A 144,179-nucleotide genomic window follows, 5' to 3' on the forward strand; every position below is an offset into this window, starting at 1 on the left:
GTTATTCTGATTGCCTGATTGGAATCGGGAAGGAATTTTTCCCCCCTTAGGCCCCATGCACACAGCCGTGTTTCACAGCCGTGTGCGGGCCGTGGAACCGCGGCCTGGATCCCTCCTGAGAGCAGGAGCGCACGGCGTCACTGGTTGCTATGACGCCGTGCGCTCCATGCTGCCGCCGCAATACAGTAGTACACTGGTATGATCTATACCAGTGTATTACTGTACTGTGCCGGCAGCAGGGAGCGCACGGCGTCATAGCAACCAGTGACGCCGTGCGCTCCTGCTCTCAGGAGGGATCCAGGCCGCGGTTCCACGGCCCGCACACGGCTGTGAAACACGGCCGTGTGCATGGGGCCTTAAGTGGGGAAAATTGGCTTCTACCTCACAGTTGTTTTTTTTTTGCCTTCCTCTGGATCAACTTGCAGGATAACAGGCCGAACTGGATGGACAAATGTCTTTTTTCAGCCTTATATACTATGTTAGGTTGATGGAAAAACCCTCATTAAAATTCTGAATATAAAGACAACTATACAAAGGGCCGAAGTGGGGTTCTTCAATTTGCAATGTACTTACATCACACTCCTCGTATAGCGGAGGGGACTAGAATCATGCGGTTGGAAAAAGTAAGTATCAGATACTTCAGAGAACTAGCAGGGGTAAGAGAGGGCAAGGAGGACCTATTTCACTGCCACTTTCATGAGGAGCATCTATGGTGGGTGCAGTATATCAGGGGAGTCTGTGGCCGGCTGGCAACTTTTCCTATAGTGTACAAGCACGGGCATTGCTGCTGGATTGCAGGGTGGTCGTAACCATGGATACAAGCTTTGCATAATATGATGGAAATATGAATCAAGCCAGCAAAGGAGGCAATATGGACAATCACAATCCATTAGTAAGTGCCTTGTATTAACTTTCTCTACATGATAAATGCCATTTGCTGAAGTGAGACACCCCCTTCTGTGGCTGCTGCAGGTGGAGGGGGTTTACAAAGTAACTTTACATGCTGAAATCATGGACACACGGTACAGAGGTGTGGAGCAAAGTCAAAATGGGGCACACTCCTGCTAGACGGCTTTGAATGGCAACACCCTTTCCAACTGCGAGACCAGCGAGAACTTGCATTTCTGCTGATGTGCACTGCTTCTAGCACTCCTAGAGATTTGCAATGACAAATCCAGCTACACAGAAGTAATCCTCTAGGAAGCTTTACATTTTCACCATCTGCACTATAAATATTTGCAGGAAATTATCTAATCATTCACATTATAAAAACGTGTAAAAAGGCTACTTTCACATCTGCGTTTTTGCTGGATCCGTCATGGGTTCAGCAAAAAGGCATCTGTTATATAATAGAACCGTCTGCATCCGTTCAGAGCAGATCCGGGTGTATTATATCCCAAATGAACAAGACGGGTCAGTCACTAAATCCATTGAAAGTCATTGGGTGCCGGATCCGGTTTTTTTTGTGGCCGAAAAAATTGATCAGTCACCATTGACTTGCATTGTGTTTCATGACGGATCCGTCTTGATCAGTATCCCATGACGCAATCAAAGATGCTGCTTGCAGAATGCATTCTGGTGCACTCCACTCTCTTCAGTTTTGTCCCCATTGACAATGAATGGGGGCAAAACGGAAGCGTTTTCCTCCACTTTTGATCGGATTTCAGTAGCGGAAAGGAAAACGCTGCTGTGAAAGTAGCCTAACATATACATTTGGTAGGTTAGTAACAAGTAGGGGTAAACAGGCAGGAAGATGACTGCAGGATCAGACTACACAGCTTGTTTGTTGTCTGTTACCGTGGAGACCCATATCTTTACATACAAGCTGCAGACACAAAAAGAAAGGAAATTTGTAGTTAGCAGAATTTTCAGACGTGCTCCCTTTTATATGCATCAATACTTGGTTGTGAAAGTGGAGCTTTCCTTTACCCTGGGTTCACACCTGAGCGTTCTGAAAGGAGCGCTCTGTATGCGCGATTGTACCGGCGTTTACAATCGCGCATACAGAGACAAGCGAACGCCCATTGTCGCGGGTTCCCGAAAGTCTATGTACGGGAACACGCGACAAAACGCCCCAAAGAAGCTCAAGAACTTTTTTGAGCGTAGGGCGTCTTTCAGCGCGTTCAACGCGCTGTAAAACGCTCAAGTGTGAACCAGGGTCATAGGGAAGCATTGGTTTTCATGTGTTGAGCGTTTTACAGCGCGTTTGAACGCGCTGTAAAACGCTCAGGTGTAAACCCAGTGTTAAAGGGGTTGTCTCACTTCAGTAAGTAGAGGAAGTTAATACAAGCCACTTATGCTTGTTTCACACTAGCGGCAAGGAACTCCGGCAGGTGAACAGCCTGTCGGATCCGTGATGCCGCTAGTACATGCTCCGGCCCCACTGACTATAATGGGGGTGGGCCACAGTTCCGGCGGCAGCGCGGCAAACATGCCGAGAGGCGGTAGGAATAAAACTACGACATGTTGTAGTTTCTACCGGCCACCTCTCGGAATGTTTGCCGCGCTGCCGCCGGAACTCTGGCCCGCTCCCATTGACTGTAATGGCGGTAGTCCACGGATCCGACAGGCTGTTCAACCGCCGGAACAGCTTCCCGGAGTTCCTTGCCGCTAGTGTGAAAGTACCCTTACTAATGTATTGTTATTTGCTTCCTTCGCTGGCTGGATTCATTTTTCCATCACATTATACACTGCTCGTTTCCATAGTTACAGACCACCCTGCAATCCATCAGAGGTGGTCGTGCTTGCACCATGGGTGCACACATAGGATGGTGCTTTTTCCTATATTGTGCAAGCACAACCACCACTGCTGGATTGCAGGGTGGTCTGTAACTATGGAAACGAGCAGTGTATAATGTGATGGAAAAATGAATCCAACCAGCAAAGGAAGCAATATGGATAATAACAATACATTAGTAAATGCCTTGTATTAACTTTCTCTACATGATAAATGCCGCTTAGGGGACTTTCACACTTGGGCGCTGTCATCTGGAAAAACGGATCCAGTGTTTATTTTATTTTTTGCAATTTTAAAGGTCTGCGCATGCGCAGACTGGAACACCGGATCCGTTTTGCCGGAACACTTAATGCCAGATTCGGCACTAATACATTTCAATGGAAATGAAAGCCGTATCCGGCATGTGTTCAGGATTTTTGGCCGGAGAGAAAACTGCTGCAGTATTTTCTCCGGCCAAAAAACGTAAGAGGGACTGAACTGATGCATCCTGAAAGGAATGCTCTCCATTCAGAATGTATTAGTATAAAACTTTTTCCGGTATTGAGCTTTTTCCGGTATTGAGCTCCTATGACGGAACTCAACACTGGAAAAGAAAAACACTGGTGTGAAAGTACCCTTAATGAAGTGAGACAACCCCTTTAAGTTTACTTTCACACTAGCGTTATTCTTTTCCGGTGTTGAGTTCAGTCACTGGGGCTCAATACTGGGAAAAAACATATCAGTTTTATCCTAATGCATTCTGAATGGAGAGCAATCCGCTCAGGATGCATCAGTTCAGTCCCTCTTACGTTTTTGGGCCGGAGAAAATACTGCAGCATGCATCCTGAACACTTGCCGGAATGCCGGATTTCCATTGAAATGCATTAATGCCGGATCCGGCCCCAAGTGTTCTGGCAAAACGGATCTGTTCTTCCCGTCCGCGCATGCGCAGACCATTACATTTGTGAAAAAGCCGGAATTAGACTTACCGGTAATTCAGTTTCCACGAGATCACCACGACGGCTACAAGGAGATTGACCCCTGACCTCTGTAGGGGCAGGAACAGAGAGAGGGTTTAAATCCCCCCCTCCCACCACCAGCACCAGTGTGTCCAAAATTACAGAGACAGAAATAAGTGGTGAGAACAGAAAATTAATGAACCGAGAGGGTATTACTTCATAACCTCCCAGGTAAGACTAAGGAAGGGTAGGGAATATATGTGCCGTCGTGGTGATCTCGTGGAAACTGAATTACCGGTAAGTCTAATTCCGGCTTTCCACCTCATCACCACGACGGCTACAAGGAGATATAAAAAATTATAGCTTAGGGGGGGACGACCGCCTGAAGGACCTTACGTCCAAAAGACAAGTCTGAAGTAGATAGGTCTAACCTATAGTGTTTAGTAAAGGTGTGGATGTTAGACCAAGTAGCAGCTTTACAGATCTCCTCAAGAGAAGCTCCGGCCCGCTCGGCCTGGGAGGAGGACATAGCCCGGGTAGAGTGAGCTCTCAAATTTGGGGGGCACGACAGACCTTGGGACTCATAGGAGATGGAAATAGAGTCCTTTATCCACCGTGCTAAGGAGGACCTGGAGGCTTTTTGACCCTTATTCTTACCTGAGAATAAGACAAACAGGTTGCTGGATTTGCGGAAACCTTTTGATACCTCGAGATACCGTAAGACCGAACGTCTTACATCTAGAGAGTGGAAGCTAGATTCCTTAGTATTAGAGGGATTACTGCAAAAGGAGGGTAAGACTATCTCCTGGTTACGGTGGAAATCTGATACCACTTTTGGCAAAAAACCCGGATCTAACTTAAGAATGATTCTGTCATCGGTGATACGGAGATAGGGTTCCTGTATCGATAGTGCTTGGATCTCGCCTAGCCTTCTTGCGGACGTGATGGCCACCAAGAATGCAGTCTTAAGCGATAGATGTTTGGTGGAACAACTAGATAGGGGCTCAAACGGAGCAAGAGTCAAGCCAGTGAGTACCGTATTGAGGTCCCAGTTGGGGATCCTAGATTTTAGAGAGGGACGTAGTCGGGAGGCAGCTCTCATGAATCTTTTAATCCAGCGATGACTGGCTAGGTCTTGATCAAAGAAGCAGGCAAGTGCCGAGACCTGTACCCTCAGGGTAGAGGGTCTAAGACCTAATTCAAGCCCCTGCTGGAGGAAGTCCAAGATTTTCAAAAAATTTGGCGGCTCTAAATTTGGGGCAGGGTTGCCCATCCAGGTACAGAATCTCTTCCAGATCTTTAAGTAAATTGAGAAGGTAACCTTCTTTCTACTCGCTTTTAGGGTGGCTATCACTCGGTCTGAGAGCCCCTGGGACCTCAACCACTGGACCTCAGGATCCATGCTGATAACCTGAGGAAGCTCGGATCTGGGTGTAGGATTGGCCCCTGGTGAAGCAGGTCCCTCCTGGAGGGAAGAGGCCATGGATCCTCTACTGATAGATTTTTTAAAGAAGAGAACCAGCTCCTTTTCGGCCAATAGGGGGCTATTAGAATTAGTGTCGTATCTTCTAGGTAGAGTTTCTGGATTATCCTGGGAAGTAGAGGCAAAGGTGGGAATGCATAACTGAGATCCCAGTCCCAATGAATCGTCAGCGCATCCAGCGCCCAGGGATTGTCCCGTGGGTTTAGCGAACAGAACGTTGGTACCTTCGCGTTCTTTTTGGAGGCGAACAGATCCACTTGTGGGGTGCCCCATCTTTCTGCCAAAACCTGAAATACTTCTTGATTCAGGGACCACTCGGTATGATCTATTGACTGGCGACTGAGATAGTCTGCTTCTACGTTCAGTATTCCTTTTAGGTGAATTGCGGAGATAGAACTCACATGGGATTCTGCCCAGTTGAAGATCTTTCTTGCAATAGACATCAGTTTCTCCGATCTCGTACCTCCCTGGTGAGAGAGATAAGCCACCGTCGTCGTGTTGTCTGAAAGGATCTTTACGTGCTGACCCACCAGAAGGGTCTCTGCAGCCCTCAGGGCTTTCCAGACTGCTTCCAGCTCTCTGAAATTGGAGGACTGAGAGCGGATTGTTGGACTCCAGGAACCTTGGAACAAATGATCTCCTACTTTCGCTCCCCATCCTTTTCCGCTTGCATCCGTGAGTACTTGAATGTAGGGAATCTTCTCCCAGGCAACTCCTAAGGACAGATTGCTTGTGCTTCTCCACCAATTCAGGGAGGTCTTCACCGCTAGGGGAATCAGAACTTTGTGATCCAAGGAGGACTGTTGTTTGTTCCAAGTTCTGAGAATCCATGCTTGGAGGGATCGGAAGTGGGCCTGACTCCATGAGACGGACATGATACAAGACGAGAGAAGACCCAGGAGGCTCATAGCTTCCCTTATGGGACATGACCTCCTGTTCTGGAAACGTCGAGCCTGTAATTGAAGGTTTTTGACCTTGTCTGGTGGAAGGAAGGTATGCTGGGTTCGGGAATCCAGGATGACGCCCAAGAACTGGATAGTGCTGGAGGGCACCAGGTTCGATTGGTTTGTAGGTCTGTTCTGAGTTTGTTCTCCGAATTCCCAATTAGTAGGAAATCGTCCAGGTACGGTATAATCACCAGACCTTTGTGTCTCAGGGAGGCCACCATCTCGACTACCAGCTTTGTAAACACTCTGGGTGCAGATGATATCCCAAAGGGGAGGGCCGTAAACTGGAAGTGATGAGTTACTCCCTTGAGGTCCTGGATGGCGAACCTCAAGAACCTTTGTGACTCTGGATGAATTGGGACGTGATAGTAGGCGTCCTGAAGGTCTACTGAGCACATCAGGGCGTTCCTCCCTATTAACGGAATCAGGGACTTCAGGGATTCCATCCTGAACTTCTGATAAATGACAAACTTGTTCAGGGCTTTCAAGTTTATAATTGTGCGGAATGAGCCCTCTTTTTTCTCTACCAAAAACAGGTTCGAATAGAACCCTTGCTTTTGCTGTGTTGACGGGACTTGTACTATCACGTTCGTCGCCAGAAGACCTTGGACCCCTTGCAGAATCTTTTTGCGCACTTTGGGGGAACTTGGGTTGGTGACAATAAAGCGGTTTGGGGGAGATGAAGAAAGTTCGATGTGGTACCCGGATTTTATTATGTCCCGAACCCAAGGGTTCCGGGTAATGGACTCCCAAGGAGTCAGAAAATTCTTCAATCTCCCCCCAACTCTGGCGTCACTGCTTGTCCGAGGGCTTATTCTGGGAGGAGGAGGGGTTGCTCCTACCCCTGCCCCCTTTTGGGTAACTCCAGCGTCCTGACTTCCCTTTATCCTTAAAGGGTCTATTCTGGCTGGTGGGGGCCCGAAAAGGATATCTCCTTTTATAGGGTCTCTCCTCTGGGAACCCCTTTTTTTTGTCCGCCGCTTTCTCCAGGATACGGTCTAGGACGGGCCCAAAGACATATTCCCCCGAGAACGGGATGGAGCATAGTTTCATCTTTGATGTGTTGTCGCCTGACCAGCTCTTCATCCACAGGGCCCGGCGGGCCGCATTAGAGAGCCCTGCATCCTTTGCCGCAAATCTGACAGACTCGGCTGAGGTGTCTGCCATAAATGCTGTGGCGGATTTCAATAGGGGGAGGGACCTTAGGATCTCATCCCTGGAAGTATTATCTCTGATGTGAGATTCCAGTTCCTCTAGCCACAGCCTCATGGATCTTGCCACTGAGGTAGCTGCGATGTTTGTTTTTAAAGTGAACATCGCCGCTTCCCACGATTTTTTTAGGGGGATCCATGGGATCGCGCAGCTGAGAAGTGTCTTCGAACGGCAAGGCAGTCTTCTTATTGACCTTTGCGACTTGAATGTCGACCTTTGGTGTTTCACTGAAAATTTTTGCTTCGCTTGAGTCAAACAATAGCCGGTTCTTAAAGGACCTGGACACCCCCAACCTCTTTTCCGGGTTGGACCACTCGTCAAGTACCATATCTCGTATGTTCTCGTTTATTGGGAACACCCGGGTCTTTTTAACCCTGAGTCTCCCAAACATCTCATCCTGGACCGAGTGGGCTCTAGGGGTTTCTTCGACCCCCATAGTGGCCCGGACCGCCTTTAGAAGATCTGGCATCTCATCCAATGAAAAGCAGAATCTTCTATCTGATTCCGAAGTATCAATATCAGAGGAGGCCCCCTCGTCCTCCCAGGCTCTAGATGATGAGGCGTCTTCCTCTATCATCTCCGGGTCTGATAAGGAAGGAGATGGACCCCTACGTCTTTTTGGTGGAGGTGCATCCCTGGGTGAAGGCATCTGGGATAAGGAGGTTCTTACTTCCTCATGGATCATGGACCTTAATTCGTTAAAGAAGGAAGGTTGTTCTTCAGCGATAACGCTAGAGATGCAGTCTTTGCAAAGCTTTTTGCGATAGTCGTCCGGAAGCCGTTTAAGGCAGGACACACACTTTGACTGTTTTCTGATTTTTTTCTGGGCCTCCTTAGCGACCTGGGAAGAATAACCCCCATTAGCCATCTAGGTATGCATGGAACTAACAGACAGAAGCCCCAAGCCAGAGAAGTGGAGGAGGAGGAACAGGCAACCTGGTACAGTGTCTAGGAACAAGTAACAGGGTGGAACAAAGCGCTTCCCCACAGGGGAACTTACTGCAGGCGGCACAGAAGGGTCTCCAGGGGAGCGGGGTTCGGTCGACATGACTGCACGCTGCTCCGATGTACGCCGGTACACTGAGACATTCGGCACCGCTGGCGCCGAAAATTTGAATGTGAGACGCCTCTGAATGACGTCACTTCCCTCGTCCACCGGAAGTGACGTCTGCCGCTTTCCTGAAGCGCTTAGGCGCGCACCCGGCGATAACCAAACAGGCCCGGCGGGAGACGCGACCCGGGAGCAGGCTCACATATCGTAATGGAGCGAGTCCTCCCTCCTTCACCCCTGCCCAGCGTTAGTACGAGGACCGCAGGAGGGCAGGGGGAACACCCGGTAGGTGTCAGGATGTTACATTCTCTTCATCTCCCCGCAGGGAGACTCTCTCTGCCCCTGTCCTCTGTAGGGACAGGAAACACTGGTGCTGGTGGTGGGAGGGGGGGATTTAAACCCTCTCTCTGTTCCTGCCCCTACAGAGGTCAGGGGTCAATCTCCTTGTAGCCGTCGTGGTGATGAGGTGGAAAAATAAATACCGGATCTGTTTTTCCGGTTGATAACCGGACAGATGGATCCGTTATTGCAATACATTTGTGAGACGGATCCGCATCCGTCTCACAAATGCATCCGTTTGCGTCCAGATTGCCGGCCCGGCGACGGAACTGCCTGCCGGAATCCTCTGCCGTAAGTGAGAAAGTCCCCTAAGGGCTCTTTCACACTTGCGTTGTCCGGATCCGGCGTGTACTCCACTTGCCAGGATTACACGCCGGATCCGGAAAAACGCAAGTGTACTGAAAGCATTTAAAGACGGATCCGTCTTCAAAATGCTTTCAGTGTTACTATGGCAGCCAGGACGCTATTAAAGTCCTGGTTGCCATAGTAGGAGCGGTATACTTACAGTCCGTGCGGCTCCCAGGGCGCTCCAGAATGACGTCAGAGCGCCCCATGCGCATGGATGACATGCCATGTGATCATGTCATCTATGCGCGTGGGGCACCCTGACGTCACTCTGGAGCGCCCCGGGAGCCGCACAGACGGTAAGTATGCTGCTCCCCCGCTCCCCACTACACTTTACCATGGCTGCCAGGACTTTAGCATCCCGGTAGCCATGGTAACCATTCAGAAAAAGCTAAACGTCGCATCCGGCAATGCGCCGAAACGACGTTTAGCTTAAGGCCGGATCCGGATCAATGCCTTTCAATGGGCATTAATTCCGGATCCGGCCTTGCAGCAAGTCTTCAGGATTTTTGGCCGGAGCAAAAAGCGCAGCATGCTGCGGTATTTTCTCCGGCCAAAAAACGTTCCGTTCCGGAACCGAAGACATCCTGATGCATCCTGAACGGATTTCTCTCCATTCAGAATGCATTAGGATAAAACTGATCAGGATTCTTCCGGCATAGAGCCCCGACGACGGAACTCTATGCCGGAAGACAAGAACGCAGGTGTAAGGGTACTTTCACACTTGCGTTGCTTGATTCCGGCAGGCAGTTCCGTTGCCTGAACTGACTGCCTGATCAGGCAAATTGTATGCAAACGGAAGTCATTTTTTCTGACTGATCAGGCATTTTTCAGACTGATCAGGATCCTGATCAGTCAGAAAAATGCCTGATCAGTCAGAAAAATGCATTGCAATACCGGATCCGTTTTTCCGGTGTCATCAGGCAAAACGGATCCGTTTTTTTTTTTTTTTTTTCATTTTTAAAGGTCTGCACATGCGCAGACCAGAAGGACGGATCCGGCATTCCGAATGCCGGATCCGGCACTAATACATTCCTATGGAAAAAAATGCCGGATCCGGCATTCAGGCAAGTCTTCAGTTTTTTTCACCGGAGATAAAACCGTAGCATGCTACGGTTTTCTCTTTTGCCTGATTAGTCAAAACGACTGAACTGAAGACATCCTGATGCAAACTGAACGGATTACTCTCCATTCAGAATGCATGGGGATATGCCTGATCAGTTATTTTCCGGTATAGAGCCCCTGTGACGGAACTCTATGCCGGAAAAGAAAAACGCAAGTGTGAAAGTACCCTAAAAGAGCCACTCAATTTACGTCTAGTACCTGGAAACCTAATCTTACTTGGGAGAGTGAGGCACATAAAGTCAGCCCTCAGTACAATGGACATTTACATAGCTGCTCCCTGCGCACTTCCAGCAAACACACTGGAGCCCCAGCTCTGCAGGGAGTAAACGTCACCAACTATGTCAAAATGTACTCACTTCGATCCCTCGTACGTCACGGATAGCCCCGCCCACCCTTGGACGTGATGACGTCTCGAATGAGCAAAAGCGAAAAAAAAAAGTCATCCTTGGCTATAAAGAGCTTGAGCGATGTGCACCGCAAGCCTGAGTGTGGGGCGTGGCTGAAGCGATAAACCAATCAGCGTCGCGGGTTTCGTTTCGTACGCCAGAAAGCAAGTTAGGCTGCGTTATACAAAACCCTCTGCTCGGCTACGAGTCGGAAGGGGAAGAGGGACTGAGTGAGGAAGATGGCGGCTCTTAGTGAGGAGGGGAGCTACGGGCTGTCCTGCGAGAGGGGGTCACAGGACCAGACAACCGTGCTTCACGTTAAACTCACTGAGACCGCCTTCAGAGCCTTGGAGAACTACCAGAACACTAAGGTAAGTGACCGCGAGGGCACCTTAAAAAGTGAGGTGCTGTGTGCACTGACCCCCCTAAAATGCCTGTGCTGTGTGACAAGTTAGTGGGGGCACCTTGCAGTGTTGGGGGGCCCCTCAGGGGTCCTGGGACAGGTGCTGAGCCGACGTGACTCCCTGTTGTGTGAACCAGCTGGTCCCTGGTCTCCCAGGTACACAGGGCAGTGCTTGTAAGGAGCCAGTCACTTTCAGTCTAGCCCCAGCCTTGATAGCAGCCATGTCCCCCACCTGCTTCCCTTCAGGTGTCAGTCCTGTAAAGTCTGGGAAGTTTTACTGCTGTTCCTCAGAGAAGACTCCATATTGTATCTTCCCCCATTGGAGACATGGCCGCACTTTCTAAGTGCCCTGGAACTTCCCATTCCTGTAATTACTCTCTAGTGTGACCGGCCTTCTGGAAACTTTTCAGATCTTCCATTACATTGTAGGAGAGAGCTGCGGTTGATCGATTATAGGACAGAAATCCTCCTGATCAGTGCACTAACTGGAAGTCCCATATTGATCTGGATGACACCCCTCCCCTCCCCCATTGTAGCAAATTATTAATCATGGCTCCTTAGATCTGTTTAATATGCAATGCAAAATATCAGAATTCTATTTATTTCTAATAATATTTATACAGTTTGCTCCACATTTGCGCAGCGACTATTGCGGTAGGTTTTATGGCTGCCTTGACGGTAGATGGGGTTTTGCTGTATCTGCTGCAGGCGCTGTGGTGTAATATCATGGGCGTTCTGCTCCTACCTGTGTAGAGGAGTTGAGTAAGCTTCTATAAAAGCTGCAGGGTGTCTCCGAATGCTGTGTTGTCAGTCCTATTCACACCATCCCCCCTCCCCTAGTCTAGGAAGAGGAGGGGGGGGGGGGCAGCTAGCTATGGTTTTTAATGATCTGCCCACCTCCTATGGCTTCGTTCACTGGCCACAGCAAATCTTCTTTCTTGTCCTCCACTCTTCTAGGACTACTTTTAAAGTGAATGTATCCAGATTAGTAAAAGTGACAAAAATGTCCTTCAGTTCTAACCAATTCAAATACAGGGCAGTGTAATTTACCATCTGTTCTGGTGACGGTTATCTCAGCGCTGGGATTGGGGTGGTTGCTGCCATTAAGTCCTCCGATGTGGCATGGGGGCTGGCTGGACGTGGGCATTTTGGATAATATGACTTTATTTGGAGTTGTGTTCCCAGGGATAGCTTTTACATAGCAGTGCGGCTTCCAGCGCATAGACGGCTCTGCTGTGCGGTGCCAGCTGGTCTCGCGTTCATTCAGTATATGAAGTTCCAGCTGAAAAGGGGGGAGTTCTGCTGAGCTGTCACTTCTCACTTCTCTAGACTGGGCCTGTGAAGCGTTCTTGCGGCTTTATGGAATCTGGACTGATAAGATTGGGCAGTTTTCCTTGACTTTATTCGCCTTTTTAGTATTTTATGATTTTATTGTGGAAGTTCTATGTAGCTGTTGGGGACATGTTCTGTTACCAAATGAATAACTCATATATATATATATATATATATATTTTTTTTTCATTCAGTCTATACCAGTGATGGCAAACTTTTTAGAGACCGAGTGCCCAAAACCAACAAAGCAGTGCCAACATGGCAATTTAACCTGAATACTACAGTCCCCTATAGTATATCTTCCATGTACTTATCATTTATTATAATAGCCTGCCTACATTGTGCGCTTCCTGTGCTGTTCTTAGTACACCATAGACTCTTTCCAGGGTGTGGGTGCCAAAAGAGAGGGCTCTGAGTGCCGCCTCTGGCACCTGTGCCATAGGTTTGCCACCACTGGTCTTTATGATCACCTGCGATGAACTCGGCACATGGGAAATGCTTAAAGGGGTTCTGCATATTATTTTTTATCTTTTTTAAACTGATCTTTCCTCCAGATAAATCAGCATCTGATTGGCGGCGGTCCGACACCCGGTACCCCTGCCGTTCAGCTGTTTGAGAAGGCAGCGGCGCTGGCCTGGGCGGGCCTAAACTCCATTCAAGTGAACAGAGCTTAGCCCTGCCCAGGTCATTGATACTATCATGACATCACTGGGCCTGCGGTAAATGGCAAGAAGACCACGGCGCTACTGCCCAGTGCTGCTGCCTTCTCAAACAGCTGATCGGTGGGGGTCCAGAGGATAGATTATCAGTTTAAAAGAACTGCAGAACCCCTTTAAATAGCGGCTCCTAAATATAGGCGTTTTGGAATAGATGCCGTCACTTGTGGACAGTGTCAACTGACTCCATATTGCTGGCTGCATGTGTCGGGTTACCGGATTACGGGCAGCCATGTGGGGTCTGCTGCTCCCTGTAACACCGGCTGTGTATTTTTGGAACATTACCTTAGCTACAGGTCACCATTTCACGAAGGCCATGTTCACACAGCAAAATATGCAGAAAAAAAAACTGTCAGATCAGTAGCGTAATTAGCTGCTGAAAACAAGCGAAATATATACGCTGCTGACTCCTCAATCTATCTTACCTCTTTCCGATTGACTTAATTGAGAAATACGTCTCAAATGATTAAAACTTTCTGCTTTTTAAGCTTTTTCTTCAAATGGAAGTTTTCTATGTAACTACTTTGGATGTAACATCCGAAGCTCATTTCACTCATCAGTATCAGATGGGCGGAGGTCCGACACCAGTGCTGCCTCCTGCTATTTATCTGCTCGCCGCAGTGGTGAGCGGTGTCATTACAAGTATGGCGTCCTCCTTCACTTCTATGGCACAGCACTGTCTGTTACAGTGAACACTACCGAGCTGTCCCATGGAAGTGGATGAGGACGCCGTACTTGTAACTTGTAATTGCACCGCTCACCACTGCGGCGGGCAGGTCAACAGCAGGAGGCAGCACTCGTATGACTGCTGATCACCGGGGGGGATGCTGGGTGTTGGACCCCAGACATTCTGATATTGATGATCTATCAGTAGTAAAGTGGACAACCCCTTTTTAAAGTTGGTTTCCCAAAAAAAACAGCACTTTTATTGCGGCCTCTTCATACAACTGATGCTTGGGGTGCCGGATGTTGGACCCTTACAGATCAGATATTGATGACCTATCCTGATAGGTCATCAATATATAGGATTCCCAGAACACCCCTTTAATACTGTAGCTTTTGATTCCCAACACATTCTGATGCCTCAGGATTAGTTAAAGGGGTTGGTCCATGAACAGCTGCTGTAGTGTGCATGGGTGACCACTGTTCCATTCCCTTCTACTCCGCCGTACTTGACAGTCCCATGTAAGTGAACGACGCTATGGTCACGTGCAGTCGCTGTGTTCACGTGTGGGGATCAGTGGAAGTCCCAGCAGTTGGACCCTCAGGGATCATACATTTGTCACCTACCCTGTGGCTAAGGTCTCCTATTGATGCTGTGAAAAATACATGGTAGTCTCTAACGCACTTCACAGCAAACCAGTCGGCTCTTCAGTACTGACATAAGTAAACCATCTGGGCCAATGTTAAGGGCCTAAAAATGCTGATTCCCATGTGCGCTTGCTATGGGAGACGCGGACTCCGTGTCGGTCTCATCTCCCGGACATATTTAGCCCCTATTCACTCCCCTTCATTGACCCGTGTAAAAAGCAAATGCCTATGTCACTGATTATCTCTTGCTGGCAGTACACGTCCCTGTGTAAACAGTTGATCTACTGATAAAATGTTAAAGGCCGCAGCCATGAATGACCCGATTTTTCATGGGGATGGTTTATTGGGCAATTGTTCCTTAAACCAGTGGCGTTTGGTGCTAGTTACAAGGCCCAAAAGTACCCTATCCATAATTTCTACAACTTTATGCAGTTGAATGTAAGCGGCCATTTCACTTGAGGCTGACTGTAGTGTACTATGGGAGTCCTGACTGGAAGTCTAGAAAATCCGTCCCCATGATTCATGTATCCTCTATCGCAACCTCACCAGTTCTGAAAGATGTACTTTCCCAAGAGATTCATCGACCTGGAACAATTTCCTTAAAGGGACACCATCATCAGAAAGGGGATAGTTTTATTTTTTTACTCCAATATTTATAGACCACTTTTATTTGACAGCCTATCTCAGGGATCAGCGACCTCCGGCACTCTAGCTTTTCTGAAACTACAACTCCTATGGGAGGTAAAAGGACAGCCAAGTAAGGCCTCTTTCACACGAGAGTTTCCTTCCGGATGCAATGCGTGTTGTGAACGCATAGCATCCATGCTGAATCCTGACCTATTCATTTCAATGCGGCTGTGCACATGAACGTAGTTTTTCACAATCTCTGCCTACAAAAAAAATTTACAGCATGTTCTATATATTTTTTTTTTTTGTCCAGCCCCTTAGAAGTGAATGGGCCTTGTGTGAAAAATGTATTAAAATGGATTTCAACACTGAAGGCAATCGCAGACAAAACTGATTGAACTAGCGTACAAAACCATCAGTTTTTTCCAGAACAGATTCTGACGCAATCTGTATCGCTCGTGTGAAATAGGCCTAAATGTGCATGCTGGGAGTTGTAGTTTCACAGCAGCTGTCGTGCCAGAGACTGCTGATTCCTGTGCTGCTGCGGGCAGCACGGTGGCTCAGTGGTTAGCACTACAGCGCTGGGGTGCTGGGTTTGAATCTGACCAAGGACAATATCTGCATGTAGTTCGTATGTTCTCCCTGTGTTTGCGTGCGTTTCCTCCGATTTCCTCCCACACTCCAAAGACATACTGAGAGGAAACTTAGATTGTGAGCCCCACTGGGGACTGCTTAAGGGTCCGTTCGCACATCTGTAGTTCTGGGTCCGTATCCGTTCTGCAATTTTGCACATCCGTAGTTCCGTTCCATAGCCCCGCAAAAAAGAGAACATGTCCTATTCTTGCCTGCAATCCCAGACAAGAATAGGCATTTCCATCATAGGGCCGGCCATGTGCGCTCCGCAAATTATGGAACATAGGCCGGTATCAATGTTTTGCCGATCACAAAACACTTGGTTGGACGTCTGAATGGGCCCTGATGCTATCTGTAAAGCACAGCAGAACATAGTGCTAAAAAAAGTGCATAAAATAAATAAAATCCCATACCTATCTTCTTTGAATGGAGTCTGAAGCACTGCTTCATTCAAAATGTAGTGTAGTAGCAGTGCAGCTTAGCTCCCATTCATTCGGGGGGGGGGGGAGCAGCCATTGACTGGGACGAGCCTCCATAGCATTGCTATGAAAATATTCCTGCCCCCCCTCCCGACACTGGATGTTTTCATCCACGCACGGGGAAAAGCAGCAGTGCAGGGACCAGGAGCTGCACGGGGAGCTAGGTAAGTATATTCAGGGGGGGGGGGGGGGGGGGGGAAGGGGCTGGGATATTGGGGGGCCTTTTTATACTCTTGGATAACCCCTTTAAAACCTATTTTTTCTCAGCAATGCAGGCACATATCAATATGGGACCAATACGGCAGCTGAAGGCATCTAAGTGCACATGTAACAGGTCAGCCAGTGTCATGGGTACAAATCTGCTGACAGATGGCCTTTAAAGGAAATGTGTCACCAATTTGTCAACATTTTTCTGACTGTTAAAACCAAATAGTGACACTTTATTTTTATTCTGTTTTTTTATTTTCTGATTGTAGATTTCTTTTTTTTTTTTTTTTATCCCATTTCCTGAACATTATGGGGGTGGCCATCTTGTCTGAGCTGTTAACAGCAGTTAGAAAGCATAAGAAAATTGCTTTCCGGCAGCACAATGGTCAGGAGAGGACCTCAGTGACTTCTATGGGAGTTTTCTGGACATGCTCTGTGACTTGTGCAGAGGTAATTGTACAAGGAAAGGATAGCTGAGATCTGACAATCACCTACTGTGAATGGTGGATCCTGTCTTAAGTCATTCTAATCCTGCCTGTAATGACCAAAAAGCGGTCGTATCCCATTATAGTCAATAGGGATCTGGCAGTGCTTGGCAGTATCCCGCTATGCCGGATGCAGTAAACTCTGGTAGTTTCTTCCTGCCGGAATATGTGCCTTAGGCCTCATGCACACAACCATTGTTTATTTCATTCCGTGTCCGTTCCGTTTTTTTCGTGATTTTCTGCGGACCCCATGACTTTCAATGGGTTCGTTGAAAACTCGGCTAATGCACTGTTTGTTGTCCGTGATCCGTGCTTCCAGTCCGTCAAAAAAATATAACCTGTCCTATTTTTTTTCACGGAAAACTGTTTGTGGACCCATTCAAGTCAATAGGTCCGTGAAAAAACCCGGAGGCACACAAGATTGTCGCCCGCGTCTTTTTCGTTTTTTTCCTATGATTTACATGGCAAACCTGTCTTAGATTTTATTTTATTTTTTTACTTTCCTTTGTCTGGTGATCCTCCAAAAATAAAGGAAGACACACGGAAACAAAAACTGATCACGGAACCCCATTTTGCGGAACAGAACACAACGGTCGTGTGCATGAGGCCTTAGGGTGTTTCATTTTTCCAAAGATGTGATTTTCATATGACTTTGCTTACGCCCCGAGTCTCAGTGATGTAAAAGATATATGCCAAATTTCAAGAAGATCTGATAATATATGCACACATTGATCACTTTTATTACTACGCTCACTTCTGTACCTAGGTTGGTCAAAAAACGACTTCAGTTTCAGGATCCCAGGGGCTCTGCATCAAGCAAGGTGGATGGCAAAGGCAATATATGCACTTAAATTCTCCTTCACTAAACAGTTGAATATTTCTCAACGAGAATTGAAAGGAATGAAACGGGTTGCACATTTTGTCAGCCTCATATTTGTTCACTTTTTTGCGTGAGGCAATTGTAAGTCGATGGGCTCCAAAGAATGATTTGGATATGTTACAGCTTCGGAGCACTTACCCAGATGCAGACGTAAAAAAAAAGTGCTCTCATAGTTGCTATGAGACACCTTTTTGGTATCTGTCAGAAACAAACATAGGATTGGCTTTTTTGGACGAACGTATTACTCAGGCTGTTAAGGAAAATAGGACTAAAAATTTAGAAACCAAACCTGCAAAGAAAAAGGAAATAAAGATTAGAGGGTAAAAACCTAGTTTTTGACGGAAAAGACCTGAGCCATTTCGTTACTAATAAAACAAAGATTTTCTTTGATTTTGTTTGGGATCCACGACGTGACAGAATACTGCAGTGATTCTCTAAGAAGCCACATGAACGCTCTTAAGGTGGTCAATGATACCGCAGAAAGAGGCATTGTTCTGATAAAGTTTAACGAATCGGTCAGGGACTAACAATAAAAACAATTCTTGTTGAGGGTAGTAGAGTATCACCGAAAAGTCGTCGCCAAGCTAACAAAAGAAGGGATTGCATTGGTCAAAGTTGATATAACACATGTTACTACCTATTAATCTTGGTGTCTAGTTTTTAATATTTTTAGTTTTTGATTTTGTTTTCCCAATAAAAGTAATTAACATTGAAAAATCTTTATTTTGCCTACTTTTACAAAACCAAAGCGTGCAACCTCTAAATATTATCCATCTTGATATTTGGCATATATATCTTTTAAATCACTGAGACTCGGGGCATAAGCAAAGTCGGCAAAAATTTTGCATTACATTTTTTTTCCATTACAAAATGAAACTCCCTAATGTGCTGCATATGTGAACCTAGCCTTATCTGTGTGATGCTCTAATTCAGTCGCTAGTCACCTTCTTTCTGGTCTGAGTGAATGGTCTAACTGAAAGTTGACAGTTTGGTGTGCTAAAAGCCCAAAGTAAGAGAAAATAAAATGCATGGAGTGACTTCACAAAACATCCACTCAGTTTTTATATATAGAATAGTCCTATGGGAGAGGAAAACATTGATGGAAATATCCCTTTAAAGGGGTTGTCTTTGATGCAGATATTGATCTATCGTTTGGATAGATCATCCATTTCTGATCGGTGTGGTCTGACACGTGGGACCCTACAGAGGAGTCGTTTCAGGCACTGCGCAGCCCAAAACAGCTGATTGGTTGGGGTGCGGGGTGTCTGATACTAGTTACCAAGAGGATAGATTTATTGGATACACAATTCAGAATCTACCATATGTCACCTCTCGATAGTAATGGCATATTGGCTATCAGATGGTATCACTCACTCTGCAAAGTGTGACATGGGCTGTGCTCGCATGAAGTTTTCGTCATCTGTTTAAAGTATACAAAAAAACGTATGTGTGAACGGATGCCTCAGATTGATACCATACAGTGGCATCCGTCACCATAGAGTTCCAGTGAAAAAAAATATATATTTATTTAAATGTATGTTAAACAGATGGCAAAAACTTTGTGGACCTACCCTTAGCCTGTCCATTGAGGTTAGTGCCACGTACCTCTAAATTTTGTGTATTTACTGCTAGGGTTGTTGCGGGTATCGAAATTTCGATACCTAATTGTTACTTTTGTTCCGGTATCAATGCTATACTGGGCTGCGCTGCTGCGCAGTCTAGTATCACAGAACATGAGCGCACTGCTGTAAGCACACATGTTCCCTTAGCAGCACAGGGGAGAAGAAAGCAGTCTCTCCCTCCTCCATGTAACGCACTTCCAATAAAGAGAGGGGCGGAGGAGGAGCAGGCGCACTGCGCCACCAATGATGGGAGGACCTTTTGTGGGTTTGGACTTTAAGTTAGCTGGCTACAGAGAGCTGCAGTCATGGATCTCCCTGCACTTACTATTCCTGGGTGCTGCTCCGTTTGCCCGCTGTGGCCCAGTTACTGTCTCCTGCTCCGTATGCTTATTACTACTATCGGAGCAATGGGGAGGAGACATCAGCTCTATGTAGCCTGCTAACTCAACAAAGTCCAAACCCTTGAAAGGTCGTCTAACTTTTAATATAGGAGGCAGGTGTCGGCAGCAGAATCGCATAGCCGGCACCCTGCCTCTGACAGGGAGCTGCGATCAGCGGAAGTTAACACCTCAGGTGTGACACCTGAGGGGTTAACTGCCGCAGATCTGCTGCCGGCACCTGTCTCCTGTATTAAAGGTTAATTATCATTGGTGGCGCAGTGCGCCTGCCCCCCCAGTATTAAAATCATTGGTGGCAGTGGCCACAGGGTCCCCTCCCCTTCTCATTGGTAGCAGTGGCCACAGGGTCTCCCCTCCCCTTCTCATTGGTGGCAGTGGCAGCTTCTGATCGGAGCCCCATTAGTGTGGGCTCAATTGGTTACCATGGCAGCCAGGACGCTACTGAAGCCCTGGCTGCCATGGTAATCTCCCTGCTGCTGTATGTACTATGCCCAGGGCAGCAGGGAGTGTGTGAAGTCCTATTCACCCTAATAGAGATCTATCAGGGTGATTAGGACAAGGGATGAAAAGATCCCAGGTTCTAGCCCCTAAGGGGGGAAATGGTTCTTAAATAAAAAGTGAAAAAATAAAAATGCAAAGTAAAAAAAAGCCAAAGTATAAATTGCCTCCTCTTACAATTTTACGTGAACTATATAAACAATAAACTATCTCACATCGACACGTCTGAAAAGTCCAAACTTTAATATTGAAATATTAAAAAAATCAATGCGGTAAACGCAGAAACAGAGGGAAAAAAATTATAAACTGCGCAATTCACTATATATTTTTTTAAAATGCGTAATGCACGTGGCTTTTTTGGTCTTATTTTTTTTTTTCATGTGGTATCTAGTATCTCAATACTTTTTTTTTTTATGGTATCTAAATCAAATAAAAAATTTGGTATTGCAACAACTGTACCCACAGCTATAACTGATCACAAAGGGTCCCAGCAGCTGATCCTCTGCTGATCCCCAGCATCCCTTGTTTTTTCTGACCTTTTTCCTGCCAAATTTTACAAAATCGGACCTATGTTCAGATACAGTTGAAATGCACGAGGTGTGTCTTTGTTGATTGCGTACTGCGCCGTCTCTAATTTTGGGCTGACCTATGACGGAACAGTCTGAAAAAAGCCAGAGATGTGATGGACGTGCGTGTAGCCGGTCAGATGTGAAGAGTAGACTAGATGCCTGCTCAGTCTTTGCACATAATACTTTGGTGCATGTATTGTGGGCTGCGGTCAGTTACCTCGCTCTGAACACAATAGTGGGTTTTGTCAGAAAACAGTTGTGTGTTTTGATGAGCTCGTATTGCTCGCAGTCATGTTACTGTTCAGCTTGCTGTGCAGCGCTCGCTCTGTGGTCTGTACAAAGTGCACTTGTTGCAGAGCGTTTGCTGTGCCTTTATTACAGGTTAGTGTGCTGTCACTTGCACAGTTTCTGGTTTCTTTAGGGTACTTTCACAAGTGTTTATTCTTTTCTTGCATTGAGTTCCGTCCTAGGGGCTCAATACTGGAAAAGAACTGATCAGTTTTATCCTAATGCATTCTGAATGGAGAGCATTCTGATCAGGATGTCTTCAGTTCAGTCTTTATGCCTTTTCAGGACTGAGATGATACCGCAGCATGCTGCTGTTTTATCTCAGTCTCAAATTCTGGAACATTGAACATTGAACCCCGTTGAAATGCATTAATGCGGATCCAGCCCCAAGTGTTCCGGCAAAACTGAATCAGCATTGCGGTCTGCGCATGCTCAGACCGCAAAAAATGCTGGATCTGTTTTTCCGGATGACACTGGAGAGAAGGATCCGGCATTTCAATGCACTTGTCATACCGATCAGGATCCTGATTCATCTGACAAATGCCATCAGTTTGCATACGTTTTGATGGATCCGGCAGGCAGTTCTGGCGATGGAACTGCCTACCGGAGTCATCTGCCGCAAGTAGTCCCCTAATTTCCCTTTAAATGTGATCATATGACTGGCCTATGAAAGCAAAGTATGTACTCAGGCTCTCGCTTGCCAGGATTAATCAGTGCTGCCTGCCTTGATTAGGGAGGCTTTAATGAATAGAAAAGCAACCTTAGAGACCTAATGCCCCAAAAATCCCACACAGGAAACTGCTCGCTGTGCAATTCTGGTTTTCTATAAAAGGGATCTACTGTTCCTGCTATGAGGTGTCAGTCTGCACCGCCTGCAGGTTTTTATTCACCGGCTGCTTCAAATTCTCAACTAGAAAGTTCTTGTCCTTAATGTTTTTCGTTGGGATTCTTCCATAATCTGAATGGATAACATTTCCAGAGAATCGGGGCCCGCTATTCTTTAGTATTACATACATTTGTTAGTATATGGCTGTCTGGTAGACCTTTCCCGTCGGAGCTTCGGAAGCGGTGATGTTTAGTTTAGCAGACTGTAAAGGAAGAAGGAAATCTTTGGATGGAAGGCAAGTCATTGTGTACTTAAGACGGTGCCTAGCGTCAGGCCCTGGGGGTGGCCCGGTGACCCCTGGTACTCCTGCTCACTTTTGTTCTTCTTGGCTCTTGTTGACACACAGTCAGCTGGGACCTGAGGATGAATTTGTGAAGAGTGATTCACGTCACATAACCGGCATGAAGTCAAGCAGGCTGTTGTCCAACTCGACCCAGAGAAAAGTTACTTGGCTCCCATTTAATGCATGCAGATCAGATTACTGTGGCCGAACAAACAAATTGTCCCAGACAGATCACTTCACACAGTCTGTCGATCAGTAGAATATCAGCCCCGTGCGCCTTACTGGTTTTCTAATCGACTTTAGCATTTGTGTAACTTAAAACAGATATTCTGAAGCTTCTGGGAAGGCTGGGTACACATGGCGCCACGTACAGAACGTTGTCTTCTTACATCTTGTTCACAGCCATAGTTGTTGTAATGTCCCACGTTAAAGCGGTTGATTTATCTTTGAGTAGTGCCATACCTTGCCTGGCACGTATCTTCAGCCAATGACCAGCAATTATCTGGAAAGTGTTTGTTTAAAGGGGTTGTCCGAGGTGCTGCGGCCTCTTCGCACAGCTGATTGTCCACTGTGTCAGCGATCAGACCCCCACTGATCAGATATTGATGACCTAGCCTGAGGCTAGATCATCAATGTTAAAAATCTTTAAAATTTTCTTATGGGAAAAGTCCCAAGTACTTGGTGCAGTCGCTCATAATATTAAAGGGATAATGCCATGAAAGTGATCAGACATCATATAGTACAGGCCAGTCTCTTGCTAACAAGGCTAGAACCAGCGCTGTGGATCCAGAGATCTCCCCACTCGTTGCTCTGGTTCTGCTAGGTTTGGTTCAGCTTGGTAGCTGAGTTATTGCCCTGTAACAGCATCTAACACAGGGGTGCACAACGTTTCCTGGTTGGGGGCCACATTGCCAGACTGAACCAATGACGAGGGCCGAAATAAAAATTTTAAAGGTGTATTAACAACTGAAATATTGTACTTATGGCACATTGAACACACATTATATACCATTAATGTCTAGTTTCACTTCCAGGACTCCCATCTAATGGGAGAAATACATGAAAAATACATGTGAGCAGCCACAAGACATAGGCATACATGTCTGTTACCAGATGGTTGGGGGCCGCACAGAATGGTATCAAGGGCCGCATGTGGCCCCCGGGCCGCAGGTTGTGCACCCCTGATCTAACAGAAGATATGGCTGGTGCCAGTTGACGATGTAAACTGATTGCATTTGACCACCTCAGTGAGGTGGACGAGGTGTAAGGGAAAGAACGAATGTATAGATCTTTTAATCAATGTAGGAAAAAAGTTCCATGGTGAAAAGTCATTTGGACTGCGTCTGCCGTGTATTGTCAGTGAACAGCTGAAATGTGTGGCTGCTATCCTCCTTGTGGCTTCTTTATGACGTTGCAGACATCCCTAGGCCACGGTTTTCCCCTTCAGTTGCTGCTAGGTCTACTTGGCGGTGCGAGCACTTATTATTTTTTGGGCATGGCACAGGCTGCACTTTCCACTGTCTTTCTGGAACATTTTCTTTGGCACACGCTCCATGGCATGAACTTAATCATGCAGCGGAGCCGGTGATGTGAATGCTCGCATTGTCTGGTGGCTGCTGTACCTGTGGGGGATGTCGTGGTGTCCTTATGCATGTTTGTCATTCAGTTTATGTAATTGCTTATCAAAGCACAGCAGACTTTACCCACCAAGGAAAGGTCAGATTGAACGGTCACCCAAACACTCACCAGCGCACATACTAATTTGCATTGACTCGGGCCAATGAACTCGCCAGCTCCGCGTCTGGCAGCATGACGTCCCAGATGTGCCTTCTGCTCACAAATGTGGAAGGCTTAGCTCAGCCGTCTGACAGTGTGGTTTTACACGTACAAGGGAACATGTCTGTTTTAGATCTAAAATAACAATTCTGGTGCATCTGGTCTTATAACTCTGTGGTTCTGCTGATCCTCTGTTATTCCTCCTGAATATTTCTGAATAAATTGGCAACTAGGACTCGCCATTCCTGTGCATCTGTACAGTCTGATACTGGTAGCACGGAGTGCACTATGTTGGGTATGGGCACGATGGAGATGTGGCTTTGGTGTGCTTTGTACTGCATTGGGCATGCAAGCCGCGATTGTATTTAGTTAACCCATTGCAAACTCTTTTTTTTTTCCTATGGTTTAGTAACCAGGCACCATGAGCAGTGAGAAGACAATAGGGCACGCTTACGAAGGGACGTGTGGTGTGATTAATGAGTATCTTTTATTTTTGTTTTGTTTTTAAAGCGGCTGTGCAACAATACTTAGTCGCACGGCTTGTTTTAACGCAGTCTTTGCCAGACGGCTGGGATGTGGACGTGTAGGCCCTGGCAAATTTACTAAGATTTATGCCTGGTACCGGGTATAAATATTTGAGGGGGGGGGGGAAACATGCCAGACAAGGGTTGGTGTAGTTTTTGCGCAAGGACTGCCACAGTTGCGCCTAATTTATGAGCCAGTCTTAGTAAATGTGCCCCAATCAGTTTGTAATCTGTTTAATACTGCTTGAATTTGCTTGTGGTTCAAGCTGCACGGCTGTGCCATGTGGTTGTACCCTTAGACTGTTGAGGGACACGCTCCCAGCTGGTAACACTCAGTTGTCAGTTCATCAATGTGCAGGAGAAGTAACAGGAACGGCACAACAGAGCCCTTTCATGGGGAATACAAGCATTTACTAAACCCCACGTGCCAGGGAGCGGACACGTCCTCTGTAATGCTCTTCAGGCATTTTCAGTTATATGGGTTTCCATGAAGGCGTGTGCCAAGCAGTGCGTGGTATTGCCCAGCTTTCCTGTAATCCCGAATGGCAAATCCCTCTACGTGTAGAGCATTGTGGTGCTGTATGACCAGGAGGATTACCCATTTAGGAAGGTGGATCTTCTGACCGCTATGTCAGTGGCCACGTAGATTTAAGATGTCTATAGGGAAATGTTAACTTGCATTGGGGGCGATTTGATAGGTACAGAAGTCATTGATGAGCGGTGGAACATTGTTCTGTTCAAAATGTTAGGCCTTGTTCATATGGAAGAACCATTTACGGTGGCTTTCCAGCTGGTCCTTGTGGCTCTATTTTGGCAGGAAAAAGCTTCGCTAGCGTCACCTGCGATGCTAGGGAGATGAAGCGGTGGCCGTGTAGGCATAAGGTGCGACGCAGGGATAAGTACAACCTATGTGAGGGTCCTGGGCATTTTGGGGGCACTATAGAGGTTGGATAACCCTTTAAGCTATGCTCACATGGTGGGCTTTTCTTGCGGGTTGTGGATTCAGCATTGAAATCCACAGGAAAGTTGTGTGGAAATCTTCGCTACCGTTCATACAGTCACAGACTTCAAAATCTTGTCAGGAAATGGCATGTTGCTTTTTTGCGCAGTTTCTGCACGTGTTGTGGGAACAGCTTAGTGAAAGCCAGACCTCCATGCATTTGGGAATCTGTGGCATGGCTTGACCGCTGTGCTTCAACACAACCCGTCTAACGTAAACTGCTCCGAAACCTTCATCTGTACAAATGGGCAACCGCTCCAGCGTAGATGTGCTGAACTAATGGAGACATGCATCTGTAATCGCAGCAAGAGGCGGCTCCGGAAAGTGTACCTGCACATAGAGCCGAGATTTATGCAAAAAAAATACGCATTTAGGCTACATGCACACGAACGTTGTTTGTTTCCGTTCCATTTTTTTTTTTTTTTTTGCAGCTAGGAAGCAGACCCATTCATTTCAATGGGTCTGCAAAAAAAAATATGGACAGCAGTGTGCTTTCAGTATGTCCGTTCCTTAGCCCCGCAAAAAAAATAAAACATGTCCTATTCTCCGTTCACATCAACGTTCAGCCTTTCCGTTCCCCTGCTCCGTTTAGGAACAGGAGAAAGGATGGAGAAGGCACATAACGGAGCTTAAGGATCCCATAGACTAAAATGGGGTCCGTTATCTTTCTGCTCAGATGATTTTGGATCGGAGACAAAAATTGTGCATGCAGGACTTTTGTCTCCGCTTCAAAATCATCTTCTGAGTGGAAGCACAACGGCCCCTATTATAGTCCTCGGGGGTCCTAACGGAGCCCTTATGTGCCTTCTCCGTCCTTTCCGTTCTCCTGCTCCTAAACAGAGCAGGAGAACGGAAAGGCTGAACGGTGATGTGAACGAAGCCTTAGGCATTGTTACAATGGATCCGCAAACAAACTGCATACGGACCGCAAAACGCATACGGTCGTGTGCATGTAGCCTTAGGAGGAGATTTATCAAACTGGTGTAAATTAGAACTGGCTTAATCACCCATAGCAACCAGCTGAATTCCATTATTCATTTTTCACAGATCCTTTGGGAAATGAAAGGTCTGATCCATTTGGTTGCTATGGGCAACTAAGCCAGTTCTACTTTACACCAGTTTGATAAATCCCCCCCTTAATTTGCACCAAAACCACAAAGATATCTGCACTCTTTATCAGTTTTGGTGCTTTTTTTTTTTTTTTTTTTTTTTGTGGATATGAAATTCGCTCCCCTCTAGAGCAGGATCACACAAACCGTTGACGCTACAGATTTTATAATCCACACAACAGGTCTGTTTCTGAACAGAAAGCAAAGTGCAGATGAGATTTGTAAACTTGCATACACTTTGCTGTTTCTCACCAGATTCTGCACATAATCCACCATGTGCATAAGGTTCTATATTGTTTGAGCCACAGTAAAAAAAAAAGCATTTGGCACCTCCAAAGTGTCAGACATGTTGTGCAAATCAAGTGGTACAGCCCCCATTTCAGGTTGTAATGCAGCAAAACAGGAAAAACATCAAGGGGGTGAATACTTTCACAATGCAGTTGTTTGTTCCAAAAAAAATAAAAATAAATGTGTAGCCATGAGGCCTGCGCTGGCCTATAGCCTGTCGGATTGGCTGGTCGCCGCCTTGCGTTATGTCTGAAGCACACAAGCGGTTAATGTGCGGCAGGCTCCCTGTATGCCGAGGGCCGCCTGCTTTCTGCTAATGGCCGGGAATCTCCCTGCAGCCAAGAAGTTGTTCCTTAGTTTTGCATCACAATTCCTATAAAGGGGCAGCTACTTTCTGGTAAGTGATAAACATCGGCTTAAAATCTACACCCAGCATTTATTTATCTCCTTTTCGGGGATCTTGCGTCACTGCCTCTCAGCAATGCCGCTTTTGTTCCTGCCCCCCATCCCCCACCTCGGTGACGGATCTGTGGCAGGAAGTCCAGCTGCTCTTTACTCCAATGCGTCTCGAGAAATATTAAAGCAATGCTAAATGCCAGAAGCGTGATGGATTAACCCCAGCCATCGTGTGCTACTGCTAGCGTCGCCTGCCCATGTATGAGGAGCTCCCTGTGCACGCTTCCATTATAGAAAAGTTTGGGAGCTGTGCCCCACGAAGCATTGCTTCATGTATAATTTGGAGGTCCCCTCCTGCAAGTGCCTCGCTATCTGTATGAGACTATGTGGGGGTCTGCAGAACGGACAGGAAGAGGCAGTGGTCATTTGGATTTTATGTACTTGTTTCCCCATACAGGCGTCTTTTTGCTTGGAATCACCCATCACCGGTATTTTTCTGTTCTTCTGATCTATCCAAAGACTGGGGGGGAAACGGATCCTGTGCATCAGTTCGGCCTCTTGCACACGAACGTGTGCACCCCGTGGCCTTGCTGCAGCCCGCAAATTGCAGGCAGCAATGCACAAACGCCCACCGTGGGGCAGCCGCAGCAGATCGCAGACCCATTCACTTTAATCGGTCTATCCAGCCGTTCCGCAAAAAGAGGACATTTTCTATCTTTTTGCGGAATGGAAGTATGGGATGAAAACCCATGGAAGCACTCCATAGTCGTTCCGTGCTTCTATTTCGCACCATTCTGCATCTCCGGATTTGCTGACCTGCAATATGGCCATGGCGAGCACACTTTCGTGTGTGCAATAAGCCTTAGCCACATTTACCATCCGTTTGAGCAGTTTACGTCTGATATCCGTTCTGGGGGAATAGCGACCTCTTGGCCACAGCAATGATGTGTGCACGAGCAGCAGGTCACTTCAGAGGCTCAGCTGTCATGTGCCAATCGGGGACATGTCACCGCAAAGGGCCGCAATTGATTGCAGCAGTCGCCTGACCCACAGACTGGTCAGCCTGCTGGGGAAGGGAGCCTTGGCACTGGAACCAAGGGACTTTCAAAAGTGTGTTTTTTTTTTATTTTTTTATTTTATATAGTTTCCTGACAGTCGCATATTTTGGAGGTTGGACAACCCCTTTAACAATTAAAACCATGCTGAAACCACGTCAGCAGAGTTTTTGGCCCATGTGAAATCACATAATGTGAACATATTTGTGAAATACTGAATTCTTATCTTGCCTGGCTTTTTTTCTTGCAACCAGTGCCTCCCCCACCCTCTCCAATGTACAGCTGAGACCAATGACTGCATTGTCTGCTTTGTTCCTGGCTTAAGAGCTCAAGCACAGAGCGTGTGTTCCCCGTGCCCTATTGTGGCCTGCAAACAGCACCAGCCGTGTGCGCTCCATATCACTCATGATAAGAGGTAGTCAAACGCACAAGTCTATGTGATCACCAACCGGGGTGCCCACAGTCGAGTAGTATCACCCCACTACTCAGGATAATATTACAACAATCAATAGAAGACTGGGCACACCACAAGATATTAGGCCACAAGATTTAATTAGTTTAAAACAATTCAAAACATCAATTAAAAAAACAGTAATTCTAAAAATATTTAGGACAATAAAACAAGAATGGATAAAAGTAAATATTAGGAACAGGGTCAATCTTTAAAAATACACGTTATACAAATAGATCTCAGTGTGCTGAGGATCCGGAAGAAAAATGGTGATAAAATCGGCTGAGGGTAAGCACGACTTTAAAGGACACTCAGTCACTGGTGGTAAAAAATCTAAAATCCTTAACAGCCGACTAGTAGCGGCACAGTAGTGGGTATCAAGGTAGCTAGATCTCTTTCACCAGGGTAGATGCAAGTCTGTATTGCCAGCTATCGGCCCTTATGCCACCTTGATAGCGTCTGCTGGATTCCCGCAACACCCGACTTACACAGTAGTCAAGGACAATTCAAAGCAGTTAATAGCAATTGCTGTATATGGATAGAATATGCGCAGCAGTCACAGTGATTATCTCATTTTTCAATGTCCTAAAAGGATTTTGGTTTTAGCAACAGTATATCAACCGAAAGGAGATGGATAGAAAATGGCTATGCGTTCCTACCGTAGAGAAAGAGGTAATTATTCGTCCATAATCATAGTAAACGGCTTTGTACCTCCTTTATAGCGCCTGCAGTGAGAATTTGAATCGTAGCTGCTAGCTGACATACGGCGGCGTCCCGCTATATGTATGTCCCAGCAGTATCCAACTGATAGTAGCTGAATGTTATATTCGGTAATACCGACCAGAGGTCGGAACGGTCTTACCCGTTTGGAGTGACCCCAACTGCCGTGTTCAGGTGGAGATTTCCCTTTGCTTCACCAAGGATTCGTTTGCCGTATCGTGGATCGGTGCATGCGAGTCCGCCGGTTTGGCTTCGGACCCGATTCAGTCTAGCTTTCCACGCGGTCTTTCAACGGATATTCGGCAGCGGTCTTCCTCTTTGTGTAGTGCACTACTTTTAAAATGATGGGGGGTCTGACCAGACGCGTTTCGGGGCTAGAGTATCCCCTTCAGAAGGGGATACTCTAGCCCCGAAACGCATCTGGACAGACCCCCCATCATTTTAAAAGTAGTGCACTACACAAAGAGGAAGACCGCTGCCGAATATCCGTTGAAAGACCGCGTGGAAAGCTAGACTGAATCGGGTCCGAAGCCAAACCGGCGGACTCGCATGCACCGATCCACGATACGGCAAACGAATCCTTGGTGAAGCAAAGGGAAATCTCCACCTGAACACGGCAGTTGGGGTCACTCCAAACGGGTAAGACCGTTCCGACCTCTGGTCGGTATTACCGAATATAACATTCAGCTACTATCAGTTGGATACTGCTGGGACATACATATAGCGGGACGCCGCCGTATGTCAGCTAGCAGCTACGATTCAAATTCTCACTGCAGGCGCTATAAAGGAGGTACAAAGCCGTTTACTATGATTATGGACGAATAATTACCTCTTTCTCTACGGTAGGAACGCATAGCCATTTTCTATCCATCTCCTTTCGGTTGATATACTGTTGCTAAAACCAAAATCCTTTTAGGACATTGAAAAATGAGATAATCACTGTGACTGCTGCGCATATTCTATCCATATACAGCAATTGCTATTAACTGCTTTGAATTGTCCTTGACTACTGTGTAAGTCGGGTGTTGCGGGAATCCAGCAGACGCTATCAAGGTGGCATAAGGGCCGATAGCTGGCAATACAGACTTGCATCTACCCTGGTCAAAGAGATCTAGCTACCTTGATACCCACTACTGTGCCGCTACTAGTCGGCTGTTAAGGATTTTAGATTTTTTACCACCAGTGACTGAGTGTCCTTTAAAGTCGTGCTTACCCTCAGCCGATTTTATCACCATTTTTCTTCCGGATCCTCAGCACACTGATAGATCTATTTGTATAACGTGTATTTTTAAAGATTGACCCTGTTCCTAATATTTACTTTTATCCATTCTTGTTTTATTGTCCTAAATATTTTTAGAATTACTGTTTTTTAATTGATGTTTTGAATTGTTTTAAACTAATTAAATCTTGTGGCCTAATATCTTGTGGTGTGCCCAGTCTTCTATTGATTGTTGCCATATCACTCATGTCGACCCGTTGATTTGGATGGCGTACCCATGGATCGGATGCACTACAAAGCGCTCCGATGGGATTTCAGTCCATGCCCCTTCACTGCAAAAAAATAGAACGTTGTGCACTGGGCCAGTATTGAAAAGCCCATGTGAATGCCAGTCGGTTGACTGTTTCCTGCTGTAAAAGTTCCTAATTAGCAGGGTTTGCTGGTAAATCTAAGAGTACTTTCACTCTGGCATTTTGGCTTTCCGTTTGAGATCTGTTCAGGGCTCTCACAAGCGGTCCAAAACGGATCAGTTTTGCCCTAATGCATTTTGAATGGAACAGGATCTGCTCAGAATGCATCAGTTTGCCTTCGTTCCGTCTCCATTCCGCTTTGGAGATGGACACCAAAACACTGTCTGTCTGATGAAACTGAGCCAAACTGATCCGTCCTGTCTCCTAATGTAAGTCAATAGGGATAAATCCGTTTTCTATGACTTTCAATGGTGTTCAAGACGGCTCCGTCTTGGCAATGTTAAAGATAATACAAACTGATCCGTTCTGAATGGATGCATGCGGTTGTATTATCTGAACAGATCGTCCATGAGGGATCTGCACAAAGCACTAGTGTGAAAGTAGCCTTAGGCAAGTCTGCAAAAATGTCAATTGCCAGTATATATGGTCATAACCTGGGACTGATGGCGAGCCACTGGTATAAGTGATTACAAAATACTGGCAGACGCAATGGAGATGCATCAACAAGAGAGCACGGTAAAGTGCCCGCGGTACCCAGATTGCCCCTTTTATTTTCCGAAAGGTCTTTAAGAAATGAGGGAATCTGGTTGCAAAGGGCCACAACTAATAAAATATTTTATGTTTAACAGCTTTATTAGTCCTCATGCACACGCAAATCCATCTTCTATACTGTGGTCCGCTATGGGTCCACACAGTGCTGTAGATGTGTTCCTACAAAATCACGGCCTGCTAAATTGCTGTAACGGCTCGTTCCCATGGTTTTGACCACCCTGCAGCGGTGGCAGTGCTTATACACTGTAGGAAATGGTGCTGGCCAGGACCGTGGGAGCTCACATAGGCCGGCACTTTTTTCTAAAGTGTGCAAGCATGACCACCTTTGCTGCATTACAGGGTGGTTATAACCACGGAAACGAGCAGTGTATAATGTGATGGAAAACTGAATTCCACCAGCAAAGGAGGCAAAATGGAGAATCGCAATTCATTTGTAAATGCCTTGTATTGCCTTTCTCTACATAATAAATGCCATTTGCCGATGTGAGACAAACCCTTTACTGTGTGGGTTTGTAACATGGATGTCCTATTAATGCATTAGGTCTCAGAACTGCTGTTGTCATTACACTGGTCACTGTTCCAGTCTGTACTGGTGCAGTCTTCCCCTGTTCTAAGCATTTCTTGCCTGTAGATTGCCCTGTAGTGGAAAAGGTCAGGCAGGAGGCAGGCTGCCGATCGGGTTACAAGCCGGCAGAGTCACTCTTCCGCAGTCATCCATTACATCCATGAGGATCCTTATGAGCTCTGCCTATACTGTAGCTCACATTTATCTTGCTTTACAGCTTTGCTAATCGGTCATGAGTCTGATGTATTATGTGCAAGATGTGTGTACATCCCCCATATTGGACAGCGGGCACACAGAAGTGTAGCGATGGTCACGTGCCTGTGAGCGCTATATTGTGGCTACCTGCTGAACTTTTACTGATTTTACTAAAGAGATCATGTTTTCTTCTGTTGGAATTTGGGTGGGCACAACGGTACGTCATCTGGATAAATCGGAATGGATGTGGAGCAGGGAGTCCTGAGCTGTTCAGCATATGCCCTAGACCAGTTTCACACACGAGTAATGTGGCTGTTTTTGTTTGTCCCCATCTGCTTTTCACCTGAAATTGCCAAACTGAGAGCTATGATGCTGTTAGTTCAGGTTATTAACCTGCCATAGGCCTAGCACTGGCAACTATACTTGTCTACTCAGGACTGTGGTCATATTGTCCTTGTGAAGAATCTAGAAGGTCCCCGAAGTAGCATTCGTGTCTAGAGAATATGCATGTTAATGAGCTTTTAAAGGGAATCTGTCACCTATTGACCATATAGCAATGTGCAATAAAGTACCTTCATTCCAGCATGTGTCCTTTCTTTTATTCAACTTTTCATTCAGATGAAAACTTTTTTTTTTTTTTTGATATGCAAATGAAGTCTCAAGGTGCCCAGTAATGCCCCTGCAGTGCCCAGCCCGCCTTTCTTCTAAGCCCAGCACGCCTCCTAAGAAATAAATGTACTCCTACATCCTTGCCGAATGGTGCCGCCCCCTCCACTACGTCATTTAATTTATTTACTGCTCCGTCTTTGCTTCCTCTCTTGGCCTCCGAAATCCCGCGCAGCTGCAGTATCGCTGAGTGCCTGCGTATGATACTTCTGCTCCTGAGGGCAACAGCCTCAATAGTGTCACTGGGCATGCGCCGAACCTAGTGATGTAATCGGAGTGCTTTTGTCCTCGGGAGCAGGAGTATCGTACAGGCACTCAGCGATACTGCGCCTGCGCAGGATTTTGGAGGCCAAGAGGAGGAAGCGAGGATGGTGCAGTGAATAAATTAAATGATGTAGTGGTGGGGGAGGCGCCGTTCGGCAAGGATGTGGGAGTACATTTATTTCTTAAGAAGCGTGCTGGGCTTGGAGGAAAGGCGGGCTGGGCACTGGAGCAGAGTAATAACGCCCCTCTCGGCACCTTGAGGATTAATTTGCATATCAGAAAAATCGCTTTTTCATCTGAATGAAAAGTTGAATAAGAGGACACATGCAGGAATGAAGGTACTTTATTGCACATTGCTATATGGTCAAACTAGGTGACAGATTCCCTTTCACAAGCTCTGCCTCTAAGGCCATCGGGTGTAATGCAGCTATCCTAGAAGTCAGTGTTCAACCGATAAGTTGTGGCCATTGCGGTGCAGTGTCTGACACCTCTCAGATGAATAGTAACAGGTATGTTGGGGATGACTTGTTGTAGCTTGAAAGTTTCTGACCAGTGGAACCGGTTTCAATCAGGAAATGATTTTTATTTTTTTAATTACTATAATTGAAATGACTATCGGCATTCGGTATGCTTTAATGTAATGGATCAAATTGGCCAAATGCTGTGTGCATCTGTGACTCCTTCATGAGTGGTATTAATTTTCAGAGTTTTCAGCAAACTTCTGATGTCATAGCGACATCTCAAACGTTTTAATCAGTGGGGTTTGAGTGCTGAGACCCCCATGACAGCTAGAACGGGGTGTGGGGAAGTATTACATAGTGCGCTCCCCTCACTGCGGGGGTGGAGCCCATAGACTTTCCATTCAGTTCATCTCTCTGCCTCTCCTACATCTCTCTTCAGTCTTGTGCTTGGTGGGGGTCTCGGAGCACAGAGCCCACCTAAGGCTACTTTCACACTGGCATTTTGGCTTTCTGTTTGAGATTTGTTCAGGGCTCTCACAAGCGGTCCAAAACAGATCAGTTTTGCCCTAATGCATTCTGAATGGAAAAGGATCCTCTCGGAATGCATCAGTTTGCCTTCGTTCCGTCTCCATTCTGTTCTGGAGGCAGACAGCAAAGCACTGCTTGCAGCGTTTTGGTGTCCGCCGTGTGGTGCGTAGCAAGACAGATCCGTCCTGACACACAATGTAAGTCAATGGGGACGGATCTGTTTTCTCAGACACCATATAAAACAGATCCGTCTCCCATTGACTTTCAATGGAGTTCACGACGGATCCATCTTGGCTATGTTACAGATGATACAAACGGATCCATTCATGATGGATGTATGCGGTTGTATTATTGTAATGGATCCGTTTTTGCGGATGACAGATCCGCCTAAAACGCAAGTGTAAATTGCCAAGTTTGCTTTTAAAAAGCTTCATTGAAACTTTGTCGCTAAGCCCGAACTATAGTATTTGCAGTGATCGGCGTGCTGCGTGAGCTCAAGACAAAGCCTTGTAGATATTTGCACTCTAATGGAGGACTTTCTGCTCCCCCCGGTTGTGCTCGTGTTTGTGAGGGCGCTAGATGATTTGTTAATAAAGCTCTCTGCTGTATAAAGGTCTTTATTTTGGCCGCTTTCTGTATGGGATTACCCCGGCTAAATTAACTCTTTGTTGCGGCCAGGTATTTTCATCGCCTTGCTGAACAGCCTTGTTTTGTTTGGCTGCTGACCTGCTGTTAAGGAGATAATCCTATTTTATCAGAGATCTAGTTTACCCACTGAATCTGCTGATGGGAACAAAACTGCGCCTTCCTGCAAGTTTGCTGGCGAGCGATCTGCCAAGGCTTTGGAGGAGCTGAAATCCGGTCAGAAGTATCAAGGCGTGCATAGATGTAAAGGTTTTGGCAGCGATTGCTGAGTGCATTTGTTCCAGAAAGCAGGAAGACCAAATCCTTGTAATTGTTCAACGATCTGTATTTATGGCCTCAAATAGAAAGTGACAGCTTGCACAAGCTCTCCGAAACATTAGAAGGTTACGAACAGTGCCACCTTTTATATACCTTATTAGCTTCACATATTGAGAATCTAGACGAGACTGCTGGAATTGTGGCTTGGGACACTGGGGAGACTATTTCTCTTCACGTGGACACCTTGATGATCCTGTGCCGTGAAACAGAAGCCTCTGTCTGATTTACTCTCATTGAACAGACATAACATTTTATCTTCATGTCCTTGTCTCTAGTACAGAACATTCCACGGTCCGTCGGGTGCCGTATGTACAGAGGTAGCAATGCTTCTCGGGGGGGGAGAGAGAGAATATCTCTGTATGTGAGATGTGATGCAAAATGCCACAATTTCTTTTGTGCAATCCCTGCAGATTAGTATCCGTATGAAATCGGAGACCTACAGAGGTACGGTAGGGACTTTATTCGTCCCTATGGCAGCACTATTATGGCTCTGTATACAACAGAGCAGTAATATGGCCATGTGCATGACCCCTAAAGCATCATTCACATGAGTGATATTGAATGTGTTGGGGGCATTGAGGAGCTGATGGTTTTGCATGCGAGTTCAGTCTTTTTTAGTTTTTTTTTTTTTTTCCCGTCGGGATTGCATCCATTTTTTGCATCCCTTTTTATTTGCATGCAAAAAAAAAAACTGAACACCCTGCATTTTTTTTTTCTTCTTCACTGACCCATTGACCTTGAATGGGCGTGGAGATAGCAAATGCTGCAATAATGCCAATTGTGGACATTTAACCCCTCAGATGTCGTCCTAAAAAAGGGCATCTGAGTGGGGAAACCCTGCTGCACTCCTGGGGCCTGAATGGCTCCTCTGGAAGGAGATTGAGGGAGTCGTTCTGTTGCTGTGGCAGCCTCTGCCCCACAGAAATATCCCAGGCCTGCCACAGACATAGGAACATGGAAAATATCCCATAGGCTTCACTGTTAAATCGCTGCAGTCTGGAAGAAGCAATCAAATGTTAAAGTCCCTTAAGGGGACTTTAAAAGGTTTTTAATTTTAGAATTTATATATCTATCCCCTTAATGCATGTTAAAAATAAACACAACCCATAATACCATGGCAGAATTGCATTTTTTTTTTTCCCCCAACTCCACCGTATTTAGTTTTTTTTTTTTTTTTCTTTTTTCCCCTTTTCAGCTTCCCACTATGTCATATGCAATATAAAATGGTGCCATTCAAAAGTACAACTTGTCCTGCAAAAAACAAGCCCTCATATGGCTATATAAATGGGGAGGGGGGGGGGGGGGGATTAAAGTTATCGTCACGAAGGGGTTAAAGGGAGTCTCGTGGCCTAGATCTAACATATTAAAGGGGTATTCTCAACACGCCGTTTAATACTTACCTGCTCCCGGCACGCTGTCCACTTCCTGGTTTCGGCAGGGGGCAGGCTCCATCTTGATTGATGTCTTCTCCCGGCCGGGCCGCGCGCTGTACTCATCGTGCATGCAGAGTCTGCGCATGCGCCCTGGTGACTTCTTCCTGGCAAGTATACTATACTGGCCAGGAAGAAATCGCCATAACGCATGCACGGATTCGGCATGCGCGTTCAGTACAGCGCGCGGCCGGCCGGGAGAAGAAAAGAAGTTGTCTGCGCACTCGCGGCCACCGCGATTCCTGAGAAGAGAGGTGGCCGTAACCAGGGGAGACGGAAGACAATAGTCAGGTAAGTATAGGTTTATTTATTTTTTTCTAAGGAGTGGGGATTTGTTAAATATATTTAGAAAAATGATCACTGTTAAATCATTAACAGATTTAACAGTGATCATTAAGATGATAATACCCCTTTAAGATAATGCCTGTATATTGTGGTAAATTTTACCTTTTTGTTCCCTCTTCCATGTTTGCATGCCCCAGGGAAAGTACTTGGACATGTAAATGCAGCGGGTGTTCTCCTGCTCTGAGTGCCCAGCCTTACTGTTCCTGATGGATCGCACATTGCAGATGTCCATGTTTTGCGTATTCGCAAAACACTTACGGACGTGTGAATGGACCCTAAGAGTCTGAACTGAAGACATCCTGAGCGGATTGCTCTCCATTCAGAATGCATGGGGATAAAACTGATCAGTTCTTTTCCGGTATTGAGCCCCTGTGATGGAACTCAATAGCAGAAAAGAATAACGCTAGTGTGAAAGTAAACGTATTACGCATTGTTACAATGGATCCGCAAAAAACAAACTGCTGTAACGCGGAGGTTATCTGTATATTTTGCAGGCTGCACAGTACATACGGTCGGGTGAATGCACCCTAACTTGGAGATCCAGTCTGGTCACAGATGTGCCGCTGTCCTGTTGCATGTGACTTGTGCATTATTAGGGTATCCAGAAAGTATGGAGTATGGCATACTACGTGGAATACAGAATACATTGGTTATGTGGCATGTACATGATATCCATACTCGTCAGTGGGGCGGGTGTTCGTGTTCATTTAAAGCAAACGTGTTCTTGCATGTTCAGAACTTGCGTTCACGACAGAAATGATGTATAGGCTAGAAAATTAGTTTTCCAAGCTTGTATTTGAAGTCTGTGGAGTCTGTTCCTCCAGCAGTTTTGATGAACCTGAGTAGTAAGGCTGTATAATGAGTCCCATGCTGAGGTCATTAGGAGTGGCTGTCCATCAGGAGGTGTGAATGATGTGCTGCTCACCCATTCATTAGACATTCTTCTACTCCCTAATCATCTTGAAGGAGTACTTTCATTTACTTGTGCTGTGACCATTGGGAAGCTTGTGTTCGTCTGGTTAAGCTGCTTATACCTGGCCAAACTTTAAATGGGACAATCTAGTTAATTGGCAGGTTAGATGGTGGTGCTCAATTGGATTTTAAGGTGTTTATAATTCTATATGGATTGACATTGTTAATTGCCTTCCCAGAGCTCATACACATGAACCAGTGGGAGCTGTACCTGTATGAGTTTCCTGTTACTGTACGTGTGCTTTGTCTAAACTAATTTTAAAGTCAATTTCAATGTAATCACAATAAGACTACTTTCACACATGTTTTGTGCGGATCTGTCATGGGCGGATCCGTTCAGATAATGCAACCGTCTGCATCCATTCAGAACGGATCCGTTTGTATTATCTTTAACATGGCCAAGACGGATCTGTCTTGAACACCATTGAAAGTCAATGGAGGACGGATCAGTTTTTTTATTGTGCCAGATAGTGTCGTAGAAAACAGATTTATCCCTATTGACTTACATTATGTGTCAGGGCGGATCATGCCTTTCAATGGGCATTAATTCCGGATCCGGCCTTGCGGCAAGTGTTCAGGATTCTTGGCCGGAGCAAAAAGCGCAGCATGCTGCGGTATTTTCTCTGGCCAAAAAATGTTCCGGTCCGGAACTGAAGACATCTTGATGCATCCTGAATGGATTTCTCTCCATTCAGAATGCATTGGGATAAAACTGATCAGGATTCTTCCGGCATAGAGCCCCGACGACACAACTCTATGCCGGAAGACAATAACGCAAGTGTGAACGAGCCCTAAGAGTGTCTTTTCAACTTTGCATAAATCACTACAAGCACTGTCGGCTCAGAGGGATCTGATTAGATGCTAACCTTTGAAATATGATCTCGCCCCTGTGCTGGATACACAGCTACACTTCTGCATGCTGCTGTTGTGTTTTTAAAACCCGTTTTATTGCACAATTAAAGACAATATAAACAGTTTGTCAGTGTCTCTTCATACATAGCCTGATAAGGGTTGTCTTTTACAACGTGAAATACAGAAACTACATTTTTTTATTATATGTGGGGTACATTCACACAACCATGTGTCTTATGGTCCGCAAATTTCAGATCCACAAAACACTGATACTGGCCATGTGCGTTCTGCATTTTGCGTAACCCATTTGGCCAGTTCTGATAGTAATGTCGCAATTGTGAACAAGAATAAGGACATGCTCTTTTTTTGCAGGGCCCCAGAATGGAAGTACGGATGTGGACAGCACACGGCGTGATCATTTGTGGCCCTATTGAAATGAATGGGACTGCATCCATTCTGTAAAATACAGTTGCATAAATGTACCCTAAGGCCTCATGCACACAAATGTTTGGGTCCACTTCCAAGCCACGTTTTTTACAGCTTGGATACGGACCCCTTCACTTCAATCGGGCTGCAAAAGATGTGGACAGCACTCCATGTGCTGTCTGCGTCCGTACCTCTGTTTGCCGGCCCTGCAAACAAAAACCTTGTCCTATTCTAGTCTGTATCACAGACAAGGATAGGACTGATCTATTGAGGGCCCGACCTTCCTTTCTGCAAAATGCAGAACAGGCAGGACCCGTATCCATGTTTTGCGGATCTGCAATTTGTGGGCTACAAAACACTGTACGGCCTTGTACATGAGGCCTAATGTGAATATCTCACATGAGTGTCACAAAATGCACATAGACTGGGAAGTACATAGGAGTCCATTTGGTGACTGTGCTGGGCTTTCAGTCATAAGTTAGCTTCCAGGGTGGTGTCAGTCAAGTTGGGCTCAACTTGAGGTATGGGGTGAAGGTAGGAGTAAAGGAGTGCAAGGTGAAAATAATGCGAGTGAGGGCTCTCCTCATTTCCCAAAACATATGGCATTTGGATGGGCATCTCCTATGCATAAATTCTATAGATTCAAAAGGTATAATAGTGTTAACTATGGATTTTCACTTTGTAAACGTAGGGTCCATCTACCTCAGTGCGGTGGTCTTCCTGACCATAAACAATTTCTTTATCAGAAAAAGGCCATTTTCACGCGGTCAGGGTTTGGTCAGTATTTTGTAAGCCAAAGCACAGAAGAGATGCAAATATTTCCATTATTTTCTCTTTAGGTTCCACTGCTTGGTTTTGACTTGCAAATACTAATGCAAAATACTGACCGTGTGAAAGTGGCCAAATACGGGTGTGGTGTGACCACTGATAGGATTGGACATGCCAGAATATCAGTGGGTTTTTAGTTCCCTTCTCCCAAAAAGAATGCACATGGACATTGCCAGATCATGTACCAGAAATCTACCGTAACTGCTGCGTGTTAATCGTGCTGCTCCTGAGGGGGTGCGGCGTAGGAGTCAGGATCTCCTTTTGAACGTCTGGATGAGTCACTGTGTAACAAGCCTAGTCACTTGGTACATTATACTTCATCATCATGGATTGTGTAAACCCATTGTTATATACTCTTTTATACAGTCCACGTGGGTCTTTTGGTTCATGTTTTTTTTTTTTTCTCTCCATATTTTTCTTGTTTCCCATTTATAAACTAATTTCACATAAAAATGGCTGCTCATAATGTGGTTAACCATGAGATAGACTGATCACAACAACATATGTACCCTCACTTCATGATCAGTGGGTTGTGACATCTGGACCCTCCCTCCCCCCCCCCCCTCCCCAATATGATCCTGTCGATGTGAGGGCAGCGCCGTTTCGGTGCTACGTCCCTATCTTATTTTTTATTTTTTTTTTCCCTGCATGTGTATGCCAAGGTACCTGGCTATACATGGAACTACAGCTCGGCCTATTCACTTGAATGACTTGTACTGTAGCTCGACTCAAAGCCTGGGTGGCCAGGGAGCTAATATACTGGGGAAAGCTGTTAGAGTCCCTCTGGGTTCAAGGAAAAAAGTTCATTAAATGGGTACATTCAAACCACCATATTTATGGGTCCACATCTGTTCCACAGAATACCGCGTGCTGTCCACACCTTCCGTGGCCCTGCCAAAAGAGCGCATGTCCTATTCTTGTCTGCAAGAAAAGGCATTTCTATAATAGGGCTGGCCATGTGTGTTCCGCACGCAGCCGGTATGCATATTTGCAGATTTCTGCCTTACAAACTGTTACTATATTAGATCCTTCAGTTTCCAGGCCCCTCTTCTGCCTAACAAGATGGCTGCACCTTCTGTTCTTTTGAAAGTCCTGGACACTTCCTGCTGCCCTCGAGTTGGCCAGCAGTGCTCATGTGACTAGTGGTGGGTAATCCAAGAGCAGGGCCGGACGGGTGGGAAGTGTCTAGGGACTCCAGTGCAGTCTGAGGAGCAGTGCACACTTTTTGGATTACAGAAGAGAAGCCTGGAAGTTAGTGGATCTGCAACTAAACAGATAAAAGGGAGGGTCCAGTTAATGTGAATATATTTTTATTTTATTTTTTTCCTTGAACCAGAGGGTTGGGAAGGGTGTAGTACTGCGGGTGCTTTAGTTGTGGGTGGTCCTAGAGGTTGCACCCCCACTATGTCATATTTCAATTGAATAAAATTGGTTGGGTTCTAATTTCTTCTTCTTTTTTTTTTTAGAATTCTATAGCTGTAAGACCATCCATAAAATTTCAGGGACTCCAAGGAGTAAGTATATTTATGGCTTTTTAGTGTTTATTTATCCTTGCTGCTTGTGTGGGTGGAATATTATATGCAGTAGCCTTTGGAGGGAGTTGGGGGAGACTTATGAAGACTGATGCTTTCTGGGATAAATGATACTTTTGCTGTAGCACTCCCCTTCCCGCCCTTGCCACCCCTTCAGAAAAACAGCAAGGGCAGTGTAAAAACGCCACTTGTCTAACACGTTTGCAACTTAACACCACTTTTCAGGTGCAAACTGAATAAGTCTCCCCCTTAGTCTCTTTGCATAAAACGGGCAAGAAAGACCGAAAGTTTTTCTGGATGTTTACCATTTCCTGACTTGTCTTCACTCATGCTCTGTTCTGTCTTTAGCCTTTTCAGATCAAAGCTCCTGTCCACCAGTAATATGCTTTGCATGCATGTTTTATTTGTACCCATGTAAGGATGGGTTCACATCATGTTTTTCCCATCCGTTTAATATATACAAAACATGTACATGTTAAACGGATCCCTTAGACTGGTGCTATAGAGTGGCATCCGTTCACCATAGTTCAATTGTAAAGAAAAAAAGAACTTTTTTTACAGAACTGCAGGATAGAAGAACGTGGTGTGCTGTGTACACTCACTCACTCACACACTCACTATTATTTTTTTTACACATACAAGTCAAATGGAGTCATAAAACATGATGTGAACCCAGCTGAAAGAAAATAAGTTTGTGTGCATGAGGCCTTATAGCCAAAGATGCAGGAGGTTTTGAGGGTTCCCCACCCCTGAAAACTTCAGCAGTAGCTGCCAAGCTTTTTGAAACCAGAAATATTGGATTTGGATATACGGTTATTACTGTAGCTCTAAAGTGTACAATATAGTTGACAGCATAAGACCTAGTATCATAAAAAGCATTTTCTGTACAACCCTGTTAAAGGGGCACGACTATCAAAATCTGTTCTATGTGACTACTAGGGATGTGTGAAGTGCACTTCAGATGCTACATCGAAAGTCACTTTGTTTAAAACTTTGGAATAATACTATACAGAGATCTGTCTCTATATGGTATTATGGACTTCTTTTTATTTATTTATTTTTTTATTTTGCGTGTGATTTAGTTGAATAACATCAGTAGTTGATTTTTAAAGTGGAAAACCAATTAAAACTTGAAGCCGAACTCGGTTTGGTTTTAAACTTTAACGTTATTCGACAAAGTCACAATTTGGCCTCATCGGAGCCCATACATTTTAATACTGTACAGAAACTAATTTCCGTGCAGTATTAATCCGAAGTTTTGAATGAAGCGACTTTGAATGTAGCATTCGAAGCTCTTTTCACACATCACTAGTGACTACTTATGTAATGTTTTTTTTTTTATTAAAAGGATGGTTTTCTGAAATGTATTTATTTTATTTTTTTAAGTGACTGTGTATTCTACTTATCCTGGCTCTTCAACTTCCTCATTAAACAGTGTCTCGCTTAATGTTCTGAGTCAGACCATTATGCTGAGCAGAAAGGCCCTCTGTAATAACTCACCGAATAACACATTACACTAATGCAATGCTCTTCTGTGGTAGTCTTTATCTAGGCCTGTCTAGAGAGTTGTCATACTGTTATACTAATCCTACACCTACTATAATCACAAAGGTTACAGTTCAGATAACCTTCCACCTCACAGCAGTAGTAAACGGCCTATCTGCACTCCTCAAATTTGAAATTGCAACACCAGTAAGGAAATGTTTGTAGAATTATGGAAATCACAGGCTCTATAGACATCTCAATGACCTGCAAATTATAGAAAATGTAAACATTAGGGGAGATATATCAAGACTGGCAGATCCATCCGCAGGTCTTGATCACAGTAGCCTCTTAACAAATCAGGCACATCTCTGCCGTGCGGCAGAAAGTGAAGTCTACACTAGCTACAGGCCTGCGTAGACTTAACTGCTGCCACTTTCTGGCAAAAGTTGTAGTAAAAGTGTTGGCAGCACGAAGCAACGCCCCCTTTAAATAAGCCATACCCCCTTTTTCTCAGCACTTCTGAAAAGTGCAGAGAAGTTCAAAAAGTTGCAAGTTATGGTGCACGCATGCTATGCACCATAATGTGACTAACACCACAGTTGTGGCATAAAAGGCATGATAAATGTCCATGAATATATTCAAAATGTCTCAATTTATTCAGTGTAGAGTATGAGTGCTACGTGCAGAAATGCATGCACTTGCATGCCATGGTAGCACGTTTAGGCCATGCAGGCTGCTCACACGAGCAACAATGTGGCCTTGTGTCTCCGGGGACACTTTAGAGAAACGGCTATACCACTGGTTCCCCGACCTTACATTATATACCCCCTATCCTTACCATAATCCTGGGAGTAGACCCAGTGTGACATACTTATATATTTTTTTTTTATTTTTTTATTTTTTTTTCTCCTCCATGGCATTGCCCACCTGGTCTGCAGATCAATCCACGGCCATCATTGCCTCCATTCCAGCATCTTGCCGACTTACTGTGCATCATAATGGCTTTTGAAAGCGGTGGCATGCCGTCAGTGGACCGCCTTTTGCTAGACGTCTGGCCCATAGCCTTCTGATTTGTGTAGACACTGTTTGGGATGTGACTTCCAATTTCCCTTGCAGTACAGAATGGATCACTACGTGCCATTCTTCTAATCAGATGATCTGTTTGTGAAGATGTTCGCCTCTGTGCACCCCTTGCTGTCATTATAGTTCATCGTTACTCTCCCAACCACCGGGACACACAACGTTGTACAGTGCTGACATCTCGGCCTAGGTGCGCAGCGATCTGCAGGAGTGATAAACCAAGGTCTCAGAGTTCAAGGATTCTGTCCTTCTCAGTTTGTGACAAGTGGTGATAACTGGCATGTCGACAAACAGAAGGCATCACACAATCATCCCAGATGACTTGATCCATTTTTCGAGGTTTCATGCGGCTAAAAACAATTGCTTTTAATGTGGCTTTTATGGCTCTCCCATTCTGAGCAAAAGAGGGCTCCTTCTGGGCATTGTGGATATCATAAACTGCGTCTTTTGCTCTGGAGGATCTGTCCATCACACAGCATCTTGATTTTGAATTGGCTCTGTTGGCCTGTGGTGGAGCTGCAGGAAAACTGGGCACTAACTGCTAGGTATTCCTATTGATTATAGGTGATTCCTAGAAGTCCACAAAATGTCCCCCTGATGGATCCGCTTGTGCTGCCACACAACATATCTGCATGTATGCAGCATTTTCTTCCAAAGAGGGAGAAAAAACGCCAAACTTTAAGTGCTGCAGCTTCTAATTATGGGTCTGTCCTACAGTAAAAAAGTACACTTTTTACTGTATATCCTATGGGTGATAAGTTGATATGGTACAGACACAACATCCAGTATCCCGTAAAAAAGTCAGAGCTGCATCACATTGGCAGCCACAGTACCCCTGACTATGCCAGTCTTGCTGCCTCATCAGTGCCCCCTGACACTGGCTTCTGGTGAATTGGGGCATCTAAAATGTACCATATTGGGCAGTGATGGCGAACCTATGGCACGGGTGCCAGAGGCGGCACTCTGAGCCCTCTCTGTGGGCACCCACACCCTGGAAAGTCTATGGTGTACTAATATGCCTTAGACTTTTCCTGCCATTCAGCAGCGCAGGGCGCACTATGAACGGCACAGGCAGCGCACTGAATGTAGGCAGGATATTGTAAATAAATGATTAAGTACATGGAAGATATACTATATTGGACTGTAGTAAATTGCTGTGTTGGCATTTTGCGATAAATAAGTGGGTTTATGTTGCAGTTTGGGCACTCGGTCTGTAAAAGGTTCGCCATCACTGATCTAGGGTATAGCTATATATAGGGATTATCTGCCGGCTGCTCCAGCGATTGACTGTAATGGAGTCAGGCCTTGTTACAGCATTCAAGCTGGGTTTTGGCCAGACAAAAAAAAGCTTTGGACGATACGCAGCATGTATTCCGGAACATGGCCAGATGGCCTTGGACCACGTTATAGTCAATGAGAGCTTATAGCTGGTTGAATCCGGCTATACCCAATACTGTATTACTCCAGCAGGCTGTTCTGCCAGATTGTGTATCTAAGGTTATGTTGTGAACTGTCAGTCTGTTCCGGTGGAGGAACAGACTGCCGGAGTTCACTGGCTGCATCTGTTATAGCTAGATGCCCATTGACTGTAATGGTGATGCCCTTTACTGCCTCCAATTTGAACACTCACCCACCCAATGTTCCCCCAATGACCATAGCGGAGCACGTCTGCTCCAGTCTGGGCTCAGCAAAGCAGGCGTGATTATGTAATCTCTCCTACCTGTGCTCAACTACCAATGGCAGGGAGCCAACTACTCCCTGCTGCACCACTGTTCCCTGCCCAGCAGCACTGCCACATATCGCAGCCTGCCCCGTTCACTTGAATGGATATGTGCTGCAGTTCCCTGCATGGCGGATGGCTGGAGCCACCACTATGGATTGAAACACTGACAGGTGCAGCATGAATCAGTGTTGCAGCCCCTTCAGCTCCTCTGATCACAAGAAAAGGGGGTTCTATACCCCCAAAATGGATATAGCGCTGGTCAAGCATGCACACTGCAGCTCTATTCATCGTTATGGGACTGTCGGATATAACCAGGTGTGGTGGTCGGCAATCTGACAGTACCATAGAAAATGAATGGTGCAACAGTGTGCATGCTTGACCAGCCCTCCATTCATTCCATGTGGTCAGTGGGGTCCCCAGCACTCAGACCCACTCTGATCTCATAGTAATGCCCTGTGGATAGGGAATAACGTCTTGCCAAAATCCTCTATTAAAGGGGTCCTCTTCTCAGATCAGCCTCTGTCCATAAGACATGGATGTCACAGAGAGGGAGACACCATTAGAGTGTAGAGCTCTGATGCCTATATCAGAGACATGGGTGGGGAATTAGGTCAGACCACCATATGGAGCCCATACAGTAAGTGATAGAGGATGGGAAGGCAGCAGAGGAGGCTGGGACAGAAGTGCATGTGCCTGGCACACGGCTGCCATGCTAAGCGCCGGTCCTGCAGGAAGAAAGTCACTGACCTCTCCACCTGACTCTGGTTCTTGGAGAAATACACTCACCGGTTGCTATAGGAACTGCCAGAAGTGTGTGAGCAAGGCTTGATGGCGACGAGCAAGGCTTGATGGCGACACACAAGGGTCAGGTGACACGCTGGCTCCGCCCATGATTTGCTATTTAGTCAGGTTTGGCAGGATGGCCGTGGCCATTTTGGCTTACCTCAGCGGCCTCTGAAGTAGTTATAGGACCCGCTATTCATTGCGGTGCTGAGGCGGGAGGCCACAGAGTGGTGAGTGAGGGGCTTCTCTTCACTCACGCTCTGTGTTCATGTGATTTAAATTAATCCTCGATGCAGGGAAACTGCATCGAGGTTTTTTGCCTTGATTACATCCATTAAATCGATGAGTTGTTTCAGCCCCCTAAATACATGCATTTTGCAATATCGGGGTGACTAAATATTTAGGCAGTGTTCAGATCTGCGGGGAGGATCTTGAGGGAATCTGTCATTTTCGTAAAAAAAGTGGCTTTGCTGCGTTCCCAGCCAATTCTGGGCATAAAGTGGCTTTTCTTTTTAAAACCTCTTTTGGGGTGCATTCACATGACATTTTTATGGCCATTTTCAGATCCATTGCAGTCTATGGTTCTAGTTGTATACAGTTGAACCAGAAGTTTACATACTCTATAAAGACACATGCACGTTTTTCTTAATATCAGACATGAAATCAGAATAAACCTTTCTAGTTTTTGGTCAATTAGGATTACCATAATTATTTGCCAAATGCCCAAATGAGAGAATGTTTTAAGGCATCTTTTTACTGTCTGCAATGTCAAAAGTTTACATACACTAAGACTACTATGCCTTTAAACAATTCTGGACTGCCCATATGATGTCATGTTTAAAAGCTTCTGTTAGGTTTGTTGATTAGAGACACACCTGTGGATGTATTTAAATGCACACCTCAAACACACTGCTTTCTGTAACATCATGGGAAAGTCTAAAGAAATCAGCCAAGATATCGGGAAGAGAATTGTGGACTTGCACAAGTCTGGTCCAACTTGGGTGCAATTTCAAGATGCCTGAAGGTGCCTCGTTCATCTGTACAAACACTTATATGCAAGTACAAACAAGATGGGAATGTCCAGCCATCATACCGCTCAGGAAGGAGACTGCTTCTGTGTCCCAGAGATGAACATGCTTTGGTCCGACGTGCATATCAACCCAGGAACAAAAGCAAAAGACCTTGTGAAGATGATGGCAGAAGCTGGTAAGATTGTCAATAGCCACAGTGAAACGGGTACTGTATCAACATGGGCTGAAAGGCCTCTCGGCCAGGAAGAAGCCATTACTCCAAAAGAAACCTAAAGCCAGATCAATGTTTGCAAATGCACACAGGAACAAAAACCTACATTTTTGGAGACATGTCCTGTGGTCTGACTAAACTAAAATTGAACTTTTTGGCCATAATGTCCATCGTTCTGTTTGGAGGAAAAAAGAAGCTTGGAAGTCTAAGAACAGCATCTCAACTATGAAACGCAGAGGTGGCAGCATTGTGTTGTGGGGTTGTTTTGCTGCAGGAGGGACTGGTGCACTTCACAAAATGGCATCATGAGGAAAGACGATTATGTGGAAATACTGAAGCAACATCTCAAGACATCAGCCAGGAAGTTAAAGCTTGGGCGGAAATGGGTCTTCTAAATGGACAATGACCCGAAGCATACTTCCAAACTGGTTACAAAGTGGCTTATGGATAACAAAGTGAATATTTTGTAGTGGCCATCACAAAGCACTGATCTCAATCCTATTGAAAATGTATGGGCAAAACTGAAAAGGCAGGTGTGAGTAAGGCGACCAACAAACATGGCTCAATTACACCAGGTTTGTCAGGAGGATTGAGCCCAAATTCTGACCAACTATTGTGAGAAGCTTGTGGAACGTTTGACCCAAGTTATACAGCTTAAGGGCAATGCTACCAAATATTAATGAAAACTAATAAAAATGCCTTAAAACATTCTCTCATTTTGGCATTTGGCAAATATTATGGTAATCCTAATTGACCAAAAACAGGAAAGGTTTATTCTGATTTCATGTCTGACATTGAGAAAATCATGCATATGTGTCTTTCTATATATTGTATGTAAACTTCTGGTTTTAACTGTACCTGTTTGTAATGGATTGTGAATAACAGCTGTCAAATGTTTTTTTTTTTTTTCATGGTACGACAGCTCCCTTGCTATCCAAAAAGGCATATGTTGACAAAGGGGTCAGTTTAGTCTTTTTAATAGCCTTTTTTTTTTTTTCCTCACTGCCTGGATTTAGTGGATTGTAAAGGACCGTGAAGCAGTATACAGAAAATATTTGGCAATAAAGAAAATTTTATAAACTTTTGGATTATATATTTTAAAAAAAACTGCCACTTGCCACCCTGCTGTTCTGTAGCCGCTCGATATATGCGATTTGATTGCAAAAATTTCAACAGTCCCGGTACAAACTAGCAGTTTCCAACAGCGAATCGCTGCTCAAAAAAACTCATGACCGGTGCCCTCCTCAATCTGATCAGTGTGCACGTGCCACCATCTACCAAATAGGAAAAGTAAACCGCACCTCCAGAGAGGAGCTCCATCTCCAGTAAACAATGGGCACTTGTGCCATCAGCGATTTACTAAGAAGACCTTGAGTCGTTTGGATGAAATCCCTCAGTGATGCAGCCGGATGCATTGTGAGAATGAAGTGTCCAGCTTTGACCGTAACTTCAGCCGCCTTACCATGGTGGTCCTTTCTGCTGTTAGAATGGTTAGATCACAATGCATTGGGAAGGTCTAATAAAAATAATTTTTTCCCTCCTCTGACGCCTTCTGTTTCTTGGAAAGGCTCGGTGTGGTTGTCGGACTGATAACGGTTTGTAGTTGCATTAATTTGGAAGGCAGCCACAGCAGATTTTCCGTTTTCAATACTATGAAATGTGGCTTTATGTCATCTAAAATAGGAACCTAATATTCTAGGGGTTTTTTCTTTTGTCTTTCTAGGCAAAGCACCTGTTGTGGGTGGGTGTCTCTTCCTTTCGATTCCAGTCTGCAGAAGAGCTGAGGTTTTTGAGGGTAGAGATTAACCAAATGTTTCTGCAGCCAGATTCTCCCAGCAGGGGGCCAAATCTGTGGCTCTCGTTGAAAAATCTTAAAAGTAATTAGAGCAAATAATTTGAGCTCCACCAATTATTTTCTTAGCCCATTGTTTCCATTTGTGCGGTTCCCCTTAAGAGTAAGATTAGTTGGTGCTTGGTCACACAACCTTTCATTTTGGGTGTATGTTAAGGCAGGGGTCACATTAATACTGGCTGGTATCTCCCCTTGCAGAGACTGCAATTCTGGCATGGTAACGGCATGTAGATGCTGGATATCTTTCAGTGGTATGTCATTCCAAGCTCCTCCAACTTAGACCCATAGTTCAGCCAAGGTCATTGTTTTATTCTGTGCCTGAGAAATCAATTACTACATCCAGTTCCAAGCATTGTCAATGGAGGAGAGCTCTGGTGATTGGCAAGGGGATCAGCTGGATATCCTGTTATGTGGGCAGGTGTTATCTTGATGGGACACAGTCTCCTAACTGATTCCCCCCCCCCCCCCCCCCCCCCAAAAAAAAAACAGAACGGTTCCATGCTGTCCTGGACTGAAGACTGGTCAGTACTCCCTCTATGAATACCAGATAGGACCTGCTATGATGGATAATGGTGCCCCACAGCATGATACCTGGTGTAGGCCCTGTGTTTTTAGTGGGGACCAACTCCATATTACTGCCTATGGATCTAAAATGGGATGACCTAAAACTCCCTGTAGATGTCCAGATAGTGTAGATTTTTTTTTTTTTTTTTTATGTATTCAAAATGTATGTTAAATGGATGCCTCGGACTAATGCCATACAGTGGCATCTGTTTGCCATAGAGTTCCATAGTAAAAAATATATATTTTTAAAAAAAATTGTAATGTATAAGTTAGAGGCATAAAACATGATGTGAACCCAGCCTAAGAATGCAATCTCCTCTAAAATGACCCAGATTCCTCTGTAAATGTCATGTTAGAGTTGCATAAGGTTTTAGTTTGAGAAACATTATAGTAATCCCTATTCTTCCTCAATTTGAAATTGGCTGCGCAGAGTCTTGTTCTGGAGGGACCCTTCAGGATTTGCTGCAGTCTCTCTCTCAGTAAGCACCGTGTAATGCTTTCTTTGCCCTGCAGTGGCGCTGTAGTGGTCCAGCTAGATTCTTCCACAGATTACAGCTCGTCATCTGTGGTCTGATCGGTCACCTCCTGTGATCTGCTTATTATTCAGGGGCCTTTTTAAATAATTGTCCAAATTTAAAGTGGTTATCCAGTTTGGACAATCTGCCACTCTGTTTTACAGTAAGTATTGCACATTCACACTCCTGAAACGGACTGGTGCGGTGCTCAGCCAGCAAGGAACGTAGGGGAAACTTATTTTCAAATTTTTAGATTTTATGGGTGGTAACATTGTGGAAATAAATTACAGATTCATAGACTACACGCTCCACTGGGTAAAAACCACAGATGGCTTATCCGGTATCTCTTATCTACTTCGTGATGTAGAAGTAAATTTTTGCCCTGGTAACATTGACAAATGCTGTGACTTGTGTACGTGCGGCAGCTGATCATTTACATCATTATTGCATCAATCTGCGTCCCAGCACGTGTTTGGTTTTGATATTTGCACGTCCTGACCGGTTTACCCGCTTGTGTATGAGTATTTTCCTCCCAATGTCTTTTGTTAAAAAAAATTAAAAATTTAGAGATCATATTCAGTTTTATGGGAGTCAAATTGATGCCATAGGGAATCTGTCTTAGGCCTCTTTCACACGGCTGTTGTCCCGCCGTGCCCGTGTATTGCGGAACCACAGTATGCGGCCTGCAATGCGATCATGGGAGCACTATGGTCGTGTGAAAGCCTTATATGGAGGTTATTTTGACTGGGCACAGTGCCCTGGGCTCTGTACAACATTGGCCCACTACTTGGTGGGTGCCATACACTGTACCTACAGATGGTACAGAGCTCTGGTTCAGTAGTCTACATAAGTCTTTACACGGTTCCTGGTTGAAAGATGTTGCTTAGTCACATAGCTATGGATGTTGTACAATAAGCAGTTTTCTGTAAGTCTTCATCTGTTAGAAGCTCAGTGTATCTGGAATGCACTAGATCTGCTGAAGAAACCTTAATCAGTTTTAGGGTACATTCACACAGCCATTAAACAGAAACAATCCATTTTCATGGCCATTTTGCATCTGTGTGCATCCATATCCTGGCTGTATGTCAGTTTTTAATGTCTGTTAAAAACAATTTTTTTTTTTTTTTTTTTTTTTTTAACTCCATCCTCTGCAGTGCCCTCAAATACATTCCCTGCTCCTGCCGGTGGTGAGGTAAAACTAGCTCTGCCCTGGAAGCAGCAGGACCTACCACTGATCATGGGACAGGTCCTGCTGCCTCCAGTGTGGAGCAAGTGTTCCCGCTTGTGCCTGTAGTGAGGTAACTTTATTTTTTCCATAGTGTACCACTTTTTAACAGCAATTAGATGTGTGCACGGCTGTTAAACAGTCCCATTGATCTCCATTGTAGTCTGGTTGTCAGGACGCATCCTAATTTTGGCCATTCTATTTTTCACGGCTGCTACACATAGCTGTTCTCGTAACAGTCAGTGAGAATAGCCCCATAGACCGCCCATTTTCCATTGTTTGTGAATGTACTCTGAAATCGGCCATACACTTAAGACTAGGGCTGAAATGACTACTTGATTGAATCGAGTAAGGCTACTTTCACACTAGCGTTCGAGCGGATCCGTTCTGAACGGATCCGCTCATATTCATGCAGACGGTGGCTCCGTTCAGAACGGATCCGTCTGCATTATAACATATAACATCCGTCTGCATTATAACTATAATAAAACAATTTCTAAGTGTGAAAGTAGCCTGAGCGGATCCGTTCAGACTTTACATTGAAAGTCAATGGGGGACGGATCCGCTTGAAGATTGAGCCATATGGTGTCATCTTCAAGCGGATCCATCCCCATTGACTTCCATTATAAGTTGGAACGGATCCGCACGGCTAGGCGGACACACGAACGCTGCTTGCAGCGTTCAGGTGTCCGCTCACGGAGCGGAGGCTGAGCGCTGGCAGGCGGATGCATTCTCAGTGGATCCGCCTCTACTGAGAATGCATTAGGGCCAGACGGCTGCGTTCAGGGCTGCTTGTGAGCCCCTTCAAACAGAGCTCACGAGCGGACACCTGAACGCAGGTGTGATGAAAGTAGCCTAATTCAACACGAAAAAATCTCCTGGTTTCTCTTCAGTCATGTGACCATGGAGCAGGAGTGAAGCACTTGCTATTACTATCCGCTCTGTGGTCACCCTCTGGAACGCTCCACACTGCACTTTCCTCCTGACACATCGTCAGGGCAGTGCGCTGGAGAAGATTGGCGATCTGTGGAGCAGCGCCCCTATAGGAGAGGTAAGTATTTTCTCACGGCTAGATGGGGGCAGCTGGTGGCACTCTTTTAAATTAATTTTTTATTAAGAGTACCGTACTCTATTAATCCCTGGATTAATCAATAGAATACTTAATTACAAAAATGGTTGATAGCTACAGCCCTAATTGAGACAGTGATCAGCCGCAGGATCCGTTGTACGAATGATCCCACCAGCAATATGCCAGAATAAACCAGTTTGTATTTAAGATTCGTTGGCCCTTGAGCAGAAAATTGGTCCTTGAACTGATTTTGGCAGAGCATGGCATAAACATGGAGTTTCATCCAACAATGCCAATTCTGTGATTGGCCATTGTGAACGATTGCTCATGCCAGCTTTTCAAATACCCGTTGGCTGAAATGTGCATAATCGTCCTTTCTGTAGAACTTTTGCCTTGTGTACAGCCAGCTCTAGGTTTTGTGCATACAGTAATATTATGGTGACCTACAACCTGTTTCCTCTTAATTCCACCTGTTTAATTACAGATAACATTATGAAAACTTTTGGTAAATTGGTCATGTATATATCTGTGTAGGGGAAACTTCTTGGCAATGGTTTATGCACAAAACTCTGTGGCATTATTGCTCGATTGCTCATTTTTGGCAATTTAAGTAAACTTTTTTTTTTTTTTTTTTTTTTCTCCTATTTTTAGTGCATCAAGATTCCAAAATCAGACTGCCTCAATGAAATGCACAACTTTAACTTCTATCTATCAAATGTAGGAAAAGATAACCCCCAAGGCAGCTTTGATTGTATCCAGCAAACTGTGTCAAGGTAAGCCAAATAAATGTGCAATATAAACCCAATTACGGGGAGCCGAGCAGGAGTCCACCTCCAGTCAGGACAGTTCGGAAAATCTCCCCTTGCTTTTACTAGAGGCATGAACTTTGTGATCTTACCACTTCGGTTACGGTCACAATTGCGTCTAGATATGTGATGGATCATTGGTGATTTAAATGGCATTGCTCTATAGCAGTGATGGCTAACCTTGGCACTCCAGCTGTGGTAAAACTACAACTCCCAAGATTCCCCCTTGCTTGGTTGCTCTCAGAACTCTATAGAAATGGAGCATGCTGGGAGTCGTAGTTTCACCACAACTGGAGTGCCAAGGTTAGCCATCACTGCTCTATAGTATAGATGTCTGTGAAGGTTCTCATTTATCCAGGTCATGGTATATATCTGTAAAGAATAAATCAAGGCAACTGGACGTACTGTAGATTTCTTGAAAACGTTTCATTTTTCCCCCAGAATTTTTGTACAATCACTCAGAATTGAGAGAGCCCGTTGGAAGAACGAGTGAAACGTTTTCAAGAAATCTACAGTACGTCCAGTTGCCTTGATTTATTCTTTACAGATCTATAGTATAGAGCCTGCCACCCATTAAATGAATCGACAGAATCTTTTTCTTCAGGACCTTCAATTTCAGCCGTTGGATTAATTTGATCCTTTTTATTCTTTTCCATGAAAGCACTGGCGTATCAAAACTGAATTGCCTGGGATTCATACAAGATAAAATAACAGTATGTGCCACTAATGATTCCTACCAGCTTACAAGAGACCGTATGACCCAGGCAGAAGAAGAAACACGAAGCCGTAGTACAAAAGTTATAAAACCCGGTGGCCCGTTCGTAGGTATGCATTGTTTGTAGGTTTTTGGTCTTCCAGCAAAATTTCTACTGGTTGCACAAGAAGTCAAAGTGCAAATTTTAGTGCAAGTTTAGGCAACCCTGTAAGAGGTGATGTGGTGGGGAAGAGAAAGGAGCTACATTTTTTATTTTATTTTTTTATAGGGGGGGGGGGGGGGGAGGGGGAGTTGGCATCTGTTATCCCATTCTAGAGCATGCATTTCTCCCAAGCTGAAATGTTTGCTTGCAAGGGACATTTAAAGGATATCTGTCAGCAGATTTGTACCTGTGAAACTGGCTGATCTGTTACATGTGCACTTTGCAGCTGAAGGCATCTGTGTTGGTCCCATATTCATATAGGGCCGTATTGCCGAGAAGAATGTTTTAATACTGTAATTTTTGGCCTATAAGACGCACCTAGTTTTTAGAGGAGGACTAGAATACATTTTTTCATTAGACCTCAGGTCAGACCAGCAATAAGACCTCAGATCACAGCTCCGATCAGATCCCCAATAAGACCTCAGATCAAACCTCGGCTCACACCCAAAAGTGAATGAGCCCCAATATAAAGAAGGCTCCATTTAGACCTCAGATCAAACCCCCAGTCTCAAATCAGCCCCACTTGCCTCATTTGATCAGCCCAAAGTCTCATATCGGCCCCAATTGCCTCTTAGCCCCATATTGCCTCAGATAAATAAAAAAATCACTTGCCTTTCCTGCTCCTGGACGCAGCTGCTCCTCACTGCCTGCTTTCTGGCTTCCTCCTGCTGTCAGCTGTGCTGTGAACTCGCGCGCATAGCATGAGGTCACAGAGCGCCTTCACAGCTGAGGACCAGGAAGCGGTGAGTACAGAGCCTTCACCGCTTCCTTGTCCTCTGGTGCTAATGAATGCTTCCATAATGGAATTGTTAATTAGTATTCGCCCCATAAGTCGCAAGGGGGGGGATAAAATGCGTCTTATGGTGCGAAAAATACAGTATATGTAAATGAGCCTCTGAAAGCAATGGGGACGTCGCTGTTACACATAGAGGCTTGGCGCTCTACAACTGCCACGCCCTCTGCACTTTGACAGGGCCAGGCAGTTAAAAGTTGATCTTCCCTGGTCCTGTCAGTGTGCAGGGGGCGCAGCAGGGCTGAGCCTCGAAGTTGCGGCAGTGCCCACATTGCTCCTAAAGGCTCCTTTGCATATAATGAAGCTTAATTGTTCTTGGCAATGCAGCCACATATGAACATGGGACCAACACAGATGCATTCGGCTGCAAAGTGCACATATAACAGGTCAGCCAGTGTCATCGGTACAAATCTGCTGATGCCCTTTCACTGTACAGTTGACATTAAAGTGCTTCTCTGGGAATTAAGAAAATAAAATGAATGCCTAAATATTACTTTATTATAAATATATTCCCTAATACCTTTCATTAGGCTACTTTCACACCTGTATTTTTTTGCAGATCCATTTATCTGCAAAAAACGCTTCCATTACAATAATCCAACCAAATGCATCCGTCATAAACGGATCCAGTTGTATTATGTCTACTATAGCCATGACTGATTGGTCTTGAACACCATTGAAAGTCAATGGAGGACAGACCAGTTTTCTATTGTGCCAGATTGTGTCAAACGGATCTGTCCCCATTGACTTGGGTTGTGTCAGGACGGATCCGTTTGGCTCTGCTTTGTCAGGAGAACAGCAAACACTGCAGGCAGCGCTTTGCTGTCTGCCTCCAGAGCGGAATGGTGACTAATCGGAGGCAAACTGATGCATTCTGAGCGGATCCTTTTCCATTCAGAATGCATTAGGACACAATTGATCTGTTTTGGACCGCTTGTGAGAGCCCTGAACGGATCTCAAACAGCCAAAACGCTAGTGTGAAAGTAACCTTAGTTATACAGGCTTGTTTTGTTTGGGGAGCAATCGTAAGGGGAAATAAAATTACCACCGTCCTATTGGTACACACAAAACCTGTCCTAATTACACAGCAGAACAAGTTACTTCACAACATTGAGGTAAATATCTGCCTCATCCTCCTCTCTGCTCTACTTGTCAGGGATTATGATCCTGAATATATGATCATCTGAATCTCTGTAGGAATAGAGTTCATGAGACAGGATCATAATCCCTGACAGTCAGAGCAGAGAGGAGGTTGAGGCAGCTCTTTAGCTCAGTGCTCTGGAATAACTTGTCCTCCTGTGTGATTAGGACAGTTTCTGTGTGTACTAATAGGGCAGCGGTTTTATTTTTCCTAATTGACAAATTGAGCCAATTATAACTAATGAAAGGTATTTTGGAATATTTTATAAAATAGTAATAAAGTATTTTAATTCTTAATTCCCAGGGAACCCCTTTAAGCTCATTAGCTCAAGATTTTTATACATAGAAGCCCTCCTATTTTAGTCACCATTTTGACTGGTTATAAACATTGCCTCTTTGGGTATCTGAAGTGTATTGTCAGGCACCTACTATTGTTTCCCACGTGAACTGTAGAAATAACATTTAGGATCGGAGTGGGAATCTTTCTCTGGAAAGACTCCCATTACACCTAGTAACTTCAAGTTCCCTTCCTCCAGCACAAGTACCAGTTAGAAATGTCAGCATCACAAAGGAACAGCGTAATCGTTTGTGTTGCCAGACCTGAGTGCATGTGAAGAGGCGATATGTGACTGTTTCACACATGTAGACTAACGGGGTTTGGGAGACTCTGGACACTTTGATTTCTTATTTAACTTGTATTTTTCTCTTGTCTTGCAGGGAAGAGGGTCCAGATTCGTAAACCAGCAAATAATCTTTTAGATGCAGCACCAGAAAGGAAAAGGTCCACACCCATTAATCCAGCAAACACCATTCGGAAGACAAATGTCAGCAACAGTATTGCACAGCGGCCATATAGGGAAAGGGTGATTCATCTGCTGGCACTGAAGCCATATAAAAAGCCAGAGATACTTGCTCGTTTACATAAAGATGGTGTTAATCAAAAAGACAAGAACTCTCTCGGTGTTATCCTGCCACAGGTGAGAAGAAAAACGTATTGTCACGTTCTTACACATGCGTGGGTTTGGCTTTGGAAAAAATTGTTTTCCCTTGAACTCTCAGGTTTCCAGGTCCTTGGATGTGCATTGTGTTCAAATCTCTCTACTTTTCATGAATCTACCCCTCTAAAATGGATTCTTATTGTTCTGGCCTAGATGTATACTGCAGATGCATGGCACGAGTTTGTGCTGATGGCAGACTATGTGCAGCAGTATTCTGTACAGTTTTGGGAGCTCGGATAGTCTGATACTTACACCCAGTAAAAATAATTGTTAAAAGGAGGTAGTGACACCCAGCAACCCTGCTGATCAGCAGTTTTCCCTGAGTCAGGCGCCTGCCAATCTGACGTCTGTCCTATCAAAAAGAAAGTTGTGGAAAACCCAATTAGGCTCTGGTCACGTTAGCGCCATGATGATGGTGACAGATCCATTTTCTGAGGTGATGCTGATAGGCCCCTTTGTTGATCTGGGTCTGCTGCTTTTGACGGCAATAATAGCTCTGAAAACTGTGCACTTGCGCTGCAAGGTTATGTGTACAGAGTCTTGTGTGTTAATATATTTTGTCATAGTTTAGGTGTATGCTGTTATGAAAAGGTCTTAAGGGTTGTGAGGTACAGTATGTCTCAAAGTGGTCTTCTGAAGGGTTAAATGTACAACCCCCTTACATAAGAGCAAATGTCAGCAAGCAAGGCTCCTGTACAGTGCTAGCTCATCATGCGCCTCTGGCATACTGCTCTCTATTTATAGCTGCAGAGCGCTGATCATTTCTTACAGAATCCATGCACACCCTTATTGGGCAGTGCTACACCTTGAGTGCTGCATGTTAGGGAATGCCTGGCAAAGACTAGATCACCTCCTCGCTCTGCACTTGATCTGGAGTATTTTTTTAATACAAACTAGCAAATCTTTTGTAAAGAAAAGCTTAAAGGGAGTCCGTCAGCAACTTTTCACTAATAAAAGTACCAGCAATGTACTCCAATACATGTATACATGTTAAAGGTATTCCAAACCTGTGTAATCTGTGAGGTCTCTGGATGTTTAGAAAACTAACTAACTTTTATTCCTATATAAAACTGCTTCCAAGTGCTCCTCCCATGGCTTCAGCCGTCTCCCCTGATGTCTCGGGGATGCTTGTGCCTGCACCCTCTGCTACGCTTCTGGCCACACGCAAGACAGGGAGCTGTTCTGTGCAGGTGCCAGAAGCGCAGCAGAGCCCAGTTTTCCATAGGAATGAGAGTTAATTTTCTGAATGTCCAAATAACTCAGATGACATACAGGCTCCCTTAAAGGGGTTGTCTGGGTTCACAGCTGATTTTCACCCAGGCAGCCTCCCTGATGTTGGCATCGGAGCATCTTGTTCTCCGATGCGCTCCCTTGCCCTGCGCTAGATCGCACAGGGCAAGGGATCTTTTGTTTACAATAACACACTGCCGGGCAGAGGCAGTGTGTTTGGTGACATCACTGCTATTGATGTCACCAGGGCTTCCTGGCAGCCTGAAGGAGAGCCTGATTTGTCACGAACTCCAAAAAATGCCTTTTCCATGTGCGATTTAGCGTGGGGCAAAGGAGAGCATTGGAGCATTAACTGCTCCAATGCTTAAGTCAGGGGGGCTGCCTGGGTAAAAATGGAGGTGTATGTCCAGGTTCAGCCCTGAACCCGGACAACCCCTTTAATGGGGAATGGCCTATTGTTTCAATAAAGCTTTTGTTAACCAAAAAAAATGGTAATTTTTTTAAATATATTTAATTTTCCCCATAGCGTACATAGACACCTTCAGTCAAACATATTTGTATGAGGGAGATGGGAGAGAGCTGTTGGCCGTTCAGCATGCTCAGGCAAAGTTAGCTGTCCCCCATACTCATGTTCAGGAAATAGTCAGAAAATAAGCTAGCAGAAAAAAATGTAGGTGACGCACTCACTTTTAAATAAGAGTTTTTTTGTTAATTGGATTGCAGATATAAACCCTGTAACTTTTCTGCTTCCTTGTAATGTAAATGTAGTCTTCTTAGGGGGTTAAGGGGTTAAATGGCACAGACTGAGTCTTTGTGTGCTGCAACTCCTGGAACAGTGCAACCCTGTACTCTTCCCTGCCAATGACCCAAACACCCTCGGTACTAGGAAAGAGGGCAGTCTTATGTGGTTTTCAGTGCCCATAAGAGCAAACGTCTGTAACCCTATGGTTTCTAAATGCAGGATGAAATCCTGGGATATATTTCAGACGCTTTGTGCGGACTCTACAAGGGACTTCTAATATAAGTTGACTAGAGCAGCTCTTTATTTGGGTTCTGTCTAGCAATAGACCTTTCAAGAGCATTTCTTAACAGGATCCTGTCACTTGTACTATGCTGCCCGTCTCCCTAGTTTGTGGTCTGTCACTTGTGATGCCGAACCCCACAGTGTGCACCAGCACTGGGAGGGAGGTGAGAATGATGCCTGCTGTACCCGCCACCAGACAATGAGTGATGGGTTTTTCTTGTGCTTGGGAAAGAAACCTGCCAATCATTGTCTGCAGTGGAGTGTGGGGGGCAGTGAACCTCATCCGATGCATCTCCCTTCTGTGGGTTTGCCATCACAGAAATGACAGACTGCTGAAATCGGGGAGGCGGCCCCACTACATTATACTGCCTCAGCAAGGCCAGCATAATACAGGTGACAAGATCCCTTTTAAGAAGCGCATGCCCTTGCAAGGTCTGTTAAACAGTACACAAGTAAGTAGTTGCTCTTGCAAAATTTATAAAAAGGTGATCCCTTTAAATAATAGAACCCCCTATGACCTAACAGACCACATAGCATTCTTCCGTGATTCCTTAGGGATGGCTGCATGTGCCTTGAAGGGACAGGTGGGTTTAAAGTGTAGCTATTCAGGACGACAAACACTATAGGCATGTTTCAGCCTAATTTCCTACAGTGATATATCCTCTGTTACTGTAGTGCAGGGATGTTCAACCTGTGGCCCTCCAGCTGTTGTAAAGCTACAACTCCCCCCGTGCCCTGCTCAGGGCTGAGAACTGTAGGCTGTTTTGGCATGCTGGGAGTTGTAGTTTTGCAACAGCTGAGGCCCACAGGTTGGGCATCCCTGCTGTAGTGCTTTAAATAGTATTTTAGGCTAGGTTCCCAAAAGCTGGGAGAAGACGAGAGGAATGTAGCTGTAGTCAGTTCTCAGATGTTAGTATGTAGAGCTAGGTATGAAATATATCCTGACCAACACGTCATGAAAAAGGAATTTGCCTCAAAAATAAAATACCGAAAAAGTTTTGTCGCCTCATTTCAAACAGATGATGTAGTTGGATATTGCACATCTCACATTACCTTTTAATCTTGGTCTCTTCTGCATAGGCAAAGCATACAGAAAAATGCTAATATACTCTGTGGGTTGATTGTTTTCTAGCACATAGACGCTGCTGGGATTTGTAGGATTTTAGTGCTCATGGTTTAGTCCTGAGTAAGTCCATTATTCATCTAGGAGCATGCCTAAGAGCTATACGGTTTCACTGTGGGCTCTGGTTTATTTAGCATTGCCTTTTAAAGGACTTGGACCAGCTGGAGACTATAGAAGGCCATGCTGCAGAGTAATCCAATATGTTCTCTGGACCTTCATGCCCAGTTGTGCTCCCTGGACCTTCTGGAGTCGTAGGAAATGATGGACTAAGTATAGTAGTGATGTGTGGATATTAATAGATGCTCATGAGCACGTATGAACATCTGACTTGTGTTTACATGCTACCTATAATGCTGTAATGTATAATGTCATTATTTCAAGCATGGGTTTTTTTTTTATATGAAGTCTAAGCGCACAATATTATGTTGCATTTTAGATAAAAAATTGGCAATTTTATTCCATATGGAATTAAAAAGGGTATTCCCATCTGAAAAATGTTTATGGCATGTAAGTGGTTGTTAAAGGTGTTGTTCAACTTGTCTACAGACCTCCCACAGTGGTAATCATACTTACTTGATCCCCGCCGCTGGCTTATGGCTGAATCGCTGCGTGCCAGCTCTGCAGGGTCCTGGTCTCCCCACATTTTCTGGTTTGATGCTGGGACATGTATCCGCTGCACTAGTCATGTAACCAGGCATTAAAGAGGACCTTTCACTACTCTACAAACGAAAAACTAACTATACCTGTGGGCAGAGTGGCACCCAGGGGTCCCCCTGCACTTACTAGTAAGTCTGGGCGCCGCTCCGTTCGCCCGGTATAGGCTCCGGTGTCTGCGCTCCCTCTGACTGATTTCTTGTAGGAGGCGTGTCCCTTGCTGCACTGCTGGCCAATCGCAGCGCACAGCTCATAGCCTGGCTATGAGCTATGCGCTGCGATTGGCCAGCACTACAGCAAGGGACACGCCTCCTACAAGAAATCAGTCAGAGGGAGCGCAGACACCGGAGCCTATACCGGGCGAACGGAGCGGCGCCCAGACTTACTAGTAAGTGCAGGGGGACCCCTGGGCGCCGCTCTGCCCACAGGTATAGTTAGTTTTTAGTTTGTAGAGTAGTGAAAGGTCCTCTTTAAATTGGATGTTGGCTCAGGAAGACCTGGGACCTGCAGCGATGGAGCCGGAACTCACCGGCCAGGTTCATGTAAGTATGATTACCACGGTGGGTCCGGCTGTGCTAAGGGATCTCTAGAAAAGGTCCACAGGGGTGAACAACCCTTTTTGTTATTGATTTGGCCCTTGCTAGTCCAAACAGTTTATCAACAAATGTTCCTTATTTACGCAAAAATATAAGTATACAGTTATTGTGCCTTTTTAAGCTGTGTCCTCCTTTTGACTTTAGGTTGCCAATTTGAACCCCAAGGACAACTCGTATACACTTAAGGACTTTGTTTACAAAGAGATACAGCGAGATTGGCCTGGATACTCTGAGTTTGACAAACAGTTATTAGACAAAGTTCTTTCCAGGTATGTGCTGGACGTTGTGCAATAATTCTCATCCAGCTAGTAAATCGACATTCTTGGTAGTTGCTAATTCTTCTAGCCTAGATGCCTCTCCTACTATTTTTATAGTGCGTTTCAGTAGTAATGGTACAAAAGGGAGATCTGCCTTCATTCTGGCGTTTTTCTAGCTGGACACAAGCACATGCTTCTCTGACCTTTCCTTTTCTATAGACTTGTTCATTCTTTAAAGAAGCACTCTGGGTTTTTTATTTTATTTTTTTTTCTTTGCATATATTGTGCAGAATAACTTCTTTGTAAAAAATATAGAGGCTCTTGTGTGTACTGTTTTTTTTTTTGTTTAATTTTTAATTTGTGAGTTGGCAGCCATCTTAATATGGTTTTCCTAATTAATCCCATATATCCCATCCTGCCTGGCTTTGTAGACAGGAGGGTGGAGTCTCAACACACTGCTCTGTGTAATGGCAGCCATCACAGATCAGTGACACAGATCTTTTCTCCCCTCACACTGCAGGGTCTCCATGTTTTCCTGTGTCATTTAGCTTGAGCCTGTCTGCTCTATCCGCCCTGTCACATCTCCTCTTTGTCAGCTTTTACATTCAGGAGGCAGGGAGACCACTGTGATGTAACATCGCCTAGAACTACACTGGAGAGTCGGCATACACGATAGTACAGACAGGCAGTGTGAATCAAGAGGTTTATTTAACTGCAGCTAATCGTTGTGTGTGTATATACTCACTTGCTATAGATCTGCCCTCCTCCTCCTTTACATAAGGCAGACACTTTATTTTCAACAGAATACAGGGATTTACAGAGGACCGTGAGGTGCCCGAGAGCTGCTAGAATGGATTTGATTGGTGATGTCTTCTGTAGTTCCCAGGAAGTCAGCCACCCAGGGGGACACAGTTCCTGTTTACACATTAGAGCCTGCTGTGGACCTCTGGTCATAATTGAGGTCACATTAGGCTACTTTCACACTAGCGTTTGGGGCTCCGCTTGTGAGTTCCGTTTGAAGGCTCACAAGCGGCCCTGAACGCATCCGTACTGCCCTAATGAATTCTGAGTGGATGCGGATCCGCTTAGAATGCATCATTCTGGCACCATTTGTCCTCCGCTCAGCAGGCGGACACCCGAACGCTGCTTGCAGCGTTTGGATGTCCGCCTGGCCGTGCAGAGGCAAACGGATCCGTCCAGACTTACAATGTAAGTCAATGGGAAGGATCCATTTGAAGTTGACACAATATGGCTCAATTTTCAGATCCCCCATTGACTTTCAATGTAAAGTCTGGACGGATCTGTCTGAGCAACTTTCACACTTAGAATTTTTTCTAAACTATAATGCAGACGGATCTGTTCAGAACGGATCCCATAGTCTGCATTATAGGAGCGGATCCGTCTGCAGACACCAGACGGATCCGCTCTGAACGCAAGTGTGACAGTAGCCTAACTCTGTTCCCATAATGAAAAGGTTCAAAACATGTGGATGCAACTGAGTTAGGTGTAACAAATGACAATGCTGGAATACTAGTGGCAAGTTAGTAATATATTTAAAATAAACTAAAAACCTGGAGTGCTTTTTTTAAAACCATATTGATATGAAGTTGGTTACTAAAAAATTGCATTTGCTCAGTAATCTAGCGTGTGGTTTCATTTTTAACAGAAAACTTAATCAATCTCAGAATGCAACCAGCACCAGTCAATCAGAATCTCCGCCTTTAAGTGCTACATCTACATCTCCTTCCCAGGTATTTTGTATGACCATGGAAGTGTCTAGAAATCTTTTTTTCCACGCGTTTAAATGCTATCCTTATTACTAATACTGATGCTACAAGATGCGTGTATACACGCTCTAATATCGGTGAACACATTTGTTGTCCATTTGTCTATATTGCTGCAACTTGGGAAATTTAAAGGGGTTGTCTGCTTTTTACTATTGACCTATCCTCAGAATAGGTAAACAATATCAGATCGGTGGGGGCCTGACACCCGACACCCCCGCCTATCATCTGTTTGAAGAGAAAGCAGCACTCGTATAAGCCCTCCTATAGAAAGGGCTGTAATTACACTACTCGCTTCTGCACAGAAGAGGAGGCAGCGCTCATATGGGCACTGCTTTCTCTTCAAACAGCTGATCAGCGGGGTGCTGGGAGACAGATCGCTGTCTATCGGATATCTGACCTATCCTGAGGATAGGTAATCAATAGTAAAAAGCAGATAACTCCTTTAAGGTTTACTTATTTACCATTGGGCTGTCAATGAGCAGATGTACTAGTACCTCAAGAGCAAGAGTATCTGTAGCCACTCCACTCTGGCTAAAATGAAGAAGTTGAACAATGAATATTTTTTTATTTACGATGTTATCCAGTTCTTTAAAATTGATGTCCTGTCTGATTTTTGATACAGCCGTCTAAATTCAGCCTTGGCTGTGATGCCAAGCACAGCTGCTTCTGAACGTACAGCGCTGTGCTTGGTAAGCGCCAACTGGGAAGTAGTGTTGGAGAACTGCGGCCTGTCCCAAAATCTGGCAGGGATGCAGTCTGACTCCCCCACTGTTCTAAGGCCATCCTTTTTAAAGAGCCAGATCACATGATCTCCTATAAGGTTCTTTCCAAACCAAATATAAAATTTTGTATGTATAGGATGGTTTTGTTTTATTTGTGGTAATTGTGCTTTCCTGCTGTGGAAACGGCAAACACTTTGTTGCCCTGATTCACTTTTGCCTGAGTTACCGTAACCTATTACTAATCAGTCTTTTAGTCACTAACTCTTCCCTCCCCAGTCTATTGTGAACCACTACATGAATGCCTGCACTTAATACTAGTCATTGCACTTGATACCCATAAAGGGAATGTGTCATCAGAAAATGACCTATTTAATTCACATGTTTGTTAAATGCTTCTTTAAAGATTTTTTGGGGGATTTTAAATTTTTCATATCCATTTGTATTTAAACGGAAAGCAAAGCTCTACACAGTGCTCCACCTCCCTACATCTCCTCCCTCATCTATGACCCATTCTGCAAATCATTTGCACCAAACAGCCACCATAATCGAAAACGTTGAACCTACCTCCAAGACTTTTCAAGTTGCACCAGTTATGAGAAATCTTTAAACGGCCACAGTTTTAGACGTGCCCTAAAACCACATCTGTTTCGCATGGCCCATCACATCTAGGGCCCTTACTCTCGTCATCTGACCTTGTTTTTACATGCATCTTCTGATTAAAAAGTGCCATGGAAGATGTTGGCCCTATATAAATGATATATTAAATTATTTACAGTGACATTCATTTATACCACTTAAAATATGTCCTATCAGGATGCAAGAAGGTTGTCATTGATAATGGAACGGGTATTTAAAGGTGGTGTCGGGTAATTTATATTGACCTCCTATTCTCTGGATACCTCATCAATTTCCGATTGGCGGGGGAATGCCACTTGGGACACCCATGCTAATCAGCTGTTAGAGGCCGGTGCTCCACTAGCGCTGGGGCCATGTCACCTCAGTCACGTAGCCTAGTTGCAGCTCAGCCTAATTGAAGTGAATGGGGCTGAGTTGCAATACCAAGCAGCGCTATTCTATGTATGGTGCAATGCTTGGAGACCTGCCAGGAGCGGTGGCTCACTAACAGCTGATTGGCGGGCGTGCCAGGACTTGAACCCCCACCAATGTGATAACGATACTCCTGAGTATAGGTCCTCATTATCCATTTCTAGAGAACCCTGTTAATATCATTTTGATTCAGCCTTTATAAACCACTTTCCTAATATCTGGCGTACATTGCTCATTTATCCACTGAGCATAAATGTATGCTTTTTCTTTCAAGACTATAATGCCATCAGTATCGGTAACTAATACGTGGTTTTGATCTCTAACATGCCAACATTTTTCATTCTTTAAGAAACGTCTTCTGGACACTGAATTCATTGATCCATTAATGAACAAGAAACCAAGGATATCTCATCTTACAAACAGGGTGCAGCCAACTCTAAATGGTCATTTAGGTTTAACCAATGACAAACCAGCACCACCTCCTCCGCCCGCTGCTGCCACCCCAGCACTTCCGCCACTTCCACCTGCACGCCTTCCAGTTTCCAATCCACAAAATATGAACTCTAACTCCAATTCTCCCAGTACTCCTGAGGGTAGGGGGACACAGGATCTGCCCATGGACAGTTTCAGTCAAAATAGCAGCACCTACGAGGACCAGCAAAATAAATATACCTCTAGGACTACTCTGGATAAATCTATATCAATGCCAATTAATTTGGGAAATTCAGATCCCAAGGACGATAAAAATGGCACATTGCACAAAAAGGCAAAGAAATCCAAAAAACACAAAGATAAGGACCGCAAAAAACTGGATACTGAACCCATTGAAGAAAAGCCAGTCCTACTGAAAAAAGAAATCGTTAAGTTGGAAATGAGCCCCAAGCCGGATAAAAAGAAAGGTGCGGTGTTGTCATTTTATACAGCTATTAGATCAAAGAAATAGTTTTTTGCCGTTGACTACTTGGTGTTGGCATTGCTGATCTTAATTTTAACCTGTCCTTGAGAGAAACATTTTTAGTAGATTTGCATTCCTTTTTGTAGCATCTACGTTGATAGCGGAATTATACCCTTCCCCTTAAGTATTGTGGCCCTGAATACTCTGGCGTAGTCTAATCGGTGCCATGGGTACCATGAGTGTTGCACTATGTTGAGAAGCGCCCAACTGACAAGAGGAATGGTAATACAGTATCTGGTTGTCTTTCCATATATCAAGGAGAAATAACAGTAATGGTACAACAGTTGTATATGTCCCAGCTTTTTTTTTTTATAGGCAGTGGGTGGATAATGTGCACCACTTTGTCCTGATGTTTCAGATTGCTTGTGAATGTGTATATTTTTTTTTTTTTTTTTAATTTTTTTTTCAGTTTAACCTACTAATTAGTATTACAAGTTCTAGTCCCATCTAATGTTTGTGGGCCGATTGTATACTTTTATTTATTTTTTTTCTCGCATAAGAGACGCATGGTTTTACCCCAGCCCAGGTGACACCCACTCGGCTTACATTTCAAGGCCTAAGAACGAATATAGCTTAGAACTAAAACGCTGAATAGTAAGTTTAATCTGCATAGTCATGCAGCAGGAGTCCTTATCTGTATGTGCCCTTTAAGGGTGTAGCCTCTGGTCTACAGGATTTTTGCAGGGTCATCTTTTGCTTTGGTTTTCCACAGTGTCTTGGTAGAAGTAGCTTGGATTGTTTACATGCATAAATTGTATATCTTCCAAGCACAGTTGGTATAGAACCCATCTGTACTTGAGGGGGAGTGTGGGCAGACCTGCAAAGCATAATTACCTGCTTTCTGGTTCCCTGCTCTTTCTCTCCTCTGCACTCCTAGGATGTAAACTTCCACTTTGACACTATGGCCAATCGCTGGCTGCAGCTGAATCAAGATGGAAGTTTACATCCTAGTAGAGCGGGGGGGGGGGGGGGGGGTATGCTTCCTAGCACTGGCTTCCTTTTTAAAGTACTTGTCAAGTCCCGACTCTTTATTCATTATACACACTTATCTAGCGCTACTATATTCCGCAGCGCTTTACAGACATCATCACTCACTGTCCCCTGTGGGCCTCGCAGTCTAAGTTCCCTATCAGTATGGAGTGTGGGAGGATACCAGAGAAAAGCCACGCATACACAGGGAGAACATACAGACTCAATGCAGATGTTGTCCTTGGTCAGGATCGAACCCAGGATGCCAGTGCAGCAAGGCACCAGTGCTAACCAATTAGCCTTCGTGCTGCCCAGACTCCAACAGGATAGGGAGATAATTCTGATTGGTGGGGGTCTGACCTCTACTGATGACCAGAACGGTGGACCTGTTCTGCTGCATAAACGGAGCACTAGGTCGTACCCGACTGCTGCGCCTCATTCATTTCTATAGTGGTACCAGAGTTACAGTACAGCTCTCTGCTGTCTTTAGTAGAACTAAACACAATGCAGTGGCACTCTGCAATCGAATATATAAATGGTAAATTTTACGATGCTGTATTCACTATATAAAAGAACAAGAGATACTTAGAGAAGTTGGCTCTGCGATTAGTGCAGTACCATAGAGAATGAATAGGTGCAGTGGTTGTGCATCACCTGCCCCTTTGTGAGAAATGGGGCCCCTGTTCTTGTGATTGGTGAGGAGCCCAAAGATCTAACCCCCACTGATAAGATGCCTACTCCCTCTATTTTGAATAAGTGATTACTTTGGAACTTGGAAAAAAACAGATACACGTTAGTCATAATATTTAGGGATGAGCGAATTTCAGATTTTGAAGTTCGTGTTGTGGTATTTACCGAATTGCGTTATGGATTCTGTTACCACGGACCATAACGCAATTCCATGACTGAATGCCTTTCGAGGCATTCTGTTATTCCGTCATAATAGAAGTCTATGGCATGCGTAACGGATCCGTCCTGTTTAAGTTGCGCAGGAGAGGACCATAGACTTCTAGTATGACGGAATAATAGAATGCCTCAAAAAGCATTCCATCATGGAATTGCGTTATTGTCCGTGGTAACGGAATCCATAACTCAATTCAGTAAATGCCACAAAACGAACCCACACAAACTTCAAAATGTGAAATTCACTCATCCTTAAGCTAAAATTTAGTTGTTTTTTTTTTTTTCCAGGGCTGTACATTTTTAAAATCGCTCTTCACTTTTTACCTTGCGAACTGCAAAAAATGGTTACCTCATCCAGATTATATATCCTAATAGGGTGGTTTCCAAGTTAATAGGGACATTTTGTTCATAGTTATAAAATTGCCTCAACTATTTCAATGACTTTATAATGTTCATTATTCTTGTAACTTAAGTATACATATTTTTTCCATGAACAGACATTAAAGAAACCTGCACAGCATCAGATCCTTCATCTACAACAGAATTACCAGATTACATGATGTAAGTAGTATCAAAATGCTGTTCGGCACTATTCAAGAAAGTAACCCTGTTCCTCTGAAAATATTTGGCTAACAATTTCAACAAAGAAACAATGGGGAGTACTGCTGCTGTTAACAAATTATACCCCCTTTTCATTACATTACTTCTGTTCTTATTGATTTCAAGTTATCGATTTTAAAAACCTGGTAAAGCAATGCATATATGGTGTCTGACATTTAGAACAAAATATTCAGAAAGCTGGGCTGAGTGGAGGAAAAATTGATCTGTAAATTGGCCATCGTTAAAGAGTATCAATGTTTGTCATATTCACAGAAGTGGCTATGTATACAGCTTCCCTAATGGAGGGAAGGGTTTGTTTAGTCCATCATATTTTAGGATTGATAGCAGCCAGATGTATGGGCCTGGACTTTTTTGAAAACTTTCTAAACTTTAAAACGAGACCACAGCATTATCATCCCTACTTAGGGAGATGTAGCTGGCTCTGGAGTCTAAGTGGCTGAAAAATGAAAGCAGGTTTCAGTTGCTTTTACTCCTGATCCGATTTCTAACAGCTATATCTCCTGAAGTAGTGAGGATAATGCTGTGATACTGGTTTTGTTTTAATTCTTAGATTGTCAGCGTACAAACAAGACCAGGCCCATGCAGTATATGAACACCAAAATGGTTCAGAGATGAATCCAAAATCCTTTAATAGTGATATTTTTGGGAGTTTTTAAAATTTTAATGTGACTGTTAAGGGGTTAAAAAGGTCTGAGAAGTAAATGCCACAATTTTCTGCAGTTAAAGTGAATTATTTTTGTAGTGTCCCCTAACATGTTAATCAGTATGTCCCACTGCAGGCAATTGCAGAAATCGGCTGTAATCTGCGGGAGGAAATGGCAGCATTGGTTCAGTTCCCCTGCAGCACCACTGTGAAAATGAAATGTTAGTGTGCAGTCAGTGGACTTTCTGCTTCTAGGTCCTTCAAAATGAGACCTAAAGAAGATAAAACCTAAAGCACAGCAAGTGCATTTCTAAAAAATGACTGTAGTATGTATTTGAGCGGCTCACTAACACTCAATTGTTTCTTTGTAGAAAATACACTGTTATTGTGTCCAAAGAACAGAGGCAAAGTTACAAAGATGACTTCAACTCTGAATATGATGAGTATCGCAGCTTACATGCCAGAGTAGAAGGTATCACTACAAAATTCATGCAGCTGGATGCCCAAAGAAAGCGCCTTTCCCCTGGTTCTAAGGAATACCAGGTATGTTCAACAATGCATTTTGCTTGCTACCTGCAAAATTAAAGGGGCTTTGCACCTTTGGGGGTGGGTGTTGGCCACCCTGAGCAGACCTGCAAAGAGAAGCATACTTGCCTGTGTTCTGGAGCAGGCTTCTACTTACCACTGGGCTTCCTGGATGTCAACTTCCTGTTGACCTGCTTCCCTTGCATCACATGACCAGGAAGTTTACATCCAGATTGTCCAGGGAGAGCAGCCGAGGCTGTGGAACGAAGGAGCCTGTGCCGGAAAGCAGATAATTATGCTTGTCTTTCCAGGTTTGGGTGGGGGAGAAGTTGCCAAAAACTCTCCCTAAGGTGCACAACCCCCTTAAGCTGTTTTTTTTTATATAGTCTTCATTAAAAAGTCCTACCACTTTGTGGTAGTCTGCAACTCCTATACATAGCTGGCTGTGCGGCTGCTTCTAACATACAACACTCCCTCATGGCAGATATCTGCTCTACCCCTTCTTTCTCTCCATGCACAACACGTATCCATTTTGTCGTCCACGGGTCTTACAAAGGATACAGGCTGTGTGCACCATGCTCTCCCATTCTGCATATCCTACACTATTGTAGAAATGTCTATTCTTGTCTGCAATACGGCCAAGCATAGGACATTTTCTTTCATTTTTGATGAGCCTCAGAACGGACATTCAAATACACACAGAAATAAATGGGTCTGCATCCGGTCTGCAAAAAAATCAAAATCTGATGCAGACAGAAAATATGGTTGTGTGCCTGGGACCTAATAGTAATCCTAGGAAAGGGGGTGTACATGCAGAACAAGCTGCTGGTGAGTTGAGGACCTAAGGTATTCAGGGGGAGAGGTCACACAGAATCAGTATAGCGAAAATAGAACCCATGGCAGAATGTGAAGGGGAACGAGTAATAGATCACACAGCTGACATCAGGGAAGAGATTTCACACTTGCCAACATAATGGCAGCCTGAATACAGGGCCATATTAGAAGAAATCAGTCCAGGAATGACACTTGCTGATGGCTAATGAAGCATCAGCACCCTGGATATGCAGTCCTCTCATCAGCTTATGACTGGGAGGGGACCATCCACAGGAGAAAAGTCTGCAACAGCAAATCTGGGTCTAAAGATTAATAAATGATCGCTGACTGAAACTTTTTTTTTTTGACTTGCTATAACCACCAACATGTGAAACAATTTTTATCTTGCCACTGCTATAGCTTTTAAGATTGTCTAATGTGAACTAAAACATTTTTATTACATTCCTACTTAACATGTGAGAACTAAAACATGTATAGCTGGAAGGGATGTATGGTGTCCCCTACTGATCTATACTTTCAAAAAATTAGTAAAAACATTTGGTTATTCCGATCGCACACATCGGAGATCTATATGTTGTGCCATAAATGCCTGACTGTTGGGGGTCCCCCCCATGAAATGTTGTGAGCTATCAACCTTGAGGGCTGGTCCTTAATAAACTTGTATTTTACTGACCTCTATCTTTGCAGATTGTACATGAAGAGGTTATCAAGGAGTACAGGAAATTTAAAGAGGTATGGATCTCAAGCATAATATAGAATTCTTCATTTTGTAAGTTAAATGCTGGTTTCACTCAGGCTAGTTACATAGTTGCATAGTTAATACGGTTGATAAAAGACATACGTCCAAGTTCAACCAAGGGATAGGTGGGGACGCGAATCCCAGAAGGAAGTAAGACTTCTACACGTTTTCATAAGCATTAATGTTTTTTACTTTTAAACATTTGTCTAAACCCTTTTTGAAACTGTCCACTGTTCCTGCTGTGACCACGTACTGAGGAAGCCTATTCCACAGATTCACTGTTCTCACAGTAAGGCCGAATGTACACGGCCGTGAGCGGTCCGTGGAACCGCGGCCTGGATTCCTGCTGAGTGCAGGAGCGCATGGCGTCATGGGTTGCTATGACGCTGTGCGCTCCCTGCTGCCGCCACAGTACGGCTTTTCGCCGTATTTTTTGTATGGCCCATTTATATATTTGTATAGGTTAATCATGTCCCCCCTTAGACTTCTCTTCTCAAGACTAAATTCAATTATTTTAATCTTTCTTCATAACTAAGACCCTCCATGCCCCTTATTTTAGTCGCTCTCCTCTGTACTTTTTCAAGCTGCGGTGCATCCTTTCTATGTACTGGTTCCCAGAAATGGACTGCATATTCCAGATGAGGCTGCAGCAGTGCTTTGTAAAGTGGCAGTATTAGTTCTTAGATTAGTTTAGTTGCCATATCATTCTATAACCAGAATACATGGCCGGTCATACATTTTCTCTACAGTGGCCACTGTAGGTGGTGATATGGCATTATAAAAAAAACTAAAGGAGACCAGTTCAGTGCACCTTTATTTGTATAGGTTCCCAAATGGCTGTCAGGAGAAACAAGTTTGGATAGCAGGGACTTAATTTGCATGAAGCCGGTTATGTTTAGTCTGTGTGATGTAATTTGTGAAATGCGTTTTTCCACATGCCATCTGGGTTATGGAGTAATTTGATAATTGATGTGAGCTGTAACGCTGTCAGTGGGTACTGTTTTAGGAGAGTAGTGATTGAGGGCAATTGCCCCTCTACTGCACATCTTGTTGTAGTCTGATTACTGATATAATACTGGTGTTGGCCTCATACTAGGGGGTACTGAGGACCGCAGCCTTTGTTTTTGGAGCAATGGCTGCCATTTAGAGTGCTTTAGATGCCCCCGTGTACCCTGACCCCGTGACTATATGCAGCGTGATTCATTTTGGTCCCATTTATTTTGGCTGGTTTTGTTGCAACAATGATGTAGTAATTTGGTCTCTTATTGCATGACAGAATTTTATTTTCATTCTAATTTAAAAGCCAAATGGGTTGTCATGTCATTAAATGGTTCTAGCATACCTGAATCTTCAGTACATGCCACTCTGAATATTCTAACCCTTTTCGGTCTGCTCGTTGACCTAGGATATGGTTACTGCTACAGTGTAGCAGTGGTTGCTGTGCAGTGCAGGTCACCAGGAGCATGCACACCAACTCCCGTCCCAGTCACCTCGCATCAGTCTGTAGAACAGCTCCATGACATGTGCAGTAGCCTTGGAGCTGTTCTCCACTCAGTCACTGTCTGCTTACTCCATCGTCCCTCTGCTCTGAAGCTGCTAATGAAAATGCTTCACTAGCAGTCTCGGGAACGTGTGCACAGACAAGCAGTGACTTTACCCTGGTTGTCTGTGCTACCTATCAACTTCCAAGTCAACACCCCCAAATTGTTGAGGATGTTCAGCATCAGCCCTGAACAGAAGAGATGAGACAACCCCTTGAAGTTTTGAGTTCTGATAAGTGGATACCCTGCATGTAATCAATTCTTGGTCATGACAATACTATTTCATCCACTTAGACAACAGTTTTGGAAAATGGAAAACTCATTAAATTTAACAATTGAAATCATGGACAAAATGTGCCTGTGTAAAATTTGGGGGGTTTAATAAATGGCTTGGCAGCTTGACCAGTGCTTTTCTTGTACTGGCCCTGCCTTTTGGATCCCTCACATTTTACCTCATTTTATAATGCATGTTCTATTGTCTTCCAAGCTTACATTTGAATACACATTTACATCCATTCCTTTGTCTGTTTACAGGCAAGTCCGAACTATTATGAAGAAAAATACAGATGTGAATACCTGCACAACAAGCTTGCCCACATCAAAAGACTAATAGGGGAATTTGACCAACAACTGGCAGAGTCCTGGCACTAAAGCTCTGCCTAGACAAGATGTGAATACTTAACGTTATTTATTTTAAATTCCAGATGTGTTACGCTAGGATAAAGCAAAGAAACTTTTTTTCAGGAGTTTCAGTATTAGCAGACTTAATTTCTTCCCTCCTCCTGGTGCCCAACCTTACCTTTATCCTGCTTATTTAAAAGCTGCTTTTTCCTCTTCCTTGTCCTTCGGACTCTCATTTATCTGTGGAAATCAGTATAGATACTGGAATTCCAGTGACTATACTCAAACTGCGCATTCTAAGTTTTATGTAGCATAATGTGCTTTTGGATAAATGTCTGTCTGTCTTTCTTAAATGCAAACCCTTTGCCTTAAATGGTAAAGGTTAAAAAAAATTTGCACAAAAATGTATTTAAAAATAAAACAAACACAAAAAGCAAAATAAAAATAGAGGGTTAAGAGACAGAAAAAAAATATAAAAAAAAAATCTATCCTAAACTTTAAGTCATAACCCCTCCCTACACACACTTCAATGGATGCCTTAAGGTGTTTGCCTGTTTATATTTAGTGTAGTTAAGTATTTCTACACGGCTTCCCGTCTTACTAAAGCAATGGGAAGCACACCGTGGCCTATCAGCGTCTAGGAGCGTGCTTGTACGTGTGCAAGGGTTGTGTGGGTGTGAGCATGCATGATGAACTCAAAGCTGCTATGTAATAGGCCAAACGCTCAGGTTTTAAAAAACTGGCGAGTGTTATTCTAGGGTTTTTCCTATGAATTTGCTACTTGTGTTGTGGAAAACGTTTGCATTTCCATTTCAAGAATTTGTCAGCATTGACATCGGAGTGAGGGGGAGGGTAATAAGGGAGCTGGTATCAAACCAAGCGGAGCCCTTTCAGTGGAGGGGGGTGTTACTTCTTGTGAAGAGGTTTAACTTTTTTTGGGATTACAAATTAAGAAATGTAACAATGTAGGTAACTTATTTATATACGGATATAAAGTATTTTTGAAAGATTATGCAAAGAGACTATTTACCTACATGTATATGTAAAGATTTTTTTTTTCTCCTGTAAACCAGGAGCTTAAGTAAAGTACAGATATATTTAACTTTAAGAAATACTGTGATCATCAGACAGCACAAAGTTGCATTTCATGCAATGTACCAGTTTACTTTAATTAAAATTATAATATTTTTTTTCATGTGGGAACACTTATTTTTATTTAATTTTTTTTTAATTTATATATATATTTTGCTTTTCTTTGCATTCTGGGTAGACTGAAATAATTTTTTCCCCTGTCATAAGTGCTGCCAATGAAAAAGGGACGCATAATGTTTACAGATGTCATTATTGGAATGTTTGCCAAAAAAGCCTGTTGTCAGTATCTGTAATAAACATTGCCTCCAGCATCAAACATGCTTGCTCTTGTCTCTCTGTAAACCAGAATGTTTGTGCAGTTGAGGAATCCTAAATTCAGACCATGTGAAGGTTAGATGTTTTGCTGTCATGTGTCTCGGTGCCATCAGTCATCAGTGTGGTTCTGCTGCGGGGGGAATAATTCTGCAGCTGCTTATCACAAACCAGTTTTATGGGGAAAAGTAAAACATTTCATGCATCTCTATTGCACATATTGAAACTTTACAAATGTTGGCTACATTGCAGAACTTACGTTTATACTACATTTTGAGATGTGGGAAATGGTTCCTTTTCAGCCATTTATTTTTTTGTGGCCTTCAGTTGTCCACTTTAAAAGAATCAGGCTAAATGGGCACACAGGTCCATGCTGTGCCTCAGTAATCAGACAGGTCACCTTTTAGCTCACCTGAGTTGCTTGTCACAAGGCCTCTGGCTACCAGGCCCCGCTTCCATAGGAGCCAAAATCGCAGCAGTCATGTGCTTCAATCACGTGATGACTTTCTTGCCCATCCATAGCCACATCTTATTCTGCACAGGCTTTGGATCGGTTAAACTACAGTTCGGCTCCTGTGCAAGGGAGGATGCTGCCTGGATTCTGTTAGATGTACTTTAAAGGGTTTGGTCACTGTCAGCAGATATGTACCGATGACACTGGCTGACCTGTTACATGTGCACTTGGCAGCTGAAGGCATCTGTGTTGGTCCCATGTTCATATGTGCCCGCAGTGCTGAGAAAAATTATGTTTTAATATATGCAAATGAGCCTCTAGGATCAACAGGGGGGGGGGGTGCTATTACACCTAGAGGCTCTGCACTCTCTGCAACTACCATGCACTCTGACAGGGCCAGGCAGTGTAAACAGCACAGTGCAAGACTTTAGGAGAAGTCAGGGCCAGGTGTGATCATGTTTACACTGCCTGGCCCCGTGAGTGCAGCAGTTGCAGAGAGCATCTCTGGGTGTAATGGCAACACCCCCATTGCTCTTAGAGGCCTATTTGTATGTATTAAAACCATTTTTCTCAGCAATGCGGACACATATGAACATAGGACCAACACAGATGTTTTCAGCTGCCAAGTGCACATGTAATAGGTCAGCAGTGTCGAAAGTACAAATCTGCTGACAGATGCCTTTTTAATGTTGGAACCTGCTGATTTGAGTAGCCAACTTGTCTAATGCCCGTGGAGACCTCCTGATTTCCATGTTGATTTTCCATATTTGCTTTGTGGAGACCTGATTTTCTGACATATGTTGGGAGAGAAGGATTGGGCAGTTGAATTTAACTTGCAATTCTTCTTTTTCTTAAGGAAGATGAGCTGCTTCCAGAGGTGTCTATGGAGAACACACTGCATGCTTGATTGAGGGTGCAGGCATATAGGGAGGCCGCCAAACAAGCTTGGTCAATAGTTCAGCCGGCAGCGATCTTAATGTGTACGGCCAGCTTCTGGATAAGTAAATTGTATGAAACCTTTTTACACAAATCTCTGCCATCCACAATTGAGTTTGCCGAACACTCTTGACCAGTGGCCACACTCCCCATAAATAGACTCGGCCTGGTGTACGTGTGTGGATTATTTTTAATTGGAGCGGAAATCTAGGCATAGCCGGGTACTTCAAACTGCACTTCATTTCCCACCACAACAAAATATTAGAACCACTGACATTTGTTGTTGGGAGTCCTCATGTACATAAAATTATATTAAGGCCGGCTGTACTAGTATGCCGTATGGTAGCCATGTCGATTATTCATCCTTTTCCATGACCAGTTTTAATGTGACCTAACCTTGTTATCTACCTCAATGCAAGGTATTCTCCGCTAAGACATCTTCAGTAACGTATTTCATATAGTCTTCTCTCCAGATTCAGTATGGAAAAGTAACTAGTCCTTCCATGAATGTTGGCTGTACGCACACCTTTTTATATTTTTGGGTGCAATCCCACATTTAACTAAAATTTTGGCACAGACTTTCTGGTTTACAAGACAAACATATCCAATGCTGGAAAACAGTTTCCTAACCAAACTCCTTGAACGAATTGTGCGTTAAGCCGAATCCCTGTGTTTACCTTAAAGTATACCTGCCTTCCTTTATATGATGAAGATGGTCGTATTGTGAGTGGAAGCAATGTTAAGAATGCATTCCAAACTTTATTACAGAAGTCGAGCATCAAGGCTCAATGCTGGTAACTGTTGTAACTAGTTACAAGTGAATGTTTCCTGCTTTCTTGTGATGCATATTGGTCTAATCCACATCCAAGTTAAGAGCTTGTGTATGAAAACAAGTGCAGATAAGGGGGCTACTGTCAAATGGCTTCCTGCTCTTGTTTTTTCTGTTCTGATTACTGTGGGCAAATTTTTCAATACTTTGCATATTGCAGACAAAGATGCTGCACATAACTTATTGAATCTAATGCAAAGGTTCAGGCTAGTGTTCTGTTTTTACCAGATGTAGATCCTGCAGATGTATTGCAACAATTTTTTTTAAAAGGGGTTTTCCACCTTTTATTAAGTGATGGCCTATCCTCAAGAGGGCATTACTAGCTGATCAGCAGAGGTCCAACACCCCACCTATCAGCTGTTAGGTGATCCTGAGGATAGACCAGCATTTAATAAGTTATACAATCCTTCTAAAGCCACGGTCAATCAGACAGTTCTACAGTGCAACCCTCAGTGGTGGCTGAGGATGATTTACAAAGTGTTCTTTGTTTAGGGCTCGACACTAAACGGTGTAACCCCAAAGTCGCTGTAAAACTGGTATTGCCACCCTTTCAATGTCTCCCTATTGGGCCTCTTTCACACGAGCGATACAGATTGTCAGGATCTGTTCAGGGACAAACTGATGGTTTTGCATGCAAGTTCAACCAGTTTTTGTTCTGTGATTGCATTCAGTTTTTCTGCAGAATTTTGCAATCGCAAAAACGGATGCAATCAATTTTGCATGCATTTTTCATGGATGTAGAAAAACTGACTGGCTTTCAGCATCCCCTAGTGACCATCAGTGAAAAAACACTGCTTCCTGGTGCCTTCTATTTTACATGCAAGCTACAGTAATTTTTACCCTTTGGAACCTGCAACGTCCAACCTATCACCTTTTTTCTTTTTTTGGTGGTGGACACAGGTGACTAACAATTTTCTCACAAAAGGTTCAGTCCAGATACTATGCGTTAGTTACACTACATGCGTCACATCTAGATGGACAACTCGCTCATGTGAAAGAGGCCTTAGGGGGGAAATTGAAAATAACCTGTAGACCATTGGAACCTGCAACATCCAACCAATCACTTTTTTTTTTCTTTTTTTTGTGATGGACACAGGTCACTAACAATTTTCTCATTTAGAAAAACATAAAAAAAAATTGTGGCACCAGGTGCGGTAATGCCACCTTTTTACCGTGACTAGTGGGCGATGCTGTGGAGCCTTCTACGTCAGGCATTGTCATGCTCTATCAAGACCACTTACCTTGCTCAGTCTTAATCAAAGAAAACATTTGCTGCTTTTTCTACCTTTTTTTTTTCTACATTCCTGTTAAAAAAATATATATAATAAAAATCCAGTTAAATTATGACCTTTGCAGTATTGATATCAAGAGTGACTTAAAATCTAAATATTCCATGTCTGTGTAGGATCTGAAACCATGCTGTTCATGTTGCTGGACACTTGTTAGTTACAGCATTACTATGTTATGTATGATGTCCAACTACACTGGCATTTTGTGGAGAGGGTTAACATATAAGCATATCTTACAAATCATTGCCACTGATATGTGAATAATTAAATCAAAATGAAATCTATTCTTATCCATAGTCTTCAATTGTATCAGTTGTAGATGAACTGTTGACTGTTGGCCCTCACTTGTTTCTGTGCACTACCTTGTCATAAAGGGTACTTGCTTTTTTTAGTTTTTGTAAATTACGGTCGTCCCTTCTATTTTTTTTTTTGTATGTTTGAGGAAAAACTAATTGTAAAATTTCTATTGGTTTGTGTTCATGTCTGTTCAGTTTGGTGGATGCCAAGAGCCTTCAAACATTCAACTGATTTCAAAGTAGTAGCTCTTGTATTTGAGTATTTACATGTGTAATAACAATGTGAAATGAATGCAAATCTGTCACAATCCAAGGGAACTGGTTTGAGAGATGCAGACCTTCCATTCCTCCAAACGGGAGTCTGGTATATGTCATTCACCGACAACTGTATCACATGTTCGGCATTACCTTCCATTTCGAAGGGCTGCCTTGCCAAAGCACAGTTGGAGACGTACGACTGCATTTACAGAAGTCCATTCTCAATACCCCTGCCCCATTTTAAACACAGCCTGAGAAGAGTCTTGAGAACCATTTCCATTGTATGAAGGATTCTATACTTATTTTTTTTTTTTTTCCTATGCTCTTTCTTGTACACCCAGAATTTCCTTGAATGTACATACCTTCCGCTGGTCTCTCTAGGGCATGCAGGGCTACTATGACACTATGCGTTATACAATACAGAAAAATATAACTGAAGTTTACAATGGCTGACCCTGCACGTTAATGAACTTTCTGAAATGTTCCAGACATGCTGTATTAAAATATCAGTGGTAAAATGGATTTTGGGGTGTTTTTAGCTAACTTTTGAGCCAGTGTTGCCCCACTGTGTTAAAAGAAAATCAATTGTTTAATAAAATGTTAACTTTGAGCATCATGAAAACGAGTATTTCTTTTATCGGTCTGTACTATTATTTTTCTTATAGAACACATTACTTTTTGAGGGCTGCCTTATGTAAATGGAGCAGTGATTGCACAAAACCTAAAGTTTAAGTCCCCAACCCCCTAAGACTGTGATGGCTAACCTTCGGCACTCCACCTTTGGTAAAACTAGAACTCCCAAGATTAACACTTGGCTGTTCTCAGAACTCCATAAAATTAATGGAGCATGCTAGGAGTCGTAGTTTCACCACAGCTGTAGTGCCATAGGTTAGCCATCACTGATAAGGCTAGTTTGCCACTAGCACTTGGGATCGGTCAGAAAACAGTCTGCCAGATCTCTCTGCATTCCAGAATTGCGGTCCAGCCTTAACTATAAGGCCCCTTTCACATGGGCGAGTATTCAGCGCGGGTGCAGTGCATGAGATGAACGCATTATGGCACCTGCACTGAATCCTGACCCATTCATTTCTATTGGGCTGTGCACATGAGCTGTGATTTTCACGCATCACTTGTGCGTTGCGTGAAAATCGCAGCATGCTCTATATTCTGAGTTTTTCACGCAACGCAGGCCCCATAGAAGTGAATTGGGCCGCTTGAAAATCGCAATAGTGTGGATGCGGTGTGATTTTCACGCATGGTTGCTAGGTGGCTTTTGGGCTGGGGACCCGATCTGTATTTTCCCTTATAACATGGTTATAAGGGAAAATAATAGCATTCTGAATACAGAATGCAAAGTAAAATGGTGATGGAGGGGTTAAAAATAAAAAATTAATTCAGAGTCCACTTAATCGCGTAGTTGCGGATCTCTGTCTTTAATGTTGAGCTGCCGGCTAAGGACCTGTGGTGACGTCACATCACATGATCCAATCACATGGTCCCTCACCATGGTGATGAACTATGTGATTGGACCATAGTGACGTCACCACAGGTCTTTTGCCAGGTCCTGAAGATGGAACAGAGACCAGCAGGTAAGTTAACTTTTTTTTTTTTAACCCCTCCATCCCTAATTTACTTTGCATTCTGTATTAAGAATGCTATTTTCCCTTATAACCATGTTATAAGGGAAAATAATATCTACACAACACCTAACCCAAACCTGAACTTCAGTGATTAAGTTTGGGTCTGGGTACCAAACATGGAGATTTTTCTCACGTGGGTGCAAAACACATTAAAACGCTTTGTACTCGCACAGAAAAATTGCGCATTTTACCGCAACGCACCCGCATCTTATCGGGCCCACACGCCACGCTCGTAGAGGTCGGTGGAGATCTGACTACAACCCAGCAAATATGCTGAGAATCTCAACGGTTTTCTTCCAGCCGATTCTCCACCAGTCGTCCTTGGGCCTCTTTCACATGGGCATCCCGGATTTGCTCCAGATGTGTTGCGTGTGCATTGGGGAAACGTGCGAGTGTGCACCCAATTTCAGTCAGTTTTGATGATTGTGTTCAGTTTTTATTGCGTGGGTGCAATGCGTTTTGTACACGCGCGATAAAAAAAAACTGTGTGGTACCCAGACCCGAACTTCAGTGAAGTTTGGTGTTGTGTAGATGTTCTCCCTTATAACATTGTCATAAGGGGAAAATGATAGCATTCTTAATACAGAATGCTTACTAAAATGTTTGAGGGGTTAAAAAAATAAAATGATTAACTGACCTCATCTACTTGATTGCGCAGCCAGCATAGTCTTTAAGGACCTGCAAAAGGACCTTTTGATGTAATTGTGCTCACCACGTGATCCTTCTATCTTGTAGCAGGACCTGTGCTGATGTCACCACACCCACCACGTGGTGAGCGCGATTACATCATCAAAAGTCCTTTTGCAGGTCCTTAGACTGTTATGCTGGATGCGAGATCAAGTAGATGAGGTCAGTTAATTGTTTTATTTAACCCCTCAAGCAACATTTTACTAGCATTCTGTATTAAGAATGCCATTTTCACTTATAACCATGTTATAAGGGAAAACAATACAGTAAATTGACTTTAATCAATTTGCTAACATCTCCTAGCAATCATGCGTGAAAATCACATTGCATCCGCACTTGCTTGCGGATGGTATGTGATTTTCACGCAGCCCCATTCATTTCTATGAGGCCTGCATTGCATGAAAAACGCTGAATATAGAACATGCTGTGATTTTCACACAATGCACAAGTGATGTGTGAAAATCGCCGCTTATCTGCACAGCCCCATTGAAGTGAATGGGTCTGGATTCAGTGCGGGTTCAATGCGTTCACCTCACGCATTGCATCTACGCAGAAATCTCGCCAGTGTGAAAGGGGCCTTTTATAGTTAATGGAGTTGGATGGTGATTAAGCTTCAGGCGATGCCAGAATACAGAGATATCCGTTGGATATCCCTGCCGGATCCTAGGTCATTATATAGATATAGACTTCCTGGACTGTAACATTGAATCTCCATTTGAGGATCAAGTGTCTCGCACCTTAGGCTACTTTCACACTCGCGTTCGGTGCGGATCCATCATGGATCTGCACAGACGGATCTGTTCAGATAATAACAGTCTGCATCCGTTCAGAACAGATCCGTTTATTACCTTTAACATAGCCCAGACGGATCAGTCTTGAGCACAATTGAAAGTCAAAGGAGGACGCATCTGTTTTCTATTGTGCCAGATTGTCATAGAAAACTGATCCGTCCCCATTGACTTACACTGTGCCAGGATGGATCCATTTGGCTCAGTTTCATCAGACACCAAAAAGCTGCAAGCAGCCTTTTGGTGTCCGCCTCCAAAGTGGACAGAGGAAAACTGATGCATTCTGAGCAGATTCTTTTCCATTCAGAATGCATTAGGGAAACTAATCCACAAACAAAAAGCCAGTGTGAAAGTAGACTTAGTTTGGACAGATATAGTTGCTTGTTTGTACCGGCACCTAGTTAAGCGGGTTGGTCAGGCTGCAGTATAACTCGCAAGACCCCATCTGTTGTGCTGAAAGGTGTCGGTGAAGGTTGGACTTCCCCCTAATCAAAGAATGACTTCCTGAGGACTGGTCTTCACAGTACTAGAGAAACCAGTTAATGGCAGAACGTGACCCCAGATGGCTATCCAGGGTGTAAATATACAAAAAGTCCTGCATTTCAGCATTTATATAGTTATTTTTTTATGCAAAATGTCTGGATTAGGCAGGGTACACCAAGTTTTCCCATCCTTTTAACGCATACAAAAACCATATAAGTTAAATGGATTCTTCAGACTGATGCCTTACAGTGGCATCCGTTCACCATAGAGTTCCATTGTAAAAAAATATACTTTTTTTTTTACTGGAATATTTATTTTTAACATACATGTAAAACAGAGGCATAAAACATCATATGAACCCACCCTTAGGGCTCACGCACGACTGTTTTGCGGTTTGCAAAAGTGTTTAGCCGATGACACTGGAAAGACTGATCCAGCATGTCAATGCATTTTTCTACGTTTTGCTGGATCCGGCAGGCAGTTCCAGCGACGGAACTGCTTGCCGGATCACTCTGCCGCAAGTGTGAAAGTAGCCTTAGACCCCTTGATGAGCGTGAGCAGATTAGGTCCAGATGCGTTCAGTTAAAAATGCGCAATTTCACAAGCAAGTTCATTCAGTGTTGCCTGCTATTGTGTTCAGTTGTTTTTTTATTGCGCATGTAAAATGCGCATTGATACGCTTTACACGCATGTGATAAAAAACTGAAGGTTTACAAACAACATCTCTTAGCAAGTCAGTGGAAAAACGCGTTGCATCCGCACTTGTTTCACTTCTATGAGGCCAGCCTTATGTGAAAAATGCAGAATATAAAACCTACTGCGATTTTAACGCAACGCAGAAGTGATGCGTGAAAACCAACGCTCATGTACACAGACCCATTGAAATGAATAGATTTGGATTCAGTGTGTGCGCAATTCGTTCGCATCATGCATTGCACCCATGCAGAATATTCACCCGTCTAAAAACTGGCCTTACACTTAAAATGGACTTTGCTTTATTTATGTCTGTGAAGGTTCTAATTTATCCAGGTCATGGTATATCTGTAAAGAATAAATCAAGGCAACTGGACTTACTGTAGATTTCTTGAAAACGTTTCACTCGTTCTTCCAACGAGCTTTCTCAATTCTGAGTGACGGTACAAGAATTCTCTGGGAATAAATATGTAACTGAATCAACATCTGGTAATTATACCCAGCATGGGGTCAAAGGTGTTGATTCCATTATCCTAATTGGAGTCCGTAGGTGATAAAGACTTCCCAGAAAAAAGGTGTCGAGACAGCATTGTATGTGGCAGACAATAGATGTCTAACCCCCCCCCCCCCCCCATTCAAGCTTGGCTTCTCCATTTTTACGTAGATAACCTCCTTCACACCTTGTTTGTATCAATCGGCCTCCTTATCCAAGAACATGTACTTGACTGTCTTCAAAGGTGTGACCTGTTTCTTTTAGATGTAAGTACACGGCTGAAACTTGACCAGAGGTTTTGGCTCTTCTATGCTGATTCATATGCTGATGTAGTTGTTGTTTTGTTTCACCAATATAGAGTTCTGAGCATTCCTCATTTCACTGGACTGCGTTCACCCCAAAGACCCAACGCCTAAACACAAGATGGACAACATTGTGTACGCAGTAGAAGCTCCAGGATTATAAATGTCAAAAACTGTGACAGGTCCTCTTTGAGACCTCATTCAGATAGCCTTAAAAGAGGTTTTCTGGTTTGCATTAACATCCTTTAACCCATTCCCGACCAGCGCCGGTCATATCGGTAGGTGCCATAGCCATCGGGTTCCTGCTGTTTTAAGCGGCAGACACCAGGGACGGATGTATGCAATCGATTAGAAGAGCATAATAATCATCATAGACGCCAATGCTAGTGCAATTTAGCTGTATGAGTCCTTGAATCTTGTATGATGAGTTGTAGTTTCTTTAGGAGTCATTTTGGGATATTAAATAACTTTTTATAATTTTATTTTTAGAGGGAAGATAAAAAAAAACTATTTTAAGATTTTGTGGGATTTATTGTATAAATAATATGATGCCTTTTATTTTGTGGGTCAGTATGTTTATGATGTTGCCAAATATACAGTACAGGCCAAAAGTTTGGACACACCTTCTCATTCAAAGAGTTTTCTTTATGTTCATGACTATGAAAATTGTAGATTCACACTGAAGGCATCAAAACTATGAATTAACACATGTGGAATTATATACATAACAAAAAAGTTTGAAACAACTGAAAATATGTCCTATTCTAGGTTCTTCAAAGTAGCCACCTTTTGCTTTGATTACTGGTTTGCACACTCTTGGCATTCTCTTGATGAGCTTCAAGAGGTAGTCACCTGAAATGGTCTTCCAACAGTCTTGAAGGAGTTCCCAGAGATGCTTAGCACTTGTTGGCCCTTTTGCCGTCACTCTGCGGTCCAGCTCACCCCAAACCATCTCGATTGGGTTCGGTGACTGTGGAGGCTAGGTCATCTGGCGCAGCACCCCATCACTCTCCTTCATGGTTAAATAGCCCTTACACAGCCTGGAGGTGTGTTTGGGGTCATGGTCCTGTTGAAAAATAAATGATGGTCCAACTAAACGTAAACCCGGATGGAATAGCATGCCGCTGCAAGATGCTGTGGTAGCCATGCTGGTTCAGTATGCCTTCAATTTTGAATAAATCCACAAGTGTCACCAGCAAAGCACCATCACACCTCCTCCTCCATGCTTCACGGTGGGAACCAGGCATGTAGAGTCCATCCATTCACCTTTTCTGCGTCGAACAAAGACACGGTGGTTGGAACCAAAGATCTCAAATTTGGACTCATCAGACCAAAGCACAGATTTTCACTGGTCTAATGTCCATTCCTTGTGTTCTTTAGCCTAAACAAGTCTCTTCTGCTTGTTGCCTGTCCTTAGCAGTGGTTTCCTAGCAGATATTCTACCATGAAGTCCTGATTCACACAGTCTCCTCTTAACAGTTGTTCTAGAGATGTGTCTGCTGCTAGAACTCTGTGTGGCATTGACCTAGTCCCTAATCTGAGCTGCTGTTAACCTGCGATTTCTGAGGCTGGTGACTCGGATGAACTTATCCTCCGCAGCAGAGGTGACACTTGGTCTTCCTTTCCTGGGTCGGTCCTCATGTGAGCCAGTTTCTTTGTAGCGCTTGATGGTTTTTGTGACTGCACTTGGGGACACTTTCAAAGTTTTCCCAATTTTTCGGACTGACTGACCCTTCATTTCTTAAAGTAATGATGGCCACTCGTTTTTCTTTACTTAGAATTTGTATTATGGCAAGAAAAAAGCAGCTAACAGTCTATTCAGTAGGACTATCAGCTGTGTATCCACCTGACTTCTCCACAACGCAACTGATGGTCCCAACCCCATTTATAAGGCAAGAAATCCCACTTATTAAACCTGACAGGGCACACCTGTGAAGTGAAAACCATTTTAGGTGACTACCTCTTGAAGCTCATCAAGAGAATGCCAAGAGTGTGCAAAGCAGTAATCAAAGCAAAAGGTGGCTACTTTGAAGAACCTAGAATATGACATATTTTCAGTTGTTTCACACTTTTTTGTTATGTATATAATTCCACGTGTTAATTCATAGTTTTGATGACTTCAGTGTGAATCTACAATTTTCATAGTCATGAAAATAAAGAAAACTCTTTGAATGAGAAGGTGTGTCCAAACTTTTGGTCTGTACTGTATATATATATATATATATATATATATACACACATATATATATTATTTTTTTTTTCTCTCCTCCCTGCAAGATGTTGGCTCCGCTACTCCATTCTCCAGGCTGGCGGAGATCACAGCCGGCTAAAGGGGGAGGGCAAATTTAACTCTTAATATCTCTGGTGTGATAACAGCTAGATATATAGGACTGTTCTTGTTTGAAAGCTTACAGTCTAGGCTTAAAACTATTTTACAAAAGAAAGTTAAATCAGCACTCCAAGAAAAGATAGAGGGTCAGTGCACGCCTCAAATATGGAGCTGGGTCCAGTTTAGCTCCTAATTGTAATCCAAAACAGAGAGAAGGCAGCACGTTTTAAAGTCTAAACAGACAATAAAGGCAGCACACATATGTAGTCATCAATCTGTGAACAATTTTATCCATAGTGAAAAGATCCAGCAGATAGCAACATTGATGACTACATATGTGTGCTGCATTTATTGTCTGTTTAGACTTTAAAACAAGACCAGAATGGCAGCATTATCTCCTCTACATTGGGAGATATAGCTGTTAGAAATTGTATTGTGTATCTAATGACCCAAACTAACAGCATTAGTCCCACAGTAGGGGTGAAGGTTGCCCTTTTTTGGTTCAAACTTGAGTTTCAATAGTTTTTACGTTTTATGAATTATCATGCTTTATAAACAAATGTATCATTGGAAACATACTGCATATATTGACCTATACCAATTAAAAAAACTCAACAGCAGTTGGAAACTGCAGTTTTGCTCTATATGTATAAACTTAAATCCAGGATTACCTTCTTCCCTGTTGTCCACAGATTGAGAAACCAGGGACAAAACATTTTCCTGCTTTGGTGCAAGAAAGTAAATGCTGTCTGTCATAGGGAGTGGACCTCAGGATCCACCCAGCGAAATATACCTAGGCAATAATTATATATGCTTCATATCCAGTGGGTACTTACATGTGAGAAAATACCAGGTGAATATGTAAATATAGTTCCCTGCTGAGTTTCTGCAAGCCATTAAACGTCTCTAGCAAGTAGACAAACTAGTTACTTGACATACTACATGTAAGATGAGCCTTGTACCTGGAACACAAAACCTGTAAAGGACAATATGGGATACTATAAAATGCCAGTTTTAATAAATTCCCCTCAAAATATTGGTATATATGCATTCTCCCCACATTATTATTGCCACTTTCTACTTTCGATGTTCTCAGCGCTTAGCTCATGAAGGAAGTCAGGTGTTGTGAGCTATAAAGAATCCCAGCAACGACTGCTAGGATTCTTTATATATATATATATATTGCTGTGGATTGACGTCCTCTCCCGTGCAGCGTGCACTTGAATGTGAGTGCTGGTTTCTCTACACCAAAAAGGTGTTGTGAGCTGGCTTGGTCACTGTATAAGGTGTGCAAAAGGCTGTCTGGATACATCCCTTGTTGCTATCATGGGTAAAAGGATTTATTATTGGCTTTTGAGCCAAGAGTGGCAGTATTTCTAAAACTGCGCAGTTTGTGAACTGTTTGCATGCTGCTGTTGTGAAAGTGTATCGTGAGTGGACAAATGGTGCCACTGTGAATAAGTAATGTGGGAACTACGGAGCACCATGTACCATTGATGTGAGAGGTGAACGTCCGCTATGAAGGTGCGCGAGGGCAGCCTGACACACTACAGTGTAGCAGTGTAACAGCATACAAGGGAATGCTCCAAACTCCCAAACGGAACCTCACGAATAGCTGCTGGTAGACGAATAGGAAATGCACCCAAGCGGCTTACACTCCTAGCAATCAGTCTCTAACAGCATACAGTGAATCCCCCCCAAGAACGAGACCAAGCTCCGTGTTAAGGGTAAAGCAGTGGACAGCCAGAGCTATTTGTTTATTGTTCTTATATAACTTTGTTACACACTAGTACCACCCATAGGGTTTTGTAAAAACAACCAATAAACACGTACAATACAGTACAACACTCCCACACAAAATCCTCCCCTCTGCCTGTGATACAATTACCTTACACAATGGGTTGATGTAATTATCACAGGCAGGAGAATACACAATGTTATACACAATGTCTTCTGTCCTGGAGACAACCGAGGAGTAATTCAATTATCTCTCAGGACAAAGGGAAATCGCCAATACACACGTGGGGACAATAGGACAGACATCACTATTCAAATATACAATGTCCCAACCATTACAGTAAACACAGACATTTAACATATCCCAAAATGGCACGAATTAGACCAGGGGTTCAAAAGTTGGTAAAAGTCCTTTGTGAACAAAGGAAGCATAGCTTTTCTGCCCAAAACCAGTTTTTACAGAGTTAGTCTGTGTGAGATAATTGGCTTAACTGGTACATGGATTGCAGGATAAAACTTACCAGGAAAGATTAAAGGACCTTAACATGTATAGCTTGGAAGAAAGACGAGACAGAGGGGATATGATAGAAACTTTTAAATACATAGAGGGAATCAACAAGGTAAAAAAGAGGAGAGAATATTTAAAAGAAGAAAAACTGCTACAAGAGGACATAGTTTTAAATTAGAGGGGCAAAGGTTTAAAAGTAATATCAGTAAGTATTACTTTACTGACAGAGTAGTGGATGCATGGAATAGCCTTCCTGCAGAAGTGGTAGCTGCAAATACAGTGGAGGAGTTTAAGCATGCATGGAATAGGCATAAGGCCATCCTTTATATAAGATAGGGCCAGGGGCTATTCATAGTATTCAGTATATTGGGCAGACTAGATGGGCCAAATGGTTCTTATCTACCAACACATTCTATGTTTCTAAGTGGTAAGCCAACTAGGCTTACCTCTATTCACAACCACAAAACTACACAAAAATAACATAACTCCTATCAAACTGAACAGAACCCCCACATTCAACTTATCCCCAGATGGCTTGGATCTGAGCGCTCAATATATCCGAACAGCGCTCAGATGCCACAAACACAGTCAACTCGCCATGGGGTTTAAGTTTAGCATGGGCTGATGAGAGGGCCCATAATCCTGGGGCAAGAGGCTGGCAACCAGGCTTCTCCACCACCCAGTGGCGAGGTTGGTTTCGCCACAAGCAGCTTACTACCAAAATAAACCAGGGGCTACCTGACGTGTCTAAAACAGTTCCATGAACCCTACTGTGTATGGGGCTCCAAAGCAGAAGGGCGATCACTGCACCTCTGCTAACGAAGTTGCTTCTGCAGAAAAGGCTTACATTTTTGCAGCAGTATTGGAATTGGACCTCCTTTGATTGGGAAAGGGTTGCCTTGTCCATTCAGCCAAGTATTCTGCTTCATCAAACGGATGGATGTTGGCTTGTCAGGTGAGAAACATCAGAGAACAAACATTCTGCAACCATTGCTGGAAAACACAAACTGATGGTGGTATTGTTATGGTTTAGGGAATGTTTTCATGACATTCTCTGGGCCCATGCATCCATGTGGAAGGCACTCAACTGATTCGGGCATGAATCAGTCCTTGAAGATCACATATATCACATACAAGTTCATTGTCATCCCTGGGGCAGATGGCATATTCCAGCAAGACAATGAGACATGTCACACGGCTAGAAATATCCGACATTGGTTGGAACAGCATGACCAAGACTTCCAAGAACTACCTTGGCCCCCTAATTACTCAAACTTGAACCCAATTGAGCACCTTTGAGACCACCTTGATCATCATGTTCACTTTATGGATCCTCCCCATGCACCCTCCAGCAGCTGTGGGATGCACTGCAGTCAACATGACTCTAGATACCTGTGACAACCTACCAGGACCTTACTGAGTCACTCCCAGCCCGTCTAGCTGCCGTCTGTGCTGCAGATAACATTTACTCTGGATATTAGCAGGTAGTCATAATAATGTGACTCTACTGTGTATGTACACTAGGCATGAGGTAGATTGGGAGCAAAATGTGTCTACATGTGGCAGATTTTTTATACCATGTGTGCCATTTTGATATATTGTATGTCCTGTATGTATTACCGGTTTTGAGTAATTTCTTCTAACGCTTTAAAGGCACAAGCCTGGGCTGATAATAGCCACTTTGTACTTTCCCTAGATCATCAAAGGCTGTCCGGGCATGCTAGGCGTTGTAGTTTTGCAACAGCTGGAGGCACACTGGCACACTGGTTGGGAAACACTGCCCTAGAGCCCCTGTTACAAAACATAAGAGAACACCTGGAAATAGAAGGTTTCACAAGCGGGAAAACCTCCCATAATGTAGCGGCATACGCAGACAACATTCTGAAATATGGACAAATATCCAATTTTAAAATAAATGCTTCCAAATCAGAGGCACTGGGAATGAACATTAGCGCTGAGGAGCAAGGGTTTTTACAATCAAACTACCCCTTTCAATGGCGAATATCTCTTATCACCTACTTAGGCCTCAAATTAATCTCAACATGGAAGGATTCATACACACTTAATTATGCCCCCATCCTCAACACATTCCAGACGACTTTGGATTTGTGGTCATTGCTTTTCTTTTCTTGGATGGGCAGGAAAAACCTCATCAAAGCATTTCTTCTACCTAAATTACTCTATTTACTTCAAACCCTCCCTATTCCTCTCCCACTCACTTTCTTTTCTTCTATCCAGAAAATTACAAATAAGTATCTTTGGAAAGGGTAAGAGACCTCGCCTTAGTCACTCACTTCTCACCCAGCATAAATCACGTTGCGGCATGGCTCTCCCTGATTGGCGGCTTTATTATGAAGCTGTACATCTCACTAGACATATACTGGGCGAGGAAGGATTGCTAAAAACTATGGATATCACTAGAAGAGCACTTAACGAACATCCCGCTCTGTGCATTGATCTGGGGTAGAGATGACTCACAAATAATCCACAATACATCAAATCTAGTCACCAAATCAACATTAAAAGTCTGGCTCCCACTCAAAGAAAGGTTCAGCCCAGCCCTCTCTCCACTAATGTCAATTGCAGACATACCGGAATTATACCAATTGAAATATATGAACACACCACTAAAGATAGTAGACTTTTTCAATAGTCTCATAGCAGACAAATTCCAATAGTCTCATATCTAGACAAAGAGGAGAAGGCAGACCCATTAGATGCCACCTCCTTACGCTCATTGCAGAAAGCACACATCAGATCTCTACTATGGAATTACCTGAAGAATTCAAATCTGGGGAGAGACCTCACATCATTTGAAAAATTAATGGCAACCTTACATCCCCCAAATCACTTGCTTTCACAGACCTATAACATCTTGACAGAGGATATACCCAGGATTGGGGTAGAGATTTAGACACAATATGGTCAGAATCAGACATTAAGCAAATGTATTGCTATTTACATGGTGTTTTCAGATATACCCGGCTACAAGAGAACTCATTCAAAATTCTCACTAGATGGTACCTTACCCCAGTATGACTTAAGCAAATGAAATGTCTCAGCTCGGATACCTGCTGGAAATGCTCCCAATCCCAGGGAACCTATTTCCACATATGGTGGGCCTGCCCATCTCTACGTTCTGGTCAGAGGTTCTGAGCTTGATCAAAAAAAATTAACGTTACACAACTCCCTCTCCCCGATCTCAGTTTAATTAAACATTAGATTGCAAGAAATACCACTTAGGAAAAGGTTCTTTACCTAACCTCGCAGGCAAGTCCTTGATCCCACAACATTGGAATCAGCTGACCACCCCCTCACTCACACAATGGCTACAGAAGGTAGATTGTATATACCATATGGAGGAGTTATCTGCATGGGAAACCAGGACACACTTTAAATTCCAAAAGACTTGGACAGACTGGATATCATTCTGGAAGACTAACACTTTCCTCGACAAGATCTCCAAAACTACGCCACCTACAGTCACCACATCTAGTCATTAAATTATGTCTGCATATGCCCATCGCACCTCTACCCCCCCCCCCCCCCCCTTCCTTTCTCACTCTGTTATTTGCACCAGTTGGAGGTATTTTAACCTCAGTTAACAGCAGGTTGGTCAATTCCTTTTTGCAGTGATTGATGGTATAAATAACTAATCCCTAGGGGATTCTGTGAGCTCTCACTTAGAGCATGATTGAGTTCTATACCATGCCATGTATGCTTACTATTGTTTAATGAATTGCACCATCTGTTTTATCTATCTTTATTACAAAATTTAATAAAAAGATAATTGAAAAGAAAGAATTCAGGGCTTTGTGCGGTCAGTCAAATTCTTCGACAACAAACTTACCCAACCATGCCTTTATGAAGCTTGGTTTGTGCACACTGACAGTCATTCTGGTACAGAAATGAGCCTTCCCCAAACTGTCCCCACAAGGTTGGAAGTATACAATTGTCCAAAATGTATGGGTATACTGAACGATTAACCTTTACTTTAGTTTTACTGGAACTAAGGGGCCTAGGACACCCTCTGAAAAACAACCTCATAGCATTATCCCTCCTCCACCAAACTTTCCAGTTGGCACAATGCAGTCAGGCAGGTAACGTTCTCCTTGCATTATCCAAATCTAGACTCTACCATTAGACTACCAGATGGAGAATCATGATTTTTCACTTCGAAGAACACGTTTCCACTGCTCACGTGTCCAGTGGCAACGTGCTTTACACAACTCCATTTGATGCTTGGCATTGTGCTTGGTGATATAAGGCTTGCATGCATCTGCTTGCCCATGGAAACCCATGCCATGAAGCTTCCAGCACACAGTGTTTGTGACGATCTTAATGCCAGGTGAGGTTTTAAGCTCTGATTATTGAGTAGTAGAGCTTAATGCTCGGGGACTGTGCTGTGGTGGTGTGCTTTCTGTAGTTCCCACTTCGTGGCTGAGTTTCTGTGGTTCCTAAATGCTTCCACTTTGCAATAATATCACTCATAGTTGATGATGGAATACCTAAAACAGAAAACTTTTCACAAACTGTTGCAGCTGTGGCATCATACAGTATATATAGTGTATGATACAGTGAGCTCTTAAAAACGACCCATTCTTTCACAAATGTTTGTAAAAGCAGACTGTGTGGCTAGGGGATAGATTTTATACACCTCTGACACTGGGACTGAATGAAACACTTGAATTCAATGTAACACCCCAATTGAACAGCAAATTACAACACAATCACTATTAGTACAAAAAACTGTATTAAGGCCTCTTTCACACTTGCGTTGTCCGTATCCGGCGTGTACTCCACTTGCCGGAATTACACGCCGGATCCGGAAAAACGCACGCAAGTGTACTGAAAGCATTTGAAGACGGATCCGTCTTCAAAATGCTTTCAGTGTTACTATGGCAGCCAGGACGCTATTAAAGTCCTGGTTGCCATAGTAGAAGCGGGGAGCGTGCCATGCGATCACGTCATCCATGCGCCTGGGGCGCCCTGACGTCACTCTGGAGCGCCCCGGGAGCTGCACGGACGGTAAGTATGCTGCTCCCCGCTACACTTTACCATGGCTGCCAGGACTTTAGCGTCCCGGCAGCCATGGTAACCACTCTAAAAAAGCTAAACGTCGGATCCGGCAATGCGCCGAAACAACGTTTAGCTTAAGGCCGGATCCGGATCAATGCCTTTCAATGGGCATTAATTCCGGATCCGGCCTTGCGGCAAGTCTTCAGGATTTTTGGCCGGAGCAAAAAGCGCAGCATGCTGCGGTATTTTCTCCGGCCAAAAAACGTTCCGGTCCGGAACTGAAGACATCCTGATGCATCCTGAACGGATTTCACTCCATTCAGAATGCATTAGGATAAAACTGATCAGGATTCTTCCGGCATAGAGCCCCGACGACGGAACTCTATGCTGGAAGACAAGAACGCAGGTGTGAAAGAGCCCTAATACATATTAAGTAGTCATAACAATCAATCAATCTAATAACAGCGGCATACATATACAGAAAAAAAAAAGAGAAACAATAAGAACTTTGTACCCCTATTAGACTCTATGCATAATAGTATAGCGCCTTACTTCATAACCATAAGGGATGAGCGAATCGACTTCGAATTAAACATTCAAAGTTGATTTGCATAAAACTTTGTTCCAATACTGTATGGAGCAGGAGCTCTGTACAGTATTAGAATGTATTGGCTCCTATGAGCCGAAGTTATTGCTTCACGAAGTCTCGCAAGACTTCAGGTAATAACTTCATAAATGAATTTGTATTGTAAAAAAACATTTCCCGAACTCGGGTTCGGTTTCAAGTGGTACCTTGGAACCAAAGCCGAGTTCGGGAAATGTTTTTTTACAGTACAAATTATTTTATTAAGTTATTACCCGCATTGTCTTCTAACATGTGACCATGTCAGATGACAATAATAGCATATCTGAGTGGATGTCATGGGGTGTATTGTCCTTTCGTGGTAACCACAAAACACTCTCCCTATGAATGCCATACAGATATTATTTATGCAAGTACATATATTTGTACATGATAAATTCTTCTGCCAGGCAATCTAGCTAATATTTGATAGTTAATACATGTAATGCTTTTATTTATAAAAGAGTCCGAGTAATTATTTGAGACATGTGTGACTCAATAGTTTACTCCCTATTTAATAGGTAATAGCAGGATGTGTCATTATTATGGAATGAAGCTGCTGATTAATTTCTGAAACCATATGGACTCCGTTGCCTGTAGTAGCTTCAGATAGGTGTAGAAAATCCCGTATCTGAGACTCTCTCAGAATCGCTTGTTATTAAGATCTCAGTTCTTATTAAGACCTTATTAGGATCTTATTAAAGGCAGTCTGTCACCTCTTTTTCACCAATATAACTAAGAGCACTGCCCCACAGAAGATTGCAGACCCATTACAAGCATACTCATATGATCACTTTGTGTCTGTATTCCATCGCCAGAAAAAGCACTTTTATTCGGCTGGAAACCAGCTCCCAAGTGCCCAGCTCTGCTGCTCCAAGTGCTCAAAGCAAACCAGACTGACGAGGGGAGGGCTGCTTTAGCTGCTCATTTCTTAGGATTGGTACCAGCTAGAAATATGCTATACCAGAACCACAACATTATACCCACTATATCAGAAGATATAGCCGTTAGAAATCGAGTCAGGAGTGAAAGCTGTTTTCACTTTCACTTTCAGCTGGGCACTTGGGAGCTGGTTTTCCTGGACATGGAATACAGACACATAGTACACACAGGTATGCTTGGAAAGTGTTTGCAATCTTCTATGGGGCATGTCCATTGATTTTGTTAGTATCTGTCAGGACTGATAAACCAGATTATTGTGGCTCCCTTATATATGGTGGCCATGACGCAGATGTGAAGAGAGCTTCACATTAATGAGATACTCCCTGCCGTCACCATCCTTCATCCATCATCATGCACCAATTCATTTCTTGTTTTTATTGCTAAATAAATCACACTTTTGCTGTTATCATTTCAAAAATACATATAATGTACTGCATGTCCTTAAATGACAGTGCATTATGCATGGGAGGAATACTATTGAGATTTTTTTAGTAAGAGTAAATCCTTTCACTGACTATAGTTAAGCTTGTGGCTTAACAGATAGTTTTTTGTTTTCTGCCTATCATACAACAGGTCCTGGGTTTAATACTCAGCAGAGACCATCTGTAAAAAAAGAGTAATAGGGGTGATAGAACTTATTTGCTCATCTGAGCCTTTTAACTTTAACATGTTTCTATATCTTCCCCCCTCTGAGACTGAACATTTTAACAAAATGTGATAACCCAATTACAGTTCACCCATGTGACACCAATGTTCATTGTTGGCCATTGTTGTGGTTGTTACATACATTTGAAACCAGAAGTTTACACACACTATATAAAAATACACATATGCATGTCTTTTTCAATATCTGACATGAAATTAGAATAACCATTTCCTGTTTTTGGTCAATTAGGATTACCATAATCATTATTATTATTATTTGCCAAATGCCAGAATAATGAGAAACAGAATGTTTTAAAGCATTTTTATTACTGTCTGAAATGTCAAAAGTTTTCATGCACTAAGACTACTATGCCTTTAAACAATTCTGGACTGCCCATATGATGTCATGTTTAAAAGCTTCTGTTAGGTTTGTTGATTAGAGACACACCTGTGGATGTATTTAAATGCACACCTCAAACACACTGCTTTCTGTAACATCATGGGAAAGTCTAAAGAAATCAGCCAAGATATCGGGAAGAGAATTGTGGACTTGCACAAGTCTGGTCCAACTTGGGTGCAATTTCAAGATACCTGAAGGTGCCTCGTTCATCTGTACAAACAATTATATGCAAGTACAAACAAGATGGGAATGTTCAGCCATCATACTGCTCAGAAAGTAGACTGGTTCTGTGTCCCAGAGATGAACGTGCTTTGGTCCAACATGTGCATATGAACCCAAGAACAAAAGCAAAAGACCCTGTGAAGATGATGGCGGAAGCTGGTAAGATTGTGTCAATATCCACAGTGAAATGAGTACTGTATCAACATGGGCTGAAAGGCCACTCTGCCCGGAAGAAGCCATTACTCCAAAAGAAACATAAAGCCAGATTAATGTTTGCAAATGCACACAGGAACAAAAACCTAAATTTTTGGAGACATGTCCTCTGACGAAACTAAAATTGAACTTTTTGTCCCTAATGACCATCATTACGTTTGGAGGAAAAAAGGAGAAGCTTGGAAGTCTAAGAACAGCATCCCAACTTTAAAAAAACATGGGGGTGGCAGCATTATGTTGTAGGGTTATTTTGCTGCAGGAGGGACTGGTGCACTTCACAAAATAGATGGCATCATGAGGAAAGAAGATTATGTGGAAATACTGAAGCAAGATCTCAAGACATCAGCCAGGAAGTTAAAGCTTGGGCGGAAATGGGTCTTCTAAATGGACAATGACCCGAAGCATACTGCCAAACTGGTTGCAAAGTGGCTTGCGGCTAACAAAGTGAATATTTTGGAGTGGCCATCACAAAGCCCTGATCTCAATCCTATTGAAAATTGATGGGCAAAGCTGAAAAAGCAGGTGCGAGCAAGGCGACCAACAAACATGGCTCAGTTAGGGTACTTTCACACTTGCGGCAGAGGCTTCCTATGTATTTGTGAGACAGATCCCGATCCGTCTCACCAATTCATTGACGATACCGGATCCGTCTCTCCGGTGTCATCCGGGAAAAACGGATCCAGTATAAAAATATTTTAGCATTTTTAAAGGTCAGCGAATGCGCAGACCGGAAAGCCGGATCTGTTTTGCCGGAATACTTAATGCCGGATCCAGCACTAATACACTTCAATGTAAATTAATTCCAGATCCAGCATTTCGGCAGGTGATCAGTATTTTTGGTCGGAGAGAAAACTGCAGCATGCATTCTGGCATTTGGCAAATAATAATAATAATGAAAGTAATCCTAATTGACCAAAAACAGGAAAGGTTTCATGTCAGATATTAAGAAAAACATGCATATGTGTCTTTTTATATAGTGTATGTAAACTTCTGGTTTCAACTGTACTTACACAAAAGTGAAATTCTACAACTTTCCACAGATCAATAGCTAAAAGTGCACTATTATTAACAAAAGGGCTATCACTGTTTTTTCCCATTGTCATTCAGATGTAACTATTCATTTCACACACACACACACACACACACACACACACACACACATAGAGAAGGGTTTGCTTTAACCAAAGCACTCTTGATCACTGCATTGTCTGGTTACATACTTGATGAGCGAAACCATTTAAACGGCCACTAAACCCAGAATCCAAACAAGCAAAAATGAGAAATCAAATTACAACATTATCTCCTTATGTGCCTTTGTTATTTGTTCTTGTTTTGTCATATCACAAATAAAAGACCATGAAAAATAAACTAGAAAAGCAGTGTATTCTCTTTGGCTGCAGCCATGTCTTCTCTCCCCTCCCTCTCCCCCTCTGATGCTAGTGAACATAAGCCAGGAAGTTCAGGAGGAATGGGCTGGGTTTAGTCTGGATAATATTTGTCTACACAATGAGCATGGCCCATTTTGTTGAAAGGAATATACTAGTTAATAGTACAAAATCAATTTGGTAACATCATAAGCCATAGTATATACATAATACCACCCATAGTGCATACAGCTGAATAGCTAATCTGCCTAGTCATCCCTTCACTGTATAATTGTGCAGATGTGCCTTTCAGCAGCTTTGGATAAAATAGTATATAATCACAGTTGTTCTGATATTATATTTGTGGATGTAGTGTATACAGAATTACTGTATTAATTAATACAGAAGTACAATAAAGAAATGCAGCATCCAATAAAATTGAGATCTTTATTGAAGCGTCTTGAAACCAGAAAAACAGGACAGCAGAGCAGTCCTGTTTTTCTGGTTTTAAAAGATTTCAATAAAGATCTCTATTTTATTGGATTCTGCATTTCTCTTTTCAGTATTTCTCCTACATGTGTCCATGCTTCCTAGCAGGTGAGCCGGACTGACTCTGCCTTATTTATACATTCTAGTGCAGGGATCGGCAACCTTCGGTACTCCAACTGCTGTGAGATTACAGCTCTCAGCATGCAAACATGCTTGACTGTTCTTTTCACTCCCATAGAAGTGAATGAAGCATTCCGGGAGTTGTAGTTTCTGAACAGCTGGAGACCTGGAGGTTGCCTTTATTACATCTCTGCAGAGGTTGTTACCCATCTTTCCCAGCTGCTGAATTCCAAATTTGCCTACTCATATAGTGATAAATTCCTTCATATAGCTAAAGCAGCTTGCTGTTCAGGATCCTGGAAAAGCTGGATAATGACATTGCGTGTTTACCCCAATGCGTGTTTAACAAAACAGAAACCTTGACGTGGTGCCCGGGCTTAGACATGTTCTACACCGTAGGACATGTTGACTAATCTCTCAATTTTAAAATCAGTTTGAGGGTTTAGTAAGACTGCAGAGTGCACCTGTATTTGTTATTGTTTTGTTATATTGATTATGACATATGCACTTGTTACCTTGTGTGAGATGTCTATTGTGGTACTTGTGGTTCGCCGCGGGCATCCTCCACCATATGAATTTTGCTGGGGATTGCCATTAGCAACGGGCCACAAGTCCAGGATTTGCTCCCCTGTATATATGCACGACTGCATGTGGGTTTGAGCACCTCCTGCTAATGCTACCGTGTCTTTTTAGTTTGTATATATAGATTCCTGGAGGTGTATAAACTCCAATTTAAATGTGCCTGTTTTCCATCTACAGGCCACATTTAGGTGCACCTGTGAGGCCTGGGCCATATCAGTCAGTCTTGAGTGGGACTCGCAGACTCCTCCCTCCTCCCATTGTAAGCATGGTTACATGCTGGAGGTAACTGGTGAGCTGTTTGTGAGTCGGCCTCATGCTCCTGTAATTTGCCCACTGGCTCCTGGTATCGCCCATACGGCTCAGGTAGGAGAGTGTTAGGTCTCGGGCTACTTGAGAAACCTTGACGTGGTGCCCGGGCTTAGACATGTTCTACACCGTAGGACATGTTGACTAATCTCTCAATTTTAAAATCAGTTTGAGGGTTTAGTGAGACTGCAGAGTGCACCTGTATTTGTTATTGTTTTGTTATATTGATTATGACATACGCACTTGTTACCTTGTGTGAGATGTCTATTGTGGTACTTGTGGTTCGCCGCGGGCATCTTCCACCGTATGCATTTTGCTGGGGATCGCCATTAGCAACGGGCCACAAGTGCAGGATTTGCTCCCCTGTATATATGCACGACTGCATGTGGGTTTGAGCACCTCCTGCTAATGCCACCCTGTCTTTTTAGTTTGTATACCCTATGCGTGTTTACAGCTCCATTGTAAGGCTTTTTTAAGCCAAAACCAGGTGTGGTTCATAAAAGGTGAGAAAGTACTGTATATAGGATAGGGGCTACTACTCTTTTATTCAGTGCACTCCTGGTTAAGGGTGTAATATTTGTGGTCGCAGATGGTATAACCGTGACCTGGAGCATGTAACGGGAACTGGCGTGGTCACTGTACTTCCTTGCGGCCCCTGTCAGAGCAGTCAACTCACCTGCATCATATGCGCCCCAGGCCTCCTGCATCAGGCCCCGGCACTGCCCTACTAGAATTAGTCACAAATTAAGCAGGTGGGCAGAGCCTAAGCGATGTTAGTCAATATCCCCCCGCCCATTTAATTTGTGACTAATGATAGTAAGGCAGCGCCAGGGCCTAATAGATGCTGGAAGCCTGGAACACAAATGATGCAGGTGAGTTGAGTGCTCTGACGGGGCCTGGCATGAAGTACAGTGACAAAGCCGGGCCCGTTTACATGTAAGTGAAGACTGAGGGCAGTGGGGGATACTACTGGGGTCAGTGGGAGACATTACTAAGGGCAGTGGGTGGCCCTACCTACTGGGGCAGTGGGGAACACTACTGGGGGCAGTGGGGAACACTACTGGGGGCAGTGGGGAACACTACTGGGGGCAGTGGGGAACACTACTGGGGGCAGTGGGGAACACTACTGGGGGCAGTGGGGAACACTACCGGGGACAGTGGAGAACGTTACTGGGGGCAGTGTGAGACATTACCGGGGGCATTACTGGGGGATCAGGGACCAAAAGTTTAACGATTGCGGTCACAGAAGGTGCGACTGGGCACAGCAGGGGGGGTGGGCCCCGATCCAAAGTTTTCCCTGGGGTCCATAGCACTCTAGTTACACCACTGCTATTGGTTTTGGTTTAAAAAATGTGAACAAAAAGGCCAAATACCAAAAAAACGCCACACCCCAACATCAAATAATGCTATATGGGTGTGGGGTATGCTGTCCCTTCAGTTCTTCCTATAGGCTACTGGAGGCAGTAAATGTAGTCCAGCAACTTAACGCAGAGGCCTGCAATGAGATATAGACTGTTTTATATACTGATATAAATTGACGGTGTGTTCTAACTTCTGCAGCTGCGGATCTTCATTTTGTAGAACACAATGCTTCCAACAAAATGAAGATCACCACCCATTTACATCTGTATATAACACAACCTGTGTCTAATCACACCTCTGCTACAACTTGTAGCAGAGGCCTGTAATGAGATACAAGCCGTATTATATACAGATGAGATGTAGAACATTGTAGTACCCCAGAGTGGGCTCTACCATTTTTATACCCAGCTACTGGTTATCTTTGCATTCTTTTCCAGGTCCTCTTGTACTGTGCCTTAATAACGCATTTATGCAACATTATGTGACATGAGGTGCCTGATTATCCAGCAGGTGGCATATGCCCTGGCAGAGCCTTACACAAGAATGGAACTAACTATTCCATTTCTCCCCTTTGGGCAGGAGTGGGCCGGTCCCGCTGTAGTTAATTGGAGTTAGACTGGGAAAAAGACCAGGCAACATGGCACAGTGAGGTAGCGTTTTCCCGTTCTGCAGCTGTAGTCTTCCAGGGGGAAAGCAGTTCAGAGAGCACTGTGACTTCTTGAATTTAATAGACTGAGCATTACGAGGGGGTCAACAGCCAATGGCACCCCACTCGGTGGTACCAGAACCAGAGTTCTCTGGGTAATATACCTTTAATACTCCCAGTGTAACCTTGCATTACCCTCTCTGCCTGATTCAGTGGGTATATTTGAGCGGCTGCCCCAGTTTTAGACAATATAGAATTAATAAAGAATTTGTTATTTTCCTTTTTAAGGGGTTCTCCAAGACTATAAAAATGTCCCCCATATGCCGGGGCCACTTACAATGAATATATTTACCTGGCTCCCCATTCCCTGTGCCGCTCCTGGTTTCTACACCACCACTGCCGTTTCTCCCTGTGCACGGATTAAAACACAATAGTCTTTTAGAGAGAAAAAATTAGAAGGGAGCATCACTGACATCCACTATTTTTTGCTACAATAACAGCTTAGAACTTTAGAAGAAAAGGATATCCGACATAACTAATAGACAACACACAAACATCTATACAAGATCACATTCCTATCCACAAAAGCAAGTAGAAGGAAAGTTGCCTGAACTGTGTGGTTGTGACTAGTGTTAAGCGAATCAAAGTAAAACAAATTGACTTTGATCCGAATTTTAAGGAAAAATTTGATTTGCCACAAAGTCGAATTTCCTGGCACATCCTGGTAACAAATCATTTTCTTCTGAAATGGTGTTAAAATACCAAAAAATTCTAATTTACCTCATCCATTTTCTCACGGAGCGGCCGTAGCAGCCATCTTGATTGAAGAAAATGACCGAAATTTCGCACCTGTTGTCATGTTGATGTCATTATGTCAGCGCTTGCAAAATTTTGCATGTTTTCTTCAATCAAGAAGGCCGTAACAGCCTCTCCGTGAGCAGTTGGATAAAGTGAGTATGTTTGCTTTAATCCCTGAAAGGCCTTAATGTGACTGTCAGATGCCGCAATCAGAGTTGAATGCGGCATCTGAGGGTTTCAATGACGAGGGGCTGTGCGGTCACCGTTCCCCATCATTGTGCCCACTACACACAATGGAATTTCTTTGTGAATTTTGTCAAAGCGGCCGAATCAAAGTTTGGAAAACTTTGCTCATCTGTAATTGTGACCATAGCTAATGTAAGAATGTTAGTGTTCCCATACGCCAGTTCTGATCCTAGTTCACTGGAGTGAGATGTTCCTTATTTATTAAGGAGCAGTTGTTAGTCACTGGTAGTCTGGGATGTCCCAACCCCAAAATTTGCAACCAGTAAGACAGGGCAGTGACACAAACAATTAACAATTATAAGGAAAGAAAGAGTCTCCTGTGAGAGAGAGATCTGCAATGTTGATTGTAGCTAGAACCCCTGAAGCAAACCCATAGAGGAGGGTGCAGGTCTCTTGCACTGGGGCTGGAGGCTACTGGACATGCCTGATGGTTCTCCACCAACTGATAATGAAGCCTGGGACTTTTTTGAGTAAAAGTCTCTTGTCTCACAATGTTTTAAAGTAGAGAGTTTGAGTATAACAGATTTAAAAGGGTGTTAAAGGATAGGAGAGAAATTAGTAATAAGGACATGCATATGGAGACTTGGTCTAGAAAACTGACTATTTTCTGAAACCAAGGGCCAATTTTCTGGCCACCTACCATATGGGCATTCTCCTTATAATCTGCACATTAGCACCAGGAGTTTTTTACATTGACAACAATGATTATATTGTCTAGGTGCTGCCTTCAACTATCCTACCTGCCCTATCTGAATGAAGTCTCGTCCTAGTGCCTCCTTAATGTCAGAAAGGCGGTACTGAGGTCATATCACAAATTCCATGCTAACTCATCTAGATACAAGTAATCCTTCTTTAAGGTTAAAGTTCAATTCACCTACTGTGTACAACATAATATAATACTGACACTTTATTGGTAAAGCTATATGTGATTCTTTTCCTCAGGGGGTGAATACTTATGCACATTAAAGTTCTCTGCTTTTTGTCTTAATTTTGCTTATGCCACAATGACGAGGATATAAAGCAAATGCTTTATATAAAAGATAGGATCAAAGGAAAAATTTCAAAGGGAATTGATCCTAGAGGTGGACATATAAAACACCTAAAAAAAGAGATAATTTAATTATATTGTGCAATCAGTAAAACATGGTACAAACGTCTATGCAAAAATATAAATGATTTATTATACAATAACTTAAAATGCAATCAAAGCTTAATACATATAAAACTCAATGGTGTGCAATAATATAAAGTTATTTGCAGTGCCCTAAATTTGCAACTAGATGGCTCTAACACGACTACCAGCTTTCCAGAACACCTCTCAAACATAAAATTTAATACAAAGGTCCCGAGGACAATTATGAGATATACACAATAAACTTAATATTGATTAAGGTAGATACGAACCCTTGCTCTGCTTAAACTTTGGCCAATCTCGGATATCGGGTAGTATTGTTACACAACTTATAAATTATCAGACCTGATATTACTATGGAATGTGAAGATTCCAATCACAGAGTTTCTTCGACATTAATATTGGATCTTTTATTCGGTAATATGCATCTTTACTGAATAGTGATAATAATAATGTAGCACTTTTAACATTATACATCTACACTAAATCGGGGAGTTACTAAATATCAAGCCAAATAATTCAATCAATACTACACATAATAAAGTTATACATTACCCGAGAATGCAGATGATATTCAGAGTCTAAGGGAAGTCAGCTCTAAAGTACGTTCCGGTCATTGGGATTTTTCTCCTGGGGTCTCTCCTTTCTTTCTTTGTTTCTCTCAGAGTTTTTTTTTTCTCTGTGCTTCCTGTATTTTCTGTACCTTCATGTGTCTGTGGTTTATGATCACAAACTTATCAGTTAGACACACCTTCCTAACTTGGAGTTTTTCAATCATTGTCAGTTAGACGTGTACATATGATAATGAGTGTGATGTCTCTATAACACCCAATATGCATTTAAACTTTTGGCGCAATTTTACCTATTTATGCCTAGGTGGCACTACTGCATAAGCTATTAGCATCATACTAGTAAGGGTTAAATGTCCAGGTCTGATTTCATCTTACATTCCATACACATAACGTAAGGAATCCTAAATCAGAGCTAAGAGATTATATTTGACACATATACCAATTAAAACACAGACATTTGGATACCATTTGAGACATTTCCCAAGATACAAAATGTATGGTACCGATAAAAATATAATGGACCTTGTACTCTCACAGACATGTGTGTCTCCTCTGTTACTTCAACGGTTGATTGATTGTTAGCTAAAATAACACTATCTTACTAACAAAGTTTACACTTAAAATTCTTCTCATCATGCTTTAGGAGTGTATGCGTTCCTAGTGAGAAATATAGAAGATAACAGATGCATTGACGTCCTTCATAATATCCAATCAATATAGTACAATACATGTGTCCTATTGATTATATTATACTAAAAACTAAAGTTCACTATACGTGTATACATATATCACTGATTTTCTGCTTCATCAATAGACATTAAACCGTAGGGATAATTAGTACCAGATGAGTCTAGAAAATATTCTTATCTCAGTCATAAATTTATAAGGAGACGAGAATGACTCTACTCAGACTGGTACATCTACAGAGAAGAAATTATATGGACTGTGTCCTCTCCATGAACCTCTTTTGGCCTACTTTAAAATACATACACAATGGTGAATATAACACAATATGGTATATATATATATATATATATATATATATATATATATATATATAAAATCCACTATAATTATGATATTTAGATATAAATTTTATACACCTATGAAAAAGCACAACAATAAAAAAAATTCACTCGTCCTTCCAATGAGCTTTCTCAAGTCTGAGTGACTGTACAAGAATTCTCTGGGAATAAATATGTAACTGAATCAACATCTGGTAATTATACCCAGCATGGGGTCAAAGGTCATTATACCCAGCATGGGGTTAAAGGTGTTGATTCCATTATCCTAATTGGATTCCCACCATCCTCTAGACCACAAACCAGGAGTCATCCAGACTCTACACCACCGGGCAGAGAAAATCCCCACCAGCACAGAGGCCAATTCAAACACCTCAGAGGGGCACTTAAAACTTGTGGGAATCCAGATTGGGCCTTTGTCAAAACAAAAGGAAGGAGAAGAAAGAGCACCAAAACTATCAGTGAGGGTGAGAAGCATGACAGACGCAAGAATATGGTTATTCCATATGTAGCTGGGGTGTCTGAGAAACTCAAAAGGATTTTTAATAAACCTCACATCCCTGTCTGCTTTAAACCCAGCAACACACTGCAGCAACGACTGGTTCACCCAAAAGACCCAACGCCAAAACACAAGATGGACAATATTGTGTACGCAGTCCAGTGCAATGAGGAATGCTCAGAACTGTACAGTTGCAAGAAAAAGTATGTGAACCCTTTGGAATGATATGGATTTCTGCACAAATTGGTCATAAAATGTGATCTGATCTTTATCTAAGTCACAACAATAGACAATAACAGTCTGCTTAAACTAATAAGACAAATAATTAAATGTTACTATGTTTTTATTGAACACACCATGCAAACATTCACAGTGCAGGTGGAAAAAGTATGTGAACCCTTGGATTTAATAACTGGTTGAACCTCCTTTGGCAGCAATAACTTTAACCAAACTTTTCCTGTAGTTGCAGATCAGACGTGCACAACGGTCAGGAGTAATTTTTGACCATTCCTCTTTACAGAACTGTTTCAGTTCAGCAATATTCTTGGGATGTCTGGTGTGAATCGCTTTCTTGAGGTCATGCCACAGCATCTCAATCGGGTTGAGGTCAGGACTCTGACTGGGCCACTCCAGAAGGCGTATTTTCTTCTGTTTAAGCCATTCTGTTGTTGATTTACTACTATGCTTTTGATCGTTGTCCTGTTGCAACACCCATCTTCTGTTGAGCTTCAGCTGGTGGACAGGTGGCCTTAAGTTCTCCTGCAAAATGTCTTGATAAACTTGGGAATTCATTTTTCCTTTGATGATAGCAATCCGTCCAGGCCCTGACGTAGCAAAGCAGACCCAAACCATGATGCCCCCACCACCATACTTCACAGTTGGGATGAGGTTTTAATGTTGGTGTGCTGTGCCTCTTTTTCTCCACACATAGTGTTGTGTGTTTCTTCCAAATTACTCAACTTTGGTTTAATCTGTCCACAGAATATTTTTCCAGTACTGCTGTCGAACATCCAGGTGCTCTTGTGCAAACTGTAAACATGCAGCAATGTTTCTTTTGGGACAGCAGTGGCTTCCTCTGTGGTATCCTCCCATGAAATCCATTCTTGTTTAGTGTTTTACATATCGTAGATTCGCTAACAGGGATGTTAGCATATGCCAGAGACTTTTGTAAGTCTTTAGCTGACAATCTAGGATTCTTCTTCACCTCATTGAGCAGTCTGCACTGTGCTCTTGCAGTCATCTTTACAGGACGGCCACTCCTAGGGAGAGTAGCAGCAGTGCTGAACTTTCTCCATTTATAGACAATTTGTCTTACCGTGGACTGATGAACAGCAAGGCTTTTGGAGATACTTTTATAACCCTTTCCAGCTTTATGCAAGTAAACAATTCTTAATCGTAGGTCTTCTGAGAGCTCTTTTTTTATGCGAGTCATCATTCACATCAGGCAATGCTTCTTGTGAAAAGCAAACCCAGAACTGGTGTGTGTTTTTATAGGGCAGGGCAGCTGTAACCAACACCTCCAATCTCATCTCATTGATTGGACTCCAGTTGTCTCACACCTCACTCCAATTAGCTCTTGGAGATGTCATTAGTCTAGGGTTTCACATACTTTTTCCACCTGCACTGTGAATGTTTACATGGTGTCTTCAATAAAAACATGTCAGCATTCAATTCCTTGTGTGTTATTAGTTTAACCACCTCCCGACCGCTGTACGCGTATATGCGTCCGCGAGGTGGTTGCTTTATTCCTCCTGGACGCATATACGCGTCTTCTCGCGAGACGCGAGATTTCCTGTGAACGCGCACAGGCGCGCGCGCTCACAGGAATGGAAGGTAAGCGAGTGGATCTCCAGCCTGCCAGCGGCAATCGCTCGCTGGCAGGCTGGAGATCCGAATTTTTTAACCCCTAACAGGTATATTAGACGCTGTTTTCATAACAGCGTCTAATATACCTCCTACTTGGTCCTCTGGTGGTCCCTTTTGTTAGGATCGACCACCAGAGGACTCAGGTAGGTCAGTACAGTCGCACCAAACACCACACTACACTACACCCCCCCCCCCCCGGTCACTTATTAACCCCTTATAAACCCCTGATCACCCATGATCACCCCATATAAACTCCCTGATCACCCCCCTGTCATTGATCACCGCCCTGTCATTGATCACCCCCCTGTTAGGCTCCGTTCAGACGTCCGTATGATTTTTACGGATACATGGATCGGATCCGCAAAAAGCATACGGACGTCTGAATGGAGCCTTACAGGGAGGTGATCAATGACAGGCGGGTGATCACCCATATACACTCCCTGATCACCCCCTGTCATTGATCACCCCCCTGTCATTGATCACCCCCCTGTAAGGCTCCATTCAGACGTCCGCATGATTTTTACGGATCCGATCCATGTATCCATGGATCCGTAAAAATCATGCGGACGTCTGAATGGAGCCTTACAGGGGGGGGTGATCAGTGACAGGGGGGTGATCACCCTGATCACCCCCTGTCATTGATAACCCCCCTGTAAGGCTCCATTCAGACGTCCGCATGCGTTTTGTGGATCCGATCCATGTATCCATGGATCCGTAAAAAATCATGCGGATGTCTGAATGGAACCTTACAGGGGGGGTGATCATTGACAGGGGGGTGATCACCCTGATCATCCCCTGTCATTGATAACCCCCCTGTAAGGCTCCATTCAGACGTCCGCATGCGTTTTGTGGATCCGATCCATGTATCCATGGATCCGTAAAAAATCATGCGGATGTCTGAATGGAGCCTTACAGGGGGGTGATCAATGACAGGGGGGTGATCAGGGAGTCTATATGGGTGATCACCCCCCTGTCATTGATCACCCCCCCCCCCCCCCCTGGTAAGGCTCCATTCAGACATTTTTTTTGGCACAAGTTAGCGGAAATTTTTTGTTTGTTTTTGTTTTTTCTTACAAAGTCTCATATTCTACTAACTTGTGTCAAAAAATAAAATCTCACATGGACGCACCATACCCCTCACGGAATCCAAATGCGTAAACATTTTTAGACATTTATATTCCAGACTTCTTCTCACGCTTTAGGGCCCCTAAAAAGCCAGGGCAGTATAAATACCCCACATGTGACCCCATTTCGGAAAGAAGACACCCCAAGGTATTCCGTGAGGGGCATATTGAGTCCATGAAAGATTGAAATTTTTGTCCTAAGTTAGCGGAAAGTGAGACTTTGTGAGAAAAAAAATCAAAAAAAAAAAATCAATATCCGCTAACTTATGCAAAAAAAAAAAAAATTCTAGGAACTCGCCATGCCCCTCATTGAATACCTTGGGGTGTCTTCTTTCCAAAGTGGGGTCACATGTGGGGTATTTATACTGCCCTGGCTTTTTAGGGGCCCGAAAGTGTGAGAAGAAGTCTGGGATCCAAATGTCTAAAAATGCCCTCCTAAAAGGAATTTGGGCCCCTTTGCGCATCTAGGCTGCAAAAATGTGTCATACATGTGGTATCGCCGTACTCAGGAGAAGTTGGGGAATGTGTTTTGGGGTGTCATTTTACATATACCCATGCTGGGTGAGAAAAATATCTTGGTCAAATGCCAACTTTGTATAAAAAAATGGGAAAAGTTTTCTTTTGCCAAGATATTTCTCTCACCCAGCATGGGTATATGTAAAATGACCCCCCAAAACACATTGCCCAACTTCTCCTGAGTACGGCGATACCACATGTGTGACACTTTTTTGCAGCCAAGGTGGGCAAAGGGGCACCTTTCGGATTTCGCAGGCCATTTTTTACACATTTTGATTGCAAGGTACTTCGTACACATTTGGGCCCCTAAATTGCCAGGGCAGTATAACTACGCCACAAGTGACCCCATTTTGGAAAGAAGACACCCCAAGGTATTCCGTGGGGGGCACGGCGAGTTCCTAGAATTTTTTATTTTTTGTCACAATTTAGCGGAAAATGATGATTTTTCTTTTTTTTTCTTTTTTCCTTACAAAGTCTCATATTCCACTAACTTGCGACAAAAAATAAAAAATTCTAGGAACTCGCCATGCCCCTCACGGAATACCTTGGGGTGTCTTCTTTCCAAAATGGGGTCACTTGTGGGGTAGTTATACTGCCCTGGCAATTTAGGGGCCCAAATGTGTGAGAAGAACTTTGCAATCAAAATGTGTAAAAAATGCCCTGCAAAATCCGAAAGGTGCACTTTGGAATATGTGCCCCTTTGCCCACCTTGGCAGCAAAAAAGTGTGACACATCTGGTATCGCCGTACTCAGGAGAAGTTGGGCAATGTGTTTGGGGTGTCATTTTACATATACCCATGCTGGGTGAGAAAAATATCTTGGTCAAATGCCAACTTTGTATAAAAAAATGGGAAAAGTTGTCTTTTGCCAAGATATTTCTCTCACCCAGCATGGGTATATGTAAAATGACACCCCAAATCACATTCCCCAACTTCTCCTGAGTACGGCGATACCAGATGTGTGACACTTTTTTGATGCCAAGGTGGGCAAAGGGGCGCATATTCCAAAGTGCACCTTTCGGATTTCACCGGTCATTTTTTACAGATTTTGATTGCAAGGTACTTCTCACACATATGGGCCCCTAAATTGCCAGGGCAGTATAACTACGCCACAAGTGACCCCATTTTGGAAAGAAGACACCCCAAGGTATTCCGTGAGGGGCATGGCGAGTTCCTAGAATTTTTTATTTTTTGTCTCAAGTTAGTGGAATATGAGACTTTGTAAGGAAAAAAAAAGAGAAAAAAAAAAAAATCATCATTTTCCGCTAACTTGTGACAAAAAATAAAAAATTCTAGGAACTCGCCGTGCCCCTCACGGAATACCTTGGGGTGTCTTCTTTCCAAAATGGGGTCACTTGTGGCGTAGTTATACTGCCCTGGCAATTTAGGGGCCCAAATGTGTGAGAAGTACCTTGCAATCAAAATGTGTAAAAAATGGCCTGCAAAATCTGAAAGGTGCACTTTGGAATATGTGCCCCTTTGCCCACCTTGGCTGCAAAAAAGTGTGACACATCTGGTATCGCCGTACTCAGGAGAAGTTGGGGAATGTGTTTTGGGGTGTCATTTTACATATACCCATGCTGGATGAGAGAAATATCTTGGCAAAAGACAACTTTTCCCATTTTTTTATACAAAGTTGGCATTTGACCAAGATATTTTTCTCACCCAGCATGGGTATATGTAAAATGACACCCCAAAACACATTCCCCAACTTCTCCTGAGTACGGCGATACCAGATGTGTCACACTTTTTTGCTGCCAAGGTGGGCAAAGGGGCGCATATTCCAAAGTGCACCTTTTGGATTTCACCGGTCATTTTTTTACACATTTTGATTGCAAAGTTCTTCTCACACATTTGGGCCCCTAAATTGCCAGGGCAGTATAACTACCCCACAAGTGACCCCATTTTGGAAAGAAGACACCCCAAGGTATTCTGTGAGGGGCATGGTGAGTTCCTAGAATTTTTTATTTTTTGTCGCAAGTTAGTGGAATATGAGACTTTGTAAGAAAAAATAAAAAAAATAAAATCATCATCATTTTCCGCTAACTTGTGACAAAAAATAAAAAGTTCTATGAACTCACTATGCCCATCAGCGAATACCTTAGGGTGTCTACTTTCCGAAATGGGGTCATTTGTGGGGTTTTTCTACTGTTTGGGCATTGTAGAACCTCAGGAATCATGACAGGTGCTCAGAAAGTCAGAGCTGTTTCAAAAAGCGGAAATTCACATTTTTGTACCATAGTTTGTAAATGCTATAACTTTTACCCAAACCATTTTTTTTTGCCCAAACATTTTTTTTTTATCAAAGACATGTAGAACAATAAATTTGGCGAAAAATTTATATACGGATGTCGTTTTTTTTGCAAAATTTTACAGCTGAAAGTGAAAAATGTCATTTTTTTGCAAAAAAATCGTTACATTTTGATTAATAACAAAAAAAGTAAAAATGCCAGCAGCAATGAAATACCACCAAATGAAATCTCTATTAGTGAGAAGAAAAGGAGGTAAAATTCATTTGTATGGTAAGTTGCATGACCGAGCGATAAACGGTGAAAGTAGTGTAGTGCCGAAGTGTAAAAAGTGCTCTGATCATGAAGGGGGTTTCACCTAGCGGGGCTGAAGTGGTTAAGCAGACTGTGATTGTCTATTGTTGTGACTTAGATGAAGATCAGATCACATTTTATGACCAATTTGTGCAGAAATCCATATCATTCCAAAGGGTTCACATACTTTTTCTTGCAACTGTATATCGGCAAAACAAAAACAACAACTACATCAGCGTATGGCTCAGCATAGAAGAGCCAAAACCTCCGGTCAAGATTCAGCCGTGTACTTACATCTAAAGGAAACAGGTCAAACCTTTAAACACAGTCAAGTACGTGTTTTGGATAAGGAGGCTGATTGGTACAAACGAGGTGTAAAGGAGGCCATCTACGTAAAAATGGAAAAGCCAAGCTTGAATAGAGGCGGGGGGTTAGACATCTATTGTCTGCCACATACAATGCTGTCTTGACACCTTTTTCTGGGAGGTCATTATCACCTACTGACTCCAATTAGGATAATGGTATCAACACCTTTGATCCCATGCTGGGTATAATGACTCTGACCCCATGCTGGGTATAATTACCAGATGTTGATTCAGTTACATATTTTTTCCCAGAGAATTCTTGTACAGTCACTTAAAATTGAGAAAGCTCGTTGGAAGGACGAGTGAAACGTTTTCAAGAAATCTACAGTAAGTCCAGTTGCCTTGATTTATTCTTTACAGATATATCTAGGTTGTAATGCATGAAATAGGAAACACTAAAAGGTTAATATATTGACAAGTCACTGTAAACCACACCATAATATGAATGTTCACTTTTTCTGTCCCCCCATCCTTACTGACCAGGCACATTTTTTTTTTGTATAAGTGGCTTCAAAGCTGTAATTATTATTATTTTTTTTAGTTTGTGGTTCTATAGTTTTATATATAAAAATTGCACAAAAATGCAATTCACATACATTTTTTAATTGTATGTCCTTTCTGTTATGGTCCTTTTAATATGAAAGATATATAGTTTATGGTCACTGGGGCAAAGCTAGAAGCCTATTCACTTCAATGGGAGCAGCGTAACCAGTAACCAGCTCTCACCACTACACAATAAATGGAGTGGTGGTTGACTATAGTCACAACTTGAAAAAGTGTTAGTAGTGATGGGATCCAAGCTTTGAGAACAGCCCAGGACCTAAGGTCTACTTAATCCACAGCTGGATCCCCTTGATGTATAATGTATCTTTCACATTTTACAGTAGTGCAGCAGGCAACTTTATGTTATCTGCTGAAAATGTGGTCAACCACGTTGAAAAATTTCGACTGTTCTCTGCCAAAATTCAGTACTTCATAATCAGCTGACAACGGCCCATCATTTGCCATTCTTCTCAAGGACAGTAAGTTAGTACTTTAAAAAAATGGCACCCTAGTCTTCTAGTCGAGTCTGGCATGTTGCTGGTGGGATTGTTCCTACCAATGATGCCACTGATGACTGATCCACCGATCATGCTTATGTGTATGGCTGGCTTACAGTACAGCATTATCAGGCTTACAATGTGATGTTATTGTGTTTATTATGTACTTAGGCTACTTTCACACTAGCGTTCGTCGGTCCGCTCGTGAGCTCCGTTTGAAGGAGCTCACGAGCGGACCCGAACGCAGCCGTCCAGCCCTGATGCAGTCTGAATGGAGCGGATCCGCTCAGACTGCATCAGTCTGGCGGCGTTCAGCCTCCGCTCCGCTCGCCTCCGCACGGACAGGCGGACAGCTGATCGCTGCTTGCAGCGTTCGGGTGTCCGCCTGGCCGTGCGGAGGCGTGCGGATCCGTGCGGATCCGCCCAGACTTACAATGTAAGTCAATGGGGACGGATCCGTTTGAAGATGCCACAATATGGCTCAATCTTCAGGCGGATCCGTCCCCCATTGACTTTACATTGAAAGTCTGGACGGATCCGTACGAGGCTATTTTCACACTTAGCTTTTATATGCTAAAATAATGCAGACGGATCCGTTCTGAACGGAGCCTCCGTCTGCATTATTATGATCGGATCCGTTCAGAACGGATCCGATCGAACGCTAGTGTGAAAGTAGCCTTAGCAGCACAAGCCACAAGACTGGAGTAGGCAGAAAACATGTTATGTTCCACTGTATTAACACTACATTGCTAGCACATCAGACCTGTTACAGGATATTGTCATCAGAACGTTCTGTTCTCAAGATTAGTTTGGGTTCCAAGTTTCTGTTCCATGACTGCATGGATCCACATTCAGGCAATCGCTGCTGTGGTTTATTTCACCAGTTTGCCAGTATAACAATTCCACCTAATGGATACTGTGCAATCAAGTGTCTAATTCACCAAAATTTGGTGAAGGCTGACCCGTAACTTGCAGACATTTCCAGATGAAACTACACAGCAATCTGCTGAGAAAAAAAAGCTCATAACTGTGTAGATCTGCAGTGCTGACAAGTTATCAGGGTGCTGATGTCACTTTATATGCAGATGTTAAAAAGCAAATCAATTTGATGTCATTTTATAGCTCTTATGTTCCCTAATCTATTATTTATGTAAAGAGTAAGGGCCACGTCGCACAGTCATGTTGCGGTTGCAACACCATCTCACTGTGGTTGAGTACTACATGACCCTACGGGGCCTCAGCAAGCTCTAATTAAACTAATGAGACCACACCATTTGGTCTGACTGCATTGTTAATGGCCATGCAGTATCAGCATCCGTATGAGTTATCTTGACTCCAGGGGCACCAGGATGGTCATCTTAATGCGATTTATTTGATTTTGTTGCATAAATTAATGAATCTACATTGGCTCATCAGAAACAAGATACATTTTCTCTGAGAGTGGTCCATGTTTCTACAATTATTTTATCAAAGGGGTTCTCTGGGCTAGTCCTGCTTCCTACCAAGGGATGGGGTTGAAGCACGCCATAGTGAGTGGATGGAAGAATTGGAAAGAGATAAGACGAATGGTGCAGTGACTGAAGTGTCCACACCTCCTGTAGCAGGAGTCTTCTAGGGGAACCAGCTCATACAGCACCATGACTCCTTGCAGTTAATAGACTGAGTATTACGAGGTGGTTAGCCTGCTGGAACCAAGAGAAAGATCAAACAGTGCTTGGATGATACAAGTTTAATCAAGTAAAACCGTTATACTTCACCAAGTCTGGACTTGACTTATTCTCCACCAACTACAACTCTCTTCTTTGAGTGCTACAGAGCCTAAACCTGGGGAGCGACAGTATCCAGGTAGGAGCACCAAAACACACACAGAACTAGTAAAGCTGTAACATACAACTTGGTTGAGCAATAAGATGGCGTAGAAGAAAGTTTTGTTTTTTTCCACAGTACATGCATGGATAATGAGGCCGATGTGCAATATCCAGGGCCTCTAAGAACAGTTCCTTAAAAAATACTTTATCCAGTGACTGACAGCAGAGCGGTACGAGGCTATGGTCAATGGGCTAAAGACTGGCACTGGGCAGAGTCAGGGCAACAATAGAAGGCCTTTCAGAGACAGTGTCTCCCGGTAATAGCTGGGACCTGTCCTATATGTCAAACTGTGGCTGAGGCAGATTCTCGACTGAAGTACATGATGCCACAAGTCCCTTGTATTAGCGCCCACAATTGAATGGAGCAGAAAATGGATGCTACAAGTTCTGTTTTTGAGGCCACTATATCTTATCACCCAATCTCCTGCTTCAGTTAAACAGATCTTTTGTTTCCATGGCTACGAACAACACAGTGTAGTGGCAGGTTACCTTATTAGGGGTCATTGATGGCCTGGCACTTCGTCTCTCTTGTGACCCAGCAAGGTAATCTGCCCCTACACATTGTATGGATGTCCAATACACAGACCGTGACTAGTGGAAATAATGCAAGACTTGAGCACTGCTGCAATGTTTAATGTTGTGGTGCTCAGTACAGTGTGTGTTGTAGGGAGGGAGGGTAGAAATTTTAACTTAAAGAAAGCTATAGCCTGGAGCATCCCTAAAAAAAAGGGATTTACTGCACAAAGTACTTATATGTGTCCGAATGCTCACCAGATGCTTCTACCATGGCTTAAAAGTAATTATTTTCATTTTTTGTGATGGTGACGTACACTACACACAGGGGGGAGGATAGTGACCACTGCGCTCCACTCTCACCCCTGGCCCTGCCTACTTGCCTCGCAAGTCCTAATGACAGGGGACAACTAGATGGCAGTCCCTAACTCAGGATACGTGCTGGGAAGACAGACAAGACAAATAACGGAACGTGAATGGACCAGGTCAATACCTAGAGAGCTACGCAGTACTAAGGAATAAGCAGAGAATAGTCAGGAAAAGTCGAGGTCAAATACCAGGAGAGAAACGAAGTACAACAGGAGTCCGCAAAGAATTGTCAGGTGGAAGCCGGGGTCAGGATACCAGGAGAGATGCGCAGTACAGGAGGAGCAGGCAAAGGATTGTCAGGGAACAGGATCAGGTGAGTATTCAGTAGTCCAACAAGTAGCCAGGAACTTAGAATTAACAGTCAACCTGTGGCCAGCAGGCTGCCTGTATTTATAGTGGGGTCTGAGGGTCATGTGACGTGGCAAGCGTCACATGACCAACAGACAGACAAGTCGAGCACCGAGTGATCAGCTCGGTGCTCAAGGCAGACCTAGGAGCAGGGAGCCTCCCAGCTAGCAAAGCCGCCCTGGGAACGAGGCCAAACACAGATCCTCGCTCCCGAAGCTAAGCAGCAGGTCTGCGGCTGATGGGAGACTGAGTGCGCCTTTGGCGCCCCGTGACATTTTTCATGGTCTTACCCAGTTCTGTGATGCATCTTTGTTTTTAAGCTGCTAGGGATTGCTGTAGGTGGGATTAACAAGGTAAAAGAGTACAGTTCTCATGATTTAGTAAGGTCTAAGGCAAATGTGTAGGGTGGCGCAGATGGTGTTTCAGTGAGATGAATGGCATAGACAGGCTTTGCAGCTAGCACTAACTGTACTGTTTGACACCGTGATAAAACGGCATAGCGATCACACAGCTTCACAAGAGGTTCAGTCAACCATTTGGGGTTACATACTTACCATAGTTTTAGTAGGTAAAATTGGGGCATCTAAGCTCTGACCCTGGGAACATCCACTTATATGTAGGGTTTACGATAACTCCATCCATTTTTTTTTACAGAAATAGTCTGAATTTCCCAGGACTATCTCAGAAGATTTCGAGTCCACTAGCAATGAACACAGTCTTACCATGGTTTTAGTCAATGGCCAAGCTCCTACTTGGCGAGAACACTGGTTCTATTTATCAAGCTGAATTACTCCAACCAGTGTAGGAAACAAAGGTTCCTTAGGCCTATGTGCTACTACACTGGTGTGGCTGAACTGCAGTGTCACTCTCTGCCAATCATAGCTTATGCCATGAGAGAACCACCAAAGCCATCAGAATACAGCATACTTGCTTATTAATGTTGATCCAGCACCAAAGTGCTCTGGTTTTCTGATGTTCGAGTAGAACACTTTGGGATGCTTTGGTGCTCTACAGAACCCAAGCATTAAACCAGGCACCCCCTGATCTGAAGAGAGGAGGGTGCCAGGTCCCACTGAGGTGTATTCAGAAGATCTCTGTACAGTGGGGGAATAGCCCCAGTGTGAGTCTGCATTTATCCATATAAACATAAATATGTCCATATATGGAGTCAGTGCTTGGGGATACCCAGTGTATTTAAAGCTAATTTAGCCTCTATTTCTGAAAAGTTTAACAGTGACTTTCACATTGACTGCCCCTTTAACAGTGACTTTAACAGTGACCGCCCCTTTAACAGTGACTTTCACAGTGACCGCCCCTTTAACAGTGACTTTCACAGTGACCGCCCCTTTATCAGTGACTTTCACAGTGCCCGCCCCTTTAACAGTGACCGCCCCTTTAACAGTGACCGCCCCTTTAACAGTGACTTTCATAGTGACCACCCCTTTAAAAGTGACTCTCACAGTGACCGCCCCTTTAACAGTGACTTTTACAGTGACCTCCCCCATAACAGTGACTTTCACAGTGACCGCCCCTTTAACATTGACTTTCACAGTGACCGCCCCTTTAACAGTGACTTTCATAGTGACCACCCCTTTAAAAGTGACTCTCACAGTGACCGCCCCTTTAACAGTGACTTTTACAGTGACCTCCCCCATAACAGTGACTTTCACAGTGATCGCCCCTTTAACAGTGACTTTCACAGTGACTGCCCCTTTAACAGTGACTCTCACAGTCGCCGCCCCTTTAACAGTGTCTGCCCCTTTAACCCCGTAACCGCCTCCTGACCATGTAACGCACGGATGCGTCCGGGAGGCGGTCGATTCATTCCTCCTGGACGCATCCGTGCGTCATCTCGCGAGAGGCGAGATTTCCTGTGAACGCGCGCGCGTTCACAGGAACGGAAGGTAAGCGAGTGGATCTCCAGCCTGCCAGCGGCGATCGTTCGCTGGCAGGCTGGAGATGCGATTTTTTTTAACCCCTAACAGGTATATTAGACGCTGTTTTGATAACAGCGTCTAATATACCTGCTACCAGGTCCTCTGGTGGTCCCTTTTGCTTGGATCGACCACCAGAGGACACAGGTAGCTCAGTAAAGTAGCACCAAACACCACTACACTACACTACACCCCCCCTGTCACTTATTAACCCCTTATGAACCCCTGATCACCCCCTGTCATTGATCACCCCCCTGTCATTGATCACCCCCCTGTAAGGCTCCATTCAGACGTCCGTATGATTTTTACGGATCCACGGATACATGGATCGGATCCGCAAAACACATACGGACGTCTGAATGGAGCCTTACAGAGGGGTGATCAATGACAGGGGGGTGATCACCCATATAGACTCCCTGATCACCCCCCTGTCATTGATCAACCCCCTTTCATTGATCACCCCCCTGTAAGGCTCCATTCAGACGTCCGTATGATTTTTACGGATCCACGGATACATGGATCGGATCCGCAAAACACTTACGGACGTCTGAATGGAGCCTTACAGGGGGGTGATCAATTTCAGGGGGGTGATCACCCATATAGACTCCCTGATCACCCCCCTGTCATTGATCACCCCCCTGTCATTGATCACCCCCCTGTAAGGCTCCATTCAGATGTCCGTATGATTTTTACGGATCCACGGATTCATGGATCGGATCCGCAAAACACATACGGACGTCTGAATGGAGCCTTACAGGGGGGTGATCAATTTCAGGGGGGTGATCACCCATATAGACTCCCTGGTCACCCCCCTGTCATTGATCACCCCCCTGTTATTGATCACCCCCCTGTGAGGCTCAATTCAGAAATTTTTTGGGCCCAAGTTAGCGGAAATATTTAATTTTTTTAATTTTTTTTTCTTACAAAGTCTCATATTCCACTAACTTGTGTCAAAAAATAAAATCTTACATGAACTCACCATACCCCTCACAGAATCCAAATGCGTAACATTTTTTAGACATTTATATTCCAGACTTCTTCTCACGCTTTGGGGCCCCTAAAATGCCAGGGCAGTATAAATACCCCACATGTGACCCCATTTCGGAAAGAATACACCCCAAGGTATTCCGTGAGGGGCATATTGAGTCCATGAAAGATTGAAATTTTTGTCCCAAGTTAGCGGAAAAGGAGACTTTGTGAGAAAATACTAAAAAAAAAACAATTTCCGCTAACTTGTGCCAAAAAAAAAAAAAATTCTATGAACTAGCCATGCCCCTCATTGAATACCTTGGGGTGTCTTCTTTCCAAAATGGGGTCACATGTGGGGTATTTATACTGCCCTGGCATTTTAGGGGCCCAAAAGCGTGAGAAGAAGTCTGGGATCCAAATGTCAAAAAATGCCCTCCTAAAAGGAATTTGGGCCGCTTTGCGCATCTAGGCTGCAAAAAAGTGTCACACATGTGGTATCGCCGTACTCAGGAGAAGTTGGGGAATGTGTTTTGGGGTGTCATTTTACATATACCCATGCTGGGTGAGATAAATATCTTGGTCAAATGCCAACTTTGTATAAAAAAATGGGAAAAGTTGTCTTTTGCCAAGATATTTCTCTCACCCAGCATGGGTATATGTAAAATGACACCCCAAAACACATTCCCCAACTTATCCTGAGTACGGCGATACCACATGTGTGACACTTTCTTGCCGCCTAGGTGGGCAAAGGGGCACACATTCCAAAGAGCACCTTTCGGATTTCACAGGTCATTTTTTACACATTTTGATTTCAAACTACTTACCACACATTAGGGCCCCTAGAATGCCAGGGCAGTATAACTACCCCACAAGTGACCCCATTTTGGAAAGAAGACACCACAAGGTATTCCGTGAGGGGCATGCCGAGTTCCTAGAATTTTTAATTTTTTGTCACAAGTTAGCGGAAAATGATGATTTTTATTTTATTAATTTTTTCTTACAAAGTCTCATATTCCACTAATTTGTGACAAAAAATAAAATATTCTAGGAACTTGCCATGCCCCTCAAGGAATACCTTGGGTTGTCTTCTTTCCAAAATGGGGTCACTTGTGGGGTAGTTATGCTGCCCTGGCAATTTAGGGGCCCTAATGTGTGCGAAGTAGTTTGAAATCAAAATCTGTAAAAATTGGCCGGTGAAATCCTAAAGGTGCTCTTTGGAATGTGGGCCCCTTTGCCCACCTAGGCTGCAAAAAAGTGTCACACATCTGGTATCGACGTACTCAGGAGAAGTTGGGCAATGTGTTTTGGGGTGTCATTTTACATATACCCATGCTGGGTGAGATAAATATCTTGGTCAAATGCCAACTTTGTATAAAAAAATGGGAAAAGTTGTCTTTGCCAAGATATTTCTCTCACCCAGCATGGGTATATGTAAAATGACACCCCAAAACACATTCCACAACTTCTTCTGAGTACGGCGATACCAGATGTGTGACACTTTTTTGCAGCCTAGGTGGGCAAAGGGGCTCACATTCCAAAGAGCACCTTTCGGATTTCACCGGTCATTTTTTACAGATTTTGATTTCAAACTACTTTGCACGCATTTGCAGACTTTTACAGTGGCCGCCCCTTTAACAGTGACTTTGACAGTGACCGCCCCTTTAACAGTGACTTTCACAATGACCGCCCCTTTAACAGTGACTTTCACAGTGACCGTCCCTTTAACAGTGACATTTCACAGTGACCGCCCCTTTAACAGTGACTTTCGCAGTGCCCGCCCCTTTAATAGGGACCTTCATAGCACCCACCCATTTAATAACAGTGACCTCCACAGTGCCCGCCCATTTAATAACATTGACCTCCACAGTGCCCCACCATTTAATAACAGTGACCTCCACAGTGCCTGCCCCTTTAATAACAGTGACCTCCACAGTGCACGCTCCTTTAAAAACAGTGACCTCCACATTGCCCGCCCCTTTAAGCAGTAAAGAAAAATGGCTGGGTTGTTATGGAAACCTGCAGGCTTGTATTGGCTAATGTGGGTCATTTTTTGGGAATATCTCCGCTTAGGCCCGGTCTAAAACCTTCCCAGACACATGATGTACCTGTTGCCAAATTTGGTGAAGATCGGTCCAGTCGTTTGGTCGTGCATAAAGAACGTCCAGACAGACGTCTAGACAGATAGACAGAAACTCATTTTTATATATATAAGAGATTATAATATATGTAAATAAAACTAAAAGCTAAAAATTATATGTAAATAAAACTAAAAGCTAAAAACATCAATAGTAGTTTCCCACATATTATGCATTCATATATATCAGAAGTATGATTTTATCTTTCTATATATTATTATTATTTTTTGTAATTACACTTATTTTGTGCCATACATTTTTTACAATTGCAAAAAAATATAAAATATATAAATTTAACTTAGCCTCTATTTCTGAAATGTTTCTGCTGGAATTTTAACTCACAACCTTCTACATTAGAGCCAATAATCTCAACCACTACACTATAGAGCTGCATGTTAACCTGCAGTTGAATATAAAATGATACTTCTGCTCTATAGGAATACTTGCTAAATGAGAAACTACTATAAGATTTTTCTGACAGTTTATCATTCAGCTTTATAGCTCAGTGGTTAAGGTTCTTGCCTCTAATATAGAAGGTTGTGAGTTCAAATCCTGGCAGAAACTTTTCATAAATAGAGGCTAAAATAGATTTAAATACACTGACTCAAGCATCACGCTCAAGCACACATGGTGTTCGGCCGAGCATGCTCGATCAACACTATTGATTATACATTACCTTAATGAAATGTAATCATATAGATGTTACATTGCAGTCTTCCACTCCTTTATTACAACTAGTAAGGTAGGTCTATAATTACTTCCTGTCTGTTATACTTTTGCTCAATGATGTTAGACACATACGGGACCCACTAATGTCACGTAACCCGGGTGCAACTGCCAAGGGTCGATCTATTCCATGCACTCAATCTCTCACGCCCCTACACAAAGGCCTCAGATTGAACCTAAATCACAACTATGACACAGACTTTCATGCACCCCAACACGCTGCCACCATCTATGACATTTAAATGAATACACCAATTAATTAGGGGCTCATAGAAAATCCTACAGCACCCCACTCACAAGCAGGCTCACAGTAGCACAGGCCACACTTATAGCAAATACATGGTAATGCAAATCATACTCATACACTTAGAAATGGAGGTTACTGGGCTCATTCAGGGCACAAGGCGAAACCATTAAAGATGTGCTGTAATGTACTAAAAAGGTACAGTACTTAGTTATAAAAATTAAAAGAAACAAGAGACAAACATAAACATGCACAAAACAGTTATAAAAATAAAAGGATAAAAACAGAAAGGTTCTTACTGCTCCACGAGTTGTGTGATCAGAGTCCGTTCTGGTTTCGGGGAAAGGAGGACGTAGAACACAACCCAATGTTGATCGGATCCCCAAATCGAGTCAATGACAGGTTTCAAATCCCACATTTTTATTCCCATTCAACAGAGGATGGATCTGAGTGGTCTCTCTCCTTTATTATGGGTGCATGCTCCACCTCTATCCTTTGGCTGGCAAGCATAAAATATTAATAGAAAGAGTGTTTCTTCAGGCAGGAATAAAAATACCCAACTAAGAAAGGCCATATGCCGAACTGACTGGGAAAAAGTCTGCAAAAATAAAAATACAGCCACAAAATGGGATATTTTGGGAACAAAAGGTTAAGGAACAAGAAAAAAAAACTATGTGGATAAATAGAACTGTTAAGAAAGCAATATATAACAAAAAGAAAGCATTTAAATCACTAAAACAGGAGGGTAGTGAGGAAGCACTGAAAAAATATAGAATATGTAAAAAACAAATAAAAACAGCCAAACTAGAGACCGAGAGATTAATTGCCAAAGAGAGCAAAACTAACCCTAAAATGTTCAATAATTATATAAATGGTAAAAAGTTGTGATGAGCGGCAGGGGTCATATTCGAATTCACGATATTTCGCAAATATTTTTTGGAATATTCGTCCAATATTCGAAAATTCTAAATATATTTTTTTTTTTACTCAAAAAATCGACAAGGTAATGTTTGTGTAATATGCGAATTTTCGGATTCGAATTTTCGGATTCGATTTATTGCGAATTTTTCAACTTACAACTATTAGACAAAGAAGATTATAGCACTATATTAGCTAAATTGCTCTATATTCGATTTTTTTCGAATATTCACTATATTGCTATAACAGTTTTTTCGAATATTCGTAATATTCTAAAACAAGAATATATAGCAATATAGCGAATATTCGAAAAAAAAGGAATATAGAGCAATTTAGCTAATATAGTGCTATAATCTTTTTTTTATAGTTGTAATTTTTATCCAATCTGAACTTCAGATGAGAAAAAAATTACAACTATTAGAGAAAGAAGAGTATAGCACTATATTAGCTAAATTGCTCTATATCTGTTTTTTTTTGAATATTCGCTATATTGCTATAACTTAGTTTTTTTTGAATATTCGTAATATTCTAATACAAGAATATATAGCAATATAGCGAATATTCGAAAAAACGAATATAGAGCAAAATTCGCAAACACTACTACTCCTAAAGTCAAGTATATTGCAGCCTTCTTATTGTCCCACAAGCTAGAAGCAGGGAGGGAACATGTGTACTGATTTAAAAATAAAAATAAAAATAAAATCGGAAAAAAAAAATTGAATATTATTTGCGAATTTTCGAAGTACCTATATTCGCGATAAAAATTCAAAATTCGAATATTCGTGATCAACACTAGTCCATAATAATATTTTAAGTGCAAATTGTCCACAATAAAACAGTAGTAGTCCATAGGAAAATGCAAAACAAGTATAAGTCCTTGGAGGCTCAAAGAACAAATATGAGTCCGTACTCAGGCTTGTAAAGGGTTAAACAGGGGTTTCCCGTGAGGGGCCACCTGGGCCCATAATGTAGTCTCCAAATCTCACAGGTGGGTGCCCCTTAGTGGACCGTGTGGACCTCCTTACTGGCAGAGGTTCTTCCTGCCTGGATTTAGGAGGGTGAGAGGAACTCACTGGTTCAGGAGCTACTTCAGGAGCTCTCTGGGACAGGTTGTCCTGGGGTTGAGAACTAGCAGGAACTGGAGCTGGTACCACCACGTTCAACTAGGGTGTGAGAAACCAATGAAGTGGGTCCTTATCATGTATCAGGTTCTCAACAGCCTGCATAGGGTCAACAGGTGGAGCTGGCAATTCGGGCTCAGGAGACTCCGGCTCAATGTCCTCTGCTGCCGGTTCTCCTTCTATGCAGGGCTTTAAACAATTTCTATGTACAACTTGGGAGCCTTTCCCTTCTCTGGAGATTTGGTAAATGTGAGCCTCAGCATTAGGAATGGCAGAAATGACATAGGGAATTCTTTCCAACTTACTGTCCAATTTGCTGGTTCGATGGTTGTTCTTCAACCACACCTTGTCTCCTAGAGTGAGGGGTTCCGCATGAGCAGCCAGGTTAAAGTCTCTTTGCTGTCGTTCCCGAGCATTCTCCATGCGTTCCTGAACGATCTCTTTGGCATTGAGGAGACGTCTTTGGGGCTCCACCACCCAATCAGTCTTTGGTAGTGGGTTAATGACATCCGGCACTTGCACATCTAGGGAGTGATCCGCAGGCAACCTCCCTTGTCGGCCAAACATCAGATAGAAAGGTGTGTAACCGGTGGAACAATGAATTGTGTTGTTATAGGTATACATGAGTTGTGGCAACAGAGTAGGCCAATCACCCCTTGTCTCAGGGGGTACTGCTTTCAGCATTTCAATGAGAGTTTGATTAATTTTTTCACAGAGTCCGTTACCTTGTGGATGGTAGGCAGTGGTCCGGACTTTCTGGCAATTATGCAGCAGGCACATCTCTTGTAACAGCTGTGACTCAAACGCAGACCCTTAGTCGGTGAGGATTCTCTCTGGGCAGCCGTAGGGCAGGAGGAAATGCTTCCAGAACGCCTCTGCTGTAGTCTTAGCTGTCAGGTCTTTCACAGGCACTGCTACGACAAACTTAGTGAAGTGATCAATAATAGTCATGGCATAAGTATACCCTGAGCGACTCGGCTCCAACTTCACATGATCAATAGCAACAAGTTCTAAAGGAGTTTTACTTACGATAGGATGGAGAGGCACCCTCTGGTCATGGCGTTCAGTTCGCCCCACAGCACAGGCAGTGCATTCTCGGCACCATTTCTCAACATCTTCTCTCATCCCAATTCAATAGAATCTTCTGCGAATGGTGGCCTCAGTCTTCTGCACGCAAAGTGTCCGGACTGGTTGTGATTAGGGATGAGCGAACCCAAACTGTATAGTTCGGGTTTCATACCGAATTTTGAGGTGTCCGTGACACGGACCCGAACCCGAACATTTTTGTAAAAGTCTGGGTTCGGGTTCGGTGTTCATCGCTTTCTTGGCGCTTTTTGAAAGGCTGCAAAGCAGCCAATCAACAAGCGTCATACTACTTGCCTCAAGAGGCCGTCACAGCCATGCCTACTATTGGCATGGCTGTGGTTGGCCAGTGCAGCATGTGACCCAGCCTCTATTTAAGCTGGAGTCACGTAGCGCCACATGTCACTCTGCTCTGAACAGTGTAGGGCGAGGTTGCAGCTGCGACGTTAGGGCGAGATTAGGCAGTGATTAACTCCTCCAAAACACTTAAGTCAGTGATCGATCTACAGCTGTGGATCATTGAACTGCTGCTATTCAATTGCTCACTGTTTTTAGGCTGCCCAGAGCGTTTTTCAGTCACTTTTTTCTGGGGTGATCGGCGGCCATTTTGTGTCTTGTGGTGCGCCAGCACAAGCTGCCACCAAGTCCATTTAACCATCAATAGTGGGGTTATCTTTTTGCTATATCCTACATCAGGGGCAAGCTGCCACCAAGTCCATTTAACCATCAATAGTGTGGTTATTTTTTTTCTATATCCTACATCAGAGGCAAGCTGCCACCAAGTCCATTTAACCATCAATAGTGTGGTTATTATTTTGCTATATCCTACATCAGGGGCAAGCTGCCACCAAGTCCATTTAACCATCAATAGTGTGGTTATTTTTTTGCTATATCCTACATCAGGGGCTTGGCTGTGCTTGCTATTTTATTGAGGGGTGAAATACAATTGCCAAAATAGCAGTACCCTAAATCTGGTGTTTCAGCTGTGGCCAGCCAATTGTAATACTGTCTGCTGTCTGGCAAAGGATATATTTTTGTTCTGGGTTGAAATACAATTCCCAACTTAGCAATTCCCTAAATCATTTGTTTCTGCTGTATCAGGCCTACTTTAAATCTATCCATAAAAGGGTATATTAGATTGAAGGTGCATATAGGGTCATTCTCAATAACTTCACACACAAGATACCATGCATTTCCAAGTCTAATTCTGTCCGTAAACGTATACCTGTCACCCAGCGCCTAGAAAATAGGTCTCAAATTTATATTCAGCTAAATCTGTGGTTATTGCTGTAGCTGGTCAAGTTATTTTGTGTCCGTCAAACCACAGTTTTTGTTCTGGGTTGAAATACAATTCCCAACTTAGCAATTCTCTAAATTAGTGGTTTCTTCTGTATCAGGCCTACTTTAAATCTATACATAAAAGGGTATATTAGATTCAAGGTGCTGATAGGGTCATTCTCAATAACTTCACACACAAGCTACCGTGCATTTCCAAGTCTAATTCTGTCCGTAAACGTATACCTGTCAGCCAGCGCCTAAATAATAGGCCTCAAATTTATATTCAGCTAAATCTGTGGTTATTGCTGTAGCTGGTCAAGTTATTTTGTGTCCGTCAAAGCACAGTTTTTGTTCTGGGTTGAAATACAATTCCCAACTTAGCAATTCCCTAAATTAGTGGTGTCTGCTGTATCAGGCCTACTTTAAATCTATCCATAAAAGGGTATATTAGATTCAAGGTGCTGATAGGGTCATCCACAATAACTTCACACGCTACCGTGCATTTCCAAGTCTAATTCTGTCCGTAAACGTATACCAGTCACCCAGCGCCTAAATAATAGGCCTACAATTTATATTCAGCTAAATCTGTGGTTATTGCTGTAGCTGGTCAAGTTATTTTGTGTCCGTCAAAGCACAGTTTTTGTTCTGGGCTGAAATACAATTCCCAACTTAGCAATTCCCTAAATTAGTGGTTTCTGCTGTATCAGGCCTACTTTAAATCTATCCATAAAAGGGTATATTAGATTCAAGGTGCTGATAGGGTCATCCACAATAACTTCACACGCTACCGTGCATTTCCAAGTCTAATTCTGTCCATAAAACGTATACCTGTCACCCAGCGCCTAAATAATAGGCCTCAAATTTATATTCAGCTAAATCTGTGTTTATTGCTGAGGCTGGTCAATTCATTTAGTGTCCGCCGAAGCACAGTTTTTGTTCTGGGTTGAAATACAATTCCCAACTTAGCAATTCCCTAAATTAGTGGTTTCTGCTGTATCAGGCCTACTTTAAATCTATCCATAAAAGGGTATATTAGATACAAGGTGCTGATAGGGTCATTCTCAATAACTTCACACACAAGCTACCGTGCATTTCCAAGTCTAATTCTGTCCGTAAACGTATACCTGTCACCCAGCGCCTAAATAATAGGCCTCAAATTTATATTCAGCTAAATATGTGGTTATTGCTGTAGCTGGTCAAGTTATTTTGTGTCCGTCAAAGCACAGTTTTTGTTCTGGGTTGAAATACAATTCCCAACTTAGCAATTCCCTAAATTAGTGGTGTCTGCTGTATCAGGCCTACTTTAAATCTATCCATAAAAGGGTATATTAGATTCAAGGTGCTGATAGGGTCATCCACAATAACTTCACACGCTACCGTGCATTTCCAAGTCTAATTCTGTCCGTAAACGTATACCTGTCACCCAGCGCCTAAATAATAGGCCTACAATTTATATTCAGCTAAATCTGTGGTTATTGCTGTAGCTGGTCAAGTTATTTTGTGTCCGTCAAAGCACAGTTTTTGTTCTGGGCTGAAATACAATTCCCAACTTAGCAATTCCCTAAATTAGTGGTTTCTGCTGTATCAGGCCTACTTTAAATCTATCCATAAAAGGGTATATTAGATTCAAGGTGCTGATAGGGTCACCCACAATAACTTCACACGCTACCATGCATTTCCAAGTCTAATTGTGTCCGTAAACGTATACCTGTCACCCAGCGCCTAAATAATAGGCCTCAAATTTATATTCAGCTAAATCTGTGTTTATTGCTGAGGCTGGTCAATTCATTTAGTGTCTGCCGAAGCACAGTTTTTGTTCTGGGTTGAAATACAATTCCCAACTTAGCAATTCCCTAAATTAGTGGTTTCTGCTGTATCAGGCCTACTTTAAATCTATCCATAAAAGGGTATATTAGATTCAAGGTGCTGATAGGGTCATCCACAATAACTTCACACGCTACCGTGCATTTCCAAGTCTAATTCTGTCCGTAAACGTATACCTGTCACCCAGCGCCTAAATAATAGGCCTACAATTTATATTCAGCTAAATCTGTGGTTATTGCTGTAGCTGGTCAAGTTATTTTGTGTCCATCAAAGCACAGTTTTTATTCTGGGTTGAAATACAATTCCCAACTTAGCAATTCCCTAAATTAGTGGTTTCTGCTGTATCAGGCCTACTTTAAATCTATCCATAAAAGGGTATATTAGATTCAAGGTGCTGATAGGGTCATCCACAATAACTTCACATGCTACCGTGCATTTCCAAGTCTAATTCTGTCCGCAAACGTGTACCTGTCATCCAGCGCCTAAATACTCGGCCTACAATTTATATTCAGCTAAATCTGTCGTTACTGTTGTGCCTGTATTAGTGTAATACGGTACCTAAATAGATAGCCAGATAGTGTTAGGTGTCTGTAAAAAAAGGCCTGAATTTGAATTCAATACATTGGGCCAAATAATATTTTTGTTATTGTGGTGAACGGTAACAATGAGGAAAACATCTAGTAAGGGACGCGGACATGGTCGTGGTAGTGTTAGTGGATCCTCTGGTGCTGGGAGAGGACGTGGCCGTTCTGCCACAGCCACACGTCCTAGTGTACCAACTACCTCAGGTCCCAGTAGCCGCCAGAATTTACAGCGATATTTGGTGGGGCCCAATGCCGTTCTAAGGATGGTAAGGCCTGAGCAGGTACAGGCATTAGTCAATTGGGTAGCCGACAGTGGATCCAGCACGTTCACATTATCTCCCACCCAGTCTTCTGCAGAAAGCGCACAGATGGCGCCTGAAAACCAAGCCCATCAGTCTGTCACATCACCCCCATGCATACCAGGGAAACTGTCTGAGCCTCAAGTTATGCAGCAGTCTCTTATGCTGTTTGAAGACTCTGCTGGCAGGGTTTCCCAAGGGCATCCACCTAGCCCTTCCCCAGCGGTGGAAGACATAGAATGCACTAACGCACAACCACTTATGTTTTCTGATGATGAGGACATGGGAATACCACCTCAGCACGTCTCTGATGATGACGAAACACAGGTGCCAACTGCTGCGTCTTTCTGCAGTGTGCAGACTGAACAGGAGGTCAGGGATCAAGACTGGGTGGAAGACGATGCAGGGGACGATGAGGTCCTAGACCCCACATGGAATGAAGGTCGTGCCACTGACTTTCACAGTTCGGAGGAAGAGGCAGTGGTGAGACCGAGCCAACAGAGAAGCAAAAGAGGGAGCAGTGGGCAAAAGCAGAACACCCGCCGCCAAGAGACTCCGCCTGCTACTGACTGCCGCCATCTGGGACCGAGCACCCCAAAGGCACCTTCAAGGAGTTGCCTGGCATGGCACTTCTTCAAACAATGTGCTGAGGACAAGACCCGAGTGGTTTGCACACTGTGCCATCAGAGCCTGAAGCGAGGCATTAACGTTCTGAACCTTAGCACAACCTGCATGACCAGGCACCTGCATGCAAAGCATGAACTGCAGTGGAGTAAACATCTTAAAAAAAGGAACTCACTCAGGCTCCCCCTGCTACCTCTTCTGCTGCTGCCGCCTCGGCCTCTTCCTCCGCCTCTGGAGGAACGTTGGCACCTGCCGCCCAGCAAATAGGGGATGTACCACCAACAGCACCACCTCCGTCACCAAGCATCTCAACCATGTCACACGGCAGCGTTCAGCTCTCCATCTCACAAACATTTGAGAGAAAGTGTAAATTCCCACCTAGCCACCCTCGATCCCTGGCCCTGAATGCCAGCATTTCTAAACTACTGGCCTATGAAATGCTGTCATTTAGGCTGGTGGACACAGACAGCTTCAAACAGCTCATGTCGCTTGCTGTCCCACAGTATGTTGTTCCCAGCCGGCATTACTTCTCCAAGAGAGCCTTGCCTTCCCTGCACAACCAAGTATCCGATAAAATCAAGTGTGCACTGCGCAACGCCATCTGTGGCAAGGTCCACCTAACCACAGATACGTGGACCAGTAAGCACGGCCAGGGACGCTATATCTCCCTAACTGCACACTGGGTAAATGTAGTGGCGGCTGGGCCCCAGGCGGAGAGCTGTTTGGCGCACGTCCTTCCACCACCAAGGATCGCAGGGCAACATTCTTTGCCTCCTGTTGCCTCCTCCTCCTCCTACTCGGCTTCCTCCTCCTCTTCTTCCACCTGCTCATCCAGTCAGCCACACACCTTCACCACCAACTTCAGCACAGCCCGGGGTAAACGTCAGCAGGCCATTCTGAAACTCATATGTTTGGGGGACAGGCCCCACACCGCACAGGAGTTGTGGCGGGGTATAGAACAACAGACCGACGAGTGGTTGCTGCCGGTGAGCCTCAAGCCCGGCCTGGTGGTGTGCGATAATGGGCGAAATCTCGTTGCAGCTCTGGGACTAGCCGGTTTGACGCACATCCCTTGCCTGGCGCATGTGCTGAATTTGGTGGTGCAGAAGTTCATTCACAACTACCCCGACATGTCAGAGCTGCTGCATAAAGTGCGGGCCGTCTGTTCGCGCTTCCGGCGTTCACATCCTGCTGCTGCTCGCCTGTCTGCGCTACAGCGTAACTTCGGCCTTCCCGCTCACCGCCTCATATGCGACGTGCCCCCCAGGTGGAACTCCACCTTGCACATGCTGGACAGACTGTGCGAGCAGCAGCAGGCCATAGTGGAGTTTCAGCTGCAGCACGCACGGGTCAGTCGCACTGCAGAACAGCACCACTTCAACACCAATGACTGGGCCTCCATGCGAGACCTGTGTGTCCTGTTGCGCTGTTTCGAGTACTCCACCAACATGGCCAGTGGCGATGACGCCGTTATCAGCGTTACAATACCACTTCTATGTCTCCTTGAGAAAACACTTAGGGCAATGATGGAAGAGGAGGTGGCCCAGGAGGAGGAGGAGGAGGAGGAAGAGGGGTCATTTTTAGCACTTTCAGGCCAGTCTCTTCGAAGTGACTCAGAGGGAGGTTTTTTGCAACAGCAGAGGCCTGGTACAAATGTGGCCAGCCAGGGCCCACTACTGGAGGACGAGGAGGACGAGGTGGAGGAGGATGAGGATGAAGCATGGTCACAGCGGGGTGGCACCCAACGCAGCTTGGGCCCATCACTGGTGCGTGGCTGGGGGGAAACGCAGGACGATGACGATACGCCTCCCACAGAGGACAGCTTGTCCTTACCTCTGGGCAGCCTGGCACACATGAGCAACTACATGCTGCAGTGCCTGCGCAACGACAGCAGAGTTGCCCACATTTTAACGTGTGCGGACTACTGGGTTGCCACCCTGCTGGATCCATGGTACAAAGACAATGTGCCCACCTTACTTCCTGCACTGGAGCGTGATAGGAAGATGCGCGAGTACAAGCGCACGTTGGTAGACGCGCTACTGAGAGCATTCCCAAATGTCACAGGGGAACAAGTGGAAGCCCAAGGCAAAGGCAGAGGAGGAGCAAGAGGTCGCCAACGCAGCTGTGTCATGGCCAGCTCCTCTGAGAGCAGGGCTAGCATATCAGAGATGTGGAAAAGTTTTGTCAACACGCCACAGCTAAGTGCACCACCACCTGATATGAAACGTGTTAGCAGGAGGCAACATTTCACTAACATGGTGGAACAGTACGTGTGCACACCCCTCCACGTACTGACTGATGGTTTGGCCCATTCAACTTCTGGGTCTCTAAATTGTCCACGTGGCCAAAGCTAGCCTTTTATGCCTTGGAGGTGCTGGCCTGCCCGGCGGCCAGCATTTTGTCTGAACGTGTATTCAGCACGGCAGGGGGCGTCATTACAGACAAACGCAGCCGCCTGTCTACAGCCAATGTGGACAAGCTGACGTTCATAAAAATAAACCAGGCATGGATCCCACAGAACCTGTCCATCCCTTGTGCAGATTAGACATTAACTACCTCCCCATAACCATATATTATTGTACTCCAGGGCACTTCCTCATTCAATCCTATTTTTATTTTCATTTTACCATTATATTGCGGGGCAACCCAAAGTTGAATGAACCTCTCCTCTGTCTGGGTGCCGGGGCCTAAATATATGACAATGGACTGTACCAGTGTTGGGTGACGTGAAGCCTGATTCTCTGCTATGACATGAAGACTGATTCTCTGCTGACATGAAGCCTGAATCGCTGTTATGGGACCTCTCTTTTCTGCCTGGGTGGCGGGGCCTAAATATCTGACAATGGACTGCTCCAGTGGTGGGTGACGTGAAGCATGTTTCTCTGCTATGACATGAAGACTGATTCTCTGCTGACATGAAGCCTGAATCTCTGTTATGGGACCTTTCTCCTCTGCCTGGGTGTCGGGGCCTAAATATCTGACAATGGACTGTTCCAGTGTTGGGTGACGTGAAGCCTGATTCTCTGCTATGACATGAAGACTGATTCTCTGCTGACATGAAGCCTGAATCTCTGTTATGGGACCTCTCTCCTCTGCCTGGGTGCCGGGCCTAAATATATGACAATGAACTGTTCCAGTGTTGGGTGACGTGAAGCATGATTCTCTGCTATGACATGAAGACTGATTCTCTGCTGACATGAAGCCTGAATCTCTGTTATGGGACCTCTCTCCTCTGCCTGGGTGCCGGGCCTAAATATATGACAATGGACTGTTCCAGTGTTGGGTGACGTGAAGCCTGATTCTCTGCTATGACATGAAGACTGATTCTCTGCTGACATGAAGCCAGATTCTCTGCTATGGTACCTCTCTCCAATTGATATTGGTAAATTTTTATTTATTTAATTTTTATTTTTATTAATTTCCCTATCCACATTTGTTTGCAGGGGATTTAACTACATTTTGCTGCCTTTTGCAGCCCTCTAGCCCTTTCCTGGGCTGTTTTACAGCCTTTTTAGTGCCGAAAAGTTCGGGTCCCCATTGACTTCAATGGGGTTTGGGTTCGGGTTCGGGTCGGGTTCGGATCCCGAACATTTCCGGGAAGTTCGGCCGAACTTCTCGAACCCCAACATCCAGGTGTTCGCTCAACTCTAGTTGTGATACATTTCTAACAACAGACTGGCATCTCGACGTGGTATGAGGATTTGATGTATCCTATCACAGGACACTGGATCCAGACTCCTTCTGAGCAACAGGCCTCTTTGAAGGAATAGTTGGTGGTGATGTCTCCACAGTCTCGCTAGTTCTGGGTCTGCACTCCCACTGGTAAGAAAGTCGAGCAGTTCACCGAGGACTCTACTTTCGGACTGGAGCTTAATCCACCTTTCTTGGTCGCCTCTGGACTCAGGAATATCTGATGTGGGAGGATCAGCAGCAGAGAGGTTTTCAGTGCGGATATTATCCTGCTGAGCGAATTTATTGTAGAACGTTGGCATTTCTACTTCTTCCCAGGCATCCTTTGGTTCATCTGGGGCCTCTGGAGTGGGAAGCAGCGACAGGGCATCAGCTTTATCGTTGGAGCGGCCTGCCCGGTATTTCACAGTGAAGTCATAGTTGGCAAGGCGGGAGGCCCATCTTTGCTCCAAAGCCCCTAATTTGGCTGTATTCAGATGCGCCAGGGGGTTATTGTCCGTGAAGGCAACAAATGGTGTGGCAGCGAGATAGTCTTTGAACTTTTCGTTCACAGCCCACACTAAGGCAAGAAACTCCAGCTTGAAGGAACTGTAGTTCTGGTCGTTCTTCTCAGCTCCCTTCAGGGATCTGCTGGCGTAGGCAATTACCCTCTCTTTGTTATCTTGCACTTGAGCCAACACAGCCCTCAGGCCTCTTTTGCTGGCATCTGTGTAGAGGTGGAACGGCTTCTGATAATCTGGGTAACCCAGAACAGGGGGTTCAGTCAGCTTCTTCTTTAGGAGCTGAAAGGCCATTTCCCGTTCTTCGTTCCATTCAACAGGAATAGGAGTTTTTGGGCTCTTCTTTGGATGCCCCCTCAGGAGTTCCTGGATTGGATCCGCAATTTGTGCGAAATGCGGGATGAAACGCCTGTAATACCCTGCAAAACTGAGAAAACTTCTCACCTCTTTCACGGTGGTAGGAGTAGGCCAATTGCAGACAGCAGCAAGTTTATCAGGATCAGGCTGTACTCCTTCGGCACTGACAACGTGCCCTAGGTATTTTACCGCTGGTTTCAGCAGGTGGCACTTGGATGGCTTGATTTTGAGGCCATATTTAGTAAGAACTTGAAACACTTCAGCCAGGTGTTTTAAATGGTCCTCATACGTCTTGGAGTATATAATGACGTCATCCAGGTATAGTAGTACAGTCTAAAAATTTCTATGGCCTAAACAACATTCCATCAGCCGCTGGAACGTCCCTGGAGCGTTACACAGTCCAAACGGCATATAATTGAATTCAAACAGGCACATAGGTGTAGTGAAAGAGGTCTTTTCTCGATCTTCTGGGGCCATAGGTACCTGCCAGTACCCACTAGTTAAGTCCAAGGTAGAGAAATAGGCTTATAACCCCAGGGCAGTCAAGGACGCCTCAATGCGTGGCAATGGATATGCATCTTTGTGGGTGATTTGATTGATTTTTCTGTAATCCATGCAGAACCTTATGCTGCCATCTTTTTTCCGGACAAGAACTAGGGGCGCAGCCCAGGGACTATGACTGTCCCGGATTATATTAGAGTCTTTCATCTCTTGTATCATCTCTTTCACAGACTGATAGGTAGTAGGCGGTATGGGCCTGTGTCTCTCCTTGATAGGAGGATGAGAGCCAGTAGGTATGGTGTGTTTAATTACACTGACCTCTCCATAGTCCGTGGAGTGCTTGCTGAAGGCCTTGTGATGCTCTTTCACCAGATTTAGAACTCCCTCTATTTGCTCCTCCGGGGTGGATTCGTTCCCCACATGTAGTTCTTCCCACCAGGATGTTGTAGGGGTGCTGCTGCTCTGTGTGGTCTGGAACGCCTCTGTGGCAGGCAGACGGATCACATCCTGGAAAGACACCTGGTATAGCTGAGCAACGGGGCAGTGTTTAAAAAGAGTAACAGGGTGATCACCAAAGTTAATCAAACGAACAGGCACTTTACCCTGAGACACGGTCACCAGACTCTTGGCTATCCGTATGAAGGGATGATTCTCAATTTGAATAGGTTCCACTAGGGCCTGGCCCTGAACCCCTAACACTGCACGGCACCACAGGAGGCAGAATTACCGGCTGGTTATCCCGGATCCGGACAGTACAAATTTCTCCTTTTTTGTTGGCGAACCTTTGTTGAGCACACAGCACGCTGATAGTCTTTTGAATGACTCTTCTGGAAGCAGGCGAGGCTGAAGATATAGTTTGATTCAATGCTTCAAGCACTTCGGAGTAACAATTTTTAAGGACATTAGTCCCTAGGATCACAGGGTGTCCTCCTTTATCTCCTGCTTGTACCACAATCACGCCTTGCTGTGGTAAGGTGGCTTCTCCCATCTGAAGAGTAGGTTCCCAATACCCATGAACTTTCACTGGCTTACCGTTGCTGGCAATGCTATCTAGCCAGGACTCTGGTGGCTGGGTGAGGAGACTTGAATCCCAGAACTTGTCAAAGGCAGGTCGTTGAATGGTGGTGACCTGTGACCCAGTATCCAGCAGGGCTTCAAAGGGTATCCCGTTGATACATATTTTAATTCTTGGACAGGATCCTACATATTTAGGCATCCAGCTTGGATCCTTTGGACCTACTGTTCTACATCCCGAGGGGCGGTCCTCTGCCTCAGGGGTTGCCCATTTAACTGCCAGCACATTGATTCAGTATGTCCATATTTCTTACAATAGTGGCAGACAGGCTGCTTTCTACTTCTAGACCGGTAACTCGGTCGCCCATCAGGTTCTTTTGGATGTACATCCCTATATGCAGGTGGGAGTCTTGGAGGAAAAGGGCCTTCATCTTCCAGTAACAATGGTCTCTCCCATTCCTCTATTTTCTTGCATACTTTTTCTAAGCTTAGAGTGAGATGGTTCACTTGCTCCATGAGTGCTGCCACTACATCCGTGACTGGAGACTAAGTGGCCTGACTGACTCCAGCTGGCCCCACATTGACAGTCTTTGGCTGACAAGCCTGAGGTTCAGGGGAGGCTGCTGGCCCTGCGGCCGGGTTCTGGCCTAGTATACTGATGGCCAGTTCTTTAAAGTCCAAAAATGTACAATGGGGGTGTTGAGCTGACAACATCCGCAGCTGGCCCTTTAAATGCTCAGTACTTATACCCGCAATGAACTGTTCTCTAAGAGTCCTGTCCTGGTCCTCAGCCTCTTTGGGATCCACCTGGACCACAGCCCTCAGGGTATCTTGCAAGGACAGAGCAAAATCGCGGAGCGACTCCCCAGGCTGCTGCTTTCTGCTGAAGAATCGCACCATTCTGGCCTCAAATTTGGTGCCGAGGCGATCAAAAATCTGCTCCAGGCTACTCTTTTCAGAACAGGGCCATGACATGACTTCCCTGCGGGCGGCCCTTTCTAACTGAGCTAGGAGGATCTCCATTTGTTGTTCAGCAGATATAGGGTAGAGCCGGAACAAGGCCAGTATCTGGTCTCTGAAGTCCTTTAATTTATGGGCTTCCCCGGAATATCGTGGGAACCAGGGGGCCCCAAAATAATACGGCATGGTTAGTCGGTTGTGGGCACTTCAGAAGGCACGACTAGGGCCATCTGCCCTGTTTCTTCAGGTGCGGACATGGTGTCACTAGGTGGGTATGGCCCTTTAAATGACAGCGAAGCAAACCGGAGCGACAATGTCAGTTTTTTTTCCGGTCAAGTCTCTTGCTGCTAGTGGGGGACCCTCTCCGGTACCCTGGCAGGGGTCGGGAACATTCCGGTATAGTAATCGGAAGGGGCCAATAAAGGGTAAAGTTAGTACTTACTCCGGCGGTGCTCGCTCCAAGTCTCGCGAGATGCGTGGCTACGTCCGCTGGGAGTCCTACGCACAGCGTCAGCAGGTAGGCACGGCCTCTTGCAGCTTCGGGATTCAGGTAGGCGGTACCTTTTTCCAGACAGGGCGGCGTTTTTCCTCCTTGCCGGCTGGGCGGTACCTTCACCTTGTCCTTTTTCGCGCCAAACGAGCACAACAAGGCGCACTTGTAATCCAGTCAGGTTAAGCGGCCATCTTTTGGAGCATCTTTAAGTGGCCTGACTGACTCCAGCTGGCCCCACATTGACAGTCTTTGGCTGACAAGCCTGAGGTTCAGGGGAGGCTGCTGGCCCTGCGGCCGGGTTCTGGCCTAGTATACTGATGGCCAGTTCTTTAAAGTCCAAAAATGTACAATGGGGGTGTTGAGCTGACAACATCCGCAGCTGGCCCTTTAAATGCTCAGTACTTATACCCGCAATGAACTGTTCTCTAAGAGTCCTGTCCTGGTCCTCAGCCTCTTTGGGATCCACCTGGACCACAGCCCTCAGGGTATCTTGCAAGGACAGAGCAAAATCGCGGAGCGACTCCCCAGGCTGCTGCTTTCTGCTGAAGAATCGCACCATTCTGGCCTCAAATTTGGTGCCGAGGCGATCAAAAATCTGCTCCAGGCTACTCTTTTCAGAACAGGGCCATGACATGACTTCCCTGCGGGCGGCCCTTTCTAACTGAGCTAGGAGGATCTCCATTTGTTGTTCAGCAGATATAGGGTAGAGCCGGAACAAGGCCAGTATCTGGTCTCTGAAGTCCTTTAATTTATGGGCTTCCCCGGAATATCGTGGGAACCAGGGGGCCCCAAAATAATACGGCATGGTTAGTCGGTTGTGGGCACTTCAGAAGGCACGACTAGGGCCATCTGCCCTGTTTCTTCAGGTGCGGACATGGTGTCACTAGGTGGGTATGGCCCTTTAAATGACAGCGAAGCAAACCGGAGCGACAATGTCAGTTTTTTTTCCGGTCAAGTCTCTTGCTGCTAGTGGGGGACCCTCTCCGGTACCCTGGCAGGGGTCGGGAACATTCCGGTATAGTAATCGGAAGGGGCAAATAAAGGGTAAAGTTAGTACTTACTCCGGCGGTGCTCGCTCCAAGTCTCGCGAGATGCGTGGCTACGTCCGCTGGGAGTCCTACGCACAGCGTCAGCAGGTAGGCACGGCCTCTTGCAGCTTCGGGATTCAGGTAGGCGGTACCTTTTTCCAGACAGGGCGGCGTTTTTCCTCCTTGCCGGCTGGGCGGTACCTTCACCTTGTCCTTTTTCGCGCCAAACGAGCACAACAAGGCGCACTTGTAATCCAGTCAGGTTAAGCGGCCATCTTTTGGAGCAAATCGCTGTCTATTCACTGATATACAGTTCTCTTTGGCCCAGCAATTTTCAATAAAACAATTAGGGCTTGTCACTTTAAGGCATATAATGGCATACAGTCTTTATATTCCACAATGGCGCAGGAATGATCGATCCTGTTTGTGACGCCAATTTATGCAGCACGCCAGACCTGCAGGGTATTGCGATAGTGAGGTCACGGTTATGGGCAATCAAAGGTTACTCACTTTTTGAAGGAGAACCCTGGGCAGGCATGCGGCAGTGAAGGAGAGGCTGACACGAGTTCCTCTGGGGCACACTCTGTAAATAGGGACCAGGCCTGATGGTATGTGAGGTGCCCTGGATGTTGCAGGTATTTTGAGTGCCTGAGGCAAAGTCCCTTTAAGGATCGTGATGCCAGTGCCTGTAATGGTGGCACACCGATTTGTAGGTGTAGTAATAGAGTACACAGGTGGTAAACCAAACATTGCTTTACTTTGGAAGAACAGTCCAACTTTGTACAGACAATTACAGTTGATAATGATGCAGTCCCTTATATCACAAATGCCACAGCAGGTTCACTTCACAACATGGCAGGTATAAATCTTGCAAGATACTTGGAGGGCAAACAGTTAATGCTTCGCAGAACTATGCTGCACTATCCCCTCAGCTATTCTAGCTGGCTGGATCCCAAGGCCCGGATGCCTACATGCTGGCTTGAATCCTTGGTATATAAATCTTCCTCCAGTATTGACCCTTGCTATATATTAAAGTACCTCTGCCCCTCAGCTTACTTCTCTGAGCTGGGTGTCCTGTCTCGGCTGGGTTGCTGCAGGTTTCTCCCAGGAGGTAGATTCTTCTCCTGGGGTGACTCTACTGAGCTAAGCTTAGCCTCAGGAGCTTCAGGCTGACTAGTTTCACTTCTAGCCACCTGGCATGAACTAACTCTCCCTCTAGCTCCCTCTAACGCCTGGGAGGCTAAACTACACCCTGACAGGCCTGACACCCAGATAATACAGGTAAATGCACATTAAACATCACATTAATGCAATAGACATATTAACCCTTGTGTAGTGCCCACCCCTACCTAGTGGGACACTACACATCCTAAGGCTTTCCAACGAGTGTCCCTTCCTAGTCCACAGGTATGGCGTCTTCCACACAACCAGCTACATATTCTATGTCATTGAGCTGGCCAGAGGTGGAAGCCTTGCTGGCTATCTTAAGAAGACGCCAAAGGTGGACATTCTCACCATCAAGTTCTTGGCTGCAGAAATAGTTTGTGGCATTAGATTTCTACACTCCAGGGGTATTGTCAAACCGCGAAACATCCTCCTCAGCCATGATGGTCACGTGAAGATTACCGATTTTGGCATTTCCCTTTACAAGATGCTTGGTGGCATTTCCCTTTACAAGATGCTTTACAAGGATGTGGCACTGCAAGATTCAGCTATGGCGTGGACTGGTTCGCTTTTGGTGTCACGTTATATATCGGATGCTGACCGGAAGGTATCCCTTTTCAGGGGAAACCAAAGCAGATATTGGCAAAGCAGTAATAGACAAAGAACCGGCCTTTACAGGTCTTGACCAAGACAGCACAAACCTATTAAAGAAACTTTTGTGCAAGCAGGACTCCCTCCGTCTTGGTGAAAACGAAAACATCCGTCAGCAGCCATTTTTTGGCTCTATCAACTGGGCGGACCTGGAGGCTGGAAGAAGCGAGTCCCCAGTAACATTGCCGCCTGATGATCTAAGTGACTTTTTCAACTAAGCAATTCCTCTGCCTTATTATTATTATTTATTATCAAAGCGCCATTCATTCCATAGCGCTGTACATAATGATAAGGGGTGCACATTCATAATACAGACAAAGTGGTGGAAAGGACTTGGATGTGCGGTCGGAAGGAAAGGGCAGAATCTAAGGTCACTCCAAGGCAGCAGGCTTTGTTGACTGGGGAGAGTGTGCAGCCATTGATCATGATAGATAGGTCTGTTGGGGGGGTTGAACAAGATTATGAATTCTGTCTTATCCAAGTTAAGTTTAAGAAAGCAAGAGGCAAAGAAGGATGATATAGAAGATAGACATTGTGGGATTTTTGATAGTAAGGTGGTGAAGTCTGGACCAGAGAGGTAGATTTGTGTCGTCAGCGTAGGAGTGATAATGAAAGCCATGGGACTCTATGAGCTGTCCCAGGCCAAAAGTGTAGATAGCGAAGAGCAGGGGTCCTAAGACAGAGCCTTGCGGGACACCTACAGAGAGGGAATGAGACGAGGAGGTGGTGCGGGAGTGGGAAACGCTAAACATCCGGTCTGTGAGGTATGATGTGATCCAGGAGAGGGCCAGGTCAGTGATGCCAAGAGATGAGAGAGTTTGCAGCAGAAGGAAGTGGTCAAGGAGAAGGATGACAGAGTATTGTTTCTTGGTTTTGGCTGTCAGTAGGTCATTGGTGATTTTGGTAAGGGCAGTCTCGGTCGAATGGTGGGTTCGGAAGCCCGATTGTAGGCGGTCAAAGAGGGAGCAGGAGAAGAGGTGGGAGGACAGTTCTAAATGGACATGTTGTTCAAGTAGCTTTGAGGCATACAGAAGAAGTGATATGGGGCGATAACTAGACGAGGAAGATGGGTCAAGTGAAGGCTTTTTGAGGATGGGTGTAATGGTAGCATGTTTAAAAGCAGGGGGGAAGACACCAGAGTTTAGTGATAGGTTGAAGAGATGAGTTAGGGCTCGGATAAACACTGCGTTGAGGTTAGGGATGAGGTGGGATGGGATTGGGTCAAGTGCACAGGTGGTCAGATGAGATTTGGAGAGTAGAGTGGAGAGTTTTTCTTCTGTAATGGTGGAGAAGCGGGTTTTGGGGGAAGAGGACCGAGCAGTTGTGTAGAGGGTCTGTGGGGACTGTGTAGTAAAGCTTTATCTGATGTGGACTATCTTTTGTTTGATTTCTTTGCCTTATAGAAAAGTCTACAAAAACGACATTGAAGAAAAAAAACAAAATCTCTTTAAGAACATCTGTTTTGTGGGTCCTGAATGGGCTGAAGATTACACAAATACCACTGTCCATTCAGATGTGTTACCACCGGATAAAGCACAGGATCACAGATCTGATTCAATTACCTAATCATACCCGAGAAACACCATCATTCAGAGGACCACCATCCTGCCAGATATCCATGATGCAGAGGAACACCTTCCTGCCAGATATCTATGATGCGGAGGACCACCATCCTGCTAGATATCCATGATGCAGAGGACCACCATCCTGCTAAATATCCATGATGCAGAGGACCACCATCCTGACAGATATCTATGATGCAGTGGACCACCATCCTGCCAGATATCTATGATGCAGAGGACCACCATCCTGCCAAATATCCATGATTCAGAGGACCACCATCCTGCCAGATATCCATGATGCAGAGGACCACCATCCTGCCTGATATCCATGATGCCAAGGACCGCCATCCTGCCAGATATCCATGATGCAGAGGACCACCATCTTGCCAGATATCCATGATGCAGAGGACCACCATCCTGCCAGATATCCATGATGCAGAGGACCGCCATCCTGCTAGATATCTATGATGAAGAGGACCACTAACATCTCCAGCATTTCTATATTATTAATGTCTATCTGGGTTTTTTAAATTCTTTGGTTCCTTTTTATTTATATAGCTTAGGTCTATGCACATGGTGCAAGATGACCCCAACCAGGAGTAAAAGCCCCACCCTAATAACAGCCATAGTGCCTCCATTAAGAGCACTGTTAGGGCTCATGCACATGGCTGTTACCAGTCGTGCCCGTACTGAGGCATGCAATATGCAGGCACTGGCTGTGTGTTCACCGCATCACGGATGCGGACCTATTCACTTGAATGGGTCTTCAATCCAAAAGGTGCGGTGCAGAACGGAGGCACGGAACCCCACGGAAGAACTACAGAGTGCTAGAAATCCACATGGATGTTGCTCAAGCAGTGGCCGTGTGCATGAGCTCTTAGAGTGACCCCCA

At 44.1% G+C, this 144,179-nt stretch overlaps 1 protein-coding gene across 1 annotated transcript; it reads left to right on the top strand.

Moving 5' to 3' along the window:
* Positions 1-10,766: 10,766 nt before the first annotated feature.
* On the top strand, positions 10,767-76,162 carry ELL2 (elongation factor for RNA polymerase II 2). The gene is made up of 12 exons (XM_044275991.1): positions 10,767-10,934; positions 41,702-41,749; positions 53,957-54,078; positions 54,773-54,936; positions 57,679-57,938; positions 62,731-62,855; positions 64,510-64,594; positions 66,749-67,298; positions 69,724-69,787; positions 70,862-71,033; positions 72,537-72,581; positions 74,664-76,162. Exons 1-12 carry the CDS (start codon positions 10,803-10,805, stop codon positions 74,778-74,780), a joined length of 1,884 nt encoding a protein of 627 aa, XP_044131926.1. The 5' UTR covers positions 10,767-10,802; the 3' UTR covers positions 74,781-76,162.
* The last annotated feature ends 68,017 nt before the right edge of the window (positions 76,163-144,179 follow it).

This window comes from Bufo gargarizans, chromosome 1 (genome assembly GCF_014858855.1).
Source record: "Bufo gargarizans isolate SCDJY-AF-19 chromosome 1, ASM1485885v1, whole genome shotgun sequence".
NCBI lineage: Eukaryota > Metazoa > Chordata > Amphibia > Anura > Bufonidae > Bufo > Bufo gargarizans.

What these genes read in the sequence shown, in the direction of transcription:
- ELL2 (XM_044275991.1), top strand. Translation starts at nt 10,803, where the DNA reads ATGGCGGCTCTTAGTGAGGAGGGGAGCTACGGGCTGTCCTGCGAGAGG. An exon ending in TCGGTGTTATCCTGCCACAG is followed by an intron (nt 57,939 to 62,730) that starts GTGAGAAGAAAA and finishes TTTTGACTTTAG; the next exon opens with GTTGCCAATTTGAACCCCAA. An exon ending in CATCTACATCTCCTTCCCAG is followed by an intron (nt 64,595 to 66,748) that starts GTATTTTGTATG and finishes TCATTCTTTAAG; the next exon opens with AAACGTCTTCTGGACACTGA.